This window comes from Cavia porcellus, unplaced genomic scaffold (assembly GCF_034190915.1).
Source record: "Cavia porcellus strain 051 isolate PalLab524CR breed Dunkin Hartley unplaced genomic scaffold, mCavPor4.1 scaffold_5, whole genome shotgun sequence".
In the NCBI taxonomy this organism is placed as follows: domain Eukaryota; kingdom Metazoa; phylum Chordata; class Mammalia; order Rodentia; family Caviidae; genus Cavia; species Cavia porcellus.
This window is the reverse complement of record NW_026947488.1, coordinates 79282388-79426566: the sequence shown is the minus strand read 5'-3', so window position 1 is coordinate 79426566 and position 144179 is coordinate 79282388.

The following is a 144179-nucleotide window of genomic DNA, read 5'->3' as shown; positions in this document are numbered from 1 at the left end:
ATAGGCTCACAGGATCACTTATGGGATCACAGGGGCCACCCGTGTGCTTGGAAATTCAGAGATGCAGTATTTGCTCAGTCCAAGAAACAGGAAGCCCCAGAACAAGAGAGATCAAGGATGCAGTGCTAGCCAGAGACTGAAGGGCTAGAAGTTCTCGGTAAGATTCTATGTTGAAAGGTTGAAGAAACTGGAGTTTGATTATCTATTGAAATGGAAAATTTCAAAGCCAGGTTCACTTCTTTTTTCTTCCATTTCACCTGGACTGCAACCCTATTGGATGTTGTCCATCAGAATAGTCTTTTCTTTCAGTTTCCTGGCCCATGGATATACCCCGAGTGTGTTTTACAAATTTGGTAGGCCTATATTAACCCAGGAAAGTTGGTAATTGCCATTAACCATCACTCTATGGTAGAAAAACTGCCCTATTTATTCCAGTGCAGATTTAGAAATGTCAATGACAATATTTGAAAGAGTTTTGGATCACAAAAATATAGAATTTTGTTTTTAAACACCATCCTCAAGAACAAAACAAAACTAGAGTCCTTTAGAGTAATGACCTTAATGGCTGATTCTGGGGCTGGGACACAAGGAATACATAAAAATGTGTAGCATCTTGTAGTCCTGAAAAGAAAAGTAAGTGCTCAAGAAACAAAACCATAGAGTTAAGTTAAAAGGACATAGAAACCCAACTCAAGGAACTTCCAGTGGTCAAACGTGTACAATCTGAGAAACAAAATAAATAACGTAGGATTTGGTTTATAATCCAATGTATAAAGAAGTAACTATGAGTTATTTCTATAAATAATTGATTACTCATGTAATTAAAGAAGGTAGATATAAATCTGTAGAGCAGAATTCCAAATAAAATATCAAACTGTTCCTCCTTCAAGGATGTGGATCATAATCGCCCCCCCCCCCCGGTCCCTTAAAATAAGTGCTATACTTAGCAACTTGCCTCCAGACAGGGAGTTAAGGAAGAGTGAAAAATACAAACTTACAGTGAAGAAATCAGAGTCAGTTTTCTCACCTGTGATAGGCAATATGGATATCACACCCCTCTTGATATGGGGTGATAAAAATGTAATATCATCTCTGTAGTCTTTCTCTCCTAAACTCCAAATGCATTCTAAGAGATAAAACATGAAAGAAATCCTTACAGAGAAATTCTAATAAACTTTCAAAAAAACACAAAGGGCAAGAAACCATGATGACTAAGTGTAATATGTACCCTGGGTTTGGGCCTGTATCTTAAAAAGAAAACAATAGGGAGAGAGAAAATGAATGAAATACGAAGTTTAGTTAGGAATAAGGTACCAGTTGGGGAAATAGCTCAGAGGCATAAATGCCTGCGTGGTGAGTGCAAGGTGCTGAGTTCAGTTTCCAGTACAAAAACAAACAAACAAACAAACAAAAAAAAACCCCTAAAGAATTGTGACAAAAGCATGACAGTAATATAAGACACAACAGGGTTAATTGAGTGTGAAGTATAAAGAAACTAATTTTTGTAACTTTTTTGTATACCTAAAAGTATTCTAAAATACAAAGTCTTTTTAAAAAGAAAGGAACTTGATAATTTTGTTGTCTAAATTTTCCAGTCCATGTCCCTTGTTTAGCTTGGTTAGGTCTTGGTTGCAAAGCCTTCTAAATGACCTGGCAATAAGAAACTTTGCAGAGTGGCAACGGTTTATGTGACGATTAGATAGAAAAATAAATTATTTCAGACTATATTGTCCTCCACCACAAGGCTTGGAGCACTTTACAGAGTCATCACTCTCTCCAACATCACAAAACTTATGGAAGTATGTCGTAAATTGTGAAAGACTTTAAAACATACACCTTCATTAGTTTTACTTCGCAGTTACTACTATCATTACTCTTGAGTGCTCAATAATGTGTTGGTTTCTAGAGTGAACTTCCATAGGTTAGAGAATCCTTTATAAAATATAAGATTCTCATTTATTCCATAAAATAACATTTAATGTAATACTAGTCATGTACATATGACCTTAGGAAGATTAGAAATAGCTGTCTAATTTGATTGGTTTTTATTGCCTTATTCAAGCCAGGTTTCTTATGCTGAGTGAGGTAAATTGTTTTTGAAGAATAATTTTAATAATCGAAGTCCAAACTGATGAAATCTTCCATATGCCTGTACTTTGGTCTTGGAATATATATATTTAACTTCAGCCAAGCAAAAGTGCAGATGCTATAACAAATGTATTTATTTCCCTCTCAGTACATGTAAACTTTAAAATAGTTTTAAAAAATATATTTGGATTTTAGCCATCTTTTGAAATAATTAATGATAGAAGGGAGAAGAAAACCAAACTTCAAATGCACTGGTGGGAAAGTTGCATAAACTGCTATGAGTTTTCTCTGAAGAGTAAAAGAAAACTTTATTGAGATATAATTGATATATAATGCATACATTTAAGGTTTAAAGATTGGTATGTTTGGCATATGTACAGAGCCATGAAATCATGACCACCATGAAGATAATAACTACATCCAGCCCAATTGTAATCTTTATCCTCTCCTTACATAGCTTCCTTTCTTCTTATTCTCTGCTTACTTTATTTATGGAAAATAGATAAATGAAATTGTGTAAACTTAAAGTGTACCACGTGAAGATGACACACGTTCATGATGTGAAGTGGTTAACAGCATCAAATTAGTTAATGTATCTATTGTTTGGCCAAGACCAGCTTCTTTATTTGTCCATTCGTGTCACTTGTTCGGACAGCCAATGCTATGGTTTGTGTTACTCTACATATTGTTAGACTTTTATTCAAATGGAATCATACAATATTTATTCTTTTCTTTGTTATGTGGGATTTTCATAAACATTATCAGTTTCCAATTTTTTGTGCTGTAGCATGGATTCATGGTTGGCTCCTTTTTATTCTATTACATAGGTATGATACCATTTGGGTTTTCATTCTCTTGTTTATGGTCACAGTGGGTGTTTTCCAGCTTTTAACTATCACAAGTGATACTTCTGTGAGCATGTCATATAATTTTTGAGTGGATGCTACTGCTACTTTCTTTTATTTTGGATTAACATGAATGAGTAGAATCAGGTAGGATATATGTTTACCTTTTCAATAAATGGCAAAACTCTTTCCCCATGTAGTTGTGTCATTTTACCTACAACAGTGTATTAGAGTACCAGTGTGTGAGAGTTTTTTCACATCCTTATTTCTTGTGAAAAACTTTTAATTACTTTGGTATATAAAGTTTGTGTACTACTTATGTTTTCTTTGATAAAATGTTCAAATCTTAGGTTTTAAAACTTGGTAGTTTGTTTTCTAATGATTGATTTTTGATAATTCTTTGCATATTATGCATATATGTGCAGATATACTAGGTACATGGTTTACAAAACTTGTCTAATGAATAAATAAAATGCCTTTGGAAACAGAAATTTTAATCAGTGATGTCCACTCTACTATTTTTTCGTTAGCAATCATGCTTTTGGTGTCTTCTATGAGAAATCTGCCTAACTCAGTGTAATGAAGATGTTATTTTTTGTTGTCTTTTAGAAGTTTCATACTTTTAAGTTTTATAGTTTAGTGTTGAGTTATTCAGTTAATTTTTAAGTTTAAATTTATTTTTAACAGATACACAGAAGTGAAAATTGTAATTTGTATATGTTATGATATTTTGACTCAGGTACAAAGTTAAAATTTCTAAATCTTCCAACATTTATCATTTACGGTGAATGCATTCAAATTCCTTTCTTCTAGTTTTTGAAATATCCCATATGTTATCACTATCTATAGTGTCCTACTTTGCAACAGCACATCAGGACCTCTTATTACCATCTAACTATAAGCACCTAGTGAACAAGCTCTATTCATCCTCCATCTTCTCTACCCTCCCTAACTTCTGGTAACTATCATTCTATTTGAACTTCTGAGTTCAAACTTTTAAAAAATTCTATATATAAATAAGATTTTGTGACACTTGTCTTTCTGTGTTTGCCTTATTTCACTTAACATAAGATCTTCAGCTCCATTCACGTTTTTGCAAATGATAAGAATCAATAGGTTTTATGGTTGAATAGTATTCCATTGGTTTATATATACCACATTTTCTTTATTCTTCAGTCGATGTACATTTAGGTTGTTTCTATTCTTTGGTTGTTGTTGGTGGTATTGCAGTTCAGATATCTCTTCAACTTACTAATTTTATTTCCTTTACATATAATTAATAGTGGGCTTGCTGGATCATATGGTAGTTCTAATTTTAATGATTTGAGGACATGTGAAGTAAATTATTTTATATTTTATGAGGAATAAATTTCCTTCTGCATATGAATATTTAACTGCTGAAGTGACAATTATTGGGAAGACTATCCCTTTGCTCTGTATTTTCTCTCTAAGTTGTACTAAGTTAACAACAAATTATCTAACAAGTCTGGGTTGATTTCTGTAATTCTGTTACATTGACCTATTTTTCTCTCTTGATCTTGAGATTATACTTTCTTGATAATTGTAGATTCATAATAAGTCTTCCTAACAGGTATTGTTATCTTTTCCAGCCTTGTTCTTCCATTTCGGGGTTGCTTTAAAACAATAAAAACAGATTTAGCTTCTTTACCTTTCATATAAATTATAGAGATTTCAACTAAGATTGTATTCAATCTGTAGACTGAGAGAGAACTGGAATTTTAAAAATAATGTGTCTCCCACTCCTATGAAAAAGTTAAACCTTTTATTTATTTGTCTTTATGCTTTCTCTGAAGCATTTTATAGAATTCAGTGTACCGGCCTTGCACATCTTTTGTCTGTGGATGGCAGTGAAGGTACACTATGGAGGGAGAGGGCACCTTCTCCGCCATCTTGCAGCTGTCATCGCATTGTTTGATTTTTGAATAGTAAATTAACCTTACATTACTAGAATAAAATCTTTTTCTACTTTAAAAAGCAAAACAGAAAAAAGATAAAAATGATGCATAATAAAAAATACTAGGAAATTAATATTAGTTAATATATTTAGAAGTAGTTGTTCAGGTTATAAGATTTAGGCATGAAAAAATGATCAAACAATGAAAGCACAAGACTATTCGTTTTGGTGAACTAATAGAGATCAGTAGTATAGTTATTTATCTTGTACATATAGATACATAAATACACATGTATATTTACATGATCTTTTCCCTTCTTTTTTTCCTCCTTTCCCCTATTACAGCTGTTCTTAGAATAAAATCTTATGTATTATAATGTTGTATTCTTTCAGTATATTATTAGGCATGCTTGAGTTTAATATTTTTGTGTCTGTGTTAATGAAGAACCAAACTGTTGATCTGTAGTTTTCTTGTGGCATTTTGTCTGGCTTTGGTATCAGGATAATGCAAATTTTCTCTCTAAAATTTCTTGAAAGAGTCTGTATAAAATTGTCATTTTTTCTTTACATGTTTGATAAAATTCCCCAGAAAATTTGTGGTCCTCAAGTTTTCTTTGTGAGAAAATTTTTGAATGACAAATTCAATTTTTTTACTTAGGATATTTCAAAAGATAGGTGTTTAATGGTCAAAATTCAATAAAATTGCTAATATTAACTGTTTCACCCAACAAATTCTTTATGTGGCTCAAAAATCTGTCAGTGTTTGGCAGTGGGGAGTTCTCTTAACTGCTCTGCTAGGATGACTTACTACTGATGCCTTTCTATTACACCAACAGAGTGAACATCAACACCGAGGAGAAGGCCAGCAATTGTGAATGGTATTTCAGGTCAAGAAGACCTTATACAAGATATTTGTGATCAGAGGTGTTTTAGATTTTAAATTTTTTCAGGTTTTGAAATATTTCCATATAATAATATGTTTGGGGGATGGGACCCAAATGAATATACAGAATTTACTTAATTTTCAGAAATACTTTATATATGTAGTCTAACTATCTGTGACAGTTTTAATGATTTTTTTTCATGAAATAATACTTTGTAGTATTGACTTATACACTTGGATGTCTTGTCAGTGCTGAACAATTTTCACAATTTGCTCCATTTCAAATTTTGAATATTTTGAATTAGGGCTGCTCAACCTGTACTAACATTGGTTTGGTTTTTAGGATTAGTATGAGTTAGCATTAATATTAACACTATATGGAATAGTTTTCATTTCACAAATCTCTTGCAAACTCTCATGATCCTGCAGAAGTTTGCGAACACACCTTGAAAATTATCATGCAAGGGGCTGTCAGAGAGACAGATGGAAGACAGTCAGGTTTCTTAGTGGTCACAGAGAATGCAGCTGTTCATGGACTGACATGTGCTCAGTTTGGTCTATTAAATGAAAGGAGAATACATTTTTGTGTTTTGTAGGTGGCTGAATTTTTTATACCTCTTTGATGTGGTATTATTGCCTTACTGAAAATAATATATGCTGCCTGGGTGTAGTGGCACACACCTGTGATTCCAGCACTTGTTGGGTGAGGAAGGAGGATCACTGTGGGTTTGATGCCAGCCTGCACCACACAATGAGTCCAAGGCCAATATGAGCTACATTTTGAGATCCTGTCTCAAAAAAGAAAAGAAAGAAAACAATACAAATGCCTGTGAGATCATTATTTGGTTATTGGATATTGTCTTGGTTACTGTTTTTCTCATTGTTCAGATAAAATACCAAAGTGAAGCAAGGGAAGGTTTATTTCTTACAATTTTGGAGATTTTAGTCTATACTCAGTCAGCTCCAAGGCAGGATGGCATGGTGGGCCAGCTGTTAATGGCCTCCACAAACAGCAAAGTGAACAGAGCAAAAGAGAGAACAAAGCACATCTCTTTCCCACCTTTACACTGTCTGCTGGCTCTACCTCTAGGCATTGTAGCACTCACACCATCAATCTCAACACCAGACAATGAACCAATCATGAATCCCAGACTCAGCCATGTCCATGATTGTGTGAGGCTTGGCTGGGTTAGGGCATCTGAACATAAACCATAACAGGTATCTTCTTTTGAAGTACTGATATTTTTGTTTTATAGTTTAAAGTCTCTAGAGGCAATTGGATAACATCTTTGCAATATCTTATTCAACTCAAGAGAATAATATGGAGTATTCAAATCTTACATCATTATTTTTCTGTTTTAGATGTTTAAGGCATGAAAATTATCTTTTTATCTTTTTTCCTCACATGTATTGCAGGTGAACAACATTTGTGATGGGAACAAAAACTAGGGGTGACAATATTCAAAAAATAACTGTGTATTCTAAGTAAAGATATTCAATAATTAGAATGGCTTCAAAATTTTTGTGATGTTTCCTTAAACATGAATTTAAGGAAAGGTAATTTATTTTTCTATAATATCTTCATAATATAAAAGACCAGTGAACCTTTTAATATTATGGATATGTCCAGATTCATCATGCAAGCTGCATTATAAATATTGTACACATTGAAGTCTTATAAAGACTAAAAAAGACCTCTGATGTTTAATTCATAACACTCTTTCTTTGCTCTGCTCTACTCTTCTAAGCATATGATGAGTCTTAAGTGGATGTTTATGGACAATACATAATTCTAAAATGGTTTTAACAAGTCAGTGATGTTTTCTATTAATAAAGACCTTTAAAAATAACAAAAATTTACCAACTCATCAAAGTCTTCTATCTCTCTTTAAAAATGTACCTATAAACCAGAGGAAGTCAATATTCTCACATCATCTAGCAAAAATGTTTTTTCAGCTTACTGAAGTGTAACTAACAAAAATTGTATGTATTTTGTGTGGTGATATATGTTTCATATACAATCAAAAACCACTGTTAATCTTGAGTAACTGAATGAAGCTTGATGGCATAGCCACATTAACTACTCATGATTACAAATTATTAAGCATAAAATTTTAATCATGATATAAAAACCACTGAAAGGTGATAGGAAAAATCGTTCTCTGCCTGTGTGAGCATGAAGTCCACTAAGTAAGAGGAAAAATTTCCTATCTTAAACAGTAATGGTTTGATATGGAGAGTCAAAGACAGTCTCATAAGTTTACTTCATATTTTTCCTGCTTTGTTCTTTCTTTGTTCTCCAGTCATAATCTCCCAAATTACCTTATTCTGTGATATTTGGTTCCATTATCAGCAAGGCAACTTGACATTGGTATGAAAACAGATGGCTCTTGAGACCATAATGCTAAGTAAATTAAGTCAGACAAGAAGGATAAATATTACATGGTTTCTTTTGTATGAGAAACACAAAATTAAAGACCAACATAAAAAAGAAAAGGTAGGAAACAGGGAACTAGATGTCCTGGTGATGAGAAGGAGATCTGGGAAAAGAAGACACGGAAATAAAGGAAATAAAGATGGCTAAGATGTGATATACGATGTGTTAATCTCCCAAGATGAATGTAATTATTATGTATATCATTAAACATATACTACAAAAATTCCTAGAATAATAATTTCATGCCTTATTTTATAATTGATATCAAAGAATGTGACTTTTTGCTATTGAATCTTAAAACATGTTTATTTTCCTGAAGTTACTGTGCTTGTTTTTTTGTTTCATCCTAGAAAAGCATAACACAGCTGAATAAGAAACTTACATTTTTCTATTCAGTAGTGCTGTCTGCATACATTTAGTCTTTGACTCACAGATATAAGTGAATATTTAACAAAACCAGTTCCTTGACATGTAAAACAAGTATCATTACTCTAAGTAAGTGATGTAAATTTGATGGATATAGCTCATTCTAATTTATAATATTCAGTGAAATATTTCTTTTTTTAAAATTTTGTTTAAAAGGAAAAAGAGAAAAAACAAAACAAAACAAAGCAGTGTAAGGGTACAAGTAATATAGAACTACAAAAAAAAAAAAAAAAAAAACCAAAAAACCAGTAAGAAATCACCAGTTAATAGATTACACATTATCATCTTAGAGATAGTTGCTCAAGTCACAGTATCAAAGCATACAAAGTGAACATTCAAACAGAGAGACTGCAAACAGTTGTGTTCAATGATCCAACCAAAAACATTAATATGGTCAGCTATTTAACACCCCTAAACACACTTGCAGTTGTATTCTTTAGAGCACTTTTTTTCAGTGAAATATTTCAAACTGATATCTTTCAGATAATAGTTCATATCCTTAATCACTCTTTTTAGACAGTTTTTTTTTATATTTCACATATAATTTAAAATGTCTGCCCAATTCCCTCAGCAAATATTTGACAGCACAAGCAACCCTCAAATAGCAAGGAGCCAATGCATGCTGAGCGGCATGACCTGAAGGCCTCCATAGTGATCATTACTAGGGTGTGCAGCTGTGGACCTTTGTTCAGAATCTGATAGGGCTCCACACAGCCCCAAGGAGTCTAGGACCTTTGGGTTGTCACTCACGTCCTGGTAGGGCCCTGCCCAGTGACCCTCGGGTAGCCAGGAGTTACTGCTTGTTGAGCAGCATGGGCCTCCACAGTTATCTCTACCTAGCTATCCAGCCCTGATGTAAGAATCTGGTTGGGCCCTTCCCAGTGACTCTAAGAACCTAGGGAGCCTTGGTGTGCCATGTGGCATGAGCTGAAGGCCTGCCCGGTGTACTCCATATACCATTCAGCCTTATTATGCCACTCAGAACCTGGTAGGGCCCAGCCCAATGACCTCAAGCAGGCAGGAGCTTTGGTGAGTCATGTGGAATATGTTGAAGGTCTACCTAGTGGACCCCTCTCCCATTTGGGGAGCCTTTGAGTGCCATTAGGGACCAGGTAAGGACTGCCTAACATCGCCCACTCAACTAGGGAAACTCCCTGCTGTAAAGACAGCCATCTACAATGCAAATAACAACTGAGACTTTGCATTCAACCACCCCAGGGAAATAAAGGAAACTGAAAAAAAGAGTGCAAAATGCAATCTTCAATCTCCAGCCCATCCCAAACAAGCGGAGAAGACATAGACATAGAAGGAAATGTAAGCCATAAACCTGAAACTTCTGAAATGATAGCAAGTGATGCAAAGAAACAACTCTTTGAAGCTATAAAGGAACTCAGATCAGAAATAGTCTCCTAGGTGAAAGAAGAAATGATAAATGTAGTGAAAGAAATGCTGAACACATCTAAAAAAGACATAGTTAAAAAAATAGAACATGGCAAAATGATTGAAACCTTGAATGAACAATATAAGAAGGAAACAGAATGCATGAAACAGATTCAAAGAGATATCCAGGAAATCAAAAATTCCATCAAAGCTTGCAAAATCACCTCAATGAATGTGAAAGATAGGCTTCCAGACCTTGAAGACAAGATTGCAGCTAGTGATCAAAAAGAGAAGATCTTTTAAAAGTAACAAGGAATCAAGAAATAATAATTCAAAAGTTGCAAGAAGATAAAAAGAAAAATAATATAAAATTAATGTGTGTAAATGAAAAAGAAGGCAATGGGGGCCAAGGATTTAGCTCAATGGCATAAGTGCCTGCCTAGCAAATGCAAGGTTGTGAGTTTGATCCCTGGTACCACCAAAAAACAAACAACAAACAAACAAAAAAAGAAGGTGATAACATAAATGATATCAAAAGACTGTTTACAGAAGTAACAGCTAAAAATTTTCCAAACATAAGAAAGGAAACTGACCTACGGATAAGAGAAACATGTAGAAATCCAACTAGCCATAACCAAAATAAATCTACACCCAGACATATATAATAATCAACGTCCCAGAAATCCAACATAAGAACAGAATATTAAAAGCTGTTAGAGAAAAGAGAAAACTCTCCTATAATGGAAAGACTATCAGAATCACAGCAGACTTCTCAACACAAACAATGAAATCAAGAAGAGCATGGAACAAAGTATTTCAAATCCTAAAACAAAATGACTTCCAAACCAGACTGATGTACCTTGAAAATTATCCTTCAAAATCAACGGAGAAATAAGATACTTCCATGACAAATAACAGCTAAAGAACTTCATATGCACCAAACAAACCTTTGAAAGAATACTAAAAGATATCCAAGATACACATAAAAATAATTGTGACTCCATGAACACCAACAGACAGAAACCACCAAATAGAGAATTTGGTTAAACAGAGAGGAAAGGTAAAGAACCAACAGCAGGAAAATAATATAAGAAAATGAGTCAGTACATACCAGTTATAACCATTAATGTATATGCCCTCAATTCACCAACTAAAAGAAACAGATTGGCAGAATGGATCAAGAAACAGGATCTAACCATATGCTGTATACAAGAAACCCATATACCCCAAAAGGAAACTAATAGACTGAAAGTCAAAGGATGGAAAACAACACTCCATGCAACAGGAATAAAAAAAAGCAAGGGTGGCTTTTCTGTTTGCAGACAATGTGAACTTCAAAACAAGAATGATCAAAAGGCATAAAGAAGGTCACTACATATTTGTTAGGGGAAAGCTTCAAGAGGAAGAGATAACAATTCTGAATATATATACACCAAATTCATGATCACCCTGCTATACAAAACAAATATTAAAAAAGTGAAAAATCAAATAAGCGACAAGACAATTATAATGGGAGACCTTAACACCCCATTGACACAAAAAGACAGATCAACTAGACAGAAAATCAGCAAGAAATAACAGAACAGAATCACACCTGTGAACAAATGGACTTAGTTGATGTGTACAGAGTGTTCCACCCTACAACACCAGAACATACATTCTTATAAGTTTTACATGGGACATTCTCTAAAACAGACCATATACTAGCACATAGAACATGATTAAGTAAATGTAAAAGAATCAAGATTATCCCATATATGTTATCAGATCATAGCACCAAGAAACTAGAAATTAATGACAAAAGAAGCTGCAAAACCCCCACAAATACATGGAAACTAAATTATATACTCCTATATAATCAATGGGTTACAGAAAAATCCAAAGAAGAAATCAAACAATATCTACAAGCAAATGAAAATATAAATACAATTTACCAGAACATGTGAGATGTAATGGAAGCAGTCCTCAGAGGGAAATTCATTGCAGTGAATTCTTACATCAGGAAAACACAAATAAACAACCTAAAGCTACATCTCAAATATTTAGAAAAAGAAGAGCAAGTCAAAAGCCAAAAGAAAGGAGGAAATTATAAAGATCAGAGCAGAAGTTAATGCAATAGAGACTAAAAAAAAAAGTACAAAGAATCAAAGAGATGGTTCTTTGAAAGAATAAATTAAACTGATAAGCCACTAGCCAATCTCATTTTTAAAAAAGAAAGAAAGTCTCAAATTTATGTAATAAGAATGAAAAAGGCACAATCACTAAACACACTGTGGCAATACAGAAGATCATCAATACCTACTTTGAAAACCTTTACTCTCACAGGTTTGATAATGCAGAAAAAATGGACTGATTTTTAGAAACATGAATTACCAAAGCTGAATCAAGAAGATATAAAACTGCTGAATAACCCCAAATTCAGTAAATGAAATTGAAAATGCAATCAGAACCTCACCAACAAAGAAAATCCCAGGCCCTGATGGATTCATTGCTGAATTCTACAAGAAATTAAAGGAAGACAATGCCAACACTCTTCAAACTCTTCAGTGAAATTGAAAAGGATGTAAGTCCCCCTAATTCATTCTAGAAGCAAGTATGACCCTCATAGCCAAACCAGAGAAAGTCCCAACCAAAAAACAGAACTACAGGTAAATTTCCCTAATGAACAAGGATGCAAAAATCCTCAAAATAAATACTGTCAAACAGAATACAGCAAGTCATTAAGAAGATTATACACCATGACTAAGTGGGATTCATCCCAGGAATCCAGGGGTGGTTCCACATACTATTCTTATTCAATATAGTGCTGGAAACACTAGCCAGACCAATTAGACAAGAGAGAGAAATAAAAGGAATAATGATAGGAAAACAAGAAGTTAAATTATCATTATTTGCAGGTGACATGATACTCTAAGTGGAAGACCCCCAGAATGCCATTAAAAGACTTCCAGAAGTAATAGACAAATTCAGCAATGTAGCTAGAAACAAAGTCAGTGCTCAAAAATCAATAGCATTCCTACACTCAACAACAACGAACAACAAACTCACGGAGAGACAAGAGAAACCACACCCTTTACAATAGCATCCAAAAAAAAAATTAAATACTTAGAAATCAATCTAATAATGGAAGTAAAAGATCTACTCAGGGAAAATTACAATATTCTGAAAAAGAAATCTCTGAGGAGCTCAGAAAATGGAAAGACATTATTTGTTCATGGGTAGGAAGAATAAATATTGTGAAAATGGCCATTCTTCCAAAATTGATATACAGATTTAATGCAATTCCAATCAAAATACCATTAGCATACCTCATAGGTCTAGAGAAGTCATTCTCAAAATTCACCTGGACCCAGAAGAGACCTAGAATAACAAAGGCAATTCTGGGCAACAAAGGCAAGGTAGGAGGCATCACAATCCTTGAGTTGAAGTTATATTACAAAGCTACTGTAATAAAATCACCATGGTACTGGAATAAAAACAAACCTGAGGATCAATGGAATAGATTACAAGATATAGCCACAACTATAAACACACTCAGTCACTTAATCTTTGATAAAGGGACAAAACACATTCACTAGAAGAAAGATAGCTTCTTTAATAAGTGATGCTGGAAAAACAGGATCCCATATGCCCAAAACTAAAACTAGATCCATCCTATTAGCATGCAATAAACTAAAGTCAAAATGGATCAATATCTAAATATTAAAACAGAAACATAAGTCTCCTGGAAAACAAAGTAGATAGACATCTTAAAGACATAGGGGTAGGTAGAGAATTCATGAACAAAAATGAAAATGCATTGGAAATACTTCTCACAATCAACAATGAGATTTCATTTAATTAAAAAACTTTTGCATGTCAAAAGAAATCTCCAACAGAATGAATAGAAAATCCATGAATTGGGAAAAAATCTTGGTCAACCATCCCTCAGACAAATAGAATATATAAAGAATTTAAAAAATCAGGCCCAAGAATTTAAAGACCCAATTCACAAATGGGCATCTGAGATGAATACACACTTCTCAGATGAAGAAATACAAATGGCAAATAAACACATGAAAAAATGTTCAACATCATTGGTCATTAGAGAAATGCAAGTTAAAACAACACTGAGGTTCCATCTTCAGAAAGAATGGACAAGAATGTGAAATGCTGAAATGCTGAAATGCTGGTCTCAGAGTCTGTGGAGTCAAAGGAACTCTTCTTCACTGTTTGTGAGAGTTCAAACTTGTGCAACCACTGTGGAAATTCTTCAAAAAACTGGGATTGGAGGTCCATTTGACCCAGCTATTCCACTTCTAGGCATATTCCCTGAAGAACTGAAAGCATCATATCACAGTGATATACGTGCACCCATGTTTATAGCAGCACAATTTGTAATAGTCAAATCTTAGAAACAACCTAAATGCCCATCAACTGAGGAATGGATTAAAAAGATGTAGCATTTTTATACAGTGGAGTACTATTCAGCTATAAAGAAGGACCACATTGAGAATTTTATAGGTAAATAGATGGGACTTAAGATCATATTCATAAATGAAATAAATCAAATTTATATATATAAATACCATATTGTCTGTCTAGTGGAAGAAACTGAAAGTGTAAGTAAGATATAAAATCTTCAGCCAATATTGTGAGAGGGTAAGAAACTACTCAAGGGGAAAAAATAACAGGGCAAAGGAGAAAAGAAGGAAGACAAGAAAAAAAGATCTAAATTTGTATATATATATATATATATATATATATATATATATATATGATTACAAAGATGATTGTACTCCTAATTCTATTAGTTTTTGGAAAATAACCATTAACATCTGTAGGATTAGATCAATTTTGCATGACTATATCTGATAACTTGAGTAAGTTTTTTGAAGATAGCTATGAAAACAACAAAATTATTTATGTTCCTACCACCTTGTTTTAAAGCCTATATTGTTATTGTTTTGGACTCTTTGTTATAGTTATCTATTTAACTCTTGATTCTTATTTTTCATATACTGTGTTGTGTTTTGTTTTGTTTTTCCCTCTAATACAGAAAGGATAGGTGTACATGTATAGGCTTATATATGCCTAGAATTTCACCTAAAGAGTTTACAAGCATTGATTTTAGTATTTGTGATGGTATGAACAGCTACAATGAAAAAGATGAGACATCATGTTAGCCATTGCTAATTTCCTATCATTTTGTTTTGAAGTCTAATGATGCTTTTGTTTTTGGTTTTGATTGGTTTTAGTCTCTTTTCTTTTTTTGATTTCAATTTGTGTGAAGATATGGACAGGTATTTTGAAGAAAACAAAAGACATTATGGTAGCCATTGTTGATTTCCTAGTGTCTGGTTTTGAAGATCTGTAAGGCTCTCATTCTTTTGTTTTGATTACTTTTATACATTTTTGTTTTGTTTTAACTTATTGTGTGTATAAGTATTAACTTATTGTGTGTGAACTATTTCAAATAAAACAAGAGATATTATGGTAGTCACTGTTGATTTTCTGTTGTCTTGAAGTTCTGTGTTATTTACAGTTTTACTCTGATGTGTTTTGTTCCATTTTGTTTTGTTTTGCTTTGTTTTGTTTTATTCTTTTTAAAATAAAGAAGATTAAAAATATTTGACAGCACAGGCTGCAATAGAAAATACAATAATAAAAATGCTTGATATAAATTTTCTAATTATTCAAATTATACAAGGTAATCCTGTTTAACTTTACACTTATCAAAATAAACATCAAGTAGATTCAATTAAAAATGTGTGTATATAAAAATAATAAACATAATTAGGTGTGTTCATTGGAAACCTGCCAAAATGTAACTGAATTTCAACTCTTCTAAGAAAAGAAAATTTTAAATGTTTTGACATACAAAAAATATTAGAAGAGAGGAGTATCTAGATTTTACTAAAAACTCAAATTTTACAGCTGACTTCTGTGTCCTGCAGAGAAGAGAGGTCCTGCCCTGCAGCTGACACCAAAACCAAACATCTGTCCCACCTTGTAGTAGAGGAGGGAAATACCCAAACCACCAAATCCTAGCTGGCTCTGCACCTTGCTTTTCAGGACAGGATGGTAGAGGTGACAAACAAAAGACAGACCTGACTGAAAATGATACCTAAGTGGAGAGTTTTACTCCAGGACAGAAGTGCTGTGCCACTGCAGAGACAGGGTGAGAGACAGGCTTGGGAGACAGCCTTGGTGCAGGAGAGAGCTAGACAGTGAGCTCCAGAGACTTCCTGAGAAGGTAAGCTCAGGACAGGAAGACGACTTTTATTTGGTGGTGGGAGAGCGGCTTGGGCAGGTATTGCATTTAGAGAGGTTGAATCTGGAGATGACAGTCCATTGGTCTGCTTTGAGTTTTTGCAGGATTGCCTATATCCAGCAGAAACGAAAGGTCTGACTTACTATAAGGCATTATTTGGTTTGCCTAAGTGTATACACTAACACTGCATACCTCTTTGCTCTGGTTAAGAGTGTCTCATGAGTGGTTCTTAGGATCTGTGAGCATGCAGCGTACACCGGAAGCCATCATTGTTGCTGACTTTACCACAGTGACATAGCTAATGTTGTCAGTTGGTTTTCTCTGTATGCCTGTGTTTAGATTGTTAGGAAATCATAAATAATACTGTGGTTCATTCCTGAAAAAGTGGGCCCTGGGACAAAGAAACTGCAAATCCCAGCCCAGAAAACAAACAAAAAAATTGAAACATGAGAAAACAAGGCAACAAATTCCCTCTGAAATCTCCCAACTCCCCACTCCCCTACGGACAATTAAATGGGGAATCAAGAGGTTCTTATACACACAAGTAAAGTAATATGTGAGGTGCAGGATATATTAATTAACTTAATTGCAGTAATTATTTCACATTGTACATGAAAACATGTAGTATGCCATATATATAAATTTTATTTGCAATTATATCTTAGTAAAGTTGAGAGAAAAACAATAAATCTTCTATTTCACTCTGTTTCTGGTGCTTTAACAAAATACCTTAGGAAGACTGGCTAATTTATAAACAATAGAAATTTATTTCTCATGTCTCTTCAGGCTGGGAAGTATAATTTCAAAGTGCCAGTGACTGGTGAGGGTTCTGTCAGCTTCCAAAATGGTGCTTTTTTTATTGTGTGTTCCAGGGGTAACAAAACCTTAGTCCTTACATGGTAGAAAGAACAAAAAAGCAAAAGGAGAAAACACACTACACACTTTTCAATCTTTTTTGTATGGTCAATACTCTTATTTCTAAGGGCTTAGTCTTCATGAACTAATCACCTCCTAAACATTTTATCTCTTAATGTCATTTTGGTGATTAAGTTTCAGCATCTGGATTTTGGAGGACATACTTAGGTCAAAGCACTCATGTTGTCTAAAAAGCCACTAGGACAAATTAGCTGTTAAACAACTATTTTAATATGTAATTGAGATATGTTTTTGCTAGTGAGTATCCACAAGGAGATATCATGTGAATGTAGTGAATAGGGTTCTATATTTTAAAGGACAAATAATTTTCCTCCCTTAGATGCCTTCGTGAGTTAAAGAAAGAAAGCTGAAGGGCTATCTAGAAGCTTCTCTCTCTCTCCTGGTATTCCTTCAAGTGGGAAGGAGTGAGTTACCTGGCTGAAAGACTTGGCAGAGGGGTATCTATAGGTCAGTCCTGCCTTCTTTCATAATTCTTGAAACCAAGCTTCCTGCTGGCTGTCGGAATTCTCTAGAGCTCCAAAGAAAATTGCTTCCTGGTTTGGAAGGCTCTTAATTCCAAGACTGAGAAGGTGGCATCTGATGAGGTCTATCTTGCTGTGTCATCCTTTGGCAGAAGGTGGAAGAATGCAGTGGGGTCGGGCAGGCTATCTAGAGTAGAGGCTGGATATAGCACGAATTAGAGTTGGTGACATTAAATTACACAAAGACGTGACAAACAGGCTGCTGTGAGGGGGTCCTGGTAAGCATCATTAAGAGAGTGTCCTTAGTGAAGTGAGATAGAGAAAAGAAGTCAACATAGAAGTTACTAAGGAGGACTTCCGGAAGAACATGGTGGAGAGATAGCAGCAGCTACAGAGGCTCTCTGAGATACCCCACTTAAAATACAGGAATGGTGCAGTACGAGGAGTCCTAAGCAAGTGGAGATACACCCTGCCGACCCAGGAATGAACTAAGCTAAGAGAAACCAACTGGAAATCCAATCCTGATGCTATAGCAGGAATAAATAAAATCTCAGCGTGGAAGCTAGAACCTGTGCCAGTGAAAGCCACGATTTGAATTTCCTGCTGCCGTTGCTGCATCCAAATCTGCAGAGCAGGGAGAGAAATGCGAGAAAGCTCTGAGAGCAGGAATCTGCAAATGGAGTTGAGAGTGGGACGAGCAGGGAGCCCTACATTGACTTGCGGTGAGTGAGTGGAATGGGGACCCTTTCACAGAGTAGGAGGCTCCAGCAAAGAACATTTTTGGACCTGGCAGACTTGCCTGGAACAGGGCGCTGCAGTGACATTAGTTGCATATTCCCCTCTCAAGCAGGATTGGTGGGGAGTGCCTGGCCTGGGTGACACCGCTGACTAAGACCCAGTAGTGAGTCCAACACAGGTCCCAATGTGTGGAGGTGTGCCCTAGCAGTGAAGCCTTCAGTAGGTCAATCTGGAGGGGCGGGCCCAGCAGAGGCTGCCCAGGTCTGTGTCTCCCTAGTACACTGCAGTGGGCGGGAACACCTAGCCAGCACAATTCAAACAAACTGTAACCAAAAAAGAGAAAGAAATTGGGCCTCCTACATTTGCTTGTATGGAAGGAACAAAAAGTATGGGAAGAGGGAGCAACAAGAAAGGGTCCTCGGTCCTTAATCCTGAGAACACTGATCCAGGAAAGGAAAACGCAAAGGAAAACAGAAAACACGCAATATCAGACATGGCACCAATAGATATAAAATGATATCTCCAGAGCCTCATAGATGAGTTTAAAAATGAAGTATTTAATGAAATAAAGCAAGATATAAGTAGAATAGTTAGAGAAATGCTAAGCACCGTCCAAGGAAAAACAGATGGTAGAATGGAAGAACAGAAAAAAAGGGAGAATTGTTTGATGGAGAAAATAGAGAAAACATAGAATACATGAAGCACATTCAAAGAGATTACCAGGAAACTAAAAACTCTATCAAAAGCTGGCATAACAGCTTGAAAGAAACTAAGGATAGATTATCTGAACTGGAGGACAGATTTGTAAGGTGGGAGCATGAAATGAAAAACTTCTTAAAAATAACAAGAAAACAAACAGCAATAATACAAAGGCTAGAAGATAATAAGAGGATCTATAACTTAAGAATTGATAACATAAAAGAATAAGTAGGGACACAAACAAATGGACTACAAAAGCTATTCACAGAAATAATCCAAGAGAATTTCCCTAATTTAGCAAAAGGTAAAGATACTGAGATGGATGAGGCATACAGGACCCCAGCCACCTACATCCCAAACAGAGCTACACCCAGGCATATAATAATCAAAATTCCAGAAATCCAATATAAGAACAGAATACTAAAAGCCGTCAGAGATAAGAAACATATCACTTACAAGGGAACATCCATCAGAATTACAGCAGACTTCTTGGCACAAACTATCAAATCACGAAGAGTGTGGGGGGAAATAATTCAAGTTTTGAAAGATAACAACCAAGATTGATATATCCTGCACAACTGTCCCTAGAAATTGATGGAAAAACAAGGTGCTTCCAGGATAAAGAGGACCTAGGGGAATTTGCAACCACCAAATTCAACTCTACAGAGATTACTGCAGGATATTCTAAAAAAGGAAAATACCTAGACTTCAGAAACAGTGGCAGAGAGGCCACAATGAATGGAACAGAAAGCAAAATGAAGAAGACAAACTGACAACAAACGACAGAAAAAATGCTCAACAGAAATGAGGCAGAGAAGATTGGATGGTAGGAACAGCTGTTTTGGAGAAAACAAGACATCATAATAGCTAGTGCTGATTTAATATCATCTTGCTTTGAAGTCCCATCAAGCTTTTATTCTTCTGTCTCCATTGGTCTTAACAGGTTGTATCTTATTGCATTTTATTATATGTGATAGTATAAGCAAAAACTTTTAAGACAAGGAAATTATACAGAAACCATTGTTTAGTTTCTGTTAGTTGGGTCTAAATACCCTGTAATTCTGTCATTCTCTTGAATGGTTTTATGTTGTCTTGATATGTTTGGTGCTACAGTATATGAAGTTATACTCAAAGATTTCAAGGAAAGAGATACTATGGTAACTAATTTTATGTCAAGATATCTTGTGGTGAAACACTATTTTGCTTAAATGGTTATGCTTTGACCTGCGCTGTTTTGTTATTATGCTCTGTTTTATCTCAGTCTCCTTTTTTAAAATTATTTACATTTTTATTTTTATCTTTTTAATTAAGGGAAAAATTAAAAAAATAGCAAGATGCATTTTAGTAACCCATTTTGATTTTCTATTAACTTGATTTGAAACCCTGTATAGCCCTCACCATCTTGCTTTGACTGATTTTCCTCTGTTCTGCTTTGCTTGATAGTACCAAGTTCGAAAGTATAGGCAACAACTGTAAAGACAGTAAGATTCATTATGATGCTCATTCCGGTTGACTATTATCTTCTTTTAAAGTCCTGTAATATCTCCAATGTTTCGCTTTTATTATTTACTGTTCTGTTCAATTTTATTATATCTGATGATATAGGCAATTGTTCTTAAGATAGCAAGAGACAGTATGGTAACCATTGTTGATTACCTTGTATTTTGTTTTTACATTATCTATTATATCCATCCTTTTGATTTAACTGACTCTGTTCTGTTATATCACATTTGGTTTTACTCTCTTCAAGAAAAAATAGTAAGAACTGTGGGAGTAACAAAAACCAAAATGTTTAATAGTAATTGTACAAAAGAAAGGAAAAGAAAGTGCTCTAAAGAATATAACTGCATATATATTTAAGTGTATAAGATAGATAACCATATTACTGAGTTTTGTTGGATTGTTGAACAAAACTGTTTCCAGTTTCACTGTTTGAAAGTCCACTTTATATGCTTTAATTTTGTAACTTGAACAACTATTTCTAAGATAACAATATATAATATATTAACTAGTGATTTCCTACTGTTTATTTTTTCTGAAATTCTGTATAACTTGTACTCTTTTTCTGTTTTTTTTTCTTTTTTTCCTTAAATAAAAAAAAGAAGTTACTAAGGAAAATGTTGCTGCTGTGGGCATCTGAAACTTAGTCCTAATGCAGGATTCTTGGGCCACATGTAGGATACCTCAGTTTGTCACATATGAGCTGAACAGAGTCTGGAAAGCTTGCTACCAATTTTAATTTCTTATTGGTTGAGGGCCACCTCTGGAGGTGGCAGTTCAAAGCCTGCTCCTATAGCTCAGAAGATCCTCAGGCAGATAGCCTGGAAACATTAGCAATGCTTTTGGCACGAAGAGGAGCAGGGACCACTGGACAGAAAGAATGCCCTCCTCTGGTTCATGGTTTGCCAGTGGGTATCAAAGCAGTGTACCCCAACACCCCAATCCTCTGGAAACTCTTCTATTAACATCTGATTCTACTTTTCCCCCAGCAACATTTTCCTCGGAGATCTATTTCCCTAATTTCCTTTGGGAACTTGTTTCTCTCTTTTTGCTCATTAAAAAAAAAAAAAAAAAATTAGACCAGCGCCATCCCTGATCCCTAACCAATTTAAAAGTTGATACTGAAATAAATGAACTGTTGCTTCAAGTACAATACTTTCTTACTGACATAACACTTGAAGCTAAATATGCATGTTAAACTGATCTCTCTCTCTCTCTCTCTCTCTCTCTCTCTCTCTCTCTCTCTCTCTCTCTGTGTGTGTGTGTGTGTGTGTGTGTGTGTGTGTGTGTGTGTATTTAAAAAAAATGTTTGATCCATTTTGGGATAATAGGGTTGTGGCTGAGTCCTGGAAAATTTACAGTGTTATAGAAAGTAAATGTTTAGTTTAGCTGCCATTAAAAAAACACTATAGACTGTGTGGTTTAAACAAGAGATTTATTTTCTCACAGTTTTGAAGTCTGTAAATGTGAGATCAGGATGACAGAACCCTCAGAGAATTTGGTAAATGACAGGTTAAAATGATTGATTAGAGGAACCCAAATTAGTGCAAATCAAAGTCAAGCCAAAAACATTTATATGAAGTGATTAAATGTAGGAATAACCAGTTTCAATCTCAAATTGTCTCAGTGAATCCACTAAGAGCTAAGAGCTTCATTTTAATATTTATTTTTGGAAAAAGATAAGCTGACATCCATGTGACTGCCAAAACTTCATTTCTTCCCCTCAATGTGCCCTACTTAAACTCAGATTTTACTTAACTCTGTGGTATAGATGCTGTTTACTAGAAATATCCTGAAAGCCCATCACTTTAATCTATGTCATTTACCAAATTCTTTGCCTGCCTGAGAGTGACCAATGACATTTGTGGGTGGTTGGTTCAGGAAGACCCAGCACACTGATCCAAGGTATGTGAAAAACAAAAAGACAGCCATATTTTAGTTCCACTTCCAAAAGCTCCTCATTACCGCTATTGATTCTGTAAACATGACACTAATGGTAAATATCTTTCTGACAATATCTGCCTAATGAAACTCAGAAGTGACAAGCCTATCATTAACCTCTGGAACAACTGATAATGGTAGGATAGAAATTTATCACTCATAAAAACTACTTATCAATGCTGTATGGATCATCTATCTAAAAGAGAGCTTCTAATTTTGTAGGATTAAACCAAAAACAGTTAAGCCTTCTAAACATGTTTCTAAAATAATTATGTGCCTAAGTCACTATCTCTAATACTAGAAAAGAGGCACAAATAGTGACTAGTGGAAATCCAAACTTCTCCGTAAGCTCAAAGTCAGGGAAATATAGCAAAGATGAAAAAATAAGATCCTAATTGTGTAAAGAGACTTTGCTAAGGAAACTATAAAAATATATTTATATAATATTTTAATGAGAAATTTTCATAAAACTTACTTCTTTAAGAAAAGTCTATGGGATTTATTCTGTTCCCTTTTTTTTTTCTTCCTAACAAAATGTAGAGAATGTCATCAAATACGATTATCTAGAATCCTACATTTACTAAACATTTTTAGTAATAGAATTTTAGGCATTGTGGAATCTACTACAAGGCCTTGAATGTTTTGAAAGCATTTTTGTAAGTTTTTAAATGTTACTTAATAATCACAGCTTTCACATCACTTTATAACCCTATCCTTCAGTTGCTCTTAGCTATCTGAGATTTTTTTAAAGTTCCATAGTCCACTGAATGTGTACCCAGAGTTGAGGCCAGAGGCCAATGTTTCTCAAATAATTCTCTGAAAACTATCTGTCTGTATCACTTAGATCTTGTTAAAAAGTGAGTATTGTTATGATTATACTAAGGCTGAAACAGAGTGCAGGTTCATCCTACCATGGTTTAGCCATGTGTTCGCACTCTAGGGCTTCTCTCTAAGGCCTTTACTGCACCCAGCATCTGAAATGCTGGTGTCAGCTCTGCCCTAGCCAACAATTAGGTTAGAAGATACAGTAACGGTATCCTGCAAAATGTGACCTTGAAGTTACCATACCAATAGCTTATTAGTTTTTTAATCTTTCAATTAAAAGGTCAGAAGTTTCATATACATAATGGAATGTTACTTGGCCATAATTAAAAACAAATATTAGCCTTTTGTAGGAAAATGGATGAATCTTGAGACTATGTTAAATGAGATAAATGTGACTCAGCAAGTTAAATATCACATAGTTTATCTCTTTGAACTCATGACCTCATGTTTACCAGGCAGATATTTATGCACAAAGTTTATCTTATAAAAGGAAGCCAATATAAATAATTTAAGGAATAAAATAAAAAGATGGTATCAAATAGAGAAGTAAATTTTGTGGAGATGTGGAAGGAGATCAGGGTAAATGAACAGAGAGGAGAATAGTGAGTGGGGAAAGGAATTAAAAATACATATACAGTGTACCCATGAAGCAATTCCACAAAATAAATGTAATTCTTATGTATTGTGGTCGATAAAATATTTTTTAAAAATGTAGGACCCTTTAATTTGAGCCTTACTTGAAATTAGAATCTTTGAACTTGGGCTTTCAAAACTATATTTTTAAGAAGGTACCTCTCTTATACTCAGGTCTACTTGAAAGTGTAAGTGGAAAAGTCACACTCTAGATTACCTCTCAGATTAAGTAAAAAGTAATAATGAATCGTGATATTCTTTCTTTCTTTTATTTTTTTTACTATTCAAAGACTTCCGAACCCCAAATGCTAGTCACAGTAACTTCAGTGTTACTTTGGTCTATAGCAACAAGCTTGTTACCTTGGTTTTCTTATTTGCTTATTGAATAATTAACTGATTTGTCTCTGCTTGCTCAAGTCTTTAAGATTCCAGGTGAGTTTATGTCTTAATCAGAGAAAGGTGTTATTCTTACCCTTTATCTTTGGTGTTAGTTTGGTAAGAGTTCTGGAAAATTGAATTTTTGAGGTAGAAAAGCAATTTTTAAAGGATTACATATTTTAAAATCCCAGGAAAATAGGCAGCTCGATGAACTACCAGTTGGAATATAACTTGTTGGTATTCCTTTTGAAAGGTTACCCTCTGATCTTGGGAAACCTGGGAAGACATACTGGGGTTTCTAAGCCGGTGTGTGCATATGATGTAGATTCTGAGTTTCCTTTTACACATGTGAATGAATCAGAACCCAGGCAGGTTATCTCTACCCACGGCAGCTGTTACATGTTGTTGGCATGACCTGTATGGGCTAATGATTCCTTCTCTGTGTTATTCCTAAGTTACTTTGCACACATAACTATAAAGATAACTAGTCAGGGTATGTCTGTCACTTGGAACATATTAACAACTTCCTGACAATGCTTCCTCACATTGGTACACTTACAACAGGAACAAACAGTTTTTGTTTTTTAAAATTTTATACAAATTAAAACACATTAAATAGCAATTTATGAATTATAAATTCATAAATTATTAGCTATTGAAAGTAGCTAATAATTGATGGCTCCCACGTCTTCAAAAGGACCATGTTGGGGATTTCAAATATATCAAATATTCTCAGGCAAATTGCACTGTAGGTAATATTGCTTCAGTCTTAGAAGTAAGAAATCCATACTGAGAGTTAAGTCCAATGTTATCCAACAGCTAATGAGTAGAACCTAAATTTTGATTCAGATATAAACCCACCCAGTGAAGTAACACTTCCAATTCCATTTTTGCTCTACTTTAACTGAGTATTGCTTAAAGATATCTGGTTCACATAGTGACTTTGATGATGGGCTTGGAGTCAGATTGATAGGATTTTCATCACTACCAGCGTGAACCTGAACAAAGCTATAAATCTCCGTGATCTTACGTTTCCTCGCCTATAGCGTTTTATGTAAGGATTAAATAAGAACACCAATGCCAGAGCCTTGCTCATAAAAGATTCTCTATATGATTATTTATCTCTTCTTAGTAATGCCCAATTGTAGTTTACTATCACCACACTATTATTTCATAGAAACCTATGAATTGAATATAAAAAAACATAGCTTCTAGTAAAAATTCTAGGTTAAATTGAGAACACATTTGGATTCCCATTCATTATGAGAAAATAATTGTGGAATGACATCACACCAAATTTCCAATATGAGCTTAGGCTTTCAAAGGCAGCTCCAGTGTCTGTCATAGTTCACTGGAAAAGAACTAATCACAAATTGCTGTATGAAAAAGATTGTATTCTTTCTCTCTAGTTCCTCCAGAAAAATTCCATTATCACTTTGCCAAAGCAAGACTGGAGAATGCAAATGTGAATATAATACTCACTTAAAGTGGAGAAATAAACAGCTAAAGAATTTCCTTGAATCTGAAGATGTTTTTGGAGGGCAATTCAAAAGAATGTAATGTAAAACTAAATAAAAAAGAAACAGTTTGTATACAGGTGGTTTGTTTTAATAAGTTATGATTAGAAAAAGCAACCACAGCTTCATGTGATATTTATATAGTATCAAGAAAATTAATAAGAATGCTTTCTAAACTTCAGATATTTTAGAATGAAAGATTTAGAACCCGAGGTCTTTCCATCAAAGTCACAGCAAGAAGCAGACCTAACTTCAGGTGTCACAAACACCAAAATTATTCCTGACTTCACTATAGGTTTTTTTTTTCCTCTTTGAATACCACACAAGAAAACATAGTAATAATGCTTCATATCCATAAAATTTGCAAGTTCTCTGGTTTTGTATTAGACTTCAGTTTCAAACAGGTTCAAAAGAAATACAAATTTCTCACTTAGTGAATTAGTGCTATTAGAGTTTATATGGCCAGTGATTAAGCAGTGGACTCTAGAGGTGGGGTGCCTGGGTTTGAGTCATGATCCTGCCTCTTAATAAATGGTGTTGGGGAGAACACTTGATCTCTCTTTGCCTCTGTTTCCTCATATATCCAATGAGAGAGCAGGAACAACCTTTAACATGCCCCGTTATGAAGGGAAAAACACTTAGAATGATATCAGCACATAGCTGGCACCACTGTGACCATCTTGAAATCAGCTGGCCACAGTCACTATCTTGCAATTTGCCATTAGGTAAGTCTTTCTCTTTGTCTGACTTTCTTAATCTCGTAAAGGATATACATAGTAATTCCCTAACTGAAGAATAAGGATTAGAGATTGGCTTTTAAATATGGCTACATACCATCAATAGAGTTGCCCTTCGTATTATAACCACTCTATTCTTCATTTGTACTTTTTACATGTCTCTTACCACCATCTACTTTGTTATGTAATTAGTGTGTGTGTGTGTTTGTGTGTGTGTGTGTGTGTGTGTGTGTGTGTGTGTGTGTGTGTGTGTATCTTATTACAGATCATTTATTTTTTGGGAAATGGAGGGAACATGTTTATGTTCCTTTGCACATAGTTCAGTGTTTTATATATGATGAGTTTTAAATTTTGAGGGATAAGCAGAAAAAGATTAGCTTAATATTAGAGTTTAGGATACCTCAAATTCTATACAAGGTCTCTGAACTTTACCTTTTTGGTTACAAAATAGTCTCTAATAACCTGGAAAATCAGCATAGGAACATTTTTCATATTTCAAAAAGCATGTAGGGTAAAAACATTTCAAAAGGGCTGAAAAATTATTTTTCTCCTGATTATTTCCCATTATTTTTCTCTCATAAGCTCATAATCCTCTAGACCTCACATCCATTATAATAATATTTCAAAAATATTACACTAATCTTAGCCATTTTCTCAGATAGCACTACTAATACAAATCAGGAACTCCTACTCGCCCTCTTCTCTCAGCCTTCAGTGTCCACTCAATTCTGTCTGCACTTTGTGCCATCTTCACCTTGGTTCCCACCTGTTTCTTTCTTACTGTGGTGTTTTCTTGGGTCAAAAACATTAGCTAACTCATAAAGCTATTACAGGTCTTCAAGTATTCACCCAATATTCTCTTTTAGTATTAGTATTATTGTTGCTGTATCAATGATCACAAATTAGTGGCTCAAAACAGCATAAATGTATTTTTCTAGTTTTGGGGTTAGAATGCCGATGTTTCCCCAGAACAAGCTACGTGTTGGCAGAGCTATGCTCCTTCTGAAGACCCTAGGGCAGAATGTGTTTCTCTGCCCTTTTTAGCTTCTAGAATCTTTCCTTATTCCATGGTTCAAAGTCAGCAACAGTGAGTTGAACCCTTCTTGCATCAAATCCCTGTCCTTTTCTCCTACTTCCTCTTCTAGACATTTGAGGACCCTTGTGATTATATAAGATTCATCTATATCATCTATACCATCCAGAATACCATACAGTTAATGAGCAACATCAATTCCATCTGCAATCTTTGTTTCCTCTCTCTAAATAAGTTGAGATATATATATATATATATATATATATGGATATAGATAACAGAGTACCTACGTGAATAGTTAAAAATACATTAACTGTACTTTACAATTGGTGCTTTATTTTATTAGTTCTTTGTTGGGAGGGGCTATTAGAGTTTGAACCCAGGCCCTTGAAATGTTAAGAAAATGTACTACAAGCTACATTCCCAGATTCGGGGTTTTAAAAGAAATTTTGAGAAAATGGGCCATTGTAAGAAAAAATAATCAGCTGTAAGATGAATGCTCATATATAATTGACAGGGGTGGGCTGCTTTGTCTCAGAAGTCTGGTTTCCACAGTGACCAACGTGTTCTGCTGTTCACACTGTCAGTCACTCACTCTGAGTTTGGCATGAACAAACAAGCGACAGAACACAGAGCTCGTTGGCAAGCACTTGGTCTGAAAGTCCAGGACTGCAGAATTCCCCTTTCATCTTAGTCTCATTCCATGATGTGCTTGATAAGTTAGTCTGAGTGGAGAAGCATCATTTACAATGGACATTTTTCTCTGATTGACAAGGTGACTGCAAAGGGAAATGTGTGACAGTAAAGAGCATCCAGGGATCACCCAAGGATAGCAAAGTGCTACAGCCTGAATGGAGGAATTCGTTTCAGGTGGAAGCCTGTTTTCCAGACTCCTACTTTCCATCTTTGGCATAGTTAATGATCAGTGGCATGGCCTTCAGAACCAGGCAGTCAAGGTGTAAAGTCAAGGTGTGAGATTCTGAGCTATGCCCAATTCACTTGATCCTAGGCATCATTTGTAACATCTATGAAATAAGACAATTATTGTTATTGCATAAAATTATTTTAGGAAAAAAGTGAACTAATGCATTGAGATTTTAGTATAGTGATTGATGGCACTCTTACCTTTTATTGGTGCCTTTTATCCTTCTATACTTTATTTGCTTGAATTCCAGCTAACATGTCAGTAGAGTATGAACAGTTATGTCACCATCCATGACAAAAGAGTGACTGTTTTCATTTCTTTAGTTTACTACTGTGGTTATTTCATTGGGTAACATCTTGATTGAATAAAGTATTAAGTTGATTAAAAGCAAGTGAAAATTTTAATTGAAATAGATTCCTAGCAATTTAGCTAACAATTTCCTAGATAAAATTTCTCTTGCAAATTTCATTATCATTACTATTTTATTGAGTTATTTGCTTATTTATTTATTACAGTACCAAGGGCATTGTGCATGCCCTTTATCAAGGCAAGCACTTTATCAATGAGATAGCCACAGCCCTGCCTTTCTGTTTTACTTTGAGACAGGATATTCCTAGGTTGCCTAGCTGGCCTCGAAGTTGAGATCTCTCTTGACTCAGCATTCTGAGTAGTTGGAATAATAGGCATGCCATGCCCAGAGCAAATTTATTTTTCGTGAGTATAGATGTTTCTATTTAGTGTCCTTGCCTCTACCATTTTGTTCTGCTACATGTGAAATGCAGTTACTGTGTTTCCAGTATGGATCTATGTTCACTTGTTATCAGTACTCAAACTCAGCATATGTCAAGGTTAGAGATCCACTATGGCTGTCTGCCTTGTCTCGGGATTATTCTTACAATAACGGTCATATTAAAGAGGTAGGAGGTATCCAGAGAAGATATCCATAGAGGTCTATGTGAAATGTGATGGAATCTATTCTACATCAATGGGTAAATCTTAAGCTACATTAATTCTTGTTACTTTAGTCAAAAGGTGAGTTACTTCTTATAGAACCATTTCATGAGCTATATACAAGGTATCTGGTCATGTATAGTATATATCCCTGTGTTACTCTAACAAAATACCCTGAAATAATCAACTGAAAAAGTGGAAAATTTTAGTTTGGCTCACAGTTTTGGATGTCAGTCTCTGGCCAGTTGGCTTCAATGGTTTTGGGCTTGTGGTTAGTTAGATTATTGCAACAAAAGTGAGTGATTGGGAAGCTCTTTCAACTCATGGCAGCCAGAAAGTAAAACAAGAGAGAAAGCAGGTGGCATTCCCAAATGCCCTTCAAGGGCCCTTCACTCAACGCCCTAAACCTCTTTGAAGTTCAACTGTCTTCTAATGGTGTCAAATTGCAGATTAATCCTTATAATCATGCACCTTTGGGGGACTTTCCAGAGCCACAAAGTAGCTTGTATAATGGAGGAAGAGTGCTTCAGGACCCCACTTGGGAGAGAATTCTCTGGGAACAGGTAACGAATAGTGGGCTTTGGACAGAGGCATGCTTTGAATATTGGGGAAGCAAATATAAAGTGCTCTTGAAACAAGTGAAGGCTTTTAAAGTTAAATTTTTAACTGACATGATGATTACATTTATCATATGAGATATGTACTTGTACGTGATATATCTTAGTTCACTTTTTACATTTATCTTCTCTTGAAAACTTCTTCCTCTTCCCAGTTACAAAATTTTGTTTCTATTGCTTATCTTTATTTTTTATTATTTCTATTCCCTTTCCTGCCCTTCCTTTCTCCTCCCTTATTCTCCCTTCCAGGTGAATATATTCTTTCTGCTTCCCCATATCTATTCTCAGTTTTGCTCCTTATTTACAATCTGAGTTTCTTACACAAGAGAAGCAATGTGGTATTTAAACATGTGTATCTGATTTATTTCACTTAAAGTTATGCTAACAGTGCACTCATTTACATAAAAAGACTCCTGTTTATTCTTCTTTTTGGCTGAGTAGTACTTCACTGTATATAAAAGCTATATTTTCTTTATCCATTCATCTGTTGATGGGTATATGGGCTGTTTCCAAGATTTAGCTATGATAAATTGTGTTTCTATAAATATGAGTATGCATATATTATTGTGATATGAAACTTTTTAAATATTTCAGGAAAATCCCTAGAAGACAAAAAAATGTGTCACATGGGATCTTTAGTTCTAGTTTTTTTGAGGAATCTCCATACTGACTTTAGTAGTAGTTTAGCCAATTTACCTTCATATTAACAGTGAAGAAGAGTTCCTTTGCCCACACTGTCTTGTCAGCATTTGTTGTTGGTTGCTTTTTGATGACAGCCATTCCTTCTAGAGTGAGATGAAATCTCAGTGTTATTTGAATTTGTATTTCTCGAATGACCAGTGATGTTGAACATTATTTCATATATTTATTTGGCATTTTTATTGCTTCATCTGAGAAGTAGCTATTAATTTTGGATACTCATGTTGGATACACTTGCCAATAAATGTAACATAGCACATTAATAAAAACAAAGACATAAACCACATGATCATCTCAGTAGATGCAGGAAAAGCATTTGACAAAGTCCAGCACCAGCCTACTCATTTTCTCTGTTTTTTTTTCTCCTTTTTTACCCCACATTTCTTTCCTTCCTTTTCTTCCTTAGAGGTATACTGGGCAGTGGGTCAGAGCTGATGGCCTCTTTATCTGATTCTGTGCTGATGGGTCCCCTGGATGTGTCTGATCTGAGGCAAGGCATACTTCTTGAAAATTAATGCTGCTTTTGGTCATCTGTCTCCAGAGATATAACTCAATTTTTGTATAATAAAACTTTCCTATTGTCTCCACTTTTGACTGCTCCCTACTAGAACATAAATGCCAAAAGGACAGCCCGGTTTGTTCAGTGCTGGATCCCAGCTGCTCAGAACAGTGCTGGACACATGGCAGATGCACAGATACTTACTGCCTGAGTTGCTGTTGGGAAAAACAGAAAAACTTGGACATTTTGTGGGGAATTTGGGAAAGTGGAATGGGTGGGGAGGCTACGCTATTGGTTTCTTCAGCCAAACTAAAAGGATGATGTGCTTTGATCACTTTCAATTATCCGAGTGTCAGGCTTTCATATTTTTATTGTTGTTTGTATTGTAATCTTCACAACTATTTTTTTAAGTAGTGTCTTTAATTTTTTCCAAAGGCACTACCTTTGAAAATCTATTTAGCAGTAATGATTATTGTCCCTGCTACTTATCCTGATATGTTTTTGTTAATAATGAATTATTAGAGTAGAATCATTGAAAATTTTAATAATAAAATACTGTTACATCACTAATCCATATTAATTATGCTAAATATGATAATTTTGCCTACAAAATCATCAATTAAAAATTATAGTTTCAATCGTTGTTTTCATTCCTTATCTTTTTGTTTTCTTCTTCATTTCCTCTTCCTTCTGTGAATATTCACCAAGAATGCACAATGTCTAAAGTACTGATATGTTCTGGGTTGCGGTGTACAATAAGTCAGTTCTTGTCATCAAGAAATCACAGCCTAACAGAGGAAATAGATGTCTTGGACCATACACACCAGCTTGCCAAGTTTTACAAGGAATTAATGAAGAAGTACTGTGTGATCACAGAGGAGAGTGATGCAATTAGCCTGTGGGCTTAGCAAATGTGTCGAGAGAGAGAGAGACCTTGGAAGATGAATAAGATTCCAAAAACTCAAGAAAGACGAAGAGAGTTCAAAATGCCCCTGACACTTGGTTGCCCCTTCTTTTTATCGGTACCGGGGATCGAACTCACGACCACCTGCTTGCAAGGCAGGTGCTTATGCCGCTGAGCTAAATCCCCAGCCCCTACTTGGTTGCCCCTTCAACCACCATGTTCTCTTCATGTTTTCCTTGATATCAGAATTCTGATTCTCTTTAGATTTCTGGTATCCTCAGACATCACTTAAGTCCGAGTGTTCCCCAGCCCCAGGCGTTATATTCTGATTAGTCTAACTCGGTAGTACCTGCTCATTGCACTTGTGCTCACACGACTCAATTCCAGGCTCCAGGGAACGTGAAGGAAAATGGGTTGTGAATATTCTGGCACATTGCACGAGAGGAGAAGATAGATTATCTCTTCAGGGCTTGGACACCGCTGTCTAGGGATACAAAGCTTAAAACTAGAGAGATATCTGCAGCCGTGGAAGACAAAGGTGAGGAAAAAGCCATGCCTCTGAGGATGACACTGAACCATGAATTAAGCAATCCTGAGACCACTAACTACAACTAACTTTGATTTTTTTGTTTGATAGCAAATCATTTGTTTTGTAAATGACTTTGAATTATGAAATTATTTCAACTAGTACATATCAGCAAAGCAAACTCAGGTCAATAAACTGTCATATGGCCCCATTCTGCGTACTTCTGTGAAGGGTCTGATCAATTTTTTCTGGGGGAATCTATCATTTTGATCATTTAAAAATAATCATACAATACATTTTAAAAGGGGATAAATAAAAATTTTAGTGAGACCGGAGCTGTAAGAGCAGGGTCCACTTTGATAAGCATAGAATTATATTCAGTGGTCATGTCTCTTTTATCTCCTTAACGTCCCTATATCTTTGTTTTCCTTTGAGCACATTGACATTTTTCAAGATTTAATGACTGTTGGCACATAGAGTTCTTTACAATTTTTTGTTGAACCAACTGTTCATTATTAAAGTCAGCTTAAACATTTTGATAAAAGCATAACATAGGCAATGTTGTGCTATCACTATGTCATTGTATCAGTTTGTCTCATTACTGAGGGCAACTATTTTTTTTTACTTGGTTTAGATGGTTCCCTCAGATCTTTTACCAAGAAGGTAGTTGTCTACTTTGGTATATGGTATGCAGTGTTTTAAGATTGTATAAGTATCCTGTCCATCAACTACTTACGCCTGTACATTGAATGATTGATTGCAGTACTTGGCATTGAACCCAGGGCCTTTACACTAAGCTACATCCCCAGCCGTATCCCCCACTTTTAAATGTTGAGATGGTGTTTTCTAAATTGCTTGGGCTGAGCTCTAACTTGTGATTCTTTTACCTCAGACTCCTAGAGGTTTGGAATTGCAGGTGTGCACGGTGACATCTGGTTTGTACCTAGAGTTTTCGCATCCACTGATGTTTCTTACCTTAATTAGTACATAGATAGCTGCACATTTCTAATTTTATGCCTTAACTTTTGTTAGCTGCCATTCTCCATTCAGAGCATTGCCTTTCCTGATGTGCTCTGAGTACAAAAGAAACGCACCCTTCTTTTATCTGGATGTCCCGCTCTCAGGAATGTAGCCTTAGACTGCAGTAAATTTCTTTTCACAGTCAAGTCATACAGTTTGCTCACTCAAAGGGCAAACAGCAGTTTCACTTAAACATATAGAATTTTAAATCTAACCTTGTTTGGCATATTAAAGCACTGAAATGTAAGAATTAATCAGAAATTATCATATAATTTGCAAGGGAGCTTGCTATTTCTTTAGGATCCTAATTTAGATTTTATATTTTCAAAGGTATCTGTGGACTCATGTATCTTTCTGGGCCCTTATTTTACTTCCTATCAGAGATTGTCCCTTTTGTTCCTGGACTGCAGATCTACTGCCAGCAATAAAAGTGATTGTATAATACTCAAGGAAATGATTGTAATACTGTTCACAGCAAAGTCATCTGCCAGTGAATTTTTGTCACATCAGTGCTGCATGTTAACATCAGGGCATCAGTATTTTTATTGCATGCTAAAATTAAATGAGAATTATAACCCTAAACATGGGAATCAGATGATACAATACTGCAACTTCACATTAGAAAACCCTTGAGATTCTATTGATATCTAAGCATATTAATTAAGCAGAAAATGGACAAAATAGTTTGAAATTAAGATCATCTGGCCTACTCTTCAAAGAATGCAGCACAGACTGGATAAGCTAACAATAATTTCTTTTCGAGGACACGTTGGTTATTTTTTGTTTGGTTTGATTTAGTTCATAAAATCACATGAATTCTTGGAATGGTATTTCTCTCATGAGTATAATCATTTCTCAAACAAGCCTACAGATGAAGCAGATGTGGCTTTTCTTCCTAGGAAGGCTGTCGAAAGCTGAGTAGTTAAACACACTTCTCAGCTGCGTCTTCATAACTGCAATTTGGTATTGCTTTTTAATTTATCAAATTGAAAAAAGCATAAGGCAAAAATTACGAGTCATTTCTCTCATTAGTATACTGATTACACAGATTCAGCATGAACAAGACAGATGCTAATTTGTGCATAAAGCATATTCCTTTTGACAGGAAAATATACATAAGTTGTGGTTGAAAAAAAGACAAAAAGGGTATTGCTGAAAACCGTTTTGAGATTTATGTGGAGAACTTCCAGTGAAAGATGCAAGCTCTCGCTTTATCACATTAGCAATAATTCCCACAAATAGAGTGTCAGTAAAACACCCAAACAAAACTTAACGGGAACAGTGGGCCAGGTGGCTCAGTGATTGGGAATATTTTAATTAATGGTAAATCCAAGTTAATTTAAGGAGGTGGATGTAAGGGAAAGTAAACAACTTGCTCTGCAGTAGTCCTGATTTCTTGAGACATTCCTGCTACGAAAATCCCATGTGACTTTCAGCAATTCCCTTTCCTTTTTTAGGCTTCTATTTTTTCATTTATAAATTCAAGGTATCTAGGTTGTATGATGACTTGCATACCTTATAGTTACAGCATTTGTTATATGTCATCCATTCATCAAGACATGTAGAATGAGTCTGTGACATAGGTGTCTATGAATCGATATAAATTTGAAGTCAAATAACCCTCATGACAGGCGGATTTACCCTAAACACCATCATAAGCTGGAAAAGTTGGTATTAAAAGCAACTTCTTTCCAATAACCTTCTAAGTACTTCAGCCCATAAATTCAAGATCCAGTCAGAGGACCAAGAAATATGTCTGCCGAGAGTGATGGTACAGCTGAGGCTTGGAAGACTGTAAGATTAAAGTTAAAGCTGGAAGATAGACAAATGTTTCTTATCCGACTTGTAATGAAAGCCTTCCTTTTTTTTTTCAGTACCTAGTCAAAATGCTACTTATTTATACAGACAGTCCGGGACTTAATGCTGGTTTAACTTAATGCTGGTTGGCTGACTTCATAATGATGCAAGAGCCGATGTGTATAATTGCTCTTTTTTAGCTTTCAATATAGTGTTCAATAAATTACATAGGATATTCAAGGCTTCCTTATAAAACAGGATTTTGGAGAAAATGATTTTGTTCAACCATAGGCTACTGTAAATCTTCTGAGCACGTTTAAAATAGACTATGCTAAACTATGATGTTTAGTAAGAGAAGTGTATTATACTTATGACACTTGTGCTTATGACACTTTCAATTTGTAATGTGTTTATTGGTTTATAACCTGACTGTAAAGGTAAGAAAAATTGGTAAAAACTTCATAGTATCCCCCACTTCCCATCTCATTTCCCACTTTGTTTCCATATCACTATGACTTTGTTCCTTTTATTTAGTTTTCTATTATAAGCAGCTACGTGCATGTTATAGTCTTTCTTTTATCATCATCAGCTATTTACATGTTATTGTTTTGTGAGTCCCTTTGGTCTTCAGACACTGGTCTTACTATTATGTTAATTCTTTCTTTTATCTTTTCTCACGTTCTCCATCTCCAACTCCCAGACTATGTGGTCTAAATGTACCACATATTTAATATGTATTTCTCACACTGAGTATTATTTCAGTTGGCAGTTGTGAGTAAGCAAGACAGCATGAAAACCATTGGATTTGAATAGTTTCTTGATATACATGACCAAGCTCATCAGCTGTCCTAGTGCTCTACAGATACAGCTTCTGAACGTTACCAAAGTTATTGTCCCACACAAATTGTAAATACTAATTTCTTGTTGCTGCATCGCTATTTATTAACAATTAGTGAGAGAGTATTTATTTTCTACTTTCTATTCTCTTTAGTGTTGTAAGTAGTTAGGTACCCATCAGTATCTGGAATACAGATGATCATCTTCACATGAGTCAGTTTCCTGAAGTGAAATACAATATGTTCTCTATTTTTATATCCATAAAAAATCGGTTTATAATTCTTCTTTCCCTTTTCTATCATGTGACTGAATTTTTGCCACTTAATGACTTGATAACATTTTCCATTTTATAACATTCACCCTTGAGTTCCCTCTAGATGCTAATGAAACCAAAACGTAACACTACTTTGTCTCCTCACTGAAGGAAGAAAATTAGAGAACCCCAAGCTGTTTCAATAAAATCTGAGCAAATATTTATTACTGGAGCTAGGATATTCAGTATATAAATTGCTTACATTTCCCTTCCATATTATTTCTATATTAGAATATGTTGACTATTATGTTTTTCATATTCTACATGATATGAATATAGAAAGCATTACCTGTAACTGCTTTGAATATAAAGTAGAAAATATACTTTGAATATAAAGTAGAGTAATTTGGAAAACATCACATGCTATGTGCTTCTTTGCACATTGTTAATGCAAGCAGTATAGGAAGAATCCCTGAGAAGTGATTTGACATTGCCGTCCCAGCACTTCCTAAACGTATCGGACCATTCTTCATTATCTTTCCCTCTCTTAATCCAGACTTCTAGGCATTTTTCTATGTTTTTGGCAGAATGTCTATGATTAACCCAACATTTTAACTTCTGATGCATTCTTTCGGAAACTTTTCAAGATAGCTTAAACTGTATTTTGAAATAAAGCAAGTCTGACAAAAAGTATATATCTTCGGGTGACGTACACTTAATGATTTGTCACCATTGTGTTGCTTTTTGATGCTATGTCTCATACAATTCTAAAAATAAAGCAGCAGTTATTTGCTACAGGAATGGTTGAGGAGGGTTGGCATCCCAATGCTCAAGTTCCTCTGAAGTTCCAAGGGAAAATATATAGCAGAAAAATTTCCATTTATTGCTAAACAAACTTTCTTTTTGTTAAAGAACTGATATTTTACCCTCATAGACAACTAATGTTATCTGTAACAATTATTAAAGCAACAATAAATTCATGATGTCAGTTAAGAAGATGCCAAGAGATAGCTTGGCTTAGAGCGTGATTCACTCTGCAGCTCATTGGTATTCATGAATTCCCACTATTTTTGCTTTATCACCTTCAGTGTCAACCTCATTCTCAGGCTAACCTCAGTCACAGTCATGTGAAGGATGCAGTAGTACCAAGTCAGATTCTTACCCAAAGGCATATTAAAGACTAAAACTTTTTCAGTCTTTTTCAATACATTCTTAATTTCAAGACAACATTTTCTAGAGATCTTTTACCCTGCTATCTCATTGGCTGGGCCTTCATCACGTACCCACCTCAAATAACTGCAACTAAAGTAACAATGACTCACAGACTTTTGTTTCTTTCAATCATTTCAGGCTGGTGTAACAAATCCCATAGGTGCAATGGCTTAAAAAGAAATTTATTTTTCACATTTCTGGAACCTGAGAGATCAAAGATTAAGGCACTGGCCAATTTAGTGTTTTGTGGGCGTGTGTTTCCTGTTTCGCGTTGTAACCTTCTCCTGTATCCTTACGTGACAGAGTGCAGAGCATGAGGGAAGTCACTTGTGTCATGTATTCATAAAGGATGCCTTCATACTCATCCATGTGATCTCTGCCTCCTAAAAGACCATTTACAGATGCCATTACACCTAGACTTATACTCCTCCACATATGCATTTTCAAGCATTTGGAACATACATAGCACTGTTAATTAAATCAGAATTTACCTCCAATGTGCATCATTATCTGGATAAAACACTGTTTTGTTTATAAAAAAAGAAAGCTTCTTTTTATAGATCTTGAATACAAATCAGCAATATCTGTGAGAATCACAGGGTTGCCTTTTCATTTTTAACATAGAAACTTCAGAATTAAATTAGTAAGGATTTATATATCTTCATGGTTATTCTCTATTTAGTCACTGGTATTGTTTAATTTTATTTGTTCCTGTTGATAATTTTTTGTATGCCATTTTGGCTTATATTTCTGATTTTACTTCACATGTTTTTCAAAATGATGTGTGCTATATGAAAGTTATAGATAATATATCAGCTCAGATAGAGGATAGATGATTAGGTAACTCCTCTGGGTTTGGACATTCAAGATTCATTGATAGTTTAGCAGAATAATTAGAACTTACCTGTTCAAAGTGACTTTGGTGCAAGCCTTCAAAAACATGGTTATAGTAATCAACTTTCCAAGCATGGTAACACTGAGTATTCTCATATAATTAATGTTTCTAATTTATAGAGAAGCAGTAGTGGCATTTACTGTCAGAGGTAGAGTTTAATTAGCCAGGACAAATAAATTACGTTTTACACTTATATCAGGACAGTGGAATTACAGAGGCTTGTCTGAAAATTTCAAACCACTGAAGATATCATTTGACATCTCAAGGAATTTAAGTACTCTAACTGCCATTCTAAAGTTTTCATTAGATTCAGCCATATCAGTATTGTTGCTTTATTGCAATGAATTTTATGTCAGTGACTTTCCTGGAATTCTGAGAGGTCCTTCACATGTGTCTTTTTATTGTACAATTGCATCACACTGTTTCAGCACTGATACTTATCAACTGAAGAGAAAGAATCCATAAAGGTTGGTTGTGCAAATCCAAGACAAATGTTACAAACCCAAAATTTTACCTTGTTTTTGTCATACAGAGAACTCAATTTGCATTACATTTCTTTTTCATTAGAGCTTTGTAAGACATTGAATACGTGGTCAAAATTACTTGAAGGAAACTAGTCTTTATAGTAAAGAGAAATACTGAAGAGAAGAAATAATTATTGAGGTGGCAAATGTTGACTCATTTTATACAGAAGTAAGTACATAATGGAAAATGTTATAGTACAGGGTAAGAGTAGTAGTAACAATCTGGAAAATGGGTAAATTAAATGATTTATAGGACAATACATGTTGTAAAAGGGTTAGGCTAGGGTTAAGCCTAAGTGGTGAAATTTTAAATGTTATATATTTTTATTATTCATATTTAAAAAAATTTCCTAGCTTCATTCCCCAAGAATTTCATTGCCTTCACCTGTCCTATCATCAGCATCTTATATCCAAATGAATGATAACCCAAATATACAAAAATGATGTAGCAATTAACTGAAAGAGCAAATAAATAGATAATGTCTTATACCTATAAAATAAAATATATACAATTGCAAAGGAATCCAAGTACATGGAAACACAGATTGAGTAAAGTTTCAAATTTATCAAACATATACTTTATATTAAAACATTAAATAATAAGATCTCCAGTGATCCTAGAAGTTGTCTTAACATCTAAGTATCAATGAGTGTTAAACATATCTTTGATAATTAGAAAATGACAAAGATATAAATATTGCTAATATTTCTATGCTTATAAAAACTGTTAAAGTTAGAGATCTGTGAATATAAATATACAATATTTGTCTCCATTGAAGTTCCAGATCTCCCTGAATATTAGGATTAAAAATTCTAGGCATAGAAGTTATCAGGATCAAATGTGTGTATGTGTGTGTGTTTATGGTGTGATGAAAGTATTGATTAGAAAACTGATTCTAGATGAATTGGTTTCAGAAATGCAACCTGATCTTTTTTAGCAGGTTACTTAATGGACTTTGAGATTCACCTACATTTTGTGATTTGTATTCATCTTCTTTTTTCTCATAGTTAATGTCCTCCCAATTTAAGCAGAAAAGCTGAACAAAGGAAAACAACAGAAACTAACTAGGTCTCTTGAGGAACCAAGACAAACTAGCTTTGCTACTCACTCACAGCTGTTGGGTGGGAGGAGTGGACAGGATAGTGGCACTTTCAGATAGGAAAAAGTATTAGTAAAGGACGATGACAGTTAAATGCCTAGAACTGGAAAGAGATGAGAAAGTGAAATTTTGAAAACTAGTTCTATAAGATCAACAGAGGAAGGCTCACGGGACCTTGTAACAACTTGCAAACGTGATATATTTTTTTTATAAATAATTAAGTTTTTTGGTACATTTTAGATGTACATAATGATCACATTCATCAAAAAAAAAGTCTGTTCCTGTACATGACACAACTTGATTCTTTTTTCCCATTCCCAAACTCCTTTCAACTCTCCTTCCTCTCCTTATTTACAAAAGATTTGTTTCCAATTTTCCTTCTATTATTTTTCCTTTTCTCTTCCTTTCTTTCTTTTTCCTTTAACCCTCCCCTCCTTCCTTTCCCTTCGCATTTGAACATTTTCTTTTTACTCCACAATATCTATTATACATTTTGGTTATTATTTTCACTTTTGGTTTTTGACACCAGAAAAAACATGCACACCTGTATATTTCACTTAAGAGCATGGTCTCAAAGTGCATCCATTTACATAGAAATGTCTGAAGCTTATCTTTCTTTAAATCACAGTAGTTTTCCATTGCATAAAAAGATTCACATTTTCTTTATCCATTCATATGTTGATGTCATTTGGGTTGTTTCCAAGACTGGGCTATTACCAACTGTGTGGCTGTAAAGGTGGGTGTATACATAATGCTGTGATATAATGTTTTTAATGCTTTCAGGAAGATTCCCAAGATGGGGAATACCTGGACCCAGTGGAACCTCTAATCTTAGATTTTTGAGGAATTTCCATTCAGATTTGAGTAGTGGTTTAACCTATTTACATTCCACCAACAGTGGAGAGCAGAGCGTTCTTTTTTCCACATTGTCTTGTCAGCTTTTGTTGTTGTTGCTTTCTTGATGCTAGCCATTTCTTTTGGAGTGAAATGGAATTTGCGTTTCTTGAATGACCACTAATGTTAAACATTTTTTCATATATTTATTTGGATTTTCTATTTCTTCATCTGAGAAATATCTACTCATTTCAGATGCTTATTTTTGGAGTGAGTCTTTAAGTTGGGAGGGGATCTAAATTTTTTTCTTTCTTTGTGTACTCTAGGTATTAGTCCTTTGAGATATAGCGGGCAAAACTTTTTCCCACGCAGTGGTTTTCCTCTTCACTTTGTTATTGATTTCTTTTGTTGTGCTAAACTTTTTATTAAGAGGATCTTACTTGTTGATTCTATGTAATATTTCCTGCGCAATCCAGGAAAAAGAAGAAAAGGAAAGAGAAGAGAAAAGGAAAAATAATAGAAGGAAAAGTGGAAACAAATCTTTTGTAAATAAAGAGAGGAAGGAGAGTTGAAAGGAGGTTGGGAATGGGAAAAAAGAATCAAGTTGTATCATGTACAGGTACAGATTTTTTTTTTTTGATGAATGTGATCATTATGTATATCTAAAATGTACCAAAAAACTTAATTATTTATAAAAAATATATCACAAGTTTTCAAGTTGTTACAAGGTCCCGTGAGCCTTCCTCTGTTGATCTTATAGAACTAGTTTTCAAAATTTCACTTTCTCATCTCTTTCCAATCCAGGTTTTGTTCATAAAGAATCAATGAACTGAAATTTGTTCTTTCAAAGATTAAACAAAATTAATAAATCCTTAGCCTACCTTATCAAAAAAGAACGAAAAGACTCAAATCTGTGCAATTAGTAATAAAAGTAAAATCACAATGGAACCTTCAGAAATCCAGATAATTAATACTTACTTACAGAACTCTTGTTTTAATAAGATGAAAAGTAGGAGAGGAAAGATTCCTAGATACATATGAATTACAAAAGCTGAGTTACAGGGATATAAAGGTTCTCAATACCCCAATGTCAGTCAATGAAATTGAAGATGAAATTAAAAGCCTACCAGAAAATAAGCCCAAGTCCTGATGAATTCACTGTTTAATTCTATAAGAAATGCCACTATTCCTCAAACCCTTTAACAAGATTGAAAAGGGAGCAATATTTTTTAAAATCATTGCAATAAGCAAGCATTGCCCTGATACCAAAATGAGAGAAGGATCCTACCAAGAAAGAGAAATACAGGCCAATCTTTCTAATGAACACAGTTGCAAAAATCCTTAATAAGTTACTGGCAAAGAGAATGTAGCAAGTCATCAAGAAGATTATACCATAGGATTCATCTCAGAGATGCAGGGATAGTTCAACATATGCATATCAGTGAATAAATATACCACATTTTGTTAAGAACAAAAATCACATGATCATCTTCACAGATGTGAAAAAAGCATTTAATGAAGTCTAACACTCATTCATGATAAAAATTCTGCAGAAAACTTGATAAATGGTGTTAGTCTCAGTCCAATAAAAGCCATCTGTGATAAATTAACAGTCAGTATCATATTAAATAGTCAAAAATTGAAAACTTACTCCAAAATCAAAATCAAGGCAAGGAGGTCCACTATCACCACTCTTATTCAATCCAGTTCTGGAAACATTATACAGAGCAATTATACAAGAGAAAGACATAAAAGATCAAGGGAAAGAAGGGAAGAATTTAAATTAACATTATTTGCAAATAATATGATACTCTAAAAAGAAGATCCTGAAAACTCTGTCAAACTCTGACTTGTAGGTTTAATAACCAAATTCAGTAGCAAAAGCAGGAAGCAAAGTCAACACTTGAAAATCAGTAGCATTTCTGTACACAACAAACTCACTGAGAGAAAAAATAAGGAAACCGCACGTTTCACAATAGCATTAAAAAATGAAATACTTAGGAATCAATCCAATAAAATAAGTAAAAGATTTCTAAATTGAAAACTATAGTATTCTGATAAAAGAGATTGAAGAGAATATCAGGAAATGGAAAGATATCACTTTCTCTTGAGTAAAAAGAATGAACATAGTGAAAATGGCCATACTGCCAAAATTATTAAACAGGTTTAATGCAATCCTGATTAAAATTCTATTATAATACCTCACAAAATTAGAGAAAATAATTTTTATGTTACAGAAGAGACCTAGAATACCAAAAGCAGTTCTGGGCAACAAATGCAAGGCAGGAGGCATCACAAGCCTTGACTTCAAATTATACTATAAAGTTACATTGATTAAAAACAGATGTGGAGGAGATCAAGAAGTCAACAAGAAGCTAAGACCTCCTGCGAGTCAGCGCCATGAGCAGGTTGACTGGGGGAGAGCAACTCCAGTCCCTTCCAGTGCATGGGCAGGGAGACAAGAAGAGCCAATCCTCCTCTCCCCACCCTATAAACTACTGGCTGATCCACAGAAACACAGGGTGTGATGATAGTTAACCAGGTAAAAATGCAGCTTAACGCTTGTAGTGTTTAGTGTTTCACTGACTTTGCAGGCCTAATGCTGGTAGTCTGATCATCTATTCAGAGGATAACAATACTTTCCAAAGGTGGTAGCCATTGTTAATTCCCTCTAATATTGTTTTGAAGTCTTGTGTCATTCTCATTGTTTCCTTTGGTTGGGTTTTGTTCTGAATATCTTGCTTGATTTTGTTGTATCTGATGGCATGGGCAGCTATTTTGAAGATAACAAGATATATTATGGTAACCATTTTGGATTTACTATTATCTTGTTTAGAAGTCCTTTATTGCATTTATTGTTTTGTGTTTATTGGTTCTTTTTTTTTTAATTTTACAATGTCTGAAGGCATGGGTGGCTTTTTAAAAGACAATAAGAGACACTGACATTTTATTACCTTGTTTTGAAATTCTGTGTCACTTGCACTGTCTTGTTTGGATTGGTTATATTGTTTTATTTTTCTTGGTTTTATTCTTCCTAAAATGAAATTTTAAAAAAGCATGAAAATGTCAAAGAAACAGACCCAATGATCAGTGAACAGAATAAAAGATGCAGAAATGACTCCAAGTACACGCAATTACCTTATTATCTTTGACAAAGGGTCCAAACACCTTCACAGAAAGAATTATAGCCTCTTTAATAAACAGTGCTGCAAAAACTGGCTTTCTGTATTCTGATGACCAAAAGCAGACCCATGTCTCTCATCATGCAATAAACTAAAATTAAGTGGATCAAAGATCTAAATATTAAGTAAAACTCTATCTGCTAGAAGACAGAGGAGGTAGAATTTTTGAAGACATAGATGCATGTAAGGACAATGACAAGAGACAATTCTTGAATACTGGCAGCCATTCAGCATATATGTTTTATCTATTATAAAAGCTCAATACATACTGTGAATGTCTCTGTGTGTGATAGTGTCTGACTATCCGTATGCCAACACCTGATCTATTAAAAAATCTACTTTTTGTGAATTGTTGCTACCTTTTTAGAGATAAGAAAATCGAGGTAGTCATCAATGTTAACCTGAAGCCACAGGTTTAGCAAGCAGCATAACCAAGATTTCAGAGTAAAGTCTAATGCTTTCCGATATAAATGTGAAAAGTTTGATGCTTATCAAAGTTGATATTTGCCAGAGTATTTGCGAGTCTTCCAAAATTTCTGAAATGTATTTTTTAAGCCTGACAACTTTTTAGTGGCATAAAAATATGTTGTGTTAATATACTTAAATCCAGATTTTTGGTGTGTGAACTTTTCTTAATGCTACCAAATGTATAGTAATATGTCACTGTCTTTTGAACTCCAAATCTTTATAAAACAAATTCAGAGGCTTCTCTAAATTCTTCCTCAGTCTCACCTACAGCTGAATGCCTGAATTAGTAGTGCATGAATTTCATTACAGAAAGGAATTGGATCTGATTTTTTTCTAAACAGTGATTAACTAAGACAGTCCATTTTGCTAACATTTATATTGCAATAAAGTTTAATTATTGATTATTTTGCCATGAGGCAATCTTGACTGACATAAAACGGAAAGTGAAAATTTACAATGCAATAGTAATATCTATTTCTAATTTTTTGCTAATTGTTTTTCTATTTGATTTATGATTTTAAGCACAAACTTTTGCAAATATACAGAATAGTGTCCTCAGGATAAAAAATTAAGAAATTTTCATGATGACTCAAATGGGTTATCAGAAATACAGAAGCAATATTTAAAATAACAACTTCTATGGATACACATTAGTTTTACTCATTGATTTGACTTCACTAGTCAAATCAGTAACAAAATAGACAAACCAATATGCTGTTTAATTTGGCTGTTTTGAATTAGTGATTTGCATATTTTATACATCATTGGATAGAGGAATGAAGAATTTTTCAAGCTGTGGGACATTAGCCTAATATGTAATATTGGCAGAGATTTTGCTTGTATTAATTTGGGTTAAAAATTTTAGATACTTCTTTGTAATTAGGCTAATTTAAAATAATTTCTATTAGTTAGAGAATAAAATTTTTATTTGAAAAACTGTTTATAAAAAAGTTTGGTTGGAGAAAAGCTGTGCTGGGAAAGATTTTGTTTGTTTGTCTTTTGGAAAGATATTTATATTTCAATGCGACAGTCCAAATTTCAACTGTATGCTGCATATTTGTTGCATTCATACTTGATGATTGCTATTTAGGTGGTTGCCAAGCCATGTTTACTTGGATGCATATGCCAACCATAATTCAAGGACAGAATGGGGAGTCTTTGTGTAGTGGTCTTAGTCAAAAGCCAGTGTTTTTTTACTGACTTAGTTTGCTCACTAAATAACACTTGGATATAAAATAAGTAAGCTTATTAAATTATAAATCTGAAATTATTAAATTTAACTCAAATCTTTGTCTTACTTGATCACCAATACCCGGTAAAAATATTTTTCTGGTGTGTCAATGAGATACGGCATTGAAGAGACTCAATAGTTTTAGTAGTTAGAGAGTCAATAAAAATTCTGGTTTATACACCTGACAAAGAAATAACACCCACTTTTCATCAAAAGAATGGGTGCATGTCTATATCATATAGCAGCAACAGTGAATAAGGCACTGTTATTTTTTACCAATGCTAGCTAGATTCTCACAAGTCTACTGATATCTGTGTAACTGCATCTTAAAAAAAATAACAAAAGGAATAATGAGAAACAGTCAACTTTCTAATATGGAAGTCAAGTAATCCATTAATTAAACACAGAAAACAAATAATTTAGCATCCACATACAAGAGGTTCTACTTTGAATCTTTTTTTAAAATTTTTTTTTATTTTAAAGAGATTAAGATAAAGGAGGAAATAACAAAGCAGATCAGAACAGAACAATTTAAGTGACACAAAGACAACCCCATATTACAGTAGCTATCATAATGTCTCTTTCCTTGAAATAGTTGAGCATACCTTCATACACAATAGTATCAAACATAACAAAATATTATAAAAACATTAAAGACAATGAAAGTATTACAAGGCATTCAGAACCAAATAAAAGAAAATGAACAATGGTTACTATATTTTATCCTTGTCCATAAAAACTTTAGACTACCACACATACTAAAATCCAGTAAGATACAACATGATAGAATCAATGGAAAAGGGAGAACGAAAGTATGGTAGGACTTCAAAACAAGATGATATTAAATCAGCATTGGCTATTATAATGTTTTGTTTTCATCAAAATTGCTGTTCATATCATCACAGATAATAAAATGAAACAACCCAAGATAAAACCATTCCAACTAATGAATGAAAACATTTTGAGGCTTCAAAGCAATGTAATGGGCAGTCATGATTACCATACACTTTTATGTAATCTTACCACTTCTTACACTAGGGAAACTATATGGTATTTATATATGTGAGTTTGATTCATTTCGCTTTTGAGTATGGTCTCAAGTTGCATCCATTTATTTATAAATATCTCAATGTGATCATTATTTATAGCTGAGTAGTACTCCACTGTATAAAAATACCACAACTTTTTTATCCATTCCTCAGTTGTTGCACACTTAAGTTGTTTCCAAGATCTGGCTATTACAAATTGTGCTGTTATAAACATGAGTGCACATATATCACTGTGGTATGATGCTTTCAGTTATTCTGGGAATATGCTTAAAAGTGGAATAGCTGGAATAAATGGGTCTTCCCATCCCAGCTTCTTGAGAAATCTCCAGACTGACCTCCACAATGCTTGCACCAATTTACACTCCCACCAACAGTGCAAGAGAGTTCGTTTTCCCCCATAGCCTCTCCAGCATTTGTTGTTGGTAGTTTTCTTGATCCTGACCATTCTCACTGGAGTGAGATGGAATCTCAGTGTAGTTTTAATTGGCATTTCTCTAATGAGTAATGATGATGAACATTTTTTCATGTATTTATTTCCCACTTGTATTTCTTCATCTGAGAGGTGTGAATTCATCTCAGATGCCCATTTTTGGATAGGGTCTTTGAATTTCGGGGGTCTGAATTTTTTAAAATTCTTTATATGTTTTAGACAGAAATCCTTTGTTCTGAGGGACAGTTCACTAAGATTTATTCCCAGTTTGTGGGTTTTCTTTTCACTATGTGGAGATTTCTTTTGACATGCAGAAACTTTTTAATAAGATGTGATCCCAGTTATGGATTCTGGAAAGTATTTCCCATGCAGTTTGATTACTGTTCATGAATTCTGTAAGTACCCATATGTCTTCAAGACTTTTACCCAGGTTGTCTTCTAACAGATTTACTGTTTCTGTCTTAATATTCAGATCTTTGATCCATTTAGATTTTCATTTAATACATTGTGATAGGAATGGGTCTAGTTTTAGTTTTTGGCATATGGAGAGCCAGATTTTCCAGCATCATTTACTAAAGAGACTGTCGTTCTTCCAGTGAATCTGTTTGGCCCCTTTATCAATGATAGATAATTGAGTGTGTTTTTAGTTGTGGTTGCATCTTCTAATCTATTCCATTGATCTTCAGATCTGTTTTTAATCCAGTACGATGTTGATTTTTCTTACAGCTGCTTTGTAGGATAACTTCAAGTCAGGGATTGGGATGCCTCCTGCCTTGCCTTTGCTACTTAGAATTGTCTTTGCTATTCTAGGTCTCTTCTGGTTCCATATGAATTTTAGGAGTGATTTTTCTAGATCTATGAGGTATGTTCATGGTATTTTTATTGAGATTTCTTTGAATCTGTATAACAGTTTGGGAAAATAGTCATTTTCACAATATTTATTCTTCCTATCCATGAGCAAGGGATGTCTTTCCATTTTCTGAGATCCTCTTCGATTTCTTTTTTCAGTGTATTATAATTTTCCCTATATAGATCTTTCACTTCTTTCTTTTTTTTTATTTAAGAGGAAAAAGAGAAAATCACAAAACAAAACAAAGCGATGTAAGGGTACACGTAATACAGAACTACAAAAAAAAAAAAAAAACATAACAGTAAGAAATCACCTGTTAGTAGATTACATATTATCATCTTGAAAATAGTTGCTCAAATCACAGTATCAAAGAATACAAGGTGGACATTCAAACAGGGAGACTGCAAACAGCTGTGTTCAATGATCCAAAAACATTGATATAGTCAGCTGTTCAACACCCCTAAACACACTTGCTGTTATATCCGTTAGAGCTCTTTTTTTTCCTTTTTTTTCCCTCTCTTTTTTCAACAAAATTTACACATTTGGGATTTTATTACTCCTTAGTGCTTATTACTTTTTTTGGGGGGGGGAGAGAATACAGTCAAATATGGCAAAACAAAGCTGTCAGTCAAAACCAAGGATAGACATAGTACATGGTGTAGAACAGAGTACAAGGTTATCAACAATGGTTATCAACGTTGTCTCTTGTTTCCTTAAAAAGAATTGTCTATCTCATTAGATACTATAAAGTCGACAAAACAGTAGAGAACAAGACCAATGAAACTTAGGCATTGTAAACATTACAGGACTTCCAAAGAAGATAATAGTCAAACCAGAATGGGTATCTTAGTGAATCTTATTGCCTTCAAAGTAGTTGCCTATGTCTTCAAACTTGATACTATCATATAGAATGGAACAGAGTCTAATCAGTCAAAACAAGATCGTGGGAGTATTACAGGACTTCAAAACAAGTTAATAGGAAATCAAAAAGAGTTACTATTTATATATCCTAATTTTTTAAATTTTTTCTTTAATTAAGACAAACATAAGAAATGACTAAATAATTTTTTTTAAAAGAATAAGGGGGAGATTGAGATAAAACAGGACATAACAATATAACAATAGAGGTAAAAGCATGACTGTTTCAGCAACCTAGTACTTCACCACCATATAACCCGACTTAATAGTAGTTACCATAGTGTCTGTCTTTTTCCTTGAAATATTTGGATAAAACTTCATATACTCTAGCTTCAAATATTTCCATATCAAGAAGCCCAGAATAAAGCCTTTCTAATTAATGAGTGAAAACTTTATAAGGCTTCAAGGCCACCTAATGTGGAATCATGATTACCACATATTTTTATATATTTGAATCATTACTTACATTAGGGAAACTATTCGGTATTCACACATGCGAGATTGATTTATTTCACTTATGAGTATGGTCTCAAGCTGCGCCCATTTATTGATAAATATCTCAATGTGATCCTTCTTTATAGATGAATAATACTCCATTGTATAGAAATACCACAACTTTTTTATCCATTCCTCAGTTGATGGACACTTGGGTTGTTTCCAAGATCTGGCGATTACAAATTGTGCTGCTATAAACATAGGTGCACATATATCACTGTGGTATGATGCTTTCAGTTCTTCTGGGAATATGCCTAGAAGTGGAATAGCTGGAATAAATGGGATTTCCAGTCCCAACTTTTTGAGAAATCTCCAGACAGATCTCCACAAAGGCTGTACCAGTCTACACTCCCACCAGCAGTGCAGGAGAGTTCCTTTTTCCCCACAGCCTCTCCAGCATTTGTTGTTGGTTTTCTTGATCCTGGCCATTCTTTCAGGAGTGAGATGGTATCTCAGTGTGGTTTTAATTTGCATTTCTCTAATGACCAATGATGATGAGCATTTTTTCATGTATTTATTTGCCATTTGCATTTCTTCATCTGAGAATTGCGTATTCATCTCAGATGCCCATTTTTGGATTGGATCTTTGAATTTTGGAGGTCTGAGTTTCTTTAATTCTTTCTATGTTTTAGACAAGAGGCCCTTGTCCGAGAGAGAGTTCACTAAAATCTTTTCCCAGTTTGTGGGTTTTCTTTTCACTACGCTGGAGATTTCTTTTGACATGCAGAAACTTTTTAATAAGAAGTGGTCCCAGTTATTGATTCTGGGAAGTATTTCCCGTGCGGTTTGAGTCCTGTTCATGAATTCTTTACCTACTCCTATGTCTCCAAGGTTTCTACCTAATTTGTCTTCCAATAGATTTAGTGTTTCTGTTTTAATATTCATATCTTTGACCCATTTAGATTTTAATTTAGTACATGGTGATAGACATGGGTCTAGCTTTAGTTTTCAGCAAATGGAGAGCCAGTTTTTCCAGCACCATTTATTAAAGAGACTGTCGTTCTTCCAGTGAACCTGCTTGGCTCCTTTATCAAAGATAAGGTGGTTGAGCGTGTTTGTAGTTGTGGTTGTATCTTCTAATCTATTCCACTGATCTTCGGCTCTGTTTTGATTCCAATACCATGTTGATTTTACTACTGTTGCTTTGTAGTATAACTTCAAGTCAGGGATTGTGATGCCTCCTGCTTTGTCTTTGCTGCTTAGAATTGCCTTTGCGATTCTAGGTCTCTTCTGGTTCCAGATGAAATTTAGGAGTGATTTCTCTAGATCTATAAGGTATGTTGATGGTATTTCTATTGGGATTGCATTGAATCTGTATAACAGTTTTGGGAGAATAGCCATTTTCACAATGTTTGTTCTTCCTATCCATGAGCAAGGGATGTCTTTCCATTTTCTGAGATCATCTTCAATTTCCTTTTTCAGTGTATTATAATTTTCACTGTATAAGTCTTTCACTTCTTTCGTAAGAGTAATTCCTAAATATTTCATGTTTTTGCTTGCTAATGTGAATAGTCCAGTTTCTCTTATTTCCCTCTCTGTAATTTTGTTGTTCGTGTATAGGAATGCTATTGATTTCTGAGTATTGATTTTGTATTCAGCCACATTACTGAATTTATTTATTGTATCTAAGAGTCTTTCAATGGAATTTAGGGGGTCATCTATGTAGAGTATCATGTCATCTGCAAACAATGATAATTTAACTTCTTCTTTTCCTATCTTTACCCCTTTTATTTCTCTTTCTTGCCTAATTGCTCTGGATAGTACTTCCAGTACTATATTAAATAGGAGTGGTGATAAAGGACATCCTTGTCTTGTGTCCGATTTTAAAGTAAAGGCTTTCAATTTTTGGCCATTTAGTATGATGCTGGCTGTTGGTTTGTCATAAATGGCCTTTATTATATTGAGATAAAGACCATTTATTCCAATTTTCTGTAAAGTTTTTATCATGAATAAGTGTTGGACCTTATAGAAGGCTTTTTCTGCATCTATAGAAATGATCATGTGATTCTTATTTTTGGCTTTATTGATATGGTGGATTACATTTATTGATTTGCGTATGTTGAACCATCCTTGCATTCCTGGGATGAATCCCACTTGGTCATGGTGTATAATCTTCTTGATGATTTGCTGGATCCTATTTGCCAATATTTTATTGAGGATTTTTGCATCTGTGTTCATTAGGGAGATAGGTCTATAGTTCTCTTTTATAGTTGGCTCTTTCTCAGATTTTGGTACTAGAGTAATATTTGCTTCCAGGAATGACTTAGGAAGAATTGCTTCCCTTTCAATTTCATTGGATAGTTTGAGGAGTGTCGGCATTAGGTCTTCTTTATATTTCTTGTAGAATTCTGCAGTGAATCCATCTGGGCCTGGGCTCTTCTTGGTGGGTAAGGACTTAATTGCATTTTCAATTTCATTAGCAGAGATTGGGTTATTCAACAGTTTTACATCCTCTTGATCTAGCTTTGGTACTTCATATGCTTCTAAGAATCTGTCTATTTCTTCTGTGTTATCAAACTTTTGAGAGTAGAGGTTTTCGAAATAGGTGTTGATGATCCTCTGTATTTCTATTGGGTCTGTAGTGATTTCTCCTTTTTCATTTCTTATTGCATGAATTTGAGCTTTTTCTTCCCCTTTTTTAATAAGGTTGGCTAGGGGCTTATCGATTTTATTTATTCTTTCAAAGAACCAACTCATTGATTCATTGATTCTTTGGGTTGTTTTCTTAGTCTCTATTGCATTAATTTCTTCTCTGATATTTATAATTTCCTCCCTTCTTTTGGCTTTGGGCTTGACTTGCTCTTCTTTTTCTAGATGTTTGAGGTGTAGCATCAAGTTATTTATTTGTATTCATTCTGTTTTCCTGATGTGGGAACTCAGTGCAATAAATTTTCCTCTCAGGATAGCTTTCATTGCATCCCACAGATTCCGGTAAGCTGTATCTGCATTTTCATTTTCTTTTAGGTATTGTTTAATTTCTTCTTTAATTTCTTCTGTGACCCACTGATTACTCAAGAGTGTGTTATTTAGTTTCCATGTGTTTGCGGAATTTTTGCAGTATCTTTTATCATGAATTTCTAATTTCAGAGCGCTATGATCCGATAATATGCAAGGGATGATTTCAACTCTTTTGCATTTGCTTAAATATGTTCTGTGAGCTAATATATGGTCTATTTTAGAAAATGATCCATGTACTGCTGAGAAGAATGTGTATTCTGATGTTGTTGGGTGGAACATTCTGTATATGTCTATCAAACCCATTTGTTCACAGGTGTGATTCAGTTCTGTTATTTCTTTGCTCATTTTCTGTCTGGTTGATCTGTCTCTTGGTGTCAATGGCGTATTAAGGTCTCCTGTTACAATTGTGTTACTGATAATTTGAGTTTTCATTTCTGTGAATAGTTGTTTTATATAACTGGGTGCTCTGGAGTTTGGTGCATATATATTTAAGATAGTTATCTCTTCCTCTTTGAGTTTTCCCCTTATGAGTATGTAGTGACCTTCTTTGTCCTTTATGGTCATTGTTGGTTTAAAGTTCACGTTGTCTGCAAACAGAATGGCTACTCCTGCCTTTTTTGGATTCCTGCTGCATGAAGTATTGTTTTCCATCCTTTGACTTTCAGTTTGTGAGTATCCTGCTGGGTTAGATGGGTTTCCTGTAAACAGCATATGGTTGGATTTTGTTTCTTGATCCATTCTGCTAGTCTGTTTCTTTTGATTGGTGCATTGAGACCATTTACATTAATGGTTATTACTGTTAAATGCTGGTTAATTGTAGGAATGTTATCTCTCTGCTGTTGCATCTTTATCTTTCTGTTCTGTTTAATTATTTGCTTTGCTTAGTGGTTTTTTCCTTTGTGTATCTAAACTGTCTTTCGATATTTTTTGCAGGGTTGGTTTGGTGTTCATGAAGTTCTTCAGCTGTTCTTTGTCATGGAAGTATCGTATTGCACCATCTATTTTGAATGATAGTTTTTCAGGATATATCAGTCTTGGTTGGAAATCATTTTGCTTTAGGATCTGGAATACTTCACTCCATGCTCTTCTTGACTTTATCGTTTGTGCTGAGAAGTCTGCTGTGATTCTGATAGGTTTTCCTTTATAAGTGATCTGTCTTTTCTCTCTGACAGCTTTTAATAATCTATTCTTGTGTTGGATTTCTGGGATGGTGATTATTATATATCTGGGTGTAGTTTTATTTTGGTTATGACTGTTTGGAGTTCTATATGCTTCACTGATCCTGATGTCAGTTTCTGATCTCATGCTTGGAAAATTTTCAGCTATTACTTCTGTAAATATCCTCCTGACATTCTTCATGTTGTCTCCCTCTCTTTCATTAATCCCTATCATTCTTATGTTATTCTTCTTTGCATCGTCTTGCAGTTGTTGAATTTTTGTTTCCTGATTCCTTGTTATTTTCAAAAGATCTTTCCTTTCCTGTTCACTAGCTGCAATCCTGTCTTCAAGGTCTGAAATTCTATCTTCACTTTCATTAAGGTGGTTTTTACAACTTTCAGTGGAGTTTTTTATTTCCTGTATATCTCTGTGCATCTGCATTATGTATTTTGTTTGTTTCTTATATTTCTCGTCTATGGATTCTTTTTGTTTAGTTCCTCCAATTTTTTATCTGTGTTTTCTTTAGATATATTTAGAATCTCTTTCATTTCTTTTATCATTTCTTCTTTTATCTGGGAGATTATTTCGAGTTTGAATTTCTTTAAAGCTTCCTGGAGTTGCTTGTCAATTTCAGTAGCTATTGTGTCCAATATATGAGGTGGATGGGAAATATTTTCTTCTATATACATCGCTCCTAGGGTTTCTTCAGATGGGCTGGAGGTTTGAGGTTGTAATTTGGTCTTTCATTTTGTCATTTTCCTATATTTCTGTGTTTCAAGTGTTATTTGAAAGCTTCCTCAGGGTCTGTTGAAAATCCCCTTCTATGTTTGGAGCTACTGAGACTCTGGCACCGCACTACCCCAAGCCATTGGGCCTACAGAACCAGTGGCCCTCCTCTGCCTGCTCAGAACTCCGCAGTTCCAGACAAGCTGGGCCTCAGGGACGCTGTGCGCCCACCTGCCCCTTGGAAGCTCCACAGTTCTTCAATCGCAGCTGGGTTAGGGTACTCACCACAGGCTACAGTGCCTCAGGAACCTGTGGACCCTCCCTGCTTGCAGAGATATCCAAAGTCCTCCAGACACACGGAGAGGCCGATGCGGGCACCCCAGATCCGCCCAGCTCCTCCTCTGTACACTGATGGCTAGGCTTGCCCCAAACAGGCTGGGCTCGGCTGATAGTGTGGGCCAGCCCACCCGTCGGGAGCTCAGCAGTTCTCCAAGTGTAACCGGAATGGGGAGGCTGATGTGGAAGCCTCAAACCCACCTCTCCCCTTCACTGCACCTGGAAGCCTGGGGGGACTCCAGCAGTCTGGGCGGAGATATCCAGAGTCCTCCAGACACGCAGAGAGGCCGGTGAGGGCACCCCAGATCTGCCCAGCTCCTCCTCTGCACAGCGATGGCCAGGCGCGGCCTCTTTCACTTCTTTCATGAGAATGAGTCCTAAGTATTTCATTTTTTGGGATGCTAGTGTGAAGGGTGTGGTTTCTCTTACTTCTCTCTCTATGATTTTGTTGTTAGTATATAAGGATGCTATTTATTTTTGAGTATTAATTTTATATCCAACTACATTGCTGAATTTATTTATTATATTTAGAACTCTTTTAAGGAGTTTTGGAGGTCTTCTATGTAGAGTATCATGTCATCCCCAAATAATGATAATTTAATTTCCTCTTTTCCTATCTTTACCCCTTTTATTTCTCTCTCTTGTCTAATTGCTCTGGCTAGTATTTCCAGTACTATGTTGAATAGCAGTGATAAGGGACATCCTTGTCTTGTGCCTGATTTTAAGGTAAAGGCCTTCAGTGTTTTGCCATTTAATATGATTCTGACTGTTGATTTGTCCTAGATGACCTTTATCATATTAAGGTAAGGACCATCTATTCCAGTTTTCTGTAAGGTTCTTATCATGAATGAATGTTGGACTTTATCAAAAGCTTTTTCTGCATCTATCAAAGTGATCATGTGATTCTTACTTTTGGCTTTATTGATATGGTGGATTACATTTATTGATTTATGTATGTTGAACCATCCCTGCATGCCTGGGATGAATCCTACTTGGTCATGGTGTATAATCTTCTTGATTATTTGCTGCATCTTGTTTGTCAATATTTGATTGAGGATTTTTGCATCTGTTCATTAGGGAGATTGGCCTGTAGTTCTCTTTTTTAGTTGGGTTTTACTCAGATTTTGGTTCTAGATTAAGATTTGCTTCATGGAATGACTTAGGAAGAATTGCTTCCCTTTCAATTTCATTGAAGAGTTTGAGGAGTGTCAGCATTAAGTTTTCTTTGTATTTCTTGTAGAATTCTGCAGTGAATCCGTCTGGGCCTGTGCTCTTCTTTGTAGGTAAGGACTTAATTACATTTTCATTTTCATCAATAGAAATTGGGTTATTTAGCAATTTTACCTCTTCTTGACCTTGTGTTGGTACTTCATATGCTTCTAGGAATTGTCCACATCTTCTGTTTTGTTGAACTTATGAGAATAGAGGATTTTGAAATAGGTGTTGATGATTTTCTGTATTTCACAGTTTGTAGTGATTTCATCTTTTTGCATTCCTTATTGCTTGAATCTGAGATTTTTCTTCCCTTTGTTTAATAAGGTTTTCTAGGGACTCATCAATTTTATTTATTTTTTCAAAGAACCACCTCTTTGATTCATTGATTCTTTGTGTTATTTTCTTAGTCTCTATTGCATTAATTTCTGCCTTGATTTTTATAATTTCTTCCCTTTTTTGGCTTTGGGCTTGACTTACTCTTCTTTTTCTAGATGTCTGAGGTGTAACATCAAGTTATTTATTCATATTTGTTCTGTTTTCCTAATGTGGGAACTCAATGCAATACATTTTCCTCTGAGGACAGCTTTCATTGCATCCCATAGATCCTGGAAAGTTATGTTTTTTTTTTTCTTTTCATTTACTTGTAGGTATTGTTTAGTTTCTTCTTTAATTTCCCCTGTGACTCACTGATTGCTCAAGGGTATATTATTCAATTTCCATGTTTTTGTGGGTCTTTTGCAGTTTCTTTTATCATTACTTTCTAGTTTCATGGCATTATGATTTGGTCTGCATGGGATAATTTAAAATCATTTGCATTTATTTAAATATGTTCTGTGGGCTAGTATATGGTCTGTTTTAGAGAATGTCCCATGTACTGCTGAGAAGAACGTGTATTCTGATGTTGTTTGATGGAACACTCTATATATGTCTATCCAGTCCATTTGTTTACAGGTGTGTTGTGTTATGACAGTTCTGTTATTTCTTTGCTGATTTTCTATCTGGTTGATCTGTCTCTTGGTGTCAATGGTGTGTTAAGGTCTCCTGTTATAACTGTGTTATTGCTAAGTTGATTTTTCATTTCTATTAGTACCTGCTTTGTAAAACTAGGTGATCTGGAATTTGTTGTATATATATTTAAGATTGTTATCTCTTCCTCTGGATGTTTTTGCCTATCCAGAAGGTAGTGACCTTCTTTATCTCTTAGGATCATTTTTGGCTTGAAATTCACATTATTTGCAAACAGAATAGCTACCCCTACTTTTTTGGGAGGTTCCTGTTGCATGAACTATTGTTTTCCATCCTTTGACTTTCAGTCTGTGAGTTTTGTTTTGGGTTAGATGGGTTTCTTGCAGATAGTATATGGTTGGATGTTGTTTGTTGATCCATTCTGCCAGTCTGTTTCTTTTAATTGGTTCATTGAGATCATTTACATTTATGGTTATAACTGTTATATGTTGGTTTATTGTTGACATGTTATCTTTCTGTTGTTGCATCTTTATCTTTCCATTGTGTTTAATATCTGCCTTGCTTAGTGGTCTGTTCCTATGTGTATCTAAACTGTATTCTTTGCAGGGTTGGTTTGGTGTTCATGAAGTTCTTCAGCTGTTCTTTGTCATGGAAGTATCTTATTTCTCTATCCATTTTGAAGGACAGTTTTACGGGGTACATCAGTCTGGGTTGGAAATCATTGTCCTTTAAGATCTGAAATACTTTACTCCATCCTCTTCATGACTTCATTTTTTGTGCTGAGAAGTCTGCTGTGATTCTGATAGGTTTTCCTTTATAGGTGATATGTCTTTTCTCTCTAACAGCTTTTAATATTCTATTCTTATGTTGGATTTCTGGGATGGCAATTATTATATGTCTGGGTGTAGTTTTATTTTGGTTATGGCTATTTGGAGTTCTATATGTTTCACTGATTCTGATATCAGTTTCCATTCTCGTTTTTGGGAAATTTCCAGCTATTACTTCTTTAAATAGCCTCTTGATATCATTTTTGTTGTCCCTTCTTTTTCATTTATCCACATCAATCTTATATTGTTTTTATTTGCATCATCTTGCACCTGTTGAATTATTATTTCCCAATTCCTTGTTATTTTTAAAAGATCTTTCCTTTCCTGTTCACTAGCTGTAATCTTGTCCTCAGGGTCTGAAATTCTATCTTCACTTTCATTGAGTCAGTTTTGACAACTTTCAATGGAATTTTTGATTTCTTGTATATCTCTTTGAGTCTACTTCATGTATTCTGCTCTTTATATTGTTAATATGCAGATTCTTTTTGTTTTGTTCCTCTAATTTTTAAACTGTGTTTTCTTTAGATGTGTTCACCATCTCTTTCATTACTTTTATCATTTCTCCTTTTGCCTGGAGATTATTTCTGATTTGAATTCCTTTAAAGCTTCCTGGAGTTGCTTCTTTATTTCAGTTGCTATTATTTCAGGTATTTCAGGTGAATGGCATATATTTTCTTCTATGTACATGGCTGCTAGGCTTTCTTGGGGTGGGCTGGATGTTTGAGATTGCATTTTGGTCTTTTATTTTGTCATTTTCCTGTATTTCTGTGTTTCAAGTGATGTTCCAAGCCGTCCTCTGGGCGTGTTGGAAATTGTCTCCTATGCCCTGGGCTCCTGGGACTGAATAGAGGTTGCTGAGCATGGTTCAGGCAGGCCCACAGGCCCTCCGTGACATTGTCAGTGTTCCAGGTAGCTGGGAGGGCACCTAACAATTGTGGATGATGGCCCAAAGCTTTCCCCAGGCAAGGACCCACTGCACTGGAACTCACTTCATGTTCCCTCAGTTCCCCTCATTGAAGAAGATTGCTGGACATAATCTAGTTGGGCCACAAAACTTTCCAAGCCTAGTCTAGTGTGGTTAGAAGCTGGGCAGGTCCTTGACCACTGGGAGCAATGATCTTAAACTCCCTGGGGCTCCGGATAGTGTGCAGGAACTCACCTCCTCTGGCAGCCCAGTTCCCTGGATTCTGAATCTTTTTCTTAAATATTGGTAGAAAAATCCTGAGGTCATTTTTCTGGCTTTGCTTTTAATTCTTTTAATGTGTTTCATAATGTCATTGTGCTATGTCTTCTTAATGAAAACAGTGACTTGCTTGCACATAGATTTAACACTATAGAACTAGTTAAGGCAAATTTTCAGTCTTTCTGTGTGTGGTTGTTCTCAGATCAAACAGTGTGGAATTCATTCAGTATTTGTCTATAGTGCCAGCTGTTTTCTCTATCTACAGAACTTAAAAAGTCTCTTCCTTTTCTTTAATGTTCTCTGTAAGAAATGGTCATCCCCTATCATACGTGTTGAAAATACTGTACATAATCTCTACTTTGTATGAACAGAGGTTCTGGGTGAGAGGTGAGAAGAGTTTTCTATAGCTGGTTCCTGGTAGGAAGATATGCACTTACAGTTTGAGAGTTGTCTTTGTAAGGAAAACTTTCTAGTGCTTAGCATCTTTGGATTCTGTGATGATAATTTGTAACTACCAAATCCATTTTTTTGACCTAAATCAAGTAAAGTTAAAGATTTTGCCAACTACTGCCTCCGTTTTATCTTTAATCCTAGAATCAGCGTTTGCGGATGTCCCCTAGAACTTTCCATTCAAATGTCCCACACTGTGATCATTATATTGAACCCTCTAAATGATCACCAGAGGGTCTATTATTAAGATAAAATATTATTAAACAAGTAACAGTAAGAGAGTATATCAGTTTGAAAATTTTAGTAATTGTAAAAAGATAATACAACCCAACATAACAAAACAGAATAAATCGAATCGAAACAAAGTAGCGAAATTGCTACCAAAGCAGGATAATAGATAATAGATAAACAATAATGACTACCATCGTATACCTTGTTTTCTTTACAATATTTGTCCATTTTCAAAGTTAAGCCAAAACAAAACAGAATAAAACCAATCAAAACATAATATTGAATAAAATAAAACAGTTAATCAGAACAAAATAAAACAACAATATTGGATTTCAAAAACAAGATTGAAGGAAATCCCTCATATTTGCCATATTGCATAATGTCATCCTCCCAAGAAGTGCTCAGCTGCTGGCCCCAGGCCTGAGAAATCAACCAAACACTACAAGCACTCAGTTTCATTTTATACCTCAGTTGCCATAAGCTCAGTTTGTCCTTTGAACCATTGGTTGCTTATGGCTTGTGTGCCAGTAGGCTCATGGGAGGTGCTATCTGACTTCTCTCTTCTGGGCCCCACATAGCCTGCATGGCTTACCAGAAAGGCTGGTTAATTGGCTTTTGAGTGGGTCCACCCAGTGCCAGCATGTCAAATTCTTAGAAGTTACTGAATTTTTTCTTCCTGGGGCCCACTTGGCTTGCCTGGCTAACCAGAAGGTCTCCTGTTTGACAATTTTAGCAGTGTTTCAGAATTAGAAGTTTGAAGCTGAATATTTATACACTGATGTCATCATGAATAGCTCAAGACTGTAACTAATTGGGACTTCACAAAATCTCACAAAGAACATCTTTATAAATAAATTTTTGATGAGTAAATTTATTTTTCGTTGTTTGATCAGGTGAATGTATTCATTCACAAATTTTTCTGTAGGAATTTTGTGAAACAGTTGGTGGGATTATGTTTTTGTTTATAGTCTTACTTTTCCTTGGAAAGGTTTTTCTAGTACAAAGAATTGAATCCTGTTGATGTAGCAGTCCAATGTCTTATCTAAGTCATGTAGACATAGATACTCTCAGTTTTCATTTTCTTAAATCAGTTCCTCTCAGAAGTTTCCTGTCTTCATTATCAGTAAAGCTGGTAAAACCTCCTTCCCCAGGTAAAGATCTGGGCATTTCCTTTTCCCTGTTCTCCAATCCAGGCTTTTACCCTCAGCAGATAATAGTTAATAGATCTGAGACCTTATACCTAGTGACCCCTCAGTACATATCTTAAGTCCCCCGTGAGCCCCAGATGCAGATTCACAAGGGGAAATGTATTTCTTTGAGGTCCCTACAAGTATCTCAAATTTTGCATGCTCCAAAGTGAACTTTGTTCCTCTTCCTATAATCCTATGACATTGTCACCACCCAAGAATAGATATATTATTTCTTCATTCTTTGCTTCTTTGTCAATCTTATTTCCTTAGAATTTCTCAGAATTTTCCCAGCATGTCAGTCCCATGTAGCTACCCTAAAACATGCTTTATTGTTTCTTACTTGAAAATTCTGAGAAAACCTCTAACTGCTCTCTTGAATAAAAACCGTGGTAACTTCAGATAAAACTTTATTAGAGGCATTTGTGTTTCTAAAGTACAAAGTATCACTTAAAAACTTTAATGGCTCTAATAAGTCTACAGAGTAAAGCTCAGGCTTGTTAATATGCCTTAGAAAATCTTCTATAAAACCCAGCTCTGAGTATCTCCTTCCTTATTTGCCTTGAGATTTATACTCCGGCATTTATAGCTTCTTATGTTTTGCTTTTGATATTATGTTTATCATGTTTTCTTTTCCTGAAGCTTATGTATTCTCTAATTCTCCTTGGTAATTATTATTCTTTAAAATGTCACAGAGACCTCTTTGAAGATCAGTTATCTATCTTTTTAAAGAGATTATCTCCTCTCTCTCTGTATTTTCGTATCAGTGATATATTATTAAGTACATTAAAATGAAATTATTGGTTGTCTTGGTTACTTTTTCATTGATAACATTCACAAGTTAAAAGAAGAAAGGTTCAGTTTGTATGGGCTTCAGTCCATAGCTGGCTACTCCATGGCAGGTACCATGGCAGAGGGGAAACAGTCCATGGTAAGGTAGGCAGAAAGCATAATCAGTGAGCCTCCCATTCCCTTTTACACCATCCAGGCTACAAGCCTATTGGTTAGTGTCACCCACAACCCAATGGGCCTTCCCATTACTCACACCCAGAACTAAGCTAAACAAACAATACTAATTTAGTTATCACAAACCCTTACTTCACATTCACACACACATCCTAAGGACTGATATTCTATTTTTTTGGTACCAGGGATGGAACTCACAACTGCCTGCTTGCAAGTCAGGCCCTTATGCAGCTGAGCTAAATCCTCAGCCCCACACAATGTAAATACAGCTACCTAACAATGGGGCCTTTGAGGATACATCTAGGTATGACTACATGGGGCCTTTGAGGATACATCTAGGTATAAGCCATAGTTGTCACTAACAGTAACCCATGTTGAATTCTTTAGGATTCTGGACCTTGATTTTTGTCTCTTTCATTTGATTCTCATAACCATTCAGCTTAATAGATATAAATTGCTAATACTGAAAGAGTGAGTTTGAGGTTCACGGAAGTTAACTTCCCCAATGTTGCATGTGTCTAATAAGTTACAGGGTATCAACTTATATACAGTTTCACTTGATTTTTAATCAAGTGAGATGTAGTAATATTATCAAAGTATCTGCCTATATTTGATATGTATTATATGTTATCTATTACTGTTAATAAAATACATTTATTTATTGTTATAGCCTCAGTACATAGGCTAAAAGTTCAGTAAATGTTTTGTTTCCTTGAAGTGAAAGATGACTCCTCTTGTCTTCCCTTGATTTGAAAAAAATACTTCGAACATTTTTGAAAATCATTTTTTTTATTCGGTATTAATTCAAGTTGGGATATCATGAGTTGTTTAAATATTTGCTTCTCATATGAACATAAATTTGAAATCAAGTATGCATGTCACTCAGGTTATTTATCTACATATTTTGCATTATCTTTGCACATAGGGATGGTAAAAATCTTAGTCCGACTGAATTATTGAAGTATAATTTACATACATAGAGCTATGTGGACCTTAAGGGCACAGTGAATGAGGACCTGTGCACCTACCTGCATCACTGACAAAGAATACATTCATCACTTCTAAAAGTCTCTGTCTGGATAGTCACACTGAATTCACAGTGCATCACTATTTTGATTTTAACCCTCACAACTTTCTTTTTTCTAGAATTTCTTTAGATTTCTCTGTTTTTCTTTTGCATGTATGTCAGTAATTTAGGCATCTTCATTGCTGAATAGAATTCATTCTTTAATATAAGGCATTTTGTTTTTTACATATCGATGGACTTTTAATTATTTAGGCTATTGTTCATAAAGTTGCTATGAACATTTTAATATAGGCTTAATGAAAACACATGATTTTATTTCTTTGAGGTAAATATGTAGAACAGGAAGTTATATCATTGGGTAGGTGTATTTAACTTAATGGGAATTACCCGACCAATTCTAAATTGACTTTATACTGTATTTTATGGATATATCACCAGACATATGAGTGTTTTAAGAGTTTTGCATCCTTACCAACATTTTATACTCCCTAGTGGGTGTTTTGGGGATCCTCACTGTGGCTTTAATTTGTATTCCCTCATTATTAATGATATTGAACAAGCTTTCATGAGCTTATTGTATATTTGTATACTTTGGACTTGCATTTTATATACTGTACATTTGAATATTGTCCATCATTTACTGGGTTGTTCCTTTATTATTGAAAAGTTTTCTTTTATTTTATATATTATAGATACAGGTCGTTGGTCAATGTAAATATTTTCTTTTGAGATATAACTTCATTTTTCTATTTAATTCTGTATTTTGATGAATAAAATTTCAATTTTAAAGTTCATTGTACATATATTTTTGTCTCATGTTTATTGCTTTTTGGTTCCTTTGCAAGAAATACTTTCCTCAAGATTTCAAGTTTACAAAAGAAGTCAGCATCACCTGAGAGTCAACCATGCTGGAACTTGGAGGACCGACCAAGAAAGCAATGAGTCATCCGTCCTGGGGACTTAACCACTTAGGGAACCACTCCTCTCTCCCTCCTTTCCCAGATCATCTTCACATATCCACAGTATTCCATTGAAAAATTTGTCTAATTCTATGTCAATACTATAGTTTTGATTACTATAATTTTATTAGATTAGGTAATGATATCCTTCCCAATTTGTTGCTTTTCAGGTTTCTATTTCGGGACACACAAAATCCAGTTTCCATAAAATTTTGGAACTCACTTGTCAGTTTCTACAAAGGCCCTATTGAGATTTTGAGTAATATTTAATCAAATCTAAATATCCACTGGGGAAAAGTTGATCTTTGAAAACAAAATTGTATATAAATAAGGTACAGCTTTCCATTTATTTAATTCATAAATTTTTCTCAGGAATGTTTTGTGTTTTATAGTGTAGAGATCACACATATATGTATGTTTCTTTACTTCTAAGTGTTCATATTTATGTAGTAAATAGTATAGCTTTATTTTATCTTCCATGTTCTTATAGCTAATTATAAGTAGAGGACATGAAATTTATTTTTATATCATTCTTATGATATGTGTTTGCCAAATGCACTATTTCTAGTGGATTTCTTTTAGATTCATTAGAACTAACTACACACAAACTTGTCAAATAAAAATACTCCTACTTTCTGTTTTCTGATCTATATGCTGTTCTCCCCTTTCCTGCCCTCTCTGTTTGACAGTGATTCCATAACAATGATGAGTGAATGCCATGTGAATTCTCAGTTTTAAAACGAATGGGGAAAAATGGTGGAATTGTGAACAACAGAGAAACAGACTTTGATATTTGGAATCCAGACCCTGGGACAGAACATGAGGAAGAGAAAGAGGAAGGAAATGTATCCTCAGAACCCAATAAGGATATGAAATGAGAATTAGAGTCCATGGACAGAATAACGAAGAGGAAAACAATGAAGAAGACGGTAGTGGCAAGTGACACTTTTTCCCTGTTTCCAGGCTTGTGGTATGGGAAAAATGGGTCAAACATGCAGATGTAGTGATTACTGGGTACTCCAGAGGCTTCCATAGGTAAATGTATCAGTGGAACAGAGCAATGCATGCTGTAGACTGCAGTGGCTAGTGAGTTATTAGGGTTCAGATGCTTACAAGGAGAGGGAGATTAGCTAGTAGCTATTTTGAAAAGAAATCAACTGAGGGCCCTGGACAGGGAACTTCACAGCTTTTGGGTGCACTGGACCAGAGCAGCAGGTCCTGAGTGGGCCTGCAACAGCTCCCCGCTCCTGGCCATGCTTGGCTGACTCTGGAATTCTAAGCAAGTAAGCAGGTGCCATCGGTTCCAGAGGCTGGGCTAGAGACGGCCTACCTCACCCCCAGTGACCCTCCCTCAATCCAGGGAACTAGGTGGCCAGAGTCCCAGGAGCTGAGGGCATAGAAGAGGATTTCCAACAGACCCTGGGGAAGCCTTGGAATAACACTTGAAACAGAGAAACATAGGAAAATTACAAAACGAAAGACCAAATTACAATCTCAAACCTGCAGCCCACCCCAAGAAACCTTAAGAACAATGTACATACAAGAAAATATATGCCATACACCTGAAATATTGGACATAATAGCAACTGAAATAAAGAGGCAACTCAAGGAAGCTTTAAAGGAATTCAAACTAGAAATAATGTCTCAGTTAAAAGAAGAAATGATAAAAGAAATGAAAGAGATGCTGAACATATCTAAAGAAGACACAGTTAAAAAATTGGAGGAACTAAACAAAAAAATAGAATCCCTGGATGAGCAATATAAGAAACAAACAGAATACATAAAGCAGATGCAAAGAGATATCCAGGAAATAAAAATTCCATTGAAAGCTGTAAAAACTGCCTCAATGAAAGTGAAGATAGAATTTCAGACCTCAAAGACAAGATTGCAGCTAGTGAACAGGAAAGGAAAGATCTTTTAAAAATAACAAGGAATCAGGAAATAACAATTCAACAACTGTAAGATGATGCAAAGAAAAACAACACACGATAGATATGTATTAATGAAAAAGAAGGGAACAACATAAAGGATGTAGAGGATATTTAGAGAAGTAATAGCTGAAAATTTCCCAAACATGAGAATGGCAACTGACATCAGGATTAGTGAATCATATAGAACTCCAAATAGTCATAACCAGAATAAAACTACAGCTAGACATATAATAATCACCACCCTAGAAATCCAACATAAGAATAGAATATTAAAAGCTGTCAGAGAGAAAAGACACATCATTTGTGTTGGGAGCCGCCGACACCGGTCGCCTTACTTGGCGGACGTAGGGCCTGTGGGTGGGAGCGGAGCCTGAGCTAGATTGCCCCTCCCATCGAGTGAGTCAAGTTGGCGCCTGCTTCCTGCCCCCTGATTGCGCTGGCGACTTAAACAACCCGCTCTGTAAGATAGTCTGCCTAGCAACAACTGATGTTAGCCAATCAGCCCGCATCGCGCGCTTTGAACTGATTGGCCACTGTTACCCTATAAAAGTAAATGCCTCTCCCGCCACAAGAGAGAAGCACAGACAGGAAGCACAGAGAGAGATAGAGAAAGTCCACCGGCGAGAAAGGGCTGGTGGCAGAGAGGAGGCCTCGCGGGGCCCACGCGGAGATAAATAAAGGCAAGGTTGCACACCGCCAGACTTTGTCGTGTGTCTTTCCTGCCGGCCGGGAGCGACCTCGACATTTGGTGACCCGCACGGGGACTGATCAACCCCGAGACACGGCGGTGGTGTGCAACGCTCCAGCGTGGTGCTGCCGGACAGGTGAGTTGGGGATAAGCCTGGGCTCTGGGTGGCGCGCACCTACAGGGCTTTTAGACTCCCCTCAGGCTCACGCGTAGGTGACGGGTTCTTTAAGTCACACGCGGTGAGTTACAGCCCTTAGAGGTTGAGAATGGGTAATTTACCAAGCGCGGAGGCGCGGCCCTTGGTAAAGGCCCTTAGGAAGCTTTTAAAAGCTAGAGACCTCAGGGTAGGTCAAAAAACACTGAAACTATTCATAGCAGAGATAGATAGGGTGGCTCCCTGGTTTTTACCCACAGGGCATTTAAACCTGCCGTCATGGGAGAAGTTAGGCGGGGACCTCGCTTCGGCGGAATTGGAAGGGGATATTTCGCCGGCTATTCGCCCCCTGTGGGAAATGATACGTGCGTGCCTTGACTCCTATGCCGAGTTGCGCCGCGAATTGTGTGCGTGCGCCGCTCGAAAAAAGCAGAGAGAGGAAAAAGGGCCCCCGAGCACTCTCTGGCGGGGAGGAGATAGAGAGCCATCCGCTCCGCCCTGGAGCTCTTCTCCAGAAGCGGCTCCCCGCCGAGAGGCCGCTACAGGGAACCCTCCCTTCTCTCAGCCGGCACAGGAAGTGACGCCCCGTTCCACTCTGTCGCGACCGCCGTCCTATGACGTTGCGCTGCGGGGCGGACGGTATTTTCATGGGCGGCTACTCTGCCGAGCAGGCTGAGAAAAATGCCGGTTGAGGAAACGGGGGCTGGGGATTTAGCTTAGCGGCATAAGCGCCTGCCTTGTAAGCAGGCAATCGCGAGTTCGATCCCTGGCACCGATAAAAAAAAAAAAAAAAAAAAAAAAAAAAAAAAAACGAAAAAGACCAAAAATAAAAAAAAATAAAAAATAAAAAATAAAAAACAAAAAGGGGGAGTAAGCCAAGGCCTGCCTCCAAAGGCGCGGTTATCTATGGCATGACAATGGATGGGCCCGGATCCAGTGGTTAGCTGGAACCGAGGCGCGGTTTGTGTTTTTCCGCAGGAACCGAGACGAAAACCACTGTGGGTCCCAGAGAGGTTGACGCGACAAGTCCCTCGACTAAAGATCAGGCCTGTTCCACCAGAGGCCAACCGCAGACCCAACAACAAGATGAGCCCTAAAAGAACTGCAGGACAATCCCTTTTTGGGGAGCCTGGAATGGCTTGCTCCCCTATGTTTTACCATTGTTAGGTCCCCTGTGCTCCTTGCTTCTGCTCTTACTTGTAGGACCATTCTTGCTCCGATGGGTTACATCATTTATTAATGGGCGCCTTGCGGCGGCCTGGCGTCAAGTACGCCTGGTTGCCCATGCGGCCCTGGCAGCAGCCTGTGATGGGCACAATGACCCCCAGGCCTACGCATGGCTCGCTCGACTGGCCTACGACTGGGTCTAGGTGTGGCGGGTCTTCCGCATTCCTTCCCTAATGACACCACACAGCAGGGTAGGTGAGTCAATGACGGGTAAGAGCGTGCCTCCCCAGCATGACTCGACCTAAGCCAGGCCCTACCCCATGGCACACGAAAGCCGCTGGATTACTAGAATCTGCCCAGATCTAGATGCCTCTCCGAGGGGATCACACGGAGGGGCATGAGTGCATGCCTATGTGCATCCAGGTTCCGTCCAGTTCACTCCTGGCCCTGGAAAAAGGACGAGGGTCTCAAGGCCTTGGCAGACCCAGGGGCGGCCGACCAGGGTCCAAGCCAAGGGCCTACGGTGGGCCTCAACACAGGGCATAAGCCTCTGCACTCGATCCAGGGCGGGCTGCGATGCATACATTCATTCAAAGTAAATAAAATAGGGGGAGATGTTGGGAGCCGCCGACACCGGTCGCCTTACTTGGCGGACGTAGGGCCTGTGGGTGGGAGCGGAGCCTGAGCTAGATTGCCCCTCCCATCGAGTGAGTCAAGTTGGCGCCTGCTTCCTGCCCCCTGATTGCGCTGGCGACTTAAACAACCCGCTCTGTAAGATAGTCTGCCTAGCAACAACTGATGTTAGCCAATCAGCCCGCATCGCGCGCTTTGAACTGATTGGCCACTGTTACCCTATAAAAGTAAATGCCTCTCCCGCCACAAGAGAGAAGCACAGACAGGAAGCACAGAGAGAGATAGAGAAAGTCCACCGGCGAGAAAGGGCTGGTGGCAGAGAGGAGGCCTCGCGGGGCCCACGCGGAGATAAATAAAGGCAAGGTTGCACACCGCCAGACTTTGTCGTGTGTCTTTCCTGCCGGCCGGGAGCGACCTCAACACATTTGTAAAGGAAAACCTATCAGAATCACAGCAGGCTTCTCAGCACAAACAATAAAGTAAAGAAGAGCATGGAGTGAAGTATTTCAGATCTAAAGGAAAGTGATTTCCAACCTAGACTGATGTACCCTGAAAAACTGTCCTTCAAAATGGATGGAGAAATAAGATACTTCCATGACAAAGAATAGCTGAAGAACTTCATGATCACCAAGCCAACACTGCAAAGAATACTGAAAGATAGTTTAGAAACACTTAGGAAAAAACCACTCAGCAAAGCAGACAACTAATCAGAACAGAATGACACAGATGCAACAGCAGAAAGACAACATGTCAACAATAAACCAACATCTAACAGTTATAACTGTTAATGTAAATGGTCTCAATGAACCAATTAAAAGAAACAGACTGACAGAATGGATCAAGAAACAAAATCCAACCATATGCTGTCTACAAGAAACCCTCTAACCCAAAAGGATACTCACAGACTGAAAGTCAAAGGATGAAAAACAATACTTCACACAACAGGAACAACAACAACAAAAAAGTGGGGTAGCTATTCTGTTTGCAGACATTGTGAACATCAAACCAATAATGATCAGAAGAGATAAAGAAGGTCATTACATACTGGTTAGGGGAAAACTTCAAAAGGAAGTTTAACTATCTTAAATATATATGCACCAATACCAGAGCACCAGTTATATAAAACAAGTATTAACAGAAGTGAAAAACCAAATTATCAGTAACACAATTATAACAGGAGACCTTAACACATCATTGACACTAAAAGACAGATCAACATGACAGAAAATCAGCAAAGAAATAACAGAACTGAATCACACCTGTGAACAAATGGACTTGATAGACACATACAGAGTATTCCATCCAACAACATCAAAATACACATTCTTCTCAGCAGTACATTTGTCTTTCTCTAAAATAGACCATATATTAGCCCACAGAATATATTTAAATAAATGCAAAAGTGTTGAAATACTCTCTTGCATGTTATCGGATCATAGCGCTATGAAATAAGAAATTAATGATAAAATATACTGCAAAAGTCCCACAAACACATGGAAACTGAATAACACACTCTGGAGTAATCAGTGGGTTACAGGGGAAATTAAAGAAGAAATTAAACAATACCTACAAGCAAACAAATATACAAATAAAACATACTGGAATCTGTGGGATGCAATGAAAGACATCCTCAGAGGAAAATGTATTGCATTGAGTTCCCACATCAGGAAAATAGAATGAACACAAATAAATAACTTGATGTTACACCTCAGACATCTAGAAAAAGAGGAGCAAGTCAAGCCCAAAGCCAAAAGAAGGGAGGAAATTATAAAAATCAGAGAAGAAATTAATGCAATAGAGACTAAGAAATAAACCCAAAGAATCAATGAATTGGTTCTTTGAAAGAATAAATAAAATTGATAAGCCCTAGCCAAACTTATTAAACAAAGGGAAGAAAAATCTCAAATTCATGCAATAAGAAATGAAAAAGGTGAAATCACTACAGACTCTATAGAAATACAGAAGATCATCAACACTTATTTTGAAAACCTCTACTCTCTCAAAGGTTTGATAACACAGAAGAAATAGACAGATTCCTAGAAACATATGAAGTACCAAAGCTAGCTCAAGAAGATGTGAAACTGCTGAATAACCCAATTTCTATTAATGAAATTGAAAATATAATTACATCCTAAACTACAAAGAGGAGCCCAAGCCTAGACGGATTCACTGTAGAAATCTACAAGAAATACAAAGAAGACTTAATGCCGACACCCTTCAAACTTTTCAATGAAATTGAAAGGGAAGCAATTCTTCTGAAGTCATTCCTGGAAGCAAATATTACTCTAGCATCAAAACCTGAGAAAGACCCAACTAAAAAGAGAATTATAGACCAATCCCTGAATGAACACAGATGCAAAAATCCTCAATAAAATATTTGCAAATAGAATGCAACAAATCATCAAGAAGATTATGCACCATGACCAAGTGGGATTCATCCCAAGCATGCAGGAATGGTTCAACTTACATAGATCAATAATGTAATCCACCATATCAATAAAGCCAAAAGTAAGAATCACATGATCATTTCTATAGATGCAGAAAAAGCTTTTGATAGGGTCCAACATTTGTTTATGATAAAAAATTTGCAGAAAATTGCAATAGATGGTCTTTACCTCAATATAATAAAGGCCATCTACAACAAACCAACAGCCAGAATCATACTACATGGCCAAAAATTGAAGGCCTTTACTTTAAAATCAGACACAAAACAAGAATGTGCCTTATCACTGACCTATTTAATGTCGTACTGGAAATACCAGCCAGAGCAATTAGACAAGAGAGAGAAATAAAAGGGGCAAAGATAGGAAAAGAAGAAGTTAAATTATCATTGTTTGTAGATGACAGGAAATCCTCCATAGAAGACCACAAAACTCCATTGAAAGACTCTTAGATATAATCAATAAATTCAGTAATGTAGTTGAATACAAAATCCATACTCAAAAATCAATAGCATTCGTATACAATAACAACAAAATCACTGACAAAGAAATAAGAGAAGACACACCCTTCATATTAGCAACCAAAAAAATGAGATATTTAGGAATTACTCTCATGAAAGAAGTGAAAAACCTATAAAGGCAAAATTGTAATACACTGAAAAAAGAAATTGAAGACAATCGCAGGAAATGGAAAGACATCCTTTGCTCATGGATAGGAAGAATAAATATTGTGAAAATGACCATTCTCCCAAAACTGCTATACAGATTCAATGCAATCCCGATAAAAATACCATCAACATACCTCATAGATCTCGAAAATCACTCCTAAAATTAATCTGGATTGAGAAGAGACCTAGAATAGCAAAGACAGCTCTAAGCAGCAGAGGCAAGGCATCACAATCCCTGACTTGAAGTTATACTACAAAGCAACTGTGATAAAATCAACATCGTACTGGAATCAAAACAGAACCAAAGATCAATGAAATAGATTAGAAGATACAACCACAACTACAAAAATACTCACCACCTTATCTTTGAGAAAGGGGCCTAACCGTTTCACTGGAAGAACAACAGTCTCTTTAATAAATGGTGTTGTAGAAACTGGCTCTCCACGTGCCCAAAACTAAAATTAGATGCCTATCACCATGTACTAAATTAAAATCTAAATGGATCAAAGATCTGAATATTAAAACAGAAACACTAAATCTACTGGAAGACAAATTGGGTAAAAACCTTGAAGACACAGGGGTAGGTAGAGCATTCATGAACCAGACTCACTGCATGGGAAATACTTCCCAGAAACAATAACTGGGATCACCTTTTATTGAAAAGATTCTGCATGTCAAAAACATCTCCAACATAGTGAAAAAAAACCCCACAAACTGGGAAAAATCTTAGTGAACTCTCCCTCAGACAAAGGAGTTCTGTATAAAACATATAAAGAATTTAAAATCTCAGACCCCCAAAATTCAAAGATCCAATCCAAAAATGTGCATCTGAGATGAATACACACTTCTCAGATGAAGAAATACAAATGGCAAATAAATACATGAAAAAATGTTCATCATCATTACTCATTAGAGAAATGCAAATTAAAGCCACAATGGTCAAGATCAAGAAAACTACCAAAAACAAATGCTGAAGAGGCTGTTGGGAAAAAGGAACTCTCTTGCACTTTTGGGGGGAGTGTAGACTGGTGCAACCATTGTGTAGGTCAGTCTGGAGTTTTCTCAAAAAGCTGGAATTGGAAGTCTCATTTGTTCCAGCTATTCCACTTCTAGGCATATTCCCAGAAGAACTGCAAACATCATACCACAGTGATATATGTGCATCCACATTTATAGTAGCACAATTTGTAATAGCCAGATCTTAGAAACAACCTAAGTGTCCAACAAATGAGGAATGGATAAAAAAGTTGTGGTATTTTTATACAATGGAGTACTACTCAGCTATAAAGAAGGATCACATTGAAATATTAATAAATAAATGGGCGCAGCTTGAGACCATACTCATAAGTGAAATAAATCAAACTCACATGTATGAATACTGAATACTTTTCCTAGTGTAAAAATGATACAAATACAAAAGTATGTGGTAATCACAATTCCCTATTTATGGCTTTGAAGTCTTATAAACTTTTCACTCATTAACTGGAATGGTTTTATTCTGGGATATTTGATATTATTGTCTGTGATGATATGAACAGCTATTTTGAAGAAAAGACATCACAATAGCTAGTGCTGATTTAATATCATCTTGTTTTGAAGTCCCATCAAACTGTTGTGCTTCTGTCTCCATTGGTTTTATCATGTTGTATCTTATTGGATTTTATTATATGTGATAGTATAAACAAAGATTTTTATGGGCAAAGAGATAATATAGAAATCATTGTTCATTTTCTGTTAGCTGGTTCTCAATACCTTGTAATACTTTCATCCTCTTGAATGGCTCGCCACGGTCTTGATATGTTTGATGCAGTAGTACATGAAGTTATACTCAAATATTTCAAGGAAAGAGACACTATGGTTAACTACTATTAAGTCGGGTTATCTTGTGGTAAAACAGTATTTTGTTTAAATTGTTCTGTTCTTGGGAGAACATGGCGGATAGATAGCAGCAACTACGGAGGATCTCTGAGATATCTCACTTAGAATCCAGGAATGGTGCAGAGCGAGAAGTCCTACGCAAGGGGAGATATATGCTGCTGACCCAGGAATGAACTAAACTAAGAGAAACCAACTGGAAATGCAATCCTGTCACTATAACAGGAACAGATAAGGTCTCAGCATGGAAGCTGGAGCCCGCACCATACTGCTGTGTCCCAATCAGCATGGCAAGGAGAGAGGCGTGAAAGCTCTGAGAGTGGGAGACGGGGAATGGAGTTGAGAGTGGGACTGGCTGCGAGCTTTGCATCGACCTGCGGTGAGTGAGCAAAATGGGGACCCTTCCATAGAGTAGGAGGCTTCAGCAAAGGACATACTGGAACCAGGGAGACTTGCTGGAACAGGACTCTGCAGTGTTGCATATTCCCCTCAAGCAGGATTGGTGGGGAGTGCCTGGCCTGGGTGTTGCCGCTGACTTAAGACCCAGTAGGCTAGCCCAAACCAGGTCCTAACACCTGGTGGTGCACTCTAGCAATGAAGCCTTCGGTAGGTTGACCTGGAGGGGTGGGCCTAGCAGAGGCTGCCCAGGTCTGTGTCTCCCTAGTACACTGCAGTGGGCGGGAACACCTAGCCGGCACAATTCAAACAAACTGTAACAGACAAAGGGGAAAAAACTGGGCCTCCTATATTCACTTGTATATAAGGAACAAAAACAATGGGAAAAGGAAGCAACAAGAAAGGGTCCTCATTCCCCAATCCTGAGAAACACGCAATATCAGACACGGCACCAATAGACATAAAGCAATATCTCCAGAGCCTCATAGACAAGTTCAAAAATGATATTTTTAATGACCTAAAGCAAGATATAAGTAGAATAGAGAAATGCTAAGCACCGCCCAAGAAAAAACAGATGGTGGAATGGAAGAACAGAAAAAAAGGGGAGAACTGTTTGATGGAGAAAATAGAGAAAATGTACAATACGTGAAGCAGGTTCAAAGAGATTACCAGGAAACTAAAACCTCTATTGAAAGCTGGCATAACAGCTTGAAAGAAACTAAGGATAGGTTATCTGAACTGGACGGCAGATTTGTAATGTGGGAGCATGAAATGAAAGACTTCTTAAAAATAAGAAAATAATACAAAGGCTAGAGGATGATAAGAGGATCTATAATTTAAGAATTAAGAACATAAAAGAAGAAGTAGGGACAAAAATAAATGAGCTACAAAAGCTACTCACAGAAATAATCCAGGAGAATTTCCCTAATTTAGCAAAAGGTAAAGATACTCAGATGTATGAGGCATACAGGACCCCAGCCACCTACAACTCAAACAGAGGTACACCCAGGTATATAATAATCAAAATTCCAGAAATCCAATATAAGAACAGAATACTAAAAGCTGTCAGAGACAAGAAACAGATCACTTACAAGGAAACACCCATCAAAATTACAGCAGACTTCTCGGCACAAACCATCAAATCACAAAGAACATGTGGAGAAATAATTCAAGTTTTGAAAGATAATAACCTCCAGTCAAGATTGATATACCCTGCACAACTGTCCCTAGAAATTGGTGGAAAAACAAGGTGCTTCCAGGATAAAGAGGAACTAGGGGAATTTGCAACCATCAATTCAACTCTACCAAAAATACTGCAAGGTATTCTAAAAAAAGGAAAATACCAAGATTCCAGAAACAGTGGTAGAGAGGCCACAATGAATGGAGCAGAAAGCAAAATGAAGACAAACTGACAACAAACGACAGAAAAAGAGCTCAACAGAAGTGAGGCAGAGAATATTGGATGGCAGGAACAGATATTTTGGAGAAAACAAGACATTAAATAGCTAGTGCTGATTTAATATCATCTTGTTTTGAAGTCCCATCAAATTTTTAGCAGGATACATTATAGTAACCTACTTAGATTTCCTATTAACTTGATTTGAAACCCTGTATTGCCCTCACCATCTTGTTTTGAATGATTTTCTCCTCATTTCCTTTGCTTGATAGTACCAAGTTCGAAAGTATAGGCAACAACTGAGAAGACAATAAGATTCATTATGACGCCCATTCTGGTTGACTATTATCTTCTTTTGAAGTCCTCTAATGTCTCCAATGTTTTTGTTTTACTCTTTACTGTTTTTACTGTTTTACTTTACTGTTTTGTTCAATTTTATTATAACTGATGATATAGGCAATTCTTAAGACAGCAAGAAGCAGTATGGTAACCATTGTCGATCATCTTGTATTTTGTTTTTACAGTATGTATTACATCCATCCTTTTGATTTGACTGACTTTGTTCTGATATGTCACATTTGGTTTTAATCTTCAAAAGAAGAGAGTGAAATAAGAACTGTGGAGTAATAAAACCCAAAATGTGTAATTGTCATTGTACAAAAGAAAAGAAAAGAAAGTGCTCTAAAGGATATAACTGCATATATGTTTGTGTATAAGACAGATAACCATATTACTGAGTTTTGTTGGATCATTGAACAAAACTGTTTACAGTCTCACTGTTTGAAAGTCCACTTTATATGTTTTAATTTTATAACTTGAACTATTTCTGATAACAATATGTAGTTTATTAACTAGTGATTTCCTGTTTATTTTTTCTGAAATTCTGTATAACTTGTACCCTTTTTCTGTTTTTTTTTCCTTTTTCTCCTTAAATAAAAAAAAATGTTCTGTTCTGACCTGTATTGTTATGTTATGTCCTCTTTTATCTCAGTCTCCCCCTTTTAAAATTTTGTTTATTTTTTATTGTTTTTTAATTAAGGGAAAAATTTTAAAAAATTTAGCAGTATGTATTATAGTAACTTTTTTGATTTCCCATTAACTTGAAGCCCTGTATTTCTCTCATCATCTTGTTTTGAGTGATTTTACTCTATTCTGTTTTGTTCGATAGTATCAAGTTTGAGGGTATAAGCAACTACTTTGAAGGCAATAAGATTCACTATGATGCCCATTCTGGTTTGACTATTATCTTCTTTTTAAGTTCTGTAATGTCTCCAGTGTTTAGATTTTATTGGTTTTGTTCTGTACTGTTTTGTTCAATTTTATTATACCTAATGATAAAGGTAGTGCTTTTTAAGGTAGCAAGAGGCATTATGGTAACCATTGTTGATTACCTTGTATTCTGTTTTTACATCGTGTACTATGTCTATCCTTTGTTTTGCGCTTTTGGTTTTATTCTCTTTCAAAAAAAAATAATAACTGTGGGAGTAATAAAACCCAGAATGGGTAAATGATATTGTAAAAAAGAGAGGAAAAGAAAGTGCTTTAAAGTATACAACTGCAAGTGTGTTTAGGTGTGTAAGATAGATGACCATATTACTAAGTTTATGTTGGATCACTGAACACAACTATTTGCAGTCTTACTGTTTGAATGTCCACTTTGTATGCTTTAATTTTGTTACTTGAACAACTATTCCTAAGATCACAATATGTAATCTATTAATTAGTGATTTCCTACTGTTTATTTTTTTGAAATTCTGTATTACTTGTACCCTTTTACTGTTTTTTTGTATTTTTCTTTAAATACAATTTTTTATAAAAGAAAAGAAACCAACTGAAGTCAGAATTCAGAGAAGCTGAAGGTTGCCTCCTTCTAGTGCCTCAAAGTGTCTGGGTGATGTATAGCCAAGTTCAAGCTAGCAAGAGGTCAGTGGACCAAGTTCAAGGTGCAAAAGGCACTTAGAGTGTTTCAAGGCTGAAAAACTCAGCCCCTCAGGCAGAATTTAGAAGCAGACTGAACTTCAGTGAACTAAAGGTTCAAGTTTACTGGGATTATTCAATACCACCATAATTCTACTGTTGGCTTGCTTGAATCAATCAACAGGGATCTGGTCTCTCTCTGTCTGCCCCTCTGTCAACCAGTGACAACAGACACACCCCACGTGGACATTTTATTTGGTTATTCTATTTGTCTTCTTTTTGGTCTTTTACTTTTTTCATGTTTTTCTCTTTTTCATAACTGTTGTTTTAGTTTTCATATGTGTGAGAACACTGTTTCAAGAGGGATTTTTTGTTACTGTTATTTTTGTTCTGTTCTTGTTTTTTTTCTTTCCCTGCTGTCTTTCAAACCAGTTCCCAAAACTTATATAATCTTTCTTCATTATTCAATCTTGCCTCTGACCCATTTCGCTAGTTTTTTCCTTAACTCCTTTTAAATTTTCTCCCCTGAAGGTAAAAATCACTGTACTGAGATGATATTTTCTGAATAAAATTTTATGGTTTCTTTTATATTGTATTATATAACTAAAAATCTTGTTCAAAGGGTTAAAAGTAGAAACTTAACAGTTATCACAGTTTGTCATTTTTAGGTTATGTTTGATGCTGTTATTATTATGGATTTTACTACTGTTTCCTAGGTAACATAATTGCTCTAATCAGTTTTTCTTCCTTGCATGCAAAGACTGAGACTGCCTGAGGGTCATGAACAATTCTAGGGACCATTACCAAAGACCTAGGGGAGAGGCCAAACAGGCAGCAATTTTCCATTAAGTTGAAGTGATAGGATCTTGCAAGAGATCCAAAACCCAAAAGACAGCTATATCCATAAGACATCTATGAGGAATAGCCATTTCCTAATGCTTTTCTATACTCAATACAATAAAGATACCTAACACAAGCAATTTATAAGCATCAGCACAGAAATGTACCAAAAAATAATAGAAAATGCGAAGACATAGAAGCAAGATGCAACCCCATACCTCTAGCTTCCCAAAGGCAACTCAGGGAACAATGAAGTGGAACAATTTGAAAGCCACCCACGTGGACTCTCTAAAATAGTAATAATGCAAGTAACACACCAAATGAACAAGGCTGCAGAAAAAAATCAAATCAGAAATAGTTTCTCATATAGCTTGAAAGATGATGAACATAATGAGGGCATGATTAGTAAATCTAGAGAAGATGCAGATAGAAATAGATGGGATCTTAGGAAAGTTATGGAAACCATGAAAGCTCGGAAAGAAATGGAAACCATGCAACAGATTTAATCAGATATCCAGGAAATTGATCTACAAGGTCTATTGAAAGTATATGCATCAGAATGAATCTATGTAATGACAGGATATCAGATCTAGAAGACAGGATTGTGGTTAGTGGTTATGAAAAGAAAGATGTATTAAAAATACTGAGAAACTGTGAAAATTCAGACCCAACTGCTGCTAGGTGATACACATAATAGTATAAATTTATGAAAATCAATGAAATAATCAATGACATAAAAACCCTGTTCATAGAAGGGATGATAGAAAACTTCCCAAGCATGGAAAAAAATTTGGCATATATATAAGTAAGGCATATAGAACTCCAACTAGACATGATTAAGGAAATCTACCCTAAGGTGTATAATGGGGTTCCAGAAATTCAACCCAATAGAAAAATATCAAAAGCTATTAGAAGAAGAGACAAATCACATATAAAGGAAAATCCATCAGAATCATAGCATACTTCTCAGCACAGATCAAATCAAGATCATCTGGTATTTCAAACCCTAAAAGAAAACAACCTGCAACCAAGATTGACATAGTTTGCAAAACTATTCAAAACTGGTAGAGAAATAAGATACTTCCAGGACAAAGAACACAAGAAGAAATTTATGATCACAAAACTAGCACTCTAAAGTATTCTGAAGAACAGTGTAGAAAGAGATAGCAAAATCTATAACTTCATAAACCCCAACAGAATAAACCCACAAGGCATGACATGCAATTACAGGGAGAACAAAAACCCAGCAATAGGAAAATTACATGACAAGGATAAGTCAATACTTACCAGTGATGACCATCAATATAAATGGTCTCAATCCACCAATCAAAAGAAATAGACTGTCAGAATGGATCAAAAAACAAAGTCCAACAATTGATTGCATACAGGAAACATTTAATTCGAAAAGAAACTCATAGACTGAAAGTCAAAGAATGGAAAACAGTACTCTATGAGACAGAAACCCTGAAAAAAGTCAGGGAAGCTATTTTGTTTGCATAAAAGTGGATTTCAAGCCAAGACTGATCAAGAGAAACAAAGATATTCACTACATTCTTGTTAAGGTCACAATCCAAGGGAAACTGATAACAATCATATATATATATATATATATATATATATATATATATATATATATTTATATATATATATATAGCAATACCAGCACATAATAATGGACATGAAAAATCAATTAAGTGTTAATACAATTGTAATGGAGGACATCAATGCCCCACTGTCACAAATAGACAGATCAACTAGAAAAAAATCAATAAAGATATATGAGAACTGAATCAAAACTTTGAACAAAAAGAGTCAGTAAAAACACAGTAGAATATACATTCTTGGCAGCTGAACTCAGGACGATCTCTGCACATATAGACAACATCCCAGCTCATGGAAACTGGTTATGAAAATGTAAACAAATTGAAATGATCCCAAGCATATTATCAGATATGTGATGAAATTGGAAATCAATGGCAAAAGAAACAATAAAAATTCATAAAAATATGAAAATTAAATAAAGCTTTCTTGAATAACCAATGAGTCACAGATGAAATTAAGAAATTAGACAGTCTCTGCAATTAAATGATAATGCCAATATAACATATTGGAAATCATGGGACAAAATGAAAGGAGTCCTATGAGGGAAATGTCTACATCAGAAAAACAATATTCATTTGAGCTCATATTGTTTATCTGACTTGTAGATTTAATAACCAAAAGAAGTATCATACCTGAATACAAAGTCAACACGCAAAAGTCAATAGCATTACTCTACAAAATAACAAACTCACTGTGAGAGAAATTAAGGAATCTGTACTTTTAATAATAGCATAAAATGAAACACTTAGGAATCAATCTAACAAAGGAAGTAAAAGATCTCTACACTGAAAACTACAGTACTCTGAAAAAGGCGATAAAAAAGGATAAATGAAAGTGGAGAGATATTGCTTCCTTTTGGGTAGGCAGAGCCAACCTAGTAAACGTGGCTATACTTCCAAAATTGTTACATAGATTTAATGCAATTCCAATCAAAATACTAATAGCAAATAACAAAAAATTAGAAAAATCAATCCTTAAGTTTATTTTGAACCAGAAGAGACCTGGAATGACAAAAACATTCTTAGTTCTTAGGTAATAAAAATGAGGTGGGGGCATCACAATCCCTGATTTGAAATTATATTACAAATAATATGGTATTGGTCAAACAAACAAAGAAACGAATAACAAAACAACAACAACAAAACAGATAAGAGGGTCGATGGAACAGACTAGAAGTTGTAGAAAGAACTCCAACACACACAGCCATTTTGTCTTCAACAAAAGAGGCCAAGCACATTCACTGGAAGAAAGATAGTTTCTTTAAAAAGTGCTGGAAAAATTGCCATATACTGAAGACTAAAAATAGACCCATGTCTTATACCATGCACTGAAGTAAAATCAAGACAAATCAAAGATCTAGATATTAAAAAAAGAAACATTAATCTGCTATAAGAGTGAAGAGGTAAAACTCTTGAAGACATTGGCGTAGGAAAAACCCAAATTCCACAGGAAATATAACAAAGAATGAATAAGTAGGATCTTATCTTATTAAGAAAGTTTTGTATAGCAAAAGAAACTACAAAAAAGTTGAGACAACCTAGAGATTGAGAAAAAATTTTGCCAGCTGTTCCTCAGACAAAGGAATATCCAGAGTATATAAAAACTCAAAAAATATCAGAGCCCCTCAAATGTAAATACCCAATTCAAATGTGGACATTTAAAATGAATAAACACTTCTCAGGTGAGGAAGTAGAAATGTTAAAGAAATACACGAAAAAGTGTTCAACATCACCAGTCATGTAAGTGTTGCAAATTAAAAGAATGCTGAGACCGCATCTCACTCCAGACCGACTACTATCAAAAAATCAACCAATAACAAGTTTTGGAGGAGTTGTAAGGGATAGAAACCCTTCTCTACTGTTGATTGCAGTGTAAAATGATAAAACTATTGTAGGAATCGGTGTGGAAATTCCTCAAAAAAGTAGGAGTGTAAGTGCCATTTAACCCAAACATTCCTTGTCTATGTATCTTCCTGGAAGAATTAAAAACATCATACCACAGTGATATATGCACGTCCATGTTTACAGTAGCACAGTTTGTAATAGCTAAATCTTAGAAACAGTTCAAATGTTCATCAACTGATGAATAGATTTTTTTAAAATGTGGTTATTTACCCCTCCACAAGGAAAGATAAGTTTGAGATATTTCTGGTAAATGGATACACCTTGAGACTGCACTCTTAACTGAACTACATTGGACCTACACACTCAAATAGGACTTGACTTCTTAGTGTAAGAAAACAAGTGTAAAATAGGATCAAAATGTATAAAAGATATTGTGAAACATGAAGAAAGTATTAAAATGTGAAGGAGAAAGAGGGAGAAGTGGGAAAGGAAAGAAGGGAAAGAGAAAAAGAATAGAAGAAAAAAAAGGAAAATAGAAAGGAGTAAGTTATGTAATGTACTAATTCCCTGTGATGAATATTATTATTATGCATATCTAAGATGTATCAATGCAATTAATGAAAATAAAACTAATGGGGAATTGTTTTCTTATATTAAGTATATTTACTGTAATTTTTTATACACAACTTTTATTATCCTGAAGACATTTCTATTTATTTTTATATTATTATGTTTTTATGTCATCTACACTAACTGAATTTTTAAAATGATTTTCCTCCATTTGCTGAGATTACTATGTGATTTTTGGTCTTCATTTGTCAATGTTAAATTTTTTGATTGATGTTTGGATTAAATTATCTTTTTATTCTTGAGACTCCTTCATAAAGATATATTTGTTATATTAATTGGATTTAATTTGTAATTTCTTAATATTTTTGTGTCTATGTTAAAAAGAAATAATGGTCTACAATTGCATTTTATCTGTATAATTTATTGCTGTTTTCGATATTAAGATTGTTATGCTCATTAAGTGATTACTAATTTATTCTCTCTTTTAAGAATAATTTTTCACAAGACTTATCCTATTTGTTCCTTAAACTTGTAATAAAAATTTACTAGGGAAGTTATTTGTATTGGAGTTCTTTTTGTGGGAGGGTAGTGAAATCAATTTATAAAATATCTGAAGGTTAATTTTCTTATGTCGTATGTATGTATGTATTTATTTATTTATTGGTAATGAGGATCATGTTTAGACATTGATAATTTGGGTTTTACAAATTCTTCACTTGTGTAGCTAGAATCTTTTCCTTTTTTTTTTTTTTTAAATCTTATTAGAGAACCATGTTAGGCTCTATTCATATTGTTCTATTTTTTTTCTAGTTCACTGATTTCCGGGCTTTTTAAAATTATTATGTTCTTACCTGAATCTCAGTTTTCTTTTCTTTTAAGTTCTCAAAACGAGCACCTATAATATTAGTTAGACTTTTTTTCTCTTGTTTTAAATTGGCGCACAACCATCTCGCTGACACCTGGTGTAACTATCAATGTATTTCAGACTTCAAATGCCATATTCCTAACCTTTATTTTGTATGATGTATTACTATTACACTGACCATATATGATCAGGGAAACTGAGATACAGAATATTAAATTATTAGAGTATCAGTTTGGTATAGATTTATGATTTTTTCAATTGTTTAAAAATATTTTATGCTTTATTAGTATGTTTAATTGAACTTATTATTGGGGTTCAGTATGCTATTTCAACACATGCATATAATATGCGCTCATCAAATCCAGTCTTCGTTCATCTATCTCTTTCCTCCTAAACTTCCCATTCTACACTTAGACCAACATTTTTAACTTTCCATAAGAGAGGGAACAGGAGGTGCTATCTTTCTGCATCTGGCTTACTTTTCTTAGTATACTATCCTCCAGTGCCATCCATTCTGCTGCAAGTGACAGGATTTCTTCCTCCTTGTGGCTGAATAATATACATTTTTATCTGCCCATTATTTGCTATTAATAATCACCTGGGGTGATCCCTTATCTTAGCTATTGTAACTATGGTGCCACAACAAATATGGGTAGGCAGAAATTTCCTTGGTATGCTGATTTCACATCTTTTGGATATTTACTTGAAATCTGAATAGCTGAATACAATAGGTCACTTTTAGTTTTTGAGGAAATTCTATGCTGCTGTCCATAAAGACTGTATTAATTTAAATTTCTACTGACTGTGTTTGAGACTTATCTCACTCTTGCCCACATGCTTGGCAACATTTTTATTCTTTATTTGGTAATAGCCACTCTAACTGGGCTAGAAGACATCTCATTGTGGATTTGGTTTTATTTCCTTCTTGTCTAATAATATTGAACCATTGTCATATATCTGTTAAACATTTGCACTTCCTTTGAGAAAGGTCCATGAAGATCATTTTCCCATATTTAATTAGGTTGCATACATTTTGGTTAAATTTCTTGATGCACTCTAGATATTAATCGTGTCAGATGACTGGTTAGGAAATGTTTGTTCCCTTTCTATAGATTATCCCTTAACTCTGGGTTGTTTCCTTTACTGGGTAGAAGCTTTAGTTATAATCCCATTTCTCTATATTTGCGTTGCTTTTTCTGCCTTTGAATCTTGTTGAAAAAATAAAAAGCACCGGCTATACCAACATCTTGAAGTATTTTCCTTAGTTTTTCTTTTACAATAACTTCATTACTTTGATCCATTTCAAGTTGATTTTTGTATAAGGTGAGAGATATGACTAAGTTTCAGTCTTCCACCTGTAGATGTCTAGTTTCCTAGTCTCATTTATTGAATATTGTGTCACTTCTCCATTGAGTGTTTTTGGCATCTCTGTCAACAGTGTTGGATATGGTTTATTTCTAGGAACCCTATTTCACTACCTCAGTCTGTGTATTTGTTTGTATATGCCAATGCTATGCTGTTTAGGTTACTATGGCTCTGTAGTGTATTTTATAATCCAGTATCATAATGGTTCCAAGTTTGTTCTTTTAGTTAAAGGGTTACTTCAGGTGTTTGAGGTCATGTGTGATTTTGTCAAATTTTGGAGGTTTTTTTTTTTCAGTTTTGTGAAAAAATGTTCTTGGTAGATTGATAAGAGTTTCTTTGAATAAGTAAATAATTAATTATTATAGCTACTTTAATAATATCAATTTTCAATCCATAAATATAGAAAGCCTTTATATTTTTTGCGTGTCTTCTTTAGTTTTTTTTTCCCTGTGTATAAAAATGCCAATGATTGTTTTGTTCTGCCTTTGCTTCTTTGTGGTGGTGAGAAACGAATCCAACACATCACTCATGCTAAGCAAGCATTTTTCCATTGAACTGCAACCCCAGTCCAGCGACTGATTATTATAGTCTGATTTTTTATTCTGAAAATTTGCCACATTCTTTTATAAGTTGGTCATTTAGTGGAGTATTTAACTTTTTTATACAAAAAATTGTATCATTTGTAAACAAGGATAATTTGACTTCTCTTTGTACTGTAGTTGCATCTTTTATTTTGTTCCTTTGTCAAATTTTACAATTAAAAATTTTCTTCTGCTTAGTTAATTCCACAACTTCTTATATACTGTATTATTTATATTGTTTAATAAATATTTTATTATTAAAGAATTTATTTTTGACACATACAGTTTTAAGCTTTCTGTTTAATATGTCACCATTTTGCTTTCATAGATTTATCATTAATTGTCATTGGGGAACATTCTTTAATTGTTTAAGCCAATAAAAGTCACTGCTTTTCTGATCTGTTAATATGGTGAATAATATGATTTATTTTGATAAATATTCCATATATTCTTGCAAATATTGTAATTAGATATGATAATCCATAAGTGTTAATTCAGGCATGTTTCTCAACATGGATGCTGAAATCTACAATATCTTCACTGATTTTCTGTCTTTCATCAGTTACTGAGAATGAAGTTCCGAAATCTCTACGGTAATTGTGGAGTTGGTAATTTCTCCATTCAGTTTTTGTTAGGTTTGTTTCATTTGAAGTTTTGTAATTAATTTTCATTCACAATTAATATGTTACATCTTTCCTAAGGTACTGACCCTATTATCTTATGAAATATCCCCTTCAGTTTATTTTGTTAAAATATGTGTTCTAAAGTCTATTTTCTATGGTATTTATAAAGCAATTTCAGTTTTCTGATGTGCTCTATAGTATAAAATCCTACTTCTGTTGTGGTTGTACATTTGAAATAAATCTTATGTTTTTATTTTTATTATAACATGACAATGTTCATATTTTAATTTGCATAGCTAACCCATTTCTATGCAGTGAAATCACCATACTTGTGTTTTATATTACTTTTTCATTTTGAATAGTTTTAAGGTTTACCTTGGATCTATTTCCTATTTCATTTTATTTCCTCCACTAGATTTCAGCTACCTCTTTTGTATATTTTTAAATGGCTATTGTAAGAGTTATATTAATCATCTATAGCTTATTATTATGTTTCCACCTGCCTAACTTAAAAATAGTATACTTTCATTTACTGTTTCCTACACTTTGTTCTATTTTGGTTATATTTACTCCCACAGATCTTATGTACTCCACACAATACTTTATGTTTAGTTATGCTTTAAAAAGTCAATTGTTTTTAAAAGAATTTTTAAAAAGGAAAAAAGAATATATATATATATATATATATATATATATATTCTTTATACCATGTGAAAAATCTCAGTTTACATTTGGTGTCATTTTCCTTCTAACTGAAGAACTTCCTCTAACATTACTTATGATAGAGCTTCATGATAACAACTGGTTTCAGCATTTATTGATTTGGAAAGATATATTTGACTTTAGTTTATCAAAACTTTCTCTGCATATAGATATTTTACCTCAAAACATAAAATATATGATTGTATTATTTGATTTTGGCTTTGTTTATGATGCAAAATCAAAGATCATTTTAGGATTTTCTCATGCAATTATGGTTTTTCCCGCTTGGCTACCTTACTAAGAATTTTCTTTTTGTTACTCATTGTCAGAAATTTGATTATCATGTGTTTGAAGTGATTTTTGTTATGTTTATTCTGCTCTTGGTATGTGAATTGCTTAGAACCTTGATTATGTTTCAAATCAAACTTACAATTTTTTCTTCAAATATTTCCATGTCTCCCTCTGTCTATTGTTCTCTAGGATTCCAATTTTATTCTTGTCAAAATGATATTGTAACAGAGATCACTGAGGTTTTTGTTAATTATGGAGGCTGGCTTTCTTCTCTGCATTGTTTCATGTGCTTGATCTTAAAATTTACTGATTAAAAGATAATTTAATCTTCTGTTAATCTCAAAAGCAGTTTTTTTATTTAATTATATTTTTGCTGCAGAATTTCCATGGAATGGTTTACACTTATTGTTGAAGTCTCTATTTCATTGTATTCATGTTCTTTTTCAAACCGTTGAACATGAATATATTTGTATTGCTGTTATTTTCAATCTTGTTTAGTGGAATCACGTCTATGATTTCTAGTTCCATTACTATTTTGAATCTGCTTTTTATTAAGTTCATTATATTCTACTCCTGGAAGTTGAATAAGCCTGGAAAGTGTTGGGATCTGAGACTTTGGCGATGCTATGTTTGTGAAAATTCGGATTTTGTTTCCTCCATTGAAATGTATACTTTTGCTATGTCAGGCACTTACTGTACTTGCAGATCAACTTGATTCTATTAAGTCATTTTTAATGGGTCTCTGAGAAGTCTAAAATAGTCTGTACTGAACTAGCTAATTAGTTTTGTCTTCCAGGCTCTCTTCTGAAAGTCCTAGGGTTTTGAAAGTACCCTCCACGAGCAGATCAGAATTTAGAATTCTCTCTGCCCAGGGACTGTACTTCACCTAGTTTCATATGGTCTCAGAATGTGTATGTGTAGTTTAGTATTCAGTCAGATTTAAGAAATCATTTAATTTCTAGAGCTTTTTCTGTTTCTCTTTGTCCTTCAAATTCCAGATACTTCCACCTCTCTCACTTCTAATTTCTTTCTCCTAATCTTGGCAAGACCATTGCACTTGGCTTCATTTTTGCCCTCTGCTATGTGGTCTGAAAAGTACCCTCAGGAAGCAATTTGAGCATATACAGGTCAATCGTGGGCTTTCCTCATTTGTTTCTCTTTCTCCGATAGGACTTCACCCAAGTAAAAGGAGGTACTTCATCCAAGTACAGTGTTCAGCATCTGAAAACATTTGTTTTATACACTTTGTAAAATTTCCTCATTGTTACGCCATGTGGGATAATCCATAATTAGAGAATTCCTCCATGGGTGAATATTGGGATCTGATTAAAATAAGATTCAGCATAAAAATTGCTAATAGAATAGGTTTAAAAGCCTAAATAGAAATTTGTGATAGGATAAAAAAGCAAAGTTTTATTTATTAAATCATGTTCTAAGGATAGTTTACCAATTCTTAATTCCTATGAAGAGAAGTTTACAATAATTTGTACTGTTCTTTTATTACATACATATTTCAACTTTTACAGTTCTTTTTTCTTGTTCTCATAAATGCATTACTCTTTGGCAACACAGCTGCTGAAAAATATTGCTCATTGATGGGTAGGTGGCTTGCCGCAGTTTTTATTTGTGCTAAAACTATTCCTCATTAATCATGAAAACGTAGCTCATGCATGAAAAACTACCAGCAGAGTAGATCTAGGGGCTATTGATGGACAGAATGCATCTTGCTAAGCCCATCCAGCTCAATGAGCTGTGATCCTCATCTTCCTTCATATGGATGAATGAGCACATGGTGTGCCTCATTTTAAAACCAAAACGATTCTTTGACATAGTAGCACGAAGGCCTAGTCTGATAATGTTGTTTTGACATTCAGTACATCTATCAGAGAGAGCTTAGGTATACTGAGGGAGACTTTTTGTCAAAGGCTTTAAAATGCTGATATTGAAAAGGCATTGGCTTCAGTCAGCAGGCCATTTTCAACTATCTGTCTTTCATTATGTGACAGAATGAACAAACAGCATGTAATATTTACTCTGGACCTTGGCCCCTATCAAGCACCGTACTTTATATTTGAGACAAAAAAGCTTTTTGACTCAGAAAAAATGGAGAGTATAAAAAATTTGAAAACATAATGCATGTAGATTTTGTGGTTTGGTATTACATAGAAACTAGAAAATGTCTTAAGGAAGAATAAACTTTTGATCTTACTCTTTTCTGATAGAACTGTGGGAGACCGAAGGCGGCTGAAAAGATAAGAAGTATGAAATATAAATGACCTTTATTTTGAGAATGCGGGGAGAGACACCCCTGATCCCCTGGGGCGCGGTATCTCCATCCCGGGGTCTGCGATCTCTCCGTGGAACACGTGGAGTGAGGTACATAAGCAGCCTCAGCTTGGGGTGGAATCTAAGGGGGGCACTAGGGATGCACAGGTAGCACATTGGTCTTTGTTTGGCACCAGAGGTAGATTCCTAAGGGTGGAGGAGATGGAGCTCCTTGGCTTTACCGGCTACAGTGTCCGGCCTGGGCCAAAACCCTTTCATTTTCACTTTGAAGAATGAATGCTGGACATTATGAAAAGGCAGATCTATGCTTTGAAGGCCTTTTACATAGAAGAATATAGAGGTGAGATATTAGAATTGATATCACAAACTTTATTTTAAGTGTGCCTATGATCCCTTTTAATAGACTTCTGAGAAAACCAGTTATTCTGTAACATTTGAACCAAAAAAAAAAAAAAAAAAAAAAAAGGAACAAATTCTTGGACTCTTTTTCTTTCATCAAATATGTGCTGGTAAAGCAGCCTTGGTTTTTTCTTGTGTTTGGGGATGTAGAGAGTAACACACCTTCCTTTTGTAATGCTTACTGATTTGTACTGTGATTGGAGTTTCTTTACAGCTTCATGGAGTTGCTTCTTTACTGCAGGTGCTGTCATTTCAGGAGTCTCAGGTGGATGGCTTACATTGTCTTCTATGTCCAGGTCTCCTAGGCTTGTTTGGGATGGGCTGGAGGTTTGAGGCTACATTTTGCTCTTTTGTTTTATCATTTTCCTGTATTTCCCCCCTACGGGCACTTAGAGATTCGCTGGATGGAGGGTGCGCAATCCCCATGTGGTTCATTAAAGTACCCAAGCTGGTTGAGGACATTGGGCAGGGCCCTAGGAGGTTCTGAATGGTGTAAGTAAGGCTGAATGGTACGTGGAGTACACTGGCAGGCCTTCAGCTCCTTCCACGTAGCACACCAAAGCACCCCACTTTCTTGGGGTCTCTGGGTGTGGCTCCACCAGGTTCCAAGTAAAGATCCACCTCTGCATAGATAGGTAAGGATCACTGTGGCAGGGTTCAGCTCACAGGTGGTGGCTCCTGCTACCTGGAAGTTTCTGGGGTGGGTAGGAGGACCCAGTCAAGACCTGAGCGAAGACCCAGAGGTCTCTCAGTGTTTGGGGATGCTGGGCAGCGATCTACTGTGTTCCAGGCAGAGTCTTGCAGCTGCACCACTGAACTGTATTGTGAAAATATTCCATGGCCAAGTTCAAATTAGCAATTTTAACAACTGGTTTGTAAAATTGTTAGATATATAGTAGTTTGAGTGGGGCCTACATGAGCTGCCTGAGCATATCAATAATGATAACATATTTTGCAAAGCTAGAAGTCATGTTGGCCCTGCTTTAGGCTACCTGGGATACATTTATCCTACTTTCAAATTCTGGTGCCAGGTTTTGTGAAGTCTGGTTTTAATCAATAGGGTTTCTAGCTAAATCTAATAATCTGTGATTTATTAAGGGTCACTGTGAAAATTAAATGAGATAATGATTAAGTACTTAACGTAATTTCTGAGACATAATCAGTATTCAGTAATTGCTAGCTGTTATTGACTAAATGTAGATTTAAGATATTTTAGCTTGGCTCCACAGGAGTAATTGCTTTCTATGATAATTAAAATATTTTGAAACTACTGTGAATTCTGTAACTTTTTGGAAAATAATTTTATTTTAATCATAGGGATTTCTATTATATTTAAAAATTATTTATGTTGTAAGTTACTTATTCTGGTAACGCTGGGTTTCAAATGAAGCTTTAAAAACTTTTTGATGAAATAATGGCCTTGTTGGTGTTGAAAATCCATAGTTTGGAATCATCAACTTGGTGATTTTGTTGTACAAAGTTGGATGAAAGGGATCAGTCAGCAGCTACAGAGACAGAAGAATGAAGAGATTCATAAAAACTCTGAGGGTCACTTCCATTTTCACAAAAGCAATTCTCCAATCCAAACATCCAGGCATTTTTGTGGATTTGATAATTGGTTTCAAGCAAAAGCAAATTGTATGCAAATTAGATAGAATTGACTTTACAGTTTAAAGGTTGTATTAAGTTTTCACAAAGGAAATTGCTCTTTTATTTTTCACAGCCCTGTTCTTTTGAAGGGAATATCAATATATTTTGACTCATGATGAAATACGGATGAAAGTGTCTTTTTGGTAGATCTAGAGCTTTTTAAGTTTTGAAATTTACTCAATAATTAATAGTAGATATTTCATTCATATAAGGTTCACCTGACAGATTTCTCCATGGATCATTAATTCTAAGCAGTTAATGTTTTATTCTTTCAATAATGAATATTTTATAAAACATATTTCAAGAGGTGGCATGAGAATATTTCTAATGTTCTTTGTGTGTGTATATTATGTGTATTGGTATAAATAATAAGATCACTTTTTATTCTATTGTGTCAAACCTTAAAACTACAGCGTTGTTATTCATACTTAACAAATGGCTCTGTTTATATCTGAATTCAGACCGATCAGGCATAATAAGATAGCAGCTACAATAATTCAAACAATATGGACAGCATTCATAGATTTCTTACACTATTACTGAGAAATGCAAATGGATAAGAAATTGTCAAGCGGTCATGTGAACTGGCAGGAATAATACTGTTTCCTGTTCTGTAATCTCAGAGCACACAAAAACTTGCAGAACAAATACTTTCCTTCAGTTGATTAACAGGTATATTTTTGCTGGATGCTTTAAACAGCACAGGGAAAAGCACACCCACATTCTGAGCTGGCCTTTAACCATTTTCAGATTCTCCAGTACTTGCTGCCTTGCAGAAAGCAAGAAAGCTGTTTAACATGGAATTAGTTACTGCACGATCACTTTGTAGAATTTGTTGTGGGCACACTTTCAGCCAACATGCAGGGAGTGCAGAATCTCTGGTTTACAGTGGCCTTCATGACAGTCAGTTTGGCTTACCCACTGTGTGGACATTGAAGAGCCACAGGCTGTTGCCTTGTCTTGAAAGCACCAACTCCCTGGGAGCCTAGTGCAGGACCTGAAGAGACTACACATCTACATCGTTGTTCAGAGCTCCCAGAGTCCTAGCGAAGTGAAGTTCCTGTATGGGATGGAAAAAAGGCAAGAAAATGTCATTGAGAGGTAGTTCTGAGGTCGGCCCACTTTCTCAAGTCTCTTCTTCACAAGAACTTTTTGTTTTCTACATGTGTTGATATTCACCTTTTATTAAGACATTAGTCATAGTGGATTAGGGACCAATCCAATCCCAATAATGTACACTAATAATCTCATTTTAACTTGATTACATATACAAATACTCTGAAAACAGGGTTTCATGCACAAGAACTAGAGGTTCTTAAACTTTTAAAGCATCATTTGGTAAATGAAATTCAGTTCATTAAAGGACCCAAGAAGATAAACTCCTTCCTCAGCCACTATCCAAAGGAGTTAAAAGTCAATTATGGGAAAAGTCCATGAGGGATCCAAAAGTTTGAATAAGAAAATAATTTGAGGGGGAGTAAATGTGATTCATTCACTCCTCTGTTTATTTGACATTATATCATATGAACCTAATTTGTACCACACATGTCCTAGACATGCCTGTACAGTCCTGAACAATGCAGTGTTGAATCTGTCATTCTGAAACTTGGAGTTGTGTAGCTATAGAAACATTTAATGAGCTATAGTTTAACTAAATCCTGTGAAGGAAGAATTTGAAATATTATGGGAGCATACATATGGGAGGATATGCAAGTACAATGTGATTCAGACAAACTCCTGAAAAAAAATAAATGTAGAAATGAAAGTGACAGTAATGAAAATAATTATGCCAATATCTATTGAGCATACACGATATTCCAGGAACCCTTGTTACTACCTTGTTTGTATTAACTGTCTTTGTCTTTTCATCCACTTTTTGGATGAGAAAACTGAGATAGATGTGAACATTCTGAACAAGCTGGTTCCTCTGTGCCTGGATTAAGCATGCAGAAGATGGCGAAAGACAAGTGGAAGAGACAAGGGCCAGATGCTAAAAAGGTCTTGTTGGCCAGGATAAGACTTTTTTTTTTTTTAAATTCCAAAACAACACTATAAAGCTATAGGTGTGTTTATTTGAGATAATGACTTAAAGAAGCTTATATTTTGAAAAGAACTACTCCAGTTGCAATGCCAAGAAAAGATTAGACCGAAAAAAGCATGGTTGACTTGGACAAATACTATCACAATGGAAATGGACAGATAAAAACACACTTGTTATTAGCTGAAGGCAGCATTGAGAAGACAGGCCACATATATGGTACTGTTCTGATGAACTAGGTTGAAGATGATATCATCTCCCACTAAAGGCAGTATTAAATGAAGAGCAGAATTTGGTGGAAGATGGTGGCTTTGCTGTGCACTCTGCCTGGAGGCTTACAAGTACTGACACTTGCAGTGTCAGATATAGTTCTGCAGCCCAGAGTGTGACCTCAGCACTATAATTCCCGAGGTCATGGCAATAATTATAGTATTTGAAACTCTGAGAGTAGGTGAATTTGACCAGGTATATAGAGAGGCATATGGAAAAGATAAAGGCTTTGGCCTGGGTTTCAAGGATGTACAGTGTTATAGTTAGAGTTTGAAATGAAAATGAAAACGATTTAATACAGGACACATAATTTATAGGATTATTTTATGATAGTGACCTAACGAGTCAAATACAAAATCATACCAAAAAAACTTAGGAAATCTGACCCTATACTAAAGACCCGAAAAATCCAGCTGAGGGCTGGGATTCCATGGCAATTTCCTGCATGAGTTCAGCTGAAGACCTGGAGCCCATGACAATGGCTCATGCAAGTCTGTTTCAGGGATTTGTGCTGCAAAGGCTCAAAGGTCAGTGGTAGAAGCTAGAAATTCTGTACCAGTGGGACGAGGGTCTGTGCCAGTAGAATGAGGGATGTGCCCTGGAACCAGGAAGTGATGCTCAAAGTAAGAATCAGAGCTACCCCAAAGTGAAACACAGCCATTCTCAGTGGCAACAAAGACCCAAGCTCCTCTGACAATCATAACAGTCAAGTTCATATCAGGGAAGCGCGGCAAGCTCCTCCAGGAGAAGTAACCGCATGAGGAGAACCAACAACACCACCTCTTCCTTTTCAGTCCTCCTTTATGTTGTTGGCAACAATCCTCAGGTAGGTCCTCCACACCCAGCACCATACTGATGCAGTTCTGCTGGGTGTAACAAGTTGAACACAGTTGTTAGTCCACCAAATTCGGTGTTTAAAAAGGAGGAAAAAAGGAAGCAAGATTGGAAAGTATCTGAGAAGCAGAAGGAAATAAGCCAGAAGAGTGTGAAGTGACAGAAGCCATATGAATGGAGGAATTCAAGGTGCTCTGCTTGTCAAATACTTCAGTATTTGTTCAGTAGACTCAGTAGCATAAAATTTGTTTGTTGCCTATTATCTTAGTGCTGTAATTATCTTACTGCTGTAGAAAGGGCAAGACTGCATGGGAATGAGTGAATAGTGGAAAAGGAAGGAACCTGAAAAGTAAGTTTGTGTCTTCTTAAAGAAAGGAAGTTTGGCTCTGAATAAGCAAAGATAGAGTAGGAGCTGAAGAGATGTGGAAGCACATGTCTGTATGTGTGTTTTAAATCAGTATTTTAGTTTAGCTTAAACGTGAATACTCATAAGCAGGATGGAGGCAGGGAGAAAAAGACAGAGGGAGAGAGTGTTATTTAGGAAGTAGAATGAAAAGGAGAAGTTGACAACATACAGTTTTAGGATATTTGAAGGGGCTCGGGTTCATTACAAGCAAGCCAAGAGAACGGGTACAGAAATAGATGTGATGGTATGAAATTGAGGGAGTTTATGTTTCATGGCTTCCAATTATTCTGAGAAGTAGGAGTTGAGATAATTCGCCCTAAGTTAGAGATGCGGCAGATTGTAGAAATCAAAATAAGGCAGTCATTACAGAGAGCAGAAAGGAAACGGCGAGAGTCCAAGCAGGATGGTCAGAGAGCTTTATCATTTTGTTTTCTAGATGTGTTTAAGATGTCTCAATTGGTGACTGAGGCGTTGTAGTTTACTAATTCACTTATCTGTAAGTATATTATAAATTGGAGGTTGTGAAGTGACTGTCACTTATGGCTAAAGCACGAGGGCAGGTTCCTATTTGTTTATATGTGAACCTGAGTTCCTCTATGTAAGTTGAAGATAGTTCTTAGGACACTCAGAGAAACCACTGGTTTTAAGGACTTGAGAGGATGCAAAGTAACGCAAACTGTTCTTTGTCATAATCTGTGTCCTTGGTAATACACATTTCATCTTAGTATCCTTAGAAAGCCAGTCTACTTTCTATGTCAATCTTCTTTTAGACAATTTCTCCTTTCCTTCATTGCCAAAGACATTTCCTTAGTAGGAAGATTCTATCAAGGATTATGATTTCTTTTTAAAGAATTTTACCAACATTAGAAAATTATTTACTTTAAAATTTGTGGAAATGCTTCCACATGTTGAAGCAGCATTGCCCGTGTAAGAGACAGCAGTGTGTGTCCTGTGTGCTCCTGGTGTGGTCAGGGCACACGCTTCTGTATGATCCATGGTTGGAGTCAGTTCTCAAAATCTTTGCCAGTACTGATTGAAGTTTGAACCCTAATTTAACACCATTCATTTTTACCAACAACCTAAAGTTTAAAACTTTCAATGCTGCAGCAAATGTAAGAACACTTGCATTGTTGTGTTATTATGCATTTTGAGGCTTCATTTAGGCCTCTTTTATTTTATTTTTTATTTATAGAAAAAAGCAAAGTAGAAAAAAGGGTAGAAATAATACAGAATTTCAAAAAAATAACAGTAATAAATGATAGTCGAAAAAACAGTCAGAAATTGCTAGTTGATAAATTACATATTGTTATCTTAGAAGTTTTGTAACTTGTTCAAGTTACAAAATCAAAGCATAAAAAATGGACAAACAATGACAGTACAAACTATTCTGTTTGATGAACCGACAAAACCTCAGTTTTATAGTTATCTATCTTGCATACTTAAACATAAAAACATAGTTATATCTTTTAGTGCTCTTTCTTTCCCTTTCATTATTATAATATCTATTATACATTTTGGATCTTATTACTCTTTCAGTTTCTTTATTATTGTTTTTTATACTAGATAGACAATATGATATTTACAAATGTGAGTCTGATTGATTTCACTTATGAAGATAGTCTCAAGTTGCCTCCATTTACCTATAAAAGCCTCTAGATCATCCTTTTTAATAGTTGAGTAATATTCCATTGTATAAAAATACCACATCTTTTTCATCCATTCTGAAGTTGATGGGCATTTTGATTGTTTCCAAGATTTAGCGATTCCAAATTGTGCTGCTATAAACATGGGTGCACATATATCGCTGTGACATGAATTTAGGTCTCTTTTAAATACTTATGTTTTGTTTTGAAATTAAAATAAGCATAATATTTTGGGAATTCTCATTTTTTAACAATGATTTGATTTACAGAGAGAAAGTCTGCTCCAGTTACCCTAGACACAGAAATATGAATATGCTTGGTATCTTAATTAATTTCTGCATTCTTTCTGTTCTTATCTGGTTTGTTCCCTTCTTTCTAATAGTAATTGTAAACCTTTTTATGACAATATATTTACAAATGATAGCATTTTATTTACCAGATGGCATAATTAGAAAATTGCAGTGGATCTATTTAAGATTCCCAGCTGCCTGTATGAGGGGTGCAGGCTGAAATGAGAGCAAATTAGTAATGTGTAACAGGAGGGCTGGGTGTACAGTGCCTCAGGACAGGTAAAGACAGGGACTCTCCAGACTCCAGACTGATAAATTGAGCACATATACACATTTTCAGAGGGCATAGTATACTTTTCCAGAAAGAGGGTGATGATTACTTTGGGCTAGTGAAAAAACAAAGCGTTCTTATAAAGAGGAGACAAAGGCTAACAAGGAAGCTGTTTTTTTCCCAGGTGAAATTTTTACTATGACCACTAAATTGCTTGAAAGGTCCTTGTCATCCTCTGCATGTGTCATCTTGCCCCGTGAGCATCACAGCATCACTAGCTGTAGGGCTTCAACTGTGGCTAGAAATGGGGAGTTTTCATCTGTTTTACGGGGCAAGGCAAGGATGGCCTCAGACATCCCCTAGACTCAATTTATTTTTTGTGGTCCCCAACAGAAAATGATTAAAAATATTTTACATTTTAAAAAAGCAAGATTAGTCCACTGTGCAGAATCAAGAAGTTCTCAGTAACATGCAATGTTATCACCAAACGTCAAATACTTTGTATATAATTTTCAAATATATCCAGTTATAAGAAACATATTTCTAGCATCATGAATGATTTTGTCAGTTTAAAGAATATTCATCATTCAGAATTATCAGCTTTTAACCATTTCAATGCAGCTTATTTTCACCAAGAGATGACTTGTACATGAAATGCATTCCAGAATAGAATTTAGTATCTCATGAAAGCCTTGTATACAGGTGACTCATTACTGGTTAAGTGAGAATTAATTCATTTTCGTCATTCATCTGTTGATTTCAACTTTGACTAGGAAAATTAACCACCTGAGGTGCATCTGTTTGAATGTATGTTAGGTCTGCACAAAAAATAACTACAGGGGAAAAGCAACTTGTTTCCATATCCCATAGGGATAAGCAGTGTGCCCTAGCATGAGGTAAATGCTTGATGTCCAGTCATTAATAAATGAAATTTGTTCAAATTCTAACTATTACTCATTTTAAGAGAAATACATGTTGCTACATACATTTTTAAAATTAACTGTCATGCAATATCAACTGCCACTGCAACAATTTTGATTAAAATATTTTTCTGTTATGTGCCTGTTACATATTTAGTGTAGATGTTACCTTGAACTACAAGAAAACTGGTCTTTAGGTACAAAAAACCCCACAAACAAACAAAAACAAATGAGAAATCCTTAAAGTTACAATGACCTTAGCCCCTAAGATCTGTCAGACTCCAAGTTGCTGCATCTCCAATGTCAGAAGCAAGCAGAGGCCTAAAATGATTTTGAAGAAATATTACCTAAAAAAAGGAGCATCAAAAGGGTTACTATAGCAACTCTGTAGGTACAGGATGGGCTTCTGCCCACAGTTTATTCAAATGTTACTACTACCTGTGTACCTAAAATTTGTAAAAGAACTTTTTACTAATCTAAGTCATCTACTATGACTTGAGTGTGTAAGGAAAGGAGTTTACCTGGAGTTTCATGATGAAAATACGGGGCTAAGGTGAAGGATCACTCACGGTTTACTATCCTGCTGGTACTTCTTATCAAGCCCTATTGTTGAACTTTCTTATTGTCTTATTAGACTGGAGAGTTTAGGGAATTAAGAAGGAAAGGGAAATGTGAGATTTATAAGCTGTCTGTAATTAGGCATCAAAATGGACAATTACTTCAGTGATCAAGAAAAATCAGAAATTTTCTTTATTTTGTGAGGGAAAGTATAAGTTTTTTTGTCTTGTATGGCTTTAATGATCTATTTCATGATGCATAAAGAATCATGTCCTTTTGATGGCTTAAGGTTTTAATTTATCTTGGGTTAATTTTCTTTTTTCATGGCCTTTTCTACCTTTCTTCTTGGAACCAACTCTTGAGCCACATGGAATCATGAGTTCAGGTCTGCAGTTGTACCTCTTTGGTCAGGTCCTTTTATTATTCAAGAAGCTCAGTCCTACATCATTGGCAAGTGTTTTATCCGTTCATCAGTTCAGTTTGAAGTGTTGTATTGTTGACCTTTTCTCTGGTTGTGCCATGTACTGCAAAGTAATTTCACATTCTTTGACAGTTCTGTAGCCCCCTTTTCCCTTTTGTCATATTTACCATTGCCTAGCTAGTCTCTGAAATCACCCAGAGAGTAGAATCCAAATGATTTACCTGTATATTTTCCATGTTATCTTCCACATAAGGTATTATGTCCAAGAGAGCAGGGCTTATATTTTATGTATTACCACAGAGCATCGAACACAGAGTAGGTGCTTACTAGGTACTGTAACTGAATCATGCACAACTATTTTTTTTTAAATAAATGAAAACTAAATAAAAACTTTCTGGCTCAAACATTTACTTCTTACTTGTACTTTTTATGCATAAATAAAAGAGAAATGAATTTTTATTGACAGTTTGCCATTTCAACGGCTTGACTGGCAGCTAAAGTAACACAAAGAGAAAAACCAATATTGGAACAGGCATTCACAACCAGATACCTTTGACAGGGCTCTGTAGTAAAGAATCTAGCATTTTCAGAATTTGAAACAGTAATTAGAATAAGGAATATTAAATAAGCTGCAGATCATTGTGCAGGTATTTCATAAGCATTGTCATTTTTCTTTTGCCTTATTCCCAATTTTGGGAATATCTGTTCTTTTATCACGGCTGTAAGGCCAAATTAGCAAATGTTGAAAGGCTTATCAGGCTGCTCACAAACCTTCTTTGGATGAACTTGTGGATATAGTATTTGCAAAAGATCAATCTAAGACAGGATAAAAAGTAAGACAAGAGGTGAAAGTACCATTGTGAACATATAGTAGGGGGGTGAATCTGAGTGAGGGACATCTTTTTCAGGATGAGAAAAAAGAAGTGAAAATTACCTATTTCCAAAGATGAAGTTTTTTGTCTCAGTGCTAAAGGCCTTACTCTTTTCCAAATGTAAATCAGATACAGTCTACCGAAATCCACAGACCGTGAGCCCAGACATGCACTCTGTAAATAAGTAATGTTAAAAGCCTACATCAGAAAGTCTTAGCTAAACCAACTTTTAAACTGATGGTCATTTAAAAAAAAAAAAAAAGCTCTATTTTCCTTCCTATGTAGGAACTCACCTTCAGTCTTCGATTATAGATGCCACAGTAGAAAGGACAAGAAAAAGCAGAAGCCTAGCTGATTACAGAGAGGAATCATCAATGAGCTGTGGAACTGGCACTCAGATTCCTGAGATGCCTGGAATAGGTTATATTTTCCATTTTACTGCCCAGGCTAGTTCTGTGATTGGAAGTGACACTGTATTTTTTAGAACCTGCCTATCAAAAGGCATTGTAGTTTCTGCTTTGACTTCTTGGATTTTTGTCCTGAAACTTCCATGCAGAGAGGGAATTCAACTAATTGGGGGAATGAGAGGCCCCAATGGGGAAAAGGAGAGAAATCACATCTAGGCACCAACAGTCAGGCACCACAGAGAGACACTGGTAGGATTTTTGCTTCAGCAGAGTGTAGCTGTGTGCCTGAGTGCTCGTAAAGTAGGAGAAAAAGTACCCAGAAAATAGATCTGTGAAAAATAATACATTGTGTTGTTTTTAATCACTGTGCTTTGTGGTTGTTACATGGCTAAAGATAACTGATACATAGCTTGATACTGAGTGAGTTCTATATTTAGTCCTGTCTGGAAAATCTTAATCATTTATTCTAATTTCTAAATTCTCACATTTTCCCAAACAATGTGATTTCAACTTCTGGAGCTCTTACATATTTGAAACGTCATTAATTTGTTTATTTGTTCTGTGTACTGTCGATGTCCGCTCCCGGCCGGCAGGAAGGACACACGACAAAGTCTGGTAGTGGACAACCTTTTCTTTTTATGTTTCTTCTCCGTACAGCCTGCCCTGGGATCGCTCCCAGCCGAAGCCTCCTCTGGTCCGCTCCCCGCGGCTCCTTTTGTGCTTCAGTCTGCCCCAAAGCCTCTACCGGTCCGCTCTCCGCGGCTCCTTTTGGGCTTTTACTTCTGGGCTTCTACCTGGCTTCTACTTCCGCCCAGGGGTGGCACCGGTATATATACGGGTACAGTGTCCAATCATGTTAAAGTAAGCAAGGCAAGCTGATTGGCTAACATCATCAGTTGCCAGGCAGACTATATTGTTGAGCGGGTTGTTTACGTGGTAAGCAGGAAACTAACATATTCGATGGGAGGGGTAATCTACCTCAGGCCTCACTCTTTACTACAGGCCTCACGTCCGCCAAGTGAGGCGACCGGGCTCGGGGCTGCGGCTCCCAACATCTCCCCCTTTTTTATTTTTTATGAATGTGCGCATCGTAGCCCTTCCTGGACTGGGTGCAGAGGCTTATGCCCTATGCGTAGGCCCACCGTAGGTCCTTGGCTTAGACCCTGGTCGGCCGTCCCATGGTCTGCCAAGGCCCTGAGGCCCTCGTCCTTTTTGTAGGGCCAGGCACAAACTGGACGGAACCTGGATGCACACAAGCTTGCACTCATTCTCTCTCCGTAAAGAAATCCCCTCGGAGAGAAATTTAGACCTGGGCAGCATCTAACAGTCCAGCGGCTTACGTGCAGGATGGGGTAGGGCCTGGCTTAGGTCGAGTCATGCTGGGGAGGCACGCTCTTACCCGTCATTGACTCATCTACCCTGCTATATCATAATTTTTTAGAGGAGGAGTGTGGGAAGCTCACCGTCCCTAGACTCGGTCGTAGGCTAGGCGAGCGAGCCATGCATATGCCTGAGGATCTTCTTGTCCATTTCGGGCTACCGCTATTTCTATTCATCTTGTTGGTTGGTCTGTGATGGATCTCCAGTAGGGCAGGTCTGATCTTTAGTCGAGGGCTTTGTTGTCCGTGTCAGTCTCTCCGGTATCCACAGTGGTTCTCGTCCCGATTCCTGTGGGAAAACACAAACCGCGCCTCGGTTCCAGCTGATTACCGGATCCGGGCCCATCCATTGTCCTGTCAGGACATCTTTCCACTTCACCCACCCTTTATGGTTGGGGGAAGGGTTGCAGTGCTCCACAGCTGGGGAGCGATTATCATTATTTAAATTTAAAAAATTGTGTGTGAATAGTGCCATGGATAATCGTGCCTTTGGGGCCAGGCCTTGGCCTACTCCCCCTTTTTGTTTTTGTAAAATTTCTTTGAGGCTTCTATGAGCCCTCTCAATGATTCCTTGACCTTGGGGATTGTATGGGATACCATGTTTTAATTGAACCTCCATCATTTTGCAGAACTCATTGAAAGCTTTGCCTATATAGGCTGGTCCATTATCAGTTTTTAATATTTTTGGTTTGCCCCATGCGGCCCAAGCTGCCAGGCAATGATTGATCACATTAGACACTTTTTCACCTGTTTCTGCTGTTGCAAATATGACGCGAGAACAGGTGTCTGTGGAAACATGAACATATTTAAGAGTCCCAAACTCCTGTATATGTGTGATGTCCATCTGCCAAACATCACCAGGGATCAAACCTCGAGGGTTTACTCCCATCGGTATGGCAGGTTTGTATGTGGCACAGGAGTCACATAGTCGCACGATATCTCGTGCATCTGCTCTAGAAACATGGAAATGGTTTGCTAGTGTCCTGGCATTAACATGAAACTTATCATGGAAGGCACGGGCTCGCTCGATTGGTGTTAGTAAGGTAAAAATCCATAACGGGCGAGTGGCAGTGTCAGCAGCCGCATTCCCCTGTGCCATAGGCCCTGGCAGGGATGTATGTGCTCTTATGTGGGTGGTGAAGACCTTATGGTGTCTGTTCTGAAGCAATGTCTGGATAGACAGGAACAGCCCAGCCACTGTGGAAGTGGATCTAATTAAACTGGCAGTCTCAAGCACTTGCATAGCATTGACCACATACCTAGAATCGGAGACAATGTTAATGGCTTCTGAGAACCGTTCAAGAATCATTTTAACGATCTGCAGTTCCACCACCTGAGGCTGATCTGGTTCAAATTGTATGGTAACCGGGGGCTTGCCTAGGATCACATAGGCGCCTATCCCCGTCTTGGAGCCATCTGTATATATTGTAGTTGCTGGGACTAATGGCTCAGAGGCAGTAACCTTTGGAAAAATTATAGGGTGCTGAGTGACAAATGACAAGATAGGGTCTTTAGGGTATTGATTGTTTATATCCCCATGGAAAACACATCTCAGAATGGCCCATGTATCTATGCAGGCAGCCAGGGTCTTGATCTGGCTGGCGGTATAGGGTACTCGGATGGCTTGTGGTCCTGAGCCAAAATGTTGGACAGCTCTATCATGCGCTTCAAGGGCCAATGAAGCGACTGCCTCCGGGTAATGCTCTATGACTTTTGCAGGTGAGACCTTAGGGTGTATCCACAGTAATGGTCCTTTTTGCCAAATCACCGCTGTGGGCTGTAGACTAGTCTGTAGCAAACAGACATCAAAGGGTCGCCCTGGTTCAATTCTGTGTAAGGTAGCCCCACCTAAGGCTTTTTCCACTCTCTGTAAGGCAGCTCTTGCCTCAGGAGTGAGCCTCCTGTGGGAGGCTATATCTGGGTCTCCCTTTAGAAGGTCGAACAGGGGTTTGAGATCTGAATTTGGTATATGTAAATATGGCCTAATCCAATTAATGTCTCCCAATAGCCTTTGCATGTCATTTAGGGTCCTAACGCCATCCATCCTAATGGTGACCTTCTGTATAAGTCTGGAGGCGACACTGAGGTCCACACCTGCTGACCCAGGGGTGGCCCTTGTTGAAGGCTGCCATCCTGAGCTGTCCTGTCTCTGGGGCGGGGGCCTGCCTGTGAAGGGGGCCCCCTCTGGCCGTTTTTTGGCCCTCTAGCATCTTGTCCACAAATACGGTTGCCCTGAGCATCAAAGACCGACCTACACTCCTCAGCTTTGTGTGATCCCTTCTTGCATCGCCCACAAACATATGGTTCTTCATTCCTAGGGCGAGGCCTAGCATCTGCATTGTTTGGGCAGTGACGTTTAATGTGTCCTGGCTCCCTGCAGGCAAAACACCCTTTAGCCTTACATTCCCCTTCTAACCCGCGAGGTCCCCTCTGCTGTACAGCCGCGGCCAGGAGAGCAGCCACTCCCGAGTTGGAGAGCGGCCCCCCTATCTCTCTGCATATCCTAATCCAGGCATTGAGGTCCTTGTTCTTATGAGGAGCTATCGCTGCCTTGCACTTCTTTGTACACTGTTCGAAAATCAGCTGCCTTACCAGCGGTCGAGCCACTCCCGGATCAGAAAATATCTTATCGGCAGCATCTTGCATTCGGGCCACAAAGTCAACAAATGGCTCTGTGGTACCCTGAATTATTTTTGAAAGACACAAGGAGGCTGTTCCAGCACCACTTACTTGCTTCCAGGCGCGGAGTCCTATGGCATTGATTTGCTCATAGACAGCGCCGGGGAACTGGGTCTGGTCATCAGCGTGCCGACCTTCTCCCATAAGCATTTCCTTGTTCCACCCCCGGTTTCCTCGATTGGCGTTTTTCTCAGCCTGCTCGGCAGAGAACTCTGCATACCAGGCTCGCCAATCCAGGTAACTGCCTGAGGGCAGACAGGCCTTTGCCAGCTGAATCCAGTCCGCGGGGGTGAGGGGCCCAGAAGACAGATTCTCCAGCATGGCAATGGTGTAAGGCACAGTCGGCCCAAAGGTTGTAACTGCATTTTTAAGTTCTCTAATCTGCTTTATCTCAAAAGGCTCCCATGCATTGCGTCCCTGGCCCATAGCTACTTGTACAGGAAATATCTCGTAGGGGCCACTATCTATCCCAGGTGGATGTACCTCATGAGACAAGCGTCCCCCCTGCCAAAGCCGCCTGTAAAAATACCGACCCGCCGGCGGCGGAGCATAAGACAGCGGCCGTGATTGGGCGGAAAATGGGGGCCCGTGCATCACTTCCTGTTCTGGCGAAAGGGGAGGGAGCTCCCAGGCGGCCGCCTCGTGGCGAGGGACCGCCTCCCTCTCGCGCCGGGGCGCACTCAGGAGCTCTCTACTCCTCCGCAGACCAGGTTGAGCAGAGCGCAATTCGCGGCGTGACGCTGGAAAAGAACTCTGCGACTCCTTATTGAGCGACTTAGGCTCCTGACAGCTGGTCTCTTTGGCCTCCTTGCCATTCAACTTTCCCTCGTCCTCGGAGTCAGACGACTCCGAGGCTAGAGCCCCGTCCTCCTCCTTAGCATCCTTGTTCCCCTTGACGGACCCCTCTCGGGAGCTCCCTGACTGGGCCTGCTCAGATACCCTGCGTACTTTTGTAAGCTCTTGAGAGCTTTCTCCACAACCACCCTCGCTCTTAGTGTTGCTACCTAACATGTTTCCCATCTTTTAATATGTTACTCACCGCGTGAGGCCCAAGGAATCCGCCACTTACGCGTGAGCCTGAGGGGAGTCTAAAAGCCCTGTAGGTGCGCGCCACCCAGAGCCCAGGCTTATCCCCAACTCACCTGTCTCGCAGCTCTGTACTGGAGCGTTGTCCACTTCCACGTCTCGGGGGTGATCAGTCCCCGGGCGGGCCTCCAAATGTCGATGTCCGCTCCCGGCCGGCAGGAAGGACACACGACAAAGTCTGGTAGTGGACAACCTTTTCTTTTTATGTTTCTTCTCCGTACAGCCTGCCCTGGGATCGCTCCCAGCCGAAGCCTCCTCTGGTCCGCTCCCCGCGGCTCCTTTTGTGCTTCAGTCTGCCCCAAAGCCTCTACCGGTCCGCTCTCCGCGGCTCCTTTTGGGCTTTTACTTCTGGGCTTCTACCTGGCTTCTACTTCCGCCCAGGGGTGGCACCGGTATATATACGGGTACAGTGTCCAATCATGTTAAAGTAAGCAAGGCAAGCTGATTGGCTAACATCATCAGTTGCCAGGCAGACTATATTGTTGAGCGGGTTGTTTACGTGGTAAGCAGGAAACTAACATATTCGATGGGAGGGGTAATCTACCTCAGGCCTCACTCTTTACTACAGGCCTCACGTCCGCCAAGTGAGGCGACCGGGCTCGGGGCTGCGGCTCCCAACAGTGTACTGATGCCTGAGGACCATGTTTATGTTAGGAAGCTGGGACATGAGACTTCAGCATAGCAGGCTCTGAACTAGAGCTTTCCAAATCATTTGTACAAAAGGTTGAAAACTGAAATAGAACAGATAGAGATCGGCATCACACATAGTAAAGGAATCCTTAATGTAGTTATTTAAATGTATGAAGGTATGGATTTGGAGCATAAATATTTTTATTGTTATGAGTCCTCTTTCTAAAAGCATGGATGCACTGGAGTAGATATTGGGCTGCTTCATATCTTATTCTAAAAATGTGGGTTTTCTTCTATAATTGGAAGCATCATCGATGAGGTTTTGGCATGATTAGATATGAGTTTTAGACTGACCACCCTCCTAATTATAAAGTGATCGATCTACTAGAAGGTAGAGTGAAAGAAATAGGAAGAAAAGTTAGAATTCTAGGCCAAAACAAGTGAAACGAGACTTTGTTTTAACAAGGCTTTCCTAGTTTCAGAGAACAAGAAGTAGATTTGAAAAATTTTGGAATTTAAATAAGAAAACCTCTGAGAACAAAAGGATGTGGGAGGAAGAGAGGGACTAATTTGTTGATATTAGCAGATCCTGATGGATTTTATATAGGAGAAAAGGTTAAGGCAGTCATCAAGGACAGCTTGCTGATTTCTGTCTTGCACAGATGCCTCACAGGGAAAAAGCAATGTACAGTTCCAGCTTTTGTACTGGGGACTCCTTTAATCTACCTGAAGGCATGGCAGACTCTGTTGTTGTAGGACATTCAATTATTATGCAACTTGATGTATGAAGCTGAGCTGGAGAAACAGTGATGGTCATCTTAGGTGGTCACTGAAGTCAAGGAATTTCTGGGTTTTTGACCAGTTTATTTTAAATGGATAATATTTAAGAATTCTTTAAATCATGTGCAGAAGGTAACAGTAGAGCAGGGCAAGAAAACAGAAAAGCAAGGAGAAATGATTTACAAAAGCCCTGTCATGCTCCAAAGGTGATGGCCAAATCCTATTGTTTGTTACCTGCACAGCTTCATTTGCAAGCATCCCGTCTGGTCACTGTTCCTGCCCTGTCATGTTTCAAGCCTCTGCTGCCTCTTACCTGGACTATGGCCCCTTCACTCTTTAACATGCAGATTCTGAGCATCTGAAGAAAAAGTATTGTGGTAAGTAAAAAAGAAAACAGAAGAAGCCAAGTCCTTCCTATGAGTTGGCCATAGATGGGCCACTGAGGGGAGAACTAGATGTCAGCCCCTCCCAGCATATGGGTCGGGAGCCAAGAAGAGCCAAGCTTCCCTCTTTGCTGTACTCACAAGTGACCAGCTGATCTGGAGAAAACAGGCTTTAATGATAGGTATTGAGGTGAAACACAACTTAATGCTGTAGTGTTCAGTGTTTCACTGACTCTGCAGGTCTAAAGCTGGTAGTCTGACCATCTATCTAAATGATAACAATACGCAATGTAGCATCTATGGGCCATCTCCTTCTGAAGGTGGTAGCCATTGTCAATTTCCTATTATCTGGTTTTGCAGTCTTGTATCATTTTTCTTGTTTTGTTGTTGTTGTTGCTGGGTTTTGTTCTGCTTTGTCTTTTTTTTTTTTTAATTTTATTATATCCAATGATGTGGGCAGCTATTTTAAAGGTAATAAGATATATTATGGCAGCCATTTTGGATTTACTGTTACCTTGTTTGGAAGTCCTTTATTGTACTCACTGTCTTGTTTTTATTAGTTCTATTCTATTGTGTTTTGTATGATTTTTACAGTGTCTGAAGTTATAGGCAGCTATTTTGATGACAACAAGAGGCATTATGGTAATCAATGTTGATTTCCTGTTATCTTGCTTGGAAGTCCTGCATCACTTACATTGTTTTGTCTTTATTCTGTTTTATTTTGCTTGATTATCTTCTCTTTAAAATAAAAATTACAAAAAAGAAAAGTAAAGAAAAGAAAGTGACATGAGTGTTCCCTCAAGTATCCTGCCCACTGTATTACAGGACCAGTGATAATATGTTTACAGAGATATTTAAATTTTCCAGAGATGCTCACAAATCTTCCTAGAGAATTTGGCATTTGAACTGAATCTTGCAGAATGAGGGTTTGTTTCTGGATGTTTGTTAATTAACCAAAGAGAAAGACATTTGAAGTACATGAATGGCATGTGTAAGGGGAGTGTAGGGGGGCTTGTGGAACTGAAGGTCACAGGCACAGGCCTGCAGAGATCCATTGCTGTTCTCTATTTCTTAGCTGATAAGGGAAAGAGTTAGGGCTTTTAGCAGTGAAGGCACAGGATCAGCACCGCTTTTTAGTTTATGTTTTACATTATAAACAGTGGAGGTTGAAATTTTTTCAGCAGCACCTCAAAGACCCAGTAGTCTGGTAAAGTCAATATTAATGTAAAGATAGGTGTTGTTCCCACAAGGAAATTCTGGAAACCATTAGTAACAGGCTCTTCTCAGTCTTTGTAAAATTATCTGTTTCATCTGACTGAAAAATCATAACAGCGGAGTCAGTGGTCACAGAAAGGGGGGAAGGAGCGAGAAAGTATGTGTGGGAGAGAGATACACACGCACACACACACACACACACACACACACACACAGAGAGAGAGAGAGAGAGAGAGAGAGAGAGAGAGACAGACAGACAGACAGAGACAGAGACAGAGAAGGAGAGACAGAAAGAGAGGCAGAGAGGGTAAAAATCTTATCTTTTCAAGCGAAGTCACTGGAGACAATGCTTTCTTTACAAATTAGATATGCAACAAAGGCTTATTGGTAAAATTGTTTTTATGCAAGTGTAACAAACCACTCAATTCAAAAAATATCTTCATCCTTGAAACTGACCTTATCTCAGCCACAGATTGCTTCCATTTAATATTCAAGCTTCTTAATTCTTCTTTGAAAGGCTGTCACAGGAGGATTGCATGTAGAATACATAATGATTTATTTAGCTTCACAATCCTTGTGTTTAAAAACCGAAGAACAGAAACAGATGACAAGCTGATTCTTCCAAATTAGTGGAAACAATCGACTATGAATTGATTTTAAACAATTGATAGTAGAAACTTAAAAATATCAAATGTTTGTGATATTTAAAATGTACTTTTTATTATTCATAGCACCACATTTTAAATGCTACAAGATAAGATGTAAAGAGTCTTACATTTTTTTCCATGAAATCAGATTCATCTGATCAGAGTATGAAAACCCAAGAATCCATTCATTCGCCACAGTGAGTTTCAGTGAATTTATTTCTAGAAAATAATCATAAATATGGAAGAGCACTGTGAAATAAAAAAGATAATAATAGCACAGAGCATATAGATAATTTTCTTCACATGAGTTTAGTAAAAAAAAACTTTACAAAAGAACTTTATTTTTAATTTTTTTAAAAATTAAGCAACCAGAAGAAAGTATTAAGCAAAAGAATTAAATTCAAGAAACTTATTGGCTAAATTCCATCTCACTTTGCACTTTTGGTAAAACATCTGGTGACTAGCTCTGCCCTATGGTGTATTTAGAGTCAACAAGATAACAGGCAAATGAAGGTCAGACATATTCTCTTATTTTTAAGCATTGTTTCAATGACCTAGACATACTTTTTAAATCCCAGGATTATCTGCAATCTAGTTAACTCTGCAGCAGTATCTCTCAAAAGTCCATGCTCCATGGAGTCATACCTGTCTTTAATATGGGTACAGGAGATTCAGACTACAAAAAAACAACAAGCTACTTGATATCTCCCTTAGGATGCCCGATGGATGTGTCCAGTAGGTGTCTCAGACTTAACCAGTCCAAAGCTCATCTCACCTAAATTTACTCATTTCACGGTTTCCTCTACCCCAAGTTCTTAGACTACAAGTTTTGCTTAGAGTCATTCTCAAGTCCTCTCTTTCTCTTACAACCTACTTCCAGCACAGGATACCTTTAGATGTATTCAGAATCCAGCTCCTGCATCATTTTCAGCACCACCACCCAGTTCAAAGCCATGTCATCTCTCATCTGGATTACTGCCATTGGTCCCTCCTGCGGCCCACTGAGCTCTGCTTTCCCCAAGGTGAAGTCTAAATACTACTGTTAGGATGACAAGTTTTCATTTATAAATTTCCTAGCAGAAATCCTCCTCTTCCTCCTATTCTTCCTCTCTTCCTCCTCACCCCTTTCTCTTTCTCCACAAGTCACAAGGAATGAATTATGGTCTTCAGTATTGGACTTGACCCAATCTACAGCATACTGTGATCCTTCTTAAATGTTTCTCTCCATAGTGAGCTCCTCACAAATCCTCTGACCCACCAGACAGTGCTACTGCAGGGCTTTTGTGCTTGCTAATTCCTCTGTTTTAGGAGATTCTGTCTCCAAACAACACAGAGTAAGCTGCTTCATTCCTTTGCTTAAACGTCATCTTTTTAGTGAAGACTTCCTTGGATTCCTCATTTAAAATGTCAATCACTGACAGCATTCATGATTCCTTCACTATCTTTCTTTGTCTCTATAGCGTTTGTCACCACTTACGCCATTATGTTTTACTTGTTTGTTTGATTTTTATGATCTTTCTCCTCAGCCAGAATACGAGTCCCCAGAAGGCAGAGGATTATTTGTTTTTTGAAACATGTTACAGAGAAACATGTTTTTTCAAACGTGTTACAGAGTAAGTGCTAAGTGTGTATTGAATCCACAAACAAGTGCGTTAAAGAACCCTGTTATGTATGTTACCATATTACACATGTGGCTTCTGTTGCATTAATGCATATCTCAATCATAGTAATCACATGATGTTTTAAATAGAACTTACTTAGGCATTATCAGGCTTTTAAATTAGTATTAGTTTTTCATAAATACAATGTAATTTGTACATTCTGCACTCATCCCTGGAGACATATTTCTCTAGGGCTATATGATCGATTTCTAGCACATCAATTTGGTTAAGCCAGAGTTGGGGTGCCCAGAATTACATTTCCTGTAGTACCGGTGTAGTGCGGGCTCTAAGAGTTATTATACGTGAGGTTTGGAAGGTAGAAGTTGGCAGAAGTCAGATTTCACACTTGGAAGGGCAGTGTTAGGCCCTGGCACTGTGGCAGCTCTCACAGGTGCTTATCTCCTTATTAACATGACTGGCCAGCGCTGCATAGGAGCTGGGCCATGGTGAGCCAGCTTTAGTTGAATGTTTGGATTTAGCCTCTGCTCCTTGGCAAGGTCTGCCTTTAGTTCTTGCTTCTCCTCTAGGCCACCCATCATGTCAGTGGGTGGTAGTGAGAGAGGTAGATGTCCAACCTTCCTCTCATGGCTTCAGACTCAGCCACCCGGTTCTAGGTCACTACACTTTTCCTTGTATCACTTCCTTCCTCTCTTATTGCCTTGTGAATTTCAGCTTCAAATGCAGACAAGATAAATAGCCATATAGACTGTGCAACCAGCCTTCACAATGAATATATGTATTCACATATACATTCATATAAATACTCGTATACATGTATACAGAGAGAGGGAGAAGATAGTGGAGTAGTAGCATATGCTTGCATGCATGCTGGGCAAGTATCATGGAGGGAAAGAAAAGTAATACGAGAACAAATGATGTCTAGTCTGCATCTGCACAGCTGGCCTCAGTTAACAGGACCACTGTGAATCAATTTACATTTTAAATACTCCTTTTGTAATGCCAGAAATCAGAAACATAATTCAACAAAATAAAAGCTTGCTTTTTTTCTTGGCCAACTCTTATGGAAGTTTTGTTGTTCCTGAACAAAAGCAATTTTCTTCAATGTGTGCATTCTTCCTCTTGGCAGATGTGGGACAGATGTTTGTATCATAGACACATGGGTAGTTTCAGAGAAAACACACTCCTAATCACTCAAACAACCAAAAATTGTGTTCTGTAACTCAGTGATGAGATTTTTAAAAATATCTCACACCTCAAAACATGCATAGTAAGATGTAACCATTTGTTGTTCCTTTGATCCCATCTATGTGTTTAGTTCCTTAGGCTTCTGTGCTTTATAGAGGCCTGGCAAGATATTTCAATCTCGTGCTCCTCTGTCATTGCTGAATACATGAGTTTTGGAAGATACAGTTCTTTTTCATTTCCCCAGTTTTTCTTTGACATAAAGAACTTCTATTAAACAGTAAGCACATAAAGAGTCAATAATGAGAGGCCATTACAACAGGGAAAGAAATTTTCTCTCCCGGAGGAAGACGGGGTCTCTCTGCCTCCAATACTGTGTAGCATGAGTTTCCAAGGCCCACTCTGCCAGACCACGCTTTGCAATGGGAAAGTGACAGTGGCTGTCCCAATCTGCAAAGCAGGACTCCATGTCTGCAGATGAGGTCAGATTCTGCAAGAAGGAAAGTCCTTCTTGTATGATCAATAGTTTGTTTTGGAAGAATTAGATGAATCCAATCACTCAGCCAAGGGTTAACAATGATCTTTTCCTTGATAGCCAAACTACCTGCAGCAAAGCACGGTGACTCCAGTGACTCTGGGTTTCTGGGGGACCTCTGCTTCTGTTCTCTCGGCAGCATGTGCTGGAGCACAGCTGGGAAAGAGCAAAAATTTAAACTTGCAGTGAGTTACTTTGCTGACTATCTTGTTTATATTCTACAGGGTTTCTATTACATACTGTGAACTCATGCTCCAGGGAATCTTGGACCATATCCTAGCCTCCTCAATAAGGTGTAGAATTCCATTCAAACTCTGAAACAACTTGGTTGATAATGTATAAAATCTGAACAGACTTACAAAAGGCGTGACATATTTTATTACCAATAATCAGATCTTGAGGTAGGTCTTTTTATGTCTTGTACATTCTTTTTTACTTTTGAAACAACATACTCTCTCAACTTAAGAAATATCTTCTTTTCATAGCATTATTTGTTTAAAGTTCTGAGATTTATTTTTCTCTTCCTCAAACTTTTCTGTGACCAAGGGTGCTCTCAGTATGCCTGTTCTTCCTTGGCTCTAGAACACAGCTTCCTTTTTCAGCACCTTAGATCAAGTTTAGTTACTCTTGAACCAAAAATAAGTAGATTTCCCAGCCTTGATTTTGACATAATTTCTTTCTCGCTCTCATCCTACAGAAGATCCTCATTCTAGGATACTATATGTATGCTTATGCAGTAGTCATATATGACTTATGCAGCATGTACCATTCACACAGGACTTTGGATCCAGGGCAGGCTGTTGGCATAGTAATAATCACTAATGCACAGCTGGCATCAGCCAGCTCGTTTTCACTTTAGCTCATTATGCCTCTACCAGATAACACCGCCTACATACACATACCCAGATACTGTGATACAGTTTCTTTGTTTAACTTTCTCCTATCAGTGGTTCTCTGTGGACCTCATTTTGCAAATTAACAGGAAACAGCAGGGATCTCAGAGCTAGGCTAGACTAGGCTCTTCATTTACTACTTGTGTAATCTCAGCAAATTATTTAACCTATGTCTCTTTGCTCAGTTGCAGAATTGGGATAAAACCTTTACATGTATATTTGCCACATAGTGTAGCTAGTATCAACTGAGTTAACATAGGTCTATTTTCTCAGAGTGTTCTTGGATAACAGTAAGTATCAAATGAGGGTCAGCTATTATTTCTGACACACTGGAAGTGCTTGGTTCTCGGGATACTTTTCTTGAAAAAGGACAATTCTAGCTCATTGATTATTTTTAAGTTGAAAAAATGTTCAGATTCTTCAACTCTTTCTCCTTTTCTTTTAATCATCTCTCTGCCTACATAGGAAAGGTCAGCACAAAATGAATCCATGTTCTTTCTCTCAGGGCAGAGGATTTTTGGGAAGCAGTTCAGGATCTTTGATTGTATTAGTAGTGTTTCTCCTGGTGGATTTCAATGTTTATAACATACCACAAATGGATTTCCTTGTCTAACGGTTACAACAGCATTAGAAACAAATGCCATAGATTGAGATCCCATGACACATAGATATACCTACGGCCTCTCACTTCACATATTTAAATTTTACATTCAGAAATGGGATAGTACATGCCAAATGAAACAGTTCACTGAGTGGAGATAAGAAAAGACAGGATAGAAATTGAAGGGACAATCCACAGAGCAGGTTTAGAATTTTAGTAATTTCATCATATAAAAAGTATCTTTGTATTTCCACTTCTTGATTTTCTTTTCCTACATTGTCTATTATCACACAGCTTCTTATTACTGGCAGGTAAGGACATGTTTCTCTTGTAGCACTTTTTCTGTCATTTCAAGGTACTTTGCTTAGCTCAGTACTACAGTCAACAGTATGCTGACTGTGGGTATCACGCATAACTAAGGCATGTGGCGTGTTTTTATGCCTTTTATCATGCAATGTAAATTTGAAGTTGATAATTATGCTTTTGGCTTACTTTCTCATACTCTGCTCTCTTGATAGCTTCAAATGCATAAGCTATCTCCTGGATTAGCTATATCGTTTTCTCTGGCCTTTCATCCTTTGCTTTACACAGTAATTATCCTGGAAGTCCTTCATTGTCACCAGCAGCAAGAGAATGGGACTTACTTTCCTTCTCTCCTTGGCAAGGCTTCACTATCTCAGAAGTGACAAAATGAAAGCTAATCAATTTATATCCTTCTGGATAATATAAGTGATAATACAAGCTGTGAACCAACACAGGTGAGATATATGTGTGTTCTGGTTTCACCAGACATAGACAAGTAAATGTTATAAAATAACTCTCATTTAGTAGATTAACTAGGCACAGCTTTCTAAGGTTGGAAATCGTTTCTCTCACAATATGAAGATACTTGTTTTCTAATTGATAGTGCTGTTTTAAGAACTTTCAGGTCAATTAAATTTCTTTCTCTCTCTTGAAGATTTTAGGCTCTTTTTTTGTTCTCTTGTTGGGAGCCACAGCCCCGAGCCCGGTCGCCTCACTTGGCGGACGTGAGGCCTGTAGTAAAGAGCAAAGCCTGGGGTAGATTACCCCTCCCATCGAATATGTTAGTTTCCTGCTTACCGCGTAAACAACCCGCTCAACAATATAGTCTGCCTGGCAACTGATGATGTTAGCCAATCAGCTTGCCTTGCTTACTTTAACATGATTGGACACTGTACCCGTATATATACCGGTGCCACCCCTGGGCGGAAGAAGAAGCCAGGTAGAAGCCCGGAAGTAGAAGCCCAAAAGGAGCCGCGGAGAGCGGACCGGTAGAGGCTTTGGGGCAGACTGAAGCACAGAAGGAGCCGCGGGGAGCGGACCAGAAGAGGCTTCGGCTGGGAGCGATCCCAGGGCAGGCTGTACGGAGAAGGAAAATAAAAAGAAAAGGTTGTCCACTGCCAGACTTTGTCGTGTGTCCTTCCTGCCGGCCGGGAGCGGACATCGACATTCTCTGTGTTTTAAATTATGATGGAGAAGCACGTATAGTATTTCTTGTTCTGGGTACTCAGCAGATAGTTTAAATTACAGAATTCTATTCTTAAAGTCAGGAGATATTTTAATTATTTTTCTAATAATTTCTATTTTCTCTGTGTAGAACTCCTGCCTAATGTTGGGTTTCATGGATTTTTTTTTTATTTGCTTCCTATTTTTCATTTGGATTTTCCCTTCTCCTTTCCAGAAAATTTCCTTAACTTCCAACTTTCTTTTGAAATTTCCATTTTTGCTACAATCTTTTGTATTACAAAAGACTTTTGAAGAATGCCTTTTTATGTTGAAGATAAACTTTTCCTTTGTTTAATTTATTTTTCTTTTCTTAGATTACTTTTTTTTTTGGCTCTGTTATGGTTTCAGTATGACTGTTTCAAAACTCAGGCATCAGAACTCAGTGGCTAATTTGATTTAATGGGATAATTATCTCATTAGGCTGCCTTATCTTATGAATGGGAATAATATCCTCACACATGGGTTTAATGGAGGAATTCCTCCCATTTTTGCCTTCCCCTTTCTGCCATCTGAAAGCACAGCATTTCTTTTGCTTGAAGGACACAATGTCAAGCTGATATACAGGAAGGGGAAGCCAGCACTGACAAGACAAGCAAACGGGTTCATGCCTTGACCTTGGCCTTCCTATCCTTTAGAACTACGAGAACAAAATTTCTGCTTTTTGTAAACTACTGAGTGTTGAGAATTTTGCTACAGCAATATCAACAGCAATATCATTTAGACTGAGATATCCTATATGCTTCATGTGTGGGTCATTCTACAAAAATGTAATAATTATTCTTCTAGAATAAAGAATACAAAAATAGGAGAATGCAGTGACTATGTTACCCATAAGGACTTTTCATCTATCAGGGGAGAATGAAGTTTATGCAAATGATTAAAAAGAAGAGTGGGAATAGAATGCTATTCAGCCATAAAATATGGAATCCTGTCATTTGCCACAACACGGTTGCAACTGGACATCATTACATTAAGTTAAACGCTAGACATAGAGCACATGTTCTGCATGATTTCACTGTACATGGACTCTAAAAGAGTTGACTGTTGATCTCATAGAAGTTTAGAGTGAAGTCCTGGTTATCAGAGACTGGAACAAGTCACGGAGAAGTTAGGGATGTGTTGCCAAAAGGATACAAATTAATTAGACAGGAGGAATAAGTTAAAGAAACATTATATAACATGATGATACAGGTCAGGAATTTAGCTCAGCAGCATAAATGCTTGCCTGGCAAGCATAAGGTCATGAGTTCAATCCTTGGTCCAAAAGAAAAAAATAGTGTACTATGAAGACTATAGCCCATGATGGTATGTTGTATTCTTGAAAAATTCTGTGACATTGTCTGTCTAGTGTTCTCATTATAAAAAAAATAACTGTGAGGCAGCACTTATGGTGACTAAATGGATTCAACCATTCTACAAGTTATGGATGATTTAAAATATAATGTAATTATATAATTTTGTCACTTAAATAAATTTTTAAAAAAGAAGTGTGGGTTGGGTGACATTAGGGTCACTACATGGTAAAGAAACTATAAAGAACAGAAAGTTATTGATGCAGGGAAAACAGGAAGACAGGAAGTGGTGTTGGGAAGAGACTGTACTTGAGCATGATCCAACAGAAATGCACACTTGCAGAGTAAGAACCATTGGAGAGAAGAGAAAAAAACAAAAGAACACACATATATGAAGTAGTACATGGTGTCTGGGAAACTATAAGAATCTTGGCTTTGTGGAAAATAATGCACAAGTTGGGTAGTTGGAAGATGGTAGTTTTTTAAATAATGAGTTTTGAAATGTTTGCTACCCAGGCTGATTCAATATTCACATATTCTTTTATGTAAAGGTACCACACTATTTCAGAATTAACTTCTTACCTGTAAGATGATTACACACTTTTATGAGATTAGAAACAGACAAATATTAACATCAAAGGCGAAAATATAAATGTGATAAAAGAAACTCATGGATTGAAGTTTTGCTTAAAGCTGAAAAGTAAGGTGAAAATCTCTTTCATGCTACCAACCCCTTAGGAAAACTGTTTTCCAAATGTGTGATTGTTTGTGTATATGTGTGTACAAATGATAACCTCTATCAATTATTAACAGTGATAAAGAAATTTGGCTTATTCACTTCTCTTCTCTTTCCATTGGATACTGGGGTTACTTTTCTTCTTTTTCATTTTGATAAGGAGAAAATGATAACTTTTTCCCCTTATTTTTCACAAAGTTTTAAATAAATTGTTACAATTTTTCTTCCTGAGTTTAATAAGAATTTTACTTAACCATAAAATATGAATCTTGTTAACTAACTGCGTTTACCAATAGACTAATTTTTCTGATAAAATAGAAAGCATAGAAGCTATGTTTTATGAGCAAACCCTGTTGTGGAGGAGCCCAGTGCTTTGTCCGTGGCTCACCGCCCATGGTGCTGGCAATGACTGCAGAAATCAGAACAAAAAGCTCAAAAAGGAAAATCCAGAACAATTCGTCATTAGTTTACAAATGATATGCTATTTCAATTTACTTTCACTGCTGAAAGAAAAATGAATTTTGTAAGATTAATAATTATAAAAAGGTCAAGAACTGAGAATGGGTTGATTTTAATAGTTTAGAGGTTTTTACCTTTAAGACACTGGTCAAGTGTTCAGAAATATCTAGATGTTATAGCAAAATAAGGTACTTTATAAGCAACATGCATCTTCTTAGTTTCTCTAAGATTTTGTTTGGCTTTGAGTATTGGTGATAGTCCCATGGTTTTCTTTGGGAGGAGGTATATAGAGCAGGTTTATGAACCCATAATTTCATCTTTAGAAATGTCATTTAATGTCCCTGCTCCCTTAGTAAGCAACTGAATGGTGTTGAGGATAACGGGAGTTGATAGCAACTAAGGTACATAAAGCAATTAAATGATTGTTTTGTTGGGCTAATTATGCTGAGCTGATGCCAGAGGTCTGAGCATCTCTTCAGAGAATGGCAGCATGCAAGATGGCAAATATGGGGGATTGCCTTCTATCTTCTCTTTGAAGGCAAATATTATTCTCATTGTTTTATTTTGTTTTGATTGTTTTGCTCTATTCAATATTCTGTTTTGATAGGTTTTATAATGTTCTGTTTTTGGTTTGATTTTGCTATACCTGATTGAATGGACGACTACTGTGAAGATAACAAGATATACTGTGGTACCTATTACTGTTATCCCGGTAACCTGCTCCAAAGTGCTGTACCAGTTTCACTGCATTGTCTCAGTGGACTTTGTTCTGTCTTATTGTGTTGTATTTTACTATCTTTAAAAAAATTTAAAAATAGAAATGTCATTTAAGACATTTAGCAGAGAATTCACTTGCATTTTCTTTGTGAAGATCCACCTTGAGTTATTTCCTTTAGTTCTAAGTGTTCCATAAAATGTCACTTCTCCTGAGAAGCTGTGATTATTTGTAGAAAAAAAATCACAAAACTGGCTTTGTTAAGGTGATCTACCAAAAGTTTGTGGTTGAACAAAAATTATTGTACCAGCTTTGTAAAACATTAAAATGTTAAAATCATAATGTCCATGTATTTCACTTTTGTCTTCCACATTCCCAGCCATAGTTTCTATTATAATTTATATTTTTTCCTATTATATATTCCCTAAGCTTTACATTTTTCTCTTGAAACAGCTTTTTAAAGCTATAATTGATATACAATAAACATGTAAAGTGTACAATATGGTAAATTTTAATATGTGTATGCTTTAAAATCCTCCCCACAATCACAGCTTATCAACTGTCTCCAGGAACCTCTTCACACTCCTTTGTGAATCTTATTCACAGCTGCCTCTCTTCTCATGCTACATCCTCCAAGAAACACTGACCTGCTCTCTGTAGCTGTAGATTAATGTATGCCTTTAAAGAGTTTTATATAAAGAATATCATATGATGTGCATCATATATATATATATATATATATAAATCTGATTGTTCTATGTACAATGTAAAAGATTATACACATAGAGCTTGTATCCAAAGTTTACTGTTTTTGTTGCTAAGTAGTATTCTTTTCATACTGGTACAGACTTAGGTTGTTTTCAGTTTTTGTCTCTTTAGGCTAAAGTTACTTTGAGCAGTCATATATGCAAATTTGTGTGGGAATACAATTTCATTTCTCTTGAGTGAATATCTAGGTATAGAATGGCCAACTAATGTAGTACGTATATTCTAAATCTTCCAGAAACTATAAGATATTTTCCAATGGGTTTGTAGTACTTCAGATTTTCACCAGTAGCCTATGAAATTTTCAATTCCTCCATGTCCAAGAAACACTTGGTATAATCCATCATTTTAATTACAACCATTCTCAAAGATGCATAATGGTATCTTATTGTGCTTTTCAGTTCAAATTCACTTAATGACTCATGATTTTAAGTATATTTTCACAACGTTATTTCCATTTATTTGTATGAACAGGTGAAGCTCTTATTCAATTTTTTAAATTATTTTTGGAACATTTTTAATTTTTAAATATATATTTGCATTTCACAATCATTACAGTCATCATGAGGAATTGTTGTGTGTACCTAATACATCTTAGTTTGTGTTATGTTCTTATCCTCTCTTCTATCTCCCCCTTCATCTCTTTGATATTTAGATATACTCTATCTACCAGATACATGATTTGTGAATTTTTAACCAGTATTCAGTTTGTCTTATCAATTTGACCTCTTTATCAATTATGCTTCAATTATTAAATTCAAAAAATTTTTGACTAACCTAAATTCACAACGATTTACTTTATGTGTTTTTCAAGAAGTTTTATATTTTTAGGCTTTTATATTAGGATATAACAATCAAGTTTGAGTTTACTTTCACATATGGTAAGAGATATAGTTAAACGTTCTTTTTCATTTTTGCATATGGATATTAAATTGTTCAAGGACTATTTTATGAAAAGCCTATTCTGTCTTCAATAAATTGTGTTACTTCTTGTTGAAAGAAAATCAACCAAATGTTAATATAGATGTTTACTCATTGATTCTATCTTCAATTCTATTAGTAAACTCAAAGGTATGGGAATAGAAATGATCCGACATAGAAAACAAGATAAATGAATAAAAGGAAATTAAAAAGAAATTTTGGACTATAGAACTATTACAAACATCCAAATACAAGTCATAGAATTCACTAAGTAAAAATAGAAGGGAAAGGACAAAAATATTTTAAGAAGCTATGCCCAATGAAACAGTAAAAATATTCTTTAGAATACACAGGGAAATCAAGAAATTTTTAGATGTAAGAAAAATGAGAATTTGTTAATACTAGACTTAACTTTAATGAATGACTAAAAAGAAATGATTTCGCTGGGTGTGGTGGCTCACGCCTGTAATCCCAGCACTCGGGGAGGTTGAGGTGGGAGGATCCTTGAGAGTTGAGACCAGCCTGAGCTACAAAGTGAACTCAAGGCCAGCCTGAACTGCATAGAGAAACCTCGGCTCAAAAAGACCAAAAAAAAAAAAAAAAAAAAAAAAAAAAAAAAGATTTCACCAGAAAAGAAATGATAAACAGGAAGAATTTTGGAACATTAAAATTTTCAGAATTTCATCCTAAACTGAGGATGATGTTTCCTGCCAGGATGCCCATGGTCTAGAGAAACATTGGAGACCACTTCTCCTAGGGGTGACATTATCTGACACTAAGAGGCTCATTCTGCAGTGGTGCTAACAAGAGCAGGATGGGACTGAGAAGACAACAGCTGAAATAAACAAGGTCGGAGTCAGCTATCATAATCCAGGTACTAATTCCATGTACAGGATAAATGGTTATCTACCTAAACAATAAGCTTTCCTTTACCATTTGAGCTTTCCAAAATATACTTAATTATTGACGGAAAAATTATTAGAGTCTCTGATATGGTTCTAAGTTTATGTAGAAGAAAATTTTAAAACACTTATTCTATAAAGAGGGACAGGAAATAAACATGAAGAGAAGTAAGTTTTTAATATTTCACTTTTAATAGTAATATGACAGCTCTAGGACTCTACTCTGTAATTGTACTGTCCTTTAATGTAATACCCAGAATAATTATTAAAAGCATAAAAACAGATATATTCAACACCACGTGAAATAAAGTACTACAGGAATTAAAAAAGAATTTTAAAAATATTCTGAAAAAAGATAAATGGGAAAACAAAAATAAGTGAAGCTCAATACAAGAAAAAGTCTCTCCCTCCCCCATCTCCTGCTCCCACCCCATTTCCTGTCTCATATTCCCTCTCCCATGTCCTTCTCCCTTGCCATCTCTTTTCTTCTCCTTCGGATCTCACACATGCCAGGAGACTACTTCTTTATCATTGAGCCATGCCTCTAGCCAGCTAAAATAAGCCATCTTGTGTCTACAAAGAATCACAAACTATATGAAGCAAAAACTAATACAACTGAGAAAACAAATAGAAATATCCAGGAATTGTTACAGGGTTCAACATCTGTCTCTCAGCAATTGAGAGAGCAGTAAAACAGCAAACCTGCAAGTATATATAAGAAATCAATAACATCAGCCAGTAAAACCTAATTGACATTTATAAAAAAATCTACAGGGGAATATATCCTTCAAGTGCCCATGGAACATTTGCTGGGACATCAAATGAGCCCCAGCAGAAGAAAAATAACTAAATTCTTGCAGAATATGTTCTTCGAAGAAAATAGAATCAAACTCGAAACAATAACAGAATGGTGACAGGATAATCTCTAAACACATGAAAATGGAAACTAAAATACTCCTCAATGATCTATGAGTCAAAGAGGAAGCCTCAAAGGGAGAAAACAGCACTGTAATAGATGAAAATGAAAGCAGAACAGATCCAACTTGTATGCTACAGTTAGAGACATGAGGTTAATTTAACACATTCACTAAATGCATTATAAAAGAGAAAAAAAGTATACATAACTCATCTAGTATCCCACTTCGAGAACATAGTTCAAAAAGAGAAAACTAATCTCAAAGTAAGCAGGATGAAGAAACAATAAAGATAAACATAGAAATCAATGGAATTGAAAGCAGAAAAATAAATCAATATAATAAAAAGATGATTCTTAAAAATTCAGGAAAACCAACAAAGCTTTAGCAAGATTAACAGAAAAATAGGAAGGAGCTAACCTACCAGTATCTAGAATGAAACGTGCTATTATTACTAACCTTGCAGACACCAAATGAAATAAAGGAATATGCCACATGTGGCGGTGCTAGCCTAATATTCCAACATTCTGGGCTGAGACAACAGGATTCCAAGTTTGAGCACACCCTGAACAACCTAAGGACTTAGCTAGAGTTTGAATTATAATAAAAAGGATGTGGCTCAGTGTAAAAGTCCTAGGTCCAATCTCTAGTACACATATACACACAAACATGCACACACATACACACACACACACACACACACACTCACACTACTTTACATGCCTAATGCAGGCATACATACATGCATATATTTAACAATTTTGACAAAATAGTCCAATTTTGCAAAACTCTCAAGCCACCACAACTCACCGAATATAGAGATAATTTGAATGTGAGTGATTGTATACCCATTAAGTCATTAAAGTCATAAAATTGACTTTAATTTTAAAACTTCTCTTAGAAATTTCAAAACTGAAATGCTTTCATGGCTGTCATTTTAATTAACAGCGAAAAGCTGGATGTTTTTTACAAATCAAAATTGAGGTAAGTTTATCTATTGCTCCCTCTTTTATTAAACAGGTATTTTGAAGACAGATTATATGAAGAAGAAAAACTGCCAGGTTTGTGAAATGACATGGTTGTATACAGAATTACAAGAAAACTACAACAGAACCCCAGTATAACTAATAAATGACTTCACCAAAGGAAGAATTTACAAGATGAATATGAAAAATTATACTGCATACCAACAATTGTAAAATGAATACCAAAATTAAAAATATATCACTCAGGAGATAGATGTTACCTAGATGATAGAAATACAAGTATTTTGGTGTAAACCTAACAAAGCCAAAACTTTTGTAGGATATGTATGATGAAAATTATCCAATGTATATGAAAAAAATAAAAAAATACAAATAAATAGAAACAACACAATGTACTTGGGGGTTGGTAATAGTTAAGATGTCAGTTTTCTCCAAATGGATATACAGGTTTTGGCATGATTCCAATCTCAATACCAGACAAAATTTTGTAAATTTACGCAAGAAAATTGAAAAATTTTTATGGAATTGCAAAGGAACTACAATACCAAAATGAATGATAATGATTGAAAATGAATGATAAAGTGGGAGAAGTAAAAGTCTTGCTCCACTAATGAAAACTTCATGGCAGTTGTATTGAGATAGATACATAGAGCAATGGAACAGGATACAAATGATAAACGGTAATATGTCAAATGGTTTTTGAAAAGATGCAAGAATCATTCAATTACAGAATGGGCAAAATCCATGCCAACAAGAAAGCCTGGAGCAATCAGATTTCATAGGCACAAAAAGAAAGAAATAATAAAAAGGAAAAACAAGCCATCTGGGTTTTGATATAAAAGTACAGAAAAGTCATATCAAATTTTATACAAAAGTTAACCTAAAATGGACTACAGACAATTCTAAACTGTAAAACTAAATCTTAGGGAATGAGACAGTGTAAAAATATTCAGATTTAAAGCTAAATTGCCTTTAGACTTAAAACAAATATGATAACCCATTAAAATTGATAATACCTATTCCATCAAAATTACTATTATTATGCTCATTTGTTGTACTGTGGCTTGAATGCAGAGCCTTCACACCAAGCTATATCCCCACTACTCACCTCCTTTTTCTTTTGTGACAGAATCTTGCTGAGCTGATAAATTTCATAGTCTAGGCTTGAATTCATGATTCTTCTTCCTCAATCCCACAAAGTACTAAGATTACAATATGAGCCAGCATATCTGACTCAATATTAAAACTTTTAATCTTGATACAGGAGTAAGAAGAGAAACTACTGGAAGGTAATACTGTATTTGCCAACATGATGTCCAAGAAAGAACTACTACATACATAATACAAAAAGTTGCAAAACTAAACAGTAAAAGTGGAAATAATTAAAATAGAAAACAGATAAAATGATGACAAAGTATCTGTGATTAAGGCTATAGATGGAAAATTGGCATATGAAATGATGTTCAGAATAATTAGTTGAGCGATATCATAAAAATCTATGATAACAGCTAAAATAAAAAATAATAATACCACCAAGTGCTGTTGAAGAGATTGAATAACTCATACCTAAGGGGAAGGAAGTATACAGTCATGAAGCTAAAGAGGAAATAAAGACCTTAGACAGCCAAGCACAAAATAACACTGTGATTAAATAATTATTGTGCTACCAGTCATTTAAAAGTGTAGTAATACAAAATGGTAGAGTATGAAATCATAGACAATGATGAATTACTGTTATTGGTTCATGTATTTACTTCACTGTATCTTATCATTATGTATAAAGCAGCAACAAATTAGCATTTATAAAATAACACTTCATTTTTAAAATTTGAGGAATTCATTAAGGCATTGGACTATGTCCCTTCAGAATGTTAATGGTACAGAAATATAAAATATTAACATTTTATTAAAGATATTCAAATAGAATGGAGTAATTTTAATAGTAGAATATATATTATTTGAGAATTTTGGTAATTCAAGAACAAATAAATTCCCAAGATTTCTTTTTAATATAACCAAGTAAGCTAATGGCTGCAAATATAAAATTAATGTAGTATCTCTTGGAAGGTGTGGTCTGAGATATAATTTCTATATAGTTTTTTTTTAACATTGTCTCCTTATGTAAGTCATTTAGCAGTTTGAGGGCTTATAATTCTCAGTACAGATCAAAGAATTTCTTTCAAATGCATTTTAAAACTGTCACAATTTCAAACATGTCTTTGCTCCCAGAAGTCCTCTGTCCACTCTCCCAACTCTTAATGACTAGCATTAGGCACTGATTACAGTTCAAGGAAGTAATATTGTTGTATTATTAAACCACATAGACAACAAATCCTTGATATGTTTTTCAGTCTTGTATGTTGCATGTAGATTTACAATTATAAAATCAACTGATGCCCATATTTATACGTAATAATACTTTCTGAAGTTCATGCTCCTCGATCTAGGGATAATACTGTTTGAAGTATTGCACATGTATTCATTAGTATCATTTTTCATTCCTCTATTTCAGTGATGTTCAACCTATGGCCTGTGTGTCACAGTGGGCACTTTTGTTCTCACATGAGCTAAGTTGCATCAGATACACAGGTTTAATTGCAGTGTCAGAATTTTGTAATAAATAACAGATTTTGGGTTGCAGTTTGGGCAGATGGTCTCTAGCAGGTTTGCCGTCGCTTCTCCATTTAAGACTTCTTATGTCATTAGTTCCTAAATCTTTCAAAATAGCTAAATTCTTATTTATTTTTATTCAATTTGAGGATATCTACCTTTTAAACAAGTTATTTTACTTTGATAATAATTTTAGTTCTATCTGTTTATTTCTTCGTCATGTAAGTCCTTTGTTTCTCTGAACACAAACCATCTTTGGATAATTATATTTCCCCCTTTCTTCTATTGTTACAAAATTATTTTCCTGTTCCATTTATTTCGATCAGAGTTACACACTGGTGGCAGTAATGACATTTTGGGTGAGATATTTGTTGATGTGAAGGCTGTTCTGTGCTGTGTAGGATGTGTAGCCACATCCTAACCTCTGCCAATTACACAGCAATATCACGCTGCTAATTTGGTGTGAGAAAAACTGTGTGACAATTAAAATGTTTGCAGACATTGCCAAGTAGATTTTGCTAAGAAAACAAATTACGTTCAGGACACCTAGTTTGTAGTATTGTTTATAATGACCATCCAAAGAGTCAAATACAAAGAAAGTGCCAGAAATCTGTCCACAAAATAAAGACCTAGAAAATCTAGCTGAGAGCCTGAATCCTTTGGCAATAACCTGTGTGAGTTCAAGTGAAAACCTAGAGCCCACGACAATGCCTCCCAGGATTCCAACTGGAGGCCTACAGCCCATAACAATGACTCATGCAAGTCTGTTTCATGGATCTGCACTGGGAAGGCCCAGAGGTCAGTGGTGGAAGCCAGAAAGTCTGTGCCAGTAGAAGGAAGGATCTGTGCCAGCAGGCTGAAGGTTCTGCATTGAATCAGGGAAGCAATGCTCAAAGTAAGAACCGGGGCTCCCCTGAAAAGTGCCATTGCCATCCTCAGTGACAATGAGGTTCCAAAATCCTCCAATGATGAGAACAGCTGAATTCATATTAGGAAACCATCATGACCGCTTCTCTTGGACACTGAACAGCACACCATTTTCCCCTCCAGAGCCAGAAAATGATGCTCAACATAAGGACCAGAGTGCTTCGAAAGTGAACCTCAGACATTCTCAGTGACAAGATCCTGAGCTCCTTCAATGATAACAGCCAAATTCATATCAGAGAGGCCAGCATGACAAGCTCCTCCAGAAGAACCCACAGCTCCAAAAGAATCAACGCTCCAAACAACTCTTTCTCTCCAGGTGTGCATTTTATGCTGGGCCATCTACACTCAGCACCTCACCAGTTCAGCTCAATTCCCAGTTGGGGGCCACTGCTCTACAAATTGTTACACATGTCTTAATGAAGCTTACTGTCATGATACATCATATATTTTACTCAGAGATAAGGAGTATTTGGGAAAAAAACCCACTATATCTGAACTTTCTTGTAGATTCGATTTCTTTTCTGCAGAAGTGCTCTTTTTCTGAAATAGTTCTTTTTATAAGCAATCTCTTACTGAGAGTATGTATCTGAAAATATTTCAATTTTATGCTTACTGCTAAATGAAAATGAGTTTGGGGCAAAAGGATGCTGTTACTTTTGCAAGGAGACCGGAAGATTATTCCTTTGGCCCAGCATGGATCATTGCTCATGGCAAATTAGTCACTAACCCAGTGATCATTACAGGAAGTTCTGCATGCTTATGAGTTTTTGTTATTTTATCATCATTCTTCATGTCTTATAGTTTTATGCTGACACAATAGACTAATGTACAAGTGCATTTGTTTTTCAATGATTCCATTCAGGACTTGACAAGTGTTTTCCTCTGAAACACTTACAACATGAACTCTTTAAATATTGCTTTTCTCACATTTTCTGGAATCTCTCCTATACCATATTAGAAATAAACTGGAATGCTTCATTATTTATATCTCAACTTCCTGTGGTTTACCCACCTTATTTGGCTATGCTAATTTTTTGGTGGTTTCTTTATACTTATATATCATTTTATCCATTTTCTTGATGTTGTAAGCCAGTTCAGTATAACTACTTACACTTTAGAATGTTAATTGATTCCTTTATTTAATACAGAATTTGCATTTTCTTCTTCATATCTGATTGTTTTTTCATGTGTATTAGTTATGCTTTTTCTTAAATGTTGGATATATTGCTTTTAGCTCTGAAAATAATTTTAAAACTTTTATAAAAATTTATTATTGTCAGGGCTGGGGTTTTAGCTCAGTGGCTCAAGCACTTGCCTGGTAAGTGTGAAGTACTGAGTTTGATTCCTGGTATCAAAAAAATCCCCCCAAATTTATTATTGTATGTTTGTGATATATAATAGCAGAATAGTACTCTATTGTGTGTAAATACTACATCCCTTTATTTGTTCAGCTTTTGCAAATTGGGATATTACAAAAAGGTATGCATGTATCACGGTAATATGATAACTTTAGCTCTTTCAGGAAGATATCCAGAAGATTTATAATGGGTCAAATGGGATTTCTATTTTTAATTTTTTGGAAAAGATCTCCATATAGATTTTCATAGTGGTGTCATGAGTTTACATTTCCACCAATAATTTAGATGATTTCCTTTTCCCCTGAAACCTCACCAGCATGTTTTGTTCTTTGCATCCTTGATAATAACCATTCTTACCAAAGTAAGGTAGAATCTCAGTCTTATTTTGATTTGCATTTGGTTTACAGTCCAAGATGCTAAACTGTTTTTTAATTTTTCATTTATTTACTGTCCATTTATAGTTCTCCTTAAAAGTATCTTTTCATTTCAATAGTCCACTTTTAAAATTCAGTCTTCATTTTGGGGGACCTGAGTTTTTGAGTTATTTATATATTCTAAATTTTAGTCATCTGTCCAAGGAACAGCTACCATTTTTTCCCTAGATTGCATTTCATTATTTTGATTATTTCCTTTGCTGTGCAGAAGGCTTAAAATTTGACACAGAACCATTTCTTGGTCCTTAGTGTCATGTCTTTTGCAGTTGAGGTTTGGTATAGAAAGTCCTTACCCATACTTATGGTTTTAAGAGTTCTAGCTTCAGTGTTTCTTGGTCTATTTTGATTTGATGATAGTATATGGTGAGTGCATGGATGTAAAGTAATTCGTCTTCATGTGGCTATTTTTCCCAGCATCATTTGTTAAAGAGGTGATATTTTCTCCAGTGTATGCTATTGGTTCTTTTGTCAAAACTCAGATGGTGACAGCTGCTTGAGGTTTTTTTCTGTACCATATAACCTTTTAAATATGGTTTTAGATACATTTTTAGATGCATTTAAAAGGATTGATGATGGACTGCGAATTTTCCCTTTTTTCAGTTGCCAGCTCCAGCACAGTTATACATTTCCTCTGTGAATGTTAAAATTGTAACTATGAGCTCCTGATCACTGGAAGTTATTTTTGTACTTAAGGAATGAGAGTCTGATAGTGAGTGTGTCCTTCCAGAAATTTTTAGGCAAATATCTTAGGTTTGTATTTCTCCAACCTAAGATATTTGCTTGAAACCTAAGATATATGCCATTTTTGCATATTCAAAATGGCAACCACAAGCTTGTGTTTTCTATTTACATTGATTACAATTCATTCTCCTATAATCCATGAAGATCAGATGTCATAGACACGTATTCCAAGATACAAACAGACTCTGATCTGTTGGAATGATCCAGATAACTCTTGCTTGTTCTTCTTTATTTAGGAAGTTAAGTTCTCACTCATATTCAGTCCTTAGCCATAGTGAACATCTTGGTGAAGTTGTCTAAGGAGAAGCCACTGAGATATATCAAATTCCGTTGTTTGTAAAATATTTATTTCGGCTCATATTCACTATTTCTGTAAGCATTCTCTTACTTTCTGACACAAGAGATGTGTTAATTTCACTTTAAAGTCTGATTTTGAATTTAAAATTTATTGGTTATACTCTGTCAATACAATATTAACATACAATTTTATATTTAAAGTGAAAGTAAAGGTTTTTCACATCAAATAGTTCTGCACATTGACTAGAACATGTTCTTATATGTCAATTTTTCCAGTTGCTGCTTTAGCTTTTTTATTTTTAATTATTTTAAATCATTTTTTATTGATTAGATAAGTAACTCCACTACCTCTCCATTGTATTTTTCCCTTATAATCTGTTTCTTTTTCATAAAGGTTGATTCTTTTCATATCTTGTGGAAAATGTTAAAGGTATTTGAAAATGCTTTTCTGATTTGTACTGTAAACATTTTTCAGAAGCCTGTACTTTTTTTTTTCGCATTAGGATGAAGTTCTTTTCTTCATCTGCTGCAAAATATTTACAAAATATGTGCTGAGGTTTTTTCTATTTGATTCCCTAAAGCTGTTCTTCATGCACTGTGCCTCACAGTGTGTCTGGGGAAAAGCTGTGTATGATTACACTAGCAGGTTGGAGAACCTCTGGCTTCTAGTTGGATTCAGCTGGTAGTGTAACAAAACAATATTCTCTCTCTTTGTTGGTATACTTCGGTTTTTTAGTTGCCAAGGTAATGGTTTCTGTTCCAGTTTTGATTGCTTTTGTCTCTTCGAAATAGCTGGTCACTATAATGCACAATTGACAAGCCATCCTGCCTCTGCACTTACTGCTTGCATATTGCATATAAATCCTAGACCAACAGAGATCGGGGCCTGATATTTTGGGACTGATCCCAATCTGTGCCCATCAGTGTAAATAAATCTGGCTCCAATTCTTGGGCATTGTTTCTGTGTTTCTGCTAGATGTTGCAGTAGGATCACCAACAGGAGATTAGAGAGAAAGAAAGAAATGAGATTGGAAAATTAGTTTTTCTGTCTCCCTCATTTCTAGCTTGTGTGACTTGGTGAAATTTCTGTAATGGGCCTTCTGCATGTAACTGCCATTTCTAGATTTTAAGCACATTTAGCTTTACAAACATCCTTGTGGTTGCTAACTTTCAGTGTCTACATCTTTTCTTGATTTCCCATACCTATTCAAACCTTTGTAAAATGACATTGTTATTAAATTATTTTCTTGTGTCCAGTTTAATTATTTCTTGTTAAGTTCTTAATAAAAATTGCACTTTAGATTTTATTTTTTGCTATTTTCCTCCTTCTTCATAAGGAAGTGATCTATCCAGATCAACCAAAGGACATGTGAAATGGCCTTAATTATAGTCTGCCATAATATGTTGGTCAGTTTTGTTTTTCAGGTTATAGCTTGAATTTTTAAATTTATATCTCATTAGCTTATTAGATTCAATAGGAGTATTCCCTATCTCAATCCCTGGTTCTTTAATAATTTTCTCTACATTATTCAGTGCCACTTGTGATACACACATTCAAGTAGTTAAATGTGCACTTTGTGCAGGAAGGCAAAGAATGCCCTTTTAGAGAATACTAGTTTATTGGTCACTTTCCCATTGTTTGGACTAAATAAATTCATGGTTTCAGTGGGTTTCATCCACAAATGGTTGGCTAGCTCCATGGTATGATGGTAAAGAGAAATTGCTCAGCCCGTGGTAGCAAGGAGAAAAGAGAGAGATGGAGCCAATGACAAGATAGATCTTTCCAAGTCACACACTCATTAACCCATGTCTTCCAACAAAGTCCCACTTCTTAATAGCACATTCAGCTATGAATGCAACAGTGAATAAATCCATCAGGGAGTACAATGCTCTACGATATAATCACCTACCAAGCCCGCACACAAAAACATAAAAATTTTGGAGGATGTTTTATGTCTCAACCATAACAATTGAATTCAGAAAATATTTTATTCATTTATATGGGTCATGAAAATCATTCCTTAAGGTATTGAGTCACATGAGTAAGTAAGAAGCTAAGACAAAGAAGACTTATAACTGAAAAAAATAATTATCAGAAGAGTTGGGGAAGCATGCTGCTTCCAGTAGGCCCACGAAGTTTTCTCACAATTTAGAGGTTAAAACAAAGGAAAGACTTATAACCGACAAAGATAAACTACCAAAAGACTTGTAGTGGAACCTTCTACTTCTAATAGGCCCAAGTGGTTTTCACTAGGCCAACCTTCCTGGTGGTTGATTATAAACTATAAACCCTTGAAAAAACATAAATCACTACATGATGACATTAGCTAGAGAAGAAAAGGAAAAAAATAATCAGAAGGAAATGACACCTGGAAGAAGAACCTGATGAGATTCTTGTTTTTAAAATTCCTAGCTGGAGAGGAGGAATTGGTTTCCACCTCTATGGACAGAGACAACCCTAATGGAGAACTTGAATAGGCGTGTGTCTTAGGGTCCAGAAGATGGGTTTTGATATGCAAATACAACTACCAGAAATCAAAGAGTTGGACAATAGCAGAAAAATGAAAGCTAGAAATGAGAGCCCTAGATTCCATGTATAAATTCTGCCTGCAGAGTGAGATGATTCATTTTCTAAAGTCAATTTGCAAGAAAAAGAAAAATAAATCAAACACAAGGAAGAGCATTTTGTTGTTGACCAGGTTTGAACTTTGAAGACTCTGCTGCTGACAGCTAGTCCCACTGGCAGTGGCTGGTGAGATATGTATGGGGCAGGGCAATCACACAGGGAATGGAGACGTCAGTTATGTGGTCCCCTCAGCAAAGCACTGGAACATTTTTCTTCCAAGAAGAAAGATGGTAGAGTGTCAAGCATATTGAAAATTTTAAACTCAATAATTGGTGATATTTTTGTGAAGCAGTTAATACTAACAGCTCAACTGCTTTTTATGGTGGCAATACTGTGAGGAGATTTGTCAAGTGAAAAATATTTTATTTCATCCTCAAAATCGGAGTTATATATCAAAGTAATGATTATTTTCAGTGCCATGGAAACTAAATCATAAGTTCTTTCATCTTTAAAGTTCATACTATGTGATCTGAAGTACGGTCTTATTCTCAAACAATGGTAACAGGCAATAGTGGGATATATTATTTCTAAATAAAATATTTTTATTGCTTTTTATCTTGAACTTGTGAATATATTTTTGTTAATTGCGTCAGATAGGCAAATATGTATCCTTTACTTGTTGGGAAAGAATGTTCACATCTAGGAAAATCTATGAGGGAATATATATATCAAAATGTCAATACAACTTTTTGGAAGTAACATTTGCAAGTTATTTTCTTTAATTTTAAAAGTGCGTATTAAAATGTTTTAGAACTAATTGTATTCCTTTAATAATAGGAAAGTTAACTTTGCAAAGATAATTAATTCCAGGTGTGCTAGGGAAACTATTTTAGTATATGAAAAGTGTAGGTAGAAATAAGTGAGCAGGGAAACCAAGCAACCAGCTCTTTTGCCTGGTAAGTGGCTGTGGTGTGGCAGGCTGCGGGCACCCCAGGGGACGAACCACCAGCATCTCCTGACATCCATGCCATGCTGGAACTTAGGACACTGGGAAATCAAGCAATCAGCCTGCCTCCCTGTTAAGCAATAGAGTCTACCGGTGCACAGACTGAGAGTCAAACATCCCAATTCCCCTGACCCCCATTAGCAAATGGGAGCTAGAGGTCTGAGCATCTCTTGGGAGGTTGAACATAAGCAATATAGCAAATAAGGGGATTTCCTTCTACCATCTTTTTGAAGGCAAATATTTACCACTGTTTTGTTTTATTCTGATTAATGGTACTGCTCTATTCAATATTCTGTTTTGATAAGTTCTATAATGTTCTTCATTATAGAACTTACTTCATTTTATTTTGCTATATGTGATTGAAAGAACAACTATTGTGAAGATAACAAGATATACTGTGATACTTATTATTGTTATCCTGGTAACCTGCTGTGGAGTACTGAACTATTTCACTACACTATCTCTATTGGCTTTGTTCTGTCTTGTTGTATGTTACTGTTCCGTCTGTTGTATTTTACTACCTTCAAAATAAAAAAAAGAAGTAAGTGAGCAACATTATATAAGTATCCAAATATAAATAAACAAATCACAAAGGTAAAATACATGCCAATGTAGAGAAAAGAGTGTGATAGAAGATAGTAAACATATTTAGAGTTATAATAAAAAGAAAAAAATAAGAAAGGTAGACACGATACAATAAAGAAAAGCTGAAAGTAGGCTTTGAAATGTACCTTTCAGTGTGTGCAATGGAATTGCAAGTAAAAACTTTTTTTCAACAAAGAGGGCACAAAACACGTTCAGTTTAAAATGGTGAAAAGACAAATTATTCTTTACATTAGTAACCTGTATATATAAAATATTCCCAGTGGCCTACCTGAAATGATCATAGTAAGAGCATAGGAAGAATGAAGGATAATTATGATGTAATTATTGAACAACTGTTCTGATACTTATTTTAGCTTTTCTCTGCTGTGGGTCTAGGGGCAGGAAGGAAGGAAGCCAATTCATAGTATAACAATGAGTTCTACACATTATCTTGGATACAATGTTTAACATTGGATACAATGTTGTTTAACTGAGATTTTATTGGTTATAGTTAGTTGTGGGAGGAAAGTAAGAACCACGTAGTGAGCTTCATGAGTAAATTTTAAAAATTCTATTAGACTTTCATTGTTGAAATCTCCTTTATCAAAATGAGAAAAATACTTCTTTGTTATAAAAGGACATAGAGATGATGACTGATAGATCTTAATGTTTTCAGCAAAAAAGAGAAATCATGTAATTATGAAAAACAGTGAATCTCATCAATATGTTAAAGAGTCAAAACCATAGCTTTAGGCAACTGTCATCAGAGTAGTTCTGATATAAAGGAATGAAACTCCAGTCTACTAGATGTCTGGTACGAGTTCATGGTCTCTAAAATTAAAGAATGAATTTTAGGAACAGCAGAGGTTAAAGCAGGATATATTTATTGAGAGAAAGAAAGCTTTTGTCTGAGAGAGAGACAGAAAGGGTCCCAAGTAGATTGCCAAAGACTGTCTTTTCTAGGGACTTTTATAGAGTAAAACCACAAAGTGAGACAGATCTGAGGTGGGGAAAACATGGGAACTTGCAAGGTGGGCATGAGGTAGAACAGAGCTGTGGTCAATCAAAAAGATTAATTACTCAGATAAAATTGATTAAATTGGAGACAAATAGGCAAGTAAGCTTGAAGAGCAGTGATTCTTCTGGTAGGAGGTTGGAATGGTGACTCTTGTCTTCCTTGGGGTGATAAAGACCTATTCAGAATATCAGTCCTTAGGATGTGGGTGTATTTGTTTGAACTTTTGCCTTGAGGCCTAGCCCACAGTGGGAGGTGTCTGTCTGCCTCACAGTTGAAAGATATCTGGGCTTCTGCACCGACTCTGTCCAGGACCTAACCCTATCTGACTGCCTATAATATCTCTATCTAACTCAGCTGCCTGTAACAGTTCCATTGAGCAAGAGAATCCACACACACAAATAAGGGTGATGCTAGACATTGTGCATTTATGTAACACAATGGGTGGTCACAATAGAGTGGCATGATCAGGGACAATTTCAAGGTAAAGGTGAGACCTGTCTGTGATTTTTAAGCATAAGTAAGATTTTAGGTGATAAAAGCAGAGACTCAAATATTCTGGAAAAGGGCAGATGAGAAGACAAGTCTAGAACACACACGACCAGCAAGTTCCATAAACAGAGTAAATGTATTTATCGGGCAAGGTAGAAAATATATAGTTAGACAGGATTGGTACAATTTGAGAAAAGTCGTTGAAATCAGGTTGACAGTTTGGTTGTTAATCTGTAAGTGATGCAATCATTCAGCAATTTCACAAAAAGGTGATGGATCATTTGAAATTACTCTAAATTTTTTTCCTATGTCTTTAATGTTCTGCTGTTTTAGCTCTGGGTCTGGGTGTGAATTTGTTACTAATGTCTTGCTCAAGAAATAGTATGTGTTTTCCTTAATTCTCCATAGTGATTGAGACATGGACCAGTAAGTAGCTCATTATACACCTAGTGGTCCAAAGCCAAATGATGCTTTATCTTTCTCTTAAAAGCCTAGTTTAATAGACTCTGTCTACTTCTATAAGCATTAAATAAAAATATATTGAATGTTTTATAGGAAAATCTATTAAATTGTGGAAAATGTGACATATTCCAGTGAAACACCATGCCAACAAGAGCTAGCCTTAATAGATGGCATGTCTCTGAGCAGTGCTAAGACTTACAAGGAATGCCACATTTTCATGAATACAATTTCATGCCATGTTTACAGCTTTGTTAATCATTCCATTTGCTAGGTAATTTTATGCATTAAGACTCCAAAGAATAGCGGATTACTTAGGAATATTTATTGTTGAACTGTTAAATTCCTGAAATAATCTCAAATCTAAGTTTTGTGACAGATGTTTAAGGAAAAGTTTTATAATTCCAAATTGAAGATGGAAGTGGATGATATTTTTTTTTAAATGCAGCTCCCCTAGGGCCACTTGTTTGAAAATAGAAATGGCTTTCATGAAACACTAAGTAAATACTACTCTGGCATGCTACCAAAAGCTGAGACAACTTTTTGGATGAATGAAATGTTGAAAGTTAAGAGGATTTTCCCCTTGACTTTTCTTTAATGCTTTGATCAACAGTGAATTGGAATTGTCAACATGTGGCATTGAATGAACTTCTAAAGCCTTTAAAGGATCATTGATTACTTAATACATTAAGAAACTGGAGCAGAGTTCAACAGATTTTCATGATTAGGCTGTGCATTTCAACAAACTATAAGTATCCAACTCAAGGCATCAACTCATCAGTCCAGTAGCTAATTTGGCACAATAGGGCAGTATCAAAGATTATAGTCATATTCTACGGGAAGGAAGAAGAATTGGATGTTACTGTCATATGTTTTTCTTTCTTTTGTATATTCTTTAGAAAGCCATCAATTTTCTCCCTTTCTGTGCTGATTTATTTTGTAAGTGATTTCCACAATAACCCAAGACTTCAGCTGTTGGCTATAATGGAGGAGCTAAATCACTTCCAGTTACAAGTGGAAAAGGAATCTACTTGTGTTTATACACACAGGCATAATCAGGCTGAAACTAGGACATTTACTCAGAAGCCAGCACTTGGGTTAAGATAAGATCATCGAGGTGAGATACTCTTTGGGCATGCCATATTACCTGGGGGAATATATTCTTAAACTCTGGTGTAAAAGGCTGAGGCCAAATGCCAAAGGACCACAAAGCTAGCAAATTTTCATGCCAGGGAGTCTGATACGTAAAAATTGTACACTTATGAGGGCATCAAGCTTTTTTAAAAATAAATGAAGCATAGGAAAATGTCTTGGAAGTGGTAAAAGTGGGAAAATTCCTTTCTAAGTATGTGTTGATTTGTAAGCTATCCAAAGGAAGTAACTTGAAAGCAAAAAAACTAAAAATCAAGCAAAAATTTCAACAATCTTTTGTGCTGGTGAGAAAAAGATTAGAGTAAATGGTGTCCCAGAATAAGAGGTCCTGTTAAGGACGGTCAGAGAGGTCCTGATAGGTGTTGTCAGAGACAAGATGCCACAAAGTGAGATGACTGGTCTCTGCAAGGATCACCATCCACATCTTGACTTTTTATGCACCATGACTGGAATTCATAAGAAATAATGAAGTACACCAAGAAGCAAGTCCAAGCAAAAAAGATGATAGAAATAGCCTCATGATTAAAACAGACTACTGTGGAGGACACATAAAGTCTATAAATTAATGGTAATTACTATACTCAAGACAACAGAAAGTGAGCTGGGTAATTTAACCAGGTACCTGGAATCTACAAACAGAAATTGTAGAACTTAGTTGATCTGTTAAATAGTATACGAATGCAGCCTGAAAAAAAGATACATCAGGACAGACTAATGTACAAAAAGTAAAAGAACAAGCAATACAAAAAAAGTCATGAAAGATACTTGGACATAATGAAAATGTCCCAGTTGTAAAACTGAATTAAACTGAAGCAATAGGGAACACACCAGAAGCAATATCAGAAGGCAAAATAGTACAAGTTGAGCTAAAGTTTTACAAGAACCTATTAACCCAAGCAGGAATAAATTAGAAAAGTCAACAGTAACCACCACCATGACACTCCCACCTAATCCCATCATAATGAAATCATTTTAAATTAAAGACAATAAAATAAAATAGAGAAAAACAATAGCAGCCTAAGACAAATACACACACACACACACACACACACACACACACACACACATATATATATATATATATATATATATATATATATATATGCATTCACAGCATCAGCAATAAAACTAATGTACTCCACGCCTTGTTTCCCTATCCCTGTCCATACAGCAGAATCATTTTGTTGGGCTTAGACATGTGAGGAGCTGCTGGGAATGACAGTTTTATCTTAATTCTGGCTCCCAGAATATGTGTAACTTATTTGGTCTTGCTGTCCTGCTTTTTTATTTTTAATGTTTGTAATTGCTCCACTTTTAGAGCCCCCATTGCCAAGGAAAGCTACTAGAAGTTTTGCTTATTTTGAAGTGACTTAATTTCCCAGGATAAATTTTTTAACAGCTTAAAATTTTGAACTCAGGTGCTTCCAGGCTTGTATATTTGAATGATGAATTTTAAAAATATCCTCTACTTAATACAGCGGGTGTTTTATGGCATTGGTAGCTAGAGAAATTACAGGATCACTGAATTAGAAACAACACTGAACACAAGCCAGGGTCTTAGTGTTTTACTGATTTTATTTATTTATTTATTTATTTATTTTAAAGAGAATAAAACAGAATAAAACCAATCAAAACTAACCAGTGTAAGTGATACAGGACTTAAACACATTATGAAATCAAAAATAGTTATCATAATGCCTTTGATGTCTTAAAAATAGCTGCAGATACCTTCAGACACAGTAAAAATTAAACCTAACAAAATAGAATAGAAACAATAAAAACAAGACAATGAACGCAATAAAGGACTTCAAAACAAACCTATAGTAAATCGAAATGGCTACCATAATATATCTTGCTATCTTTGAAATAGCTGCTCCTGTCATCAGATTTAACCTAATCAAACAAAACAAAAGAGACTAAAACCCAACACAGCAAAACAATAGAAATGATACAGGACTTTAAAATGAGACCATAGGAAATCAACAGTGGCTACAAACCTTAGAAGAAGATCCCCCTAGATGCCACACTCTGTACCATGATTCTCTGAACCTATGATTAGACTACTGACCCTAGACCTGCAATGCTAGTGAAACACCAAAGCATCACAGGCATCCAATTGCTTTGCAACTCAATAGCTATTCTCACAGCTTGTGTTTCTCTGGATAAGCTGGTCACTTATGGTGGCAGCAATGAGTGGGGGATTGTTATTTCTTGTTTGCCAGCCCACGATTCGGAAGGGATTGGAATCTGGCTGTTCCCAGTCCTGCAGAGGCGCTTTGCATGGCGCTGGTTCCCAGACTGGTCTTGCTTGCTGATGTGATCTTCTCTCTCCCTACAGTCCATGAATGGCTGTTTAAGTAGAAATGTATGTATATTTCTAGCCATAGCTACTGTTAATTCAGAGATTTGAACATGCTTAGTGAAATTATGCAGAATCTGGCCAGAACATAAATTTTATTCCACAGGTTACTGATGTATTGACACACTGAATAGACATTAAAATATTTATTTAATATTCATTTAGCAAGGACAAGATGTAGCCTAACTTTTAAATTTATAAACTACCTTCCTACTTATTTGTACTCAAACTGTGCAGTTTATCTTTTATACTGAAAAATAATACGCTATTTTATTTTAAAAATTCTTCTGTTACAGCATGTTGAGTTTTAATCACAGCCAATCACAAAAGACAGAGGTAATGCATAACTATAATTTTTCTCAATATACATTCAGAAGTCTATTTTGCTTGCTTTTATGGTGGAAAAAATGTTCTCAACTTCTTTGTAATCATTGTACTTTTGTTTTGTTTTGAAAATTCTGGTACTGGTTGTCTTTCTGAAAGGCTCAGTAAATGTTTAAATGTCAGATGATAAAGCCTGAGCTCATGCTTAGCCATTGCTATATGTGCACAATGCGTAATTTTGATCCAGACTTTCTGCTGATGAAGACGATTTGATGCTGGCTTGCTGGCAGCTAGCTGATCTCTGAGTTGAGTACTGGTTTGCCAACAGTCTTAGTGTGCTGTGTAAATTGGAGAGCCACTCAAGCAAGATAGGGCGGTACCAGTAAAGAGTGTTTTGAAACTGATGTCCACTGGATGGCACTGTCTACTTCAGTGGAAGGACAATCCAGTTACATTTCAGCAGTTAGATCAGGAATTCCCCATAAGTAAACTGCAGTGTCTGATTCATTACGATAGAGCTTTAATTTTTCTTTAATTAGTGTGGTCTCAAGTGTTCTTCAACGGTTACTGACCCTCTTATGGTTCACCCTAACCCTAAAAGTTATTACTGTATCTTGCAGAAACTCCCCCCTTCCTTCTGAATATTTTCTGTCATCTTGAACTATTTTTTTTATCATATTGAACTCTTTTTGTCATTTAATATATCTCCGTGCATATTTTGAATTGGATAGTGAGTATTTCAGTCCATATCAGCATGTAAATGAACCTAACCGAATGTCATTTCAAGTGCTGTTGATGTTTCTGCAGTTATTTCCAGCAAAGCACCATTCCTTCGGAATAAGCAAAACTCAATATGCTTTTGGCCTAAATATCAAAGATATATAATTTCAGAACAAATTGAAAATGTTGCACTTGAGCAGCATTTTGCAGTTTATAAAGAACCTGTCCATTGTGGAACCATCTGCCTCCATGAAGAGTGGCAAGAGACAAAAGACTGGATGTAGAAGCTGGGCATTGATTGCCATTCACTTTAAGTATCTAAAATAAAATGCACTTGGTCAAACAAGGAATAATTTACAGATTTCCTGTTTATATGACAAATGTGTTTTCTCCCAAGCGATGAATGTACTCTGATTGTGTTTATTTTAAAACGCATTCCTTTAGGTTTATGGAGTTAAGGATCCATTTTTCCCCTTTTTTGCTTGAGCTACATTTTAGTATTTTCTATTATTAATTTAACATACAAGCTACCACACCCATGAATTGTTCCTTTCTAATTCCAAGTTGTTTCCTTGACCAAAATGTTGCCAAATTAATACTTAATAGAGAGAAAAGTTAAAAGCATCCTAAACTAAAGAATACAAAATAATTCTCAAAAATGTAAAACATAAAGAATGGATAACTCTTCAAATATATACAAACACTGAGTGGGTGTTGAAGTATTTAGAAAATCCATTTTAGGCAAAGGAGTTCTAGGTAAGAAAGCCCTTAGAAACAATTGCCTACTCTTATTACTGAAATGAGAATTATTTATGTTTATCAGAAAATTTATCCACATATAAGTAAATGCCTCACATAACTCTTCAAAAACACAATTTTACTTTTCAACATATTTCTAAAAATTTATATTACAACCATGGCACTTAAATGTCTTGTTCTCTTTCTTTCTCCCATCTATCTATCCACCCATCCAACTATCTCAGTAATTTCTTTCTGTGACATGGATTGGGCTTTTTCTAGGATCTATAAGCAGCTGAGGAGACTAGGCAGTTGTATTGATTCTATCTGGGGCTGGTTCATGTATTTATGAAAAACTGCTGTTGACTAACAGAGAATGAGTTTAGCTTAGGCTGGATTAATGTGGTCTTGCTATATCTGCTTTCAAACACAGACAGCCTAACCTGGCTTTGTTCATAGTACAAGAACTGTGTCAACACTTTGATGCCTTTTGTCCTCAAATCCTGTATGTGCCAGTGTTAGTAGCATCCTTCTAGTCACACAGCTGAGTACAAAACTAAGAAGTACAGAAAGAAAGTCACATACCTGAACATAAAACTAACTGGTACAGAAATACATTCCATCTGTCTTGGGAAAAATCATGCAAAGTTATAGAGAAGAGTATAGATGAAGACAGAAGTAAAGATCTTCAGGTACTGACAATCAGTATATTGAAATCTTGATATTTAAGTGTTTAGACAAGACTTACTTTAATAGATTAGGAATTCTTATGAGACAGAACACAATCACTATATATAATGGGGAAAGAGGGGTCTTAAAATTTTCCTAAGTGAAGATGGTTTTACCTTGACAAACATTTTAATATTATTTTCATTTAATCATAAAATAATGAAAGTGGAAATGACAATGTACTAATAGGATTTAAAGTGCAGGTAAATAATAAAAAGTGGAGAGAAAAATGTTGAGCACAATTTGTGTGGTGACTCTGTAAAATTCCATTCCATTAATGCCCCTGACCACTCATAACAGGTCTTGTGCATCTCTTTCTACATTATACTGTACTCAGACATCACAAAAGCACTCAATTACATTTAAACTATGCTAAGCCAAATAAAACAAATAAACTAGCTAAAACAAATGCATTGCATTTCTAATCTCAAAGCTTGAAATTGGGGAAAGAATTCAAGGGTTTGAAAACTAGATCTGGCAGTTAGTCGTGTAAAGGATGTTTGTGAGAGGATTTTATGCCCACATAAAACGCACAAGGAAAGAAGAGAAAAAAAGTATAGATAAAAGCTGTACAATTAAGGAATGCAATGAAATGAACCTTGTATCAAATTAGAGAAATAGGTTTAGTTTCTCAGCACAAGTATCCTAACATACCCCCTCTTTCTTTTCTTTTCTTTTTCTTTATTGTCTTATTTTTATTTATTTTTTGTTCAAGGTACGGTTTTGTTATGGAATTAAGGCTGGTCTTGAATTTACAGGGATTCTCCTGCTTCAGCCTCAATAGTGCTGGGATTATAGAGTGTTCACCATCACATCTGGAGAATCTCATTCTTTTAATACTTGTTATTTCTAAATGTCTGTTGACTTCACAGAAAATAGTGAAATTATCACTGCCGCTTACTAAGTCCACCTTATATCAGTGATACTTTTGGAAATCTCATGGCCTGTGGTTGTTTCCCAGTAGGAAAGCATTTTTTTTCTCTCCTTAATGCCACTTGAGAAAGAATAGTACACACAGGAAGAGGACTGAAGATGATTAAAAATTTTTCTGAAATGTTACTTTGTTTTATGAAAAGTACTTTTAAAGAAAAGTGTGCTATAACACATGTGAAAAAAAATTACAGTGTAAACTCATGAAGTGCAAACATGCAGAAAACTTGAAAAGTTCCATCTAGACTGTTGAAATACTTTGTACTCAGTTAACGATGAGAAGCAGTTTTGATTAATTGATTGAGATTATTTATGCTTGGCATTGTTCTTAGGTTGATGCTGTTATCTGAGGAACAAGAAAAAATTCAAGGGATCTAAAAATATTTTAAATAACATAATATGAATTTACCAGTGCATGCTTTTAAAATCCATAGTTCCTATGATTTAAAAACTAATAATTAAATACTGGCTAGTGATTTCATTCCATTCTTAAGTCCTTAAAATTTTTAGATCAAGATCCCTTGAGGAACTGATATGAATTCTTCTCATCTGGAACATTTGAGGTTCAGGATTTCAAATACATCTTGTAGAAATGATTTGTAGAATGAATGATTTTTACTTCTATTAAAAAAACAATATAACCCTGCTGAGTTAAAAGACTTAAAAAACAGATGCAATATTGCTACTTATAAGTGATATGACAAAATGGAGTTTTTAACCACCTAATAATATTATTGATGGGTTGGCACAATGCTTCGTAGTTAAAGGACCTCTATGTACATTATGCAAGCTCATCCTTAAAACAATACTGTAAAGTAGACGTTATTACTATTTTTAGTATCACTAGTATTGCTATTATCATTAATATGATCAAAACTATTAAAATCTCAGTATAACTTCTTCAAAATAATTCTGAGTGAAACATGAATTTAGGCTTTTGATTTCAAAAGCCTATTTATTATTTTATAACACTATTCTATGTGCATTGTACTTCATTTGGTTCAACACTAAAATATACTCAGTAATAATACCTGATTCATAAAAAATGAAATCATATGTATAAAGCAGTTAGAATAATGCATGACATATAGCAAATGCTATGTTGATGATTAATTACAGGTTTAGTGGTATTTAACCATGCTAAGTGCATTTTATGAAACTACTGATTCATTCTATTTTAGAGTCCTCATAATAGTAATTTGCAGATTTTTTCTCAAAAGTCCTGGAGACAATCAATAAACGAGTGTTTTCAGTGCTTTTTTAAATGTTCTGGAAAACACATTTGTAGGGGTTGGCTCATGCTCCTGCCCACTATCCACTGGAATCAGTTTCTGAATAGATTCACACAGATCAGAAGCTGCTTACCTGAGTTCTTCAGGTCACTTGTCTTTCTTGATAATCCAAACAGAGATGACTTGTTTATATTTCTAGATTGAGTTATCACATTGCTTCTTCATCTTTGATGTACAATCATATTCTCAAGAATTTTGCATAGATGAAAGGCACATTTCCACCTAATATGTGAAAGAATCCTATCAGTATTTATAAACTTCACATTTTATTTGTAATTTTAATCTCTGCAATTGTTTAATTTACTCTTGGAGTTAAAGGAAATTAATATGTGTCATCAATCTTTTTAGCAGGCATGTCTCAATTTTTTTCCCCTCTGGTGTTTGAAATTTACTGAAATAGTTTCTTCATAGGCACTGCATTCCCTGAGTTTTCACATGGTGACAAAATCTGTTGTCTTTTTCTTGCATTAGAATTTTGATCAATGTAAAATCATTGTCACACTGTTTCTTTGTGGACACATCAAGTATTTCTACTTCCGTGTTCCCACGGAAATTTGGAGACTGGCCTAGTATTGAAACATCAGGCAAAATAGTGTATTCCACTCTTGAGTACGTTCATATTTATGCTTGTGTAGTTAAATGTTATTATCTCTTAGGGCCCAGCAATTTTATTCTTCATATTGATATTCAATGTTCATTCTACCCTGCCAGGACATGGCCTCTTTGTATTTCTACATTTATCTATTATTATT